This window comes from Chionomys nivalis, chromosome 14 (assembly GCF_950005125.1).
Source record: "Chionomys nivalis chromosome 14, mChiNiv1.1, whole genome shotgun sequence".
NCBI lineage: Eukaryota > Metazoa > Chordata > Mammalia > Rodentia > Cricetidae > Chionomys > Chionomys nivalis.
In genome coordinates this window covers 3,716,236-3,860,414 of record NC_080099.1, presented here as the reverse complement: position 1 = coordinate 3,860,414, position 144,179 = coordinate 3,716,236, and the positions used below count along the sequence as shown (strand labels likewise).

Below are 144,179 nucleotides of genomic sequence, written 5' to 3'. Positions count from 1 at the left end.
ATTGGATGGTTGATGATGTCTCCTAACTGCTCTTCCATCTTTAATCTGTATTTCTGATCATTTGTTGCCATAGTCTTTGAGCCATTCTTCGTTGACAGCATCTGGATATGACATTTGCTGCCAGCCTTGGCGAAGGCACCAAGTCCAGGGCCATGCCAAACTGCTCACCACCCATTTAGGACAGGGTGTTCTGAGAACTGCAGACAGATGGTTAGGTCTGGGTTTTGCTTGTTGGAGTATAGGTGTGTTCAGCTCCAGTGGTTGTCTAAACTGGCAAGAAGCGAAGAAAATCCTGTTTACTATTCTTAGCTCTCCAGATCCTCTTGGCTTCTGAAGTTCTGTGGAGATGGACATCGTGTCTCTCCTGAAGTCCACCCAAAACTCCAAGGCGAAGGATGGTAGGAGATTATCAGAGGCAAACACGGAGGGCGGGGCCAGCCTCAAGCTCTTGAGACCACGGACCTTCTGTTATCTTTCCTCCGCCACTGTGACTCGCAATAGCAACTGGCTGAGGTTCAGGTAGTGAGTTCCTTGGGGCCAGGAGAGTTCACATTTCGAGTAACATGTCTAGTCCTGACTCCCCTCCGTTCATCCCAAACCTGAAGTGACACTCTCCTCCTGGGAAAAAGATGATTATTTTAGCACCCAAAACTTCCCGCTGAGGTCTGGCAGTAGGAGAGAACACATTCTTGTTTCTTTGGGGTAGGGAGCATGTGACTCATTCACGCGCCTGCTAGGGAAAATCTTAAGACGGGCCTCTCCGCCGGTGCAAAGAACTCTAATCAAACCAGGTTAGACTGAATTAAAAATGCCCACATTTAATAAATGCATAAAAACTCTTTTTAATAAAACTCTTGGGTGGCTGGGAGCATGGGGGGCGGGGACACGAAACACACAGAGGAAGAGCACAAGCAAAACCCAAAACCACGCGCTCCTTTTTCTGGCGCAAGCCTAAAGAGCCTGTGGGAGTGGTCCTGATCCTCCCTAGGGAGGGGTCAGCGCTTGGCAGGCTGGGAGTTGGAGTCCTGAGTTGGAGTCTGGCTCAAGGCAACTCCCAGGGAGAGGGGACTTGAAATGGAGCTTTCTGCTCCATTGGGGCTCCTTTGGCGCCCCTAGGATGGATGGCAGGGACTGGGGTGACGCTTCAATCAGTGCCCACACTGAGCACCTAGCAGTTCCCAAGAGATTGGTTATAGTAGCTGATGTTTTCGTAAATCATAGAAAACAAAACCCTTGAGGGAAAACGTGTGGCAATGCCACATTAAAGAAGAAAGACTAAATCTCATTGTGTAGACACGTGTAAAATAGTGACCTGATTTACTTGGAGGAGTTTGGTCTTTCTTGTTATAAGCCAAGAGGGTCTAATCTAAGAACAGACATGGACAAAGGCACTCCTCTCTCTCTATTGAACAGCGCAGCAAATATGGTAGCAAAAAGGAACGAGAGACTTTTGTCTTTATCTTTTCTTTTTTGTTGTTTATTTTTTTTAGATTGTAATTTAATTTTAACATTTTCTCTTTCCTCCCTCCAAGCCCTCGCATGTACTTCTCCTCACTCTCCTTCAAAATCATGGCTTCTTTTTCCATCAGTTGTTATTGTGTGCATTATATGTATTTGTGTGTGTGTATATATATATATATATATATATATATTACTAAATATATGTTGAGTACATATAATCATTGTGTATGTGTGTGGGGGGATCTGTTCTCAGGGCTGATTGGCAGGGATAAACGATTGGTCACCATTCCCTGGGGAGGGCCACCTCTCCCATGCTCAGCGTTCCTCAGATGCCTGTAGTTCTTTGTGTAGGGTTGAGGTCTAATGGTTTTTTCCCCCATCCAGTTCGTCATGTCCTTTAGTGTCCTCCTTGTTCAGCACACATTTGGGCAATCATGTCGGTGAGACTTTAGGGGTGTGGCGTCTGACATTCCTAGGAGACCGTCTCACAGCAAACTCACCGGTCCTTTGACTTTGCCGGTCTTTCTAACTCAATGTCCCCTGGACCTTAGGTGCAGGAGTGCTTTGTAGATGCATCCATTGGAACTGGGCTTCACAACTCTGCATTTTGAATGCTTGTGGTTTTCTGTAGTGGTCTTTATTGTAAAGAGAAGTTGCTATTTCAACTTTGTCACTTTAAACTGCTAGTATCCAGCTGCTAAGGCCGTAGCCTGTTCCCCCAGACAGAGGCTCTGCTGCTATTGCTAAAGGTAGTTAGTTCTAACTAAATCTCTATAGTTCTAATCAAATTCGAGACTCAAAGGCTAGGGTGAAAACCTACAAGCTCAGAGAGGTCGAGTAGCAATAGCTAACTTGCTCTCCTTCCTGGCATCCTGGAAATCACTCCCACACCTACCAATGAAAAATAGCTTATGCTAAATTCCTCCCTGCTACTTCCTGTCAACCCATTGCTAAGCCCACCTCTCTGAGCCCAGGTTAATTGTATTTAATTAACGCAAATGCAACACATCTTTACGATAACAAATGCAGTATGAACAAATGTAACTTCATTGCACAACAAGAAGTTTCCTTGGTGAGAGGTGAAGTTTTTTTCTTAATCTTTTATAGGACCCTCATAAGGGAGAAAAAAATTTATTTTTCATCTTACTGACTCAAAACAGCACACAAAGAAAGTCACAATCAAAGTTCTAGGCGGTCTCTCTTATGTATCTGTTATAGGCAACTTCTCTTCTGTCTGTTGTAGGTAATCTCTGTTCTGTAGCCCTTCCATTTGCTGTGACTTTGCCAGGGAGGAGGTGGGACAAGACTAAGGTGTTTCAACATCAAAGAAAGTGGAACTGGTACTCTCAAGTGATCTTCCTTCCCTGGGGCATCCTGCTTTTCCCATCTCTTCTTAAATTTCAAATGCAGCAGGCCTGTATAACTGTAGGCTTGGATGGCCAATTGAGCCAAGTCAAGGTAAGCAGAAAGTCATAATAATTTAATTTTAACATGCTTGCGAGCTGACACCTATGTATTTCCTTATTGTCTAAGACAGTTTATTCGCTGCCACTAAAAGATTTCTTTCTAATGCAACCTAGACCTTGGACTCCTGGTCTAAGGAAGAAGCTGGCAATGGCTTGTCTTTGATGCTGTTGCTGCCACAGGGATCCTCTTGCTACAGAAACTGGAGTTCTGCTACGGGTGCTACCCCCTGTGTATGTGTGCATTCCAGAGGTCGACTTTCGGTGTTGTTCCTCAAGTGCTGTGGATCTGTGTTGTTATTTGAGTTGCTTCTTAAAAATTCATTAAATTCTATGGCATGTGTGTGAGTGTCACATGTATATCTGGTGCCGCAGAAGAGGAAGCTAGATCCCCTTTGGAGTCACAGACTGTTATCGGTGTTATGAACCATCATGTTTAGGCTGGGAACCAAACCTGGGTCCTCTAGAAAAGCAGCCCATGCTCCTTACCACGGATCTGCCTCTCCAGCCCTTGCTGTGTTTCTCTGAGACAGAGTCTCTCACTGGGACCTGGGGGGGGGGTGCACTAGGTGTGCTGTGCGGACTGGTCCATCCGGCCTAGGGATCCACTTGTGTCTGCCTTCCCAGGAGAAGGTTTACATGTGCATGCTGCCATGCTTCCCTCTTTTACATGGCTATCGGGATCAAACTTTGGGCATCATGTCTGCATGGCAAGCCTCTGCAAATTCCCAGCTTCAACTTGAGCAGTTTAAGCTGTTTTCGGGGATGGCTGGAGAGAGTCATCTGTACCAAGCAGGACCTTGTCAGTTTTACAGACTGAAAGATGATTTTCTAGGTTAGCACACCAACGAGATCAACTTGGCTCTTCCAGTTCATGCTGTGTAGCTGGCTTTTCGCTAAATGAGCTGTGGGCTAAACTGGAAGCCGTGAATAAGTGCTCAACACACAGGTTTCATCAGGCAAAGTTCTTGTCTTTCGTGGGGAGAGAAAGCACATCAGAATTTGCATAGAAATCTCCAAGTCATTTGTTTTTCATTCTCTGTGCTCACCAAGAGTGCCCACATGCCATCGCAGGACTGTCCTAGGCAGCTGGGACAGTGCTCAAAGAGACCCTTTATCTGTGTCTTCATCCCTCAGCCTTGCCATTCAAGCCCTCCTCTGAGAAGAGCTTGTCTTCTCCGGGGAGTGTCACTGCGGGTGACACACTCACTTTTCTGTCTGTCTGTTCTCAGGGGAGGCAGCTACAGCCTCCTGTCTTCCCAGTCATCAAAGGAAACTTTCAGTGGGATGCTATGGAAATTTGCTGTCAGAGCTCAGACTGGCCAAATCAAAGGCCTCTCTTGCTTGTTGGTTTCTAAGCAGAGACCCAGTTCAGCAGAGTTCACTGGACAAACATTGCTGCTCTTCTGTACTGTCTATTTCTCCCTTTCTAATCTCTGACCCCAGAAAAAAGTTCCTGTGTTCTTTACTAAACCAAAACAGATAAAGGACGCTGTAATCTTTTAGTGGGCCCCAAGTTAGGTAATCACTGTCATTGCAAAGGTTAAAGTTCAAGCAGTGATCTCAAATGGCAGATGCTGTGTGGGTTTTGAAGAGTTAGATTCTGATCACCTCTCAGTATTTATCTCTGGTAAGGAAAGTCAAGTTTCTAGAACCGTCACATAATTTGATATTTAGAGGAAGAGAGGTTGTTCTCAAAGTAATTCTCTGTCCCCCTTAAAAAGAGGTTAAAAGAGGGCTACCACCTTGACTGGCACTGCCTAACCAGCTTGTGATTCTCGTGTGGGCATGAGAAAACTAAGTTCTGTAAAACTCCATGTTAGCCAGAGCCAAACCAAAGGATTTCATCACTCGCAAGTTATAATTTTGGCATTAAAATATGACTTCCCATGACGTAAGCTTTCCACTTGTTGCAAGCAAAAGAGAATGGATTGACCTCATAGAGCAGTAATTCTCTACCTATAGATCATGAGCCCTCTGGGGATTGAACAGCCCTTTCATAAGGTCACATATCAGACATTGTGCATAGTCGATATTTACATTACAATTTATAACAGCAGCAAAATTACAGTTATGAAGTAGCCATGGAAATAATTTTATGGTAAGGTCGCAGCATGAGGAACGTTGAGAACCCCTGGTGTACAGGGTACTGTGGTTGGAAACACCAGTGTGTCGTTTCTCACCATCTTGGAAGTGACAATGGTGACCAGGACCTACCTCTTTTACAGCCCTGAGTCACCAGATGGATAATGCACATGGTAATCAGATAGTTGATAAATAACAAAACCCATTCCACAAGCCAAATGAGTTCAGTTAGATACATGAGGGACCGATTAGAAATCTGAGTCACGTTACTCTCTACTTCCCTGGGGTTAAACAAGTACACGCAAGGACCGGGAAGCTGATGTTTCTTCATTGATTTGGACACTCTAGCTAGTTTACACAGTGCTAGAAGGTTCTATGCAGGGCACTGGGGGAGAGAAGACACACCGCGTGCTATACAATCCTGACTAATCAGACAAATTGTGCCAGTTGGTGTCGTAGTGGCATAGTGGTCATGATGGCATCTAACTGACAAGTTTCTGCACCCTGATAAACCTCTCCGCTGACACAATAATCCGAATCAGACCAAACCAAATTGAATTAGAAAAAGCCCAGGTTTAATGGATACCAATGCTCCCAGGTGGCCTTCCAGCTCCCCAGAGAGGAGATGGGGAAGGAAGACTGGAAAACCACATATTTCTTCTCTGGGTTGCACTTTAAATACCCTGTGGGAGTGGTCTTGAGCATCTCTGGGGAGGGGTCACCGTTTTGCGAGCTTTCTCATGGGTGGAGTCTGGACTGAGCCAATTCCCAGGGGAGGGGGCTTGAGATGGAACTTCCACCCAGACATTCCAGACTCTTTGGATATATGGATGCCAGGGGCTGAGGTGAAGTTTCCACCCAAACACTAACCACTTTCTGATTGGATCTGCATCCTTCTTCATGGGAGGAATTTGGTATTTGGTGTTGTAAACCTGGTCAAAAGCCCATAACTATGGAGGTGATAAATAAGTCTGAGGTGGAAGCCTACTGTTTTGTTTTATGTTTAACTAAATGTTCATGCTCGAAACTGCCTTCTAAATATTTGTGCTTAAAGCCAAAGATCTATGCTGCATTTAATTTAAACAAAAGGTGGTATTTAGTTTCTTTTTCTTTTCTTTCTTTTTTTCTTTCTTTATTTTATTTTTTATTTTTTGGACTTTCAAGACAGGGTTTCTCTGCTGTCCTGGAACTAGCTCTAGTAGACAAGCTTGACCTCAAACTCATAGATATCTGCCTGCCTCTGCCTCACAGAACTGGGATTAAAGGCACACACCACCACCACCCGGCTGGTATTTAGATTTTGATTCTTTTAAACATAAAATATAAGTACTGTAATAAGACATTGCCCTCTTTATGCATTATATATTAAACACTGATAACTTGCTATGGTTTATTAGATAGACAATGTTAAAATAAGTGCATTAGTTTGCTAGGAGTGACATCACAAAGTATTACGGAATAGGCGGATGAGCTACTGAAGCATATTTCCTCACAGTTCCAGAGGTTAAAATCCAAGCCTAGGGTTTCTAAATGGTACCTTCCTTCTGAGCCCTGGGAAGGAGAATCCGCTCTGGGCTTCTCTGCGGCTTCAGCGGCAGCTGGTGCCTCCCTCTTTCAGGCTGTCTTCATTTTTACGTGGTGTTTCACTGGAGGGGTAGCTGCATCCATGTTTCTCTCTTTAAAGCAGCGTTTATTATTTTATATGTGTGAGTGTTTGGCTGCACATATGTATATGTACTAGATGCTTGCCTAAGACAGCATCAGATCCCTTGGAACTGGGATTACAGATGGTTGTGACCCACCATGTCAGTACTGGGAACTGAACCCAAAGAGCAACCAGTAGTCTTAATCACTAAGCCCAATCTCCGGCCCCCAAATTTCTCTTTTTAATAACATACTAGTCATACAGAATTAGAGTCCACCCACTCCAGCATACCTTCATCTTTGCTGAGTATGTCTGCCACGAATGACCTTCTTTCCAAACCAGGCCACACAGAGATGTGGAGCCTGGAGGAGCAGGTAGGAGATCCACATCTGGATTTCAGGGAGGGACAAAGCTCAGCCAACAATAGCTAAGCTGATATGGGCCAGGTGTTCACAGAAATGTGTTTTTGTTGTTGTTTTTGTTTTGTTTTTGTTGAATTAGCTTTTGAAAGCAGAAAGGCAGGGCTGAGGTAGAGCACTTGCCTAGCACGCACAAAGCCATGGGTTTGGTCCCTAGTACTATAGAAGTGGCATCTGGTAGTAGCACAGGCTTGTAATCCCAGAGCTGCAAAGGTGGTAAGAGGAGGGTCAGAAGTTCAAAGTGAACTTGAGGTCATCTTGGAAGATATGACAGCCTGTCTCTGAGAGGGAGGGGGAGAAGAAAGAGGAGAAGGAGGAAGAGAAGAAGGAGAAGAGCAGAAAGATACCAGAAACTTGTGTTAGAGGAAGAAAGACATTGAGACTGTAATACATCCTGGGACCAGGCTTCTGTTCCCACTCTGGTAGGCCTTTGCAGCCATGGTACAGAGGGGCATTGCCCTGTGCTGCTGTTTAAGTGCAGGACCTAGAGCCAGCCTGGGAGGACACAGTGGAACTGGTTTCTGGGGCTTCCCAGCTCTGTCATGTCTATGGGCTTGCACTGTGCTCACAGTGTGAGTGGAAGACAGACAGGTACAAAGGGGCGTGCTGCACCTTGTTGATTGGGAAGCCTAGACCGTAGCACAAAATCTCACACACTCCACCGTGGACCCTCCTCACCACCGTTTAGCTGGAGGTGGCTTCACTCAGTGTGCTTGTTCCTTCTGGGTTGAGACGCTTACACCTAACTTGGCAGTTTCTAAGTAGGTGACTCAGTTCTCTCTCTGGGAGCAGGGTGTTCCTCTAATGCCCTGTAGACAATGGGCAGATCAAGTTGCCACTTGGTGACTCTGTGTGACAGGTATGTAAACAGGTAGGCATGAGGCAACTGAATCCTCAAGGTGGCTTGCTCTGCAGCCCTCAGCACTTCAGTTTTTGATAAGGAAGGGGTCACTCGCAATGGATGCAGTGCTCCAAGGCTTACCTAAATCCCCGTACCGAGTTTGTGATGACGATTTAAGCATAGCATCCCTCCCATGCCGACACTCGCTCCCTGTTGACACCACTGCTCAGGAAAGCCAGGACAGAGCCAATCATGGAGGGAAAAACCTCATCAGAAGTTCCTTCCCACTCTGCGGTGTTGGCCTCATTGATTCACGGAACCATAGGCAGCAGACTTTCGTGCCTATAGTGTGTGTGTGCTTGAAGGCATATATACACATGCGTATAGTGTGTGTGTGCTTGCTTGCATATATACACATGCGTATAGTGTGTGTGTGCTTGCAGGCATATATACACGTGCGTATAGTGTGTGTGTGCTTGCTTGCATATATACACATGCGTATAGTGTGTGTGTGCTTACAGGCATATATACACATGCGTATAGTGTGTGTGTGCTTGCAGGCATATATACATGTGCATTATATACATAGACGCCGGAGGATGCTGTCAGGTATCTTCCTCAGTTACTCTTCACCTGATCTTCACCTGATATTTTTTGAGACCGGCGCTTACTGATTTGGCTAGATGGGCTGGCTAACAAGTCCCATGGATCTGTTTTCTCCCCAGTGCTGGGGCTACAGGTGTCTGTGTCTGTCCTCTTTATTTGCAAAATTTACTTTTAGTGTTTTTAATTATGTGTATGTTTGTGGATTTGCACATATGAGTTCAGGTGGCTTAAGAAGGCCAGAGGAGGCAGGTGCCTGTGGAGCTGGAGTTGCCGGCAGTTGTGAGCCACTTAATATAGGTGTGGGGGATGGAACCCAGGTCCTTTGCAAGGGCAGCATTGAGTCATCTCTCCAGCCCTTCACCTGGCTTTTCTTAGAAGCCTGGATCCTGGGGACGTAGCTCAGGTTCTCATGTATGAAAAGCATATTACCAACTACTTTATTGTCCCTTTGAGACTGTGCATATTTAAGATTGGGAAGGAGCCTTGAAAGCCCGAAGACCCCAGCTCCCCCTGTGGCTTTGCTGATCTCCTCACAACACTGCTTTCTGAATTGGGATTTCAACTTCTTACCCTTGGTGGTTCATGCCTTTGGCTTTTTCCAGCAATTGGCTTCATAAACTTTGTCTGCTTGTGACTTATGAGTTGAGAAAGTTTTATGTCAGCATATAGTTATAAAAAGTAGGGCTATAAATCAAACATTGACTGATCATACTCAACAAAGAAATTTATTTTAAAACAATTCTTTGGTATACATATAATTCATCATTTATTAAAGATGGAAAGAAACTTGCATGTTGGTGAGATGGATGTCTGTTTATTTTTCCATAAAGAATTAAATCTTGACTGACCGCGGACACTGTAGGACATGGAGCCCCTTGAACATTTTCAGAGCTGACCAGTGGTTTGATTCTATAGTGGTCAATGCCGAGACTACCATGGTACATCTGCACAGATGTGATGCAATGCTGTCTTCTGAGCAAATATATCAGCCAGCAACGTCTTAATCACTACACATAAGAGACTCTCAGGATCTGGCCTCTTGACACTCCCTCCTAAGAGACTCGACTCCTGCCTATACATCCTCCCAGCTGTATGCAGTTCTGACACACCTGTAGCCAATCTCAGGAAAGGCTAAAGTATATAGCATGGGGAAGGTTAACTAAGGGAGAGGACCCCATCTATGCAGGTACACAGAAGTTGTCCTTGCCTGGGTGAGACTTTTCAATGATGGGACTGTTTGGGGATCATCCATCTGCCATAAGTAACTGTGGCATTATTCCTGGAGAGGCACTATTAGAAGGTGTGGTCTTGTTGGAGTAGGTGTGGTCTTGTTGGAGTAGGTGTGGTCTTGTTGGAGTAGGTGTGGTCTTGTTGGAGGAAAAGTCTCCCTGTGGAGGTGAGTTTTGAGGCTTCATACATGCTCAAAACACTGCCCAATGTCTCTGTCTACTACTTGTTGTCTGCAAGACGTAGGGTTCTCAGCTCCTTCTCTAGCACCATGTCTGCCTGCACGCTGCCATGCTCCAGAGCCCTGATGGTGATAAGCCACCACCTCAACTGAACGTGTCTTTATGCGAGCTGTTGTGGTCATGGTGTCTCCTCAACACAATAGAAACCCTAAGACAGTAATCATTCAGGGATGCTCCTGTCCATCTGTCCAGTAAACGCATGGGTTCCTTAAGCTAGACTGGAGTGGAATCAGGACTTTGTTCTGTCCCTGTACTGTATCTGTGTTAAGTGGATGTGTGTTGATGCCTTCCCAGGAGGCGTTCACCCGACAGTATAACACAAAATGGCGTTTAGAGCCATTTTAGAAATTGTTAGGAATCCCACCCCAATTCCAAGCCAACGTCAGTTCAATGAATTTTTTTGAAGCTCAGTTCAGCAACTCATCTGCTTTAAAAGTAAAACATTCTAATGCAACCCAATTCAAAGGCATGGTTTGATATTTCCATGCTGACGGATGATGGTTCAAATGAGTACATATCCACTCACCGTAGATAGGGTACCAGTGGCAGGCCAAAGTCATGATTCCTCCCAAGTCTAGTTCAGGGAACGCATGCACTTACTGGACTCACTGGCAGGAGCATTCGTGAAGCATTACTGCCTTACAGTTTCTATTGCGGTTTCTTATCAGTGTGGTGGTTATTTATTTGATCCTGTTTCTTGCACTACCCTGTAGACCTTTGGTAGAAGGGTTAATCCTGTATCAGTGAAAGGGTTCAATGTGTTGGTCAGGTTCCGGTGTGCTGCCTCATTTCAGAGCAGCCAAGTGACCTGCCGACATCTGACAGGCAGCGGGTGTTGCCGCTTGGCTCCAGGGCTCCGGATCTTACATCGTCACTTGCTACTCTGCATCTTAGGTTGCAAGCTTCATGGTGCTTGGTTTGCATCCTTATTTATTTTTATTTGCTATTTATATTTTTATTCAATTTATTAACAATCTCCCCTCAAGCTCTCCTAACCTGGAATGCAGGAAGTGACTTAAACATTCGTCCTGGGCAGGTCAGGCACTGAAACCCTATTGTGCTACTTCTAAAAAGAGTGTCACTTAAGTACAGATAGGAAGGGGGTTTGGCAATCGACCTTTATTTGGACCTGTGCGTGGGTGCTTAAGTTATAGTGAACCTATTTACGAAAGGTGTTAATGATGAATCACATGGTGATCCAAAGCTAGAGAAGTCCTAAGCCCTAGCGTTTTTTGGAAAGAAGATCACCACAGGTGTCATTAGTTAAGAGAAGGCGGTGCCAGAGTACGGTGGGCGGGGCCAGAGTATGGTGGGCCCCTGATCCAATCAGATAAGGGGCTTTATAAGAAAATAACCACTGAGGATCAACACACAGAGAAAACATAACTTGGCAGCAAAAGCAGTCACTGGAGGGCTCTGGCGACAAGGGACAAGTCAATGCTGTCAATACTAGCGGCTGGAAAGACAGAGATCTCCCCTTCAGGTCTCAGAGACCAGGGCCTTTCTGACAGCTTGACACCAGACTTCCAGCTTCTGGACTGTTAAGAAGGTTCTTTTGGCCTTGTTTTAGTCAACTCAAGGAAATAGTTCCAGGAAAGAGCGTGGTGTGTGTCTTCTCTGGAAGGTCAGATCCTGAAGGGCCGAATTGGTTTCCTCTTCCCGAATGATGCTTATTGCCCCACTGACCTCTCTGTTCCTGTGAACTCAGTCCTGTCTCATATTCAGCCATGAAACAAAGATTAAGGTAAAGGTGTTTGCTAAACGAAAATAATCGTGATAAAGCAACCAATTTTCAGAAGCGCTGTGTTTGTTTCTTTTGAAAGACTATAAAACTAGCTAAGGATTTGTCCATGGCAGGACTAACAAAAGTGTTACCTCTGGCCGTATGAGTGTCCCCCAAGCACAGTTCATCGAAGGGAACGCCACAGAGCAGACACTCTGTAATCAGCTTCCACAAGTTTGGAAAACAGGTCATTGGTTTTCCTGTGACAAACAGAGCGAGCTCATTGGTCAGTGCTCAGCCTACCCACTCCCTGGTGAGATGACTTCATGTCCCAGTCCCAACAGTGCTTCCCTTGATTAGAATTGCAGTCTGCCTTCCTCTCTTTCCTTCTCACTTTCCTTTGTACCTCTGTCCCCCCCCCCCCACTAAAATGGCACCTAGGAGTCTGTCCTTCCTCCTTTAGTTACTGCTGAGTCACCTGTGCCACTCTCTGAGTCGGTGGACACGTTTTCTTGTGCTAAATGGTCCTCACAAGAGCGGAGTGTCAGTAGAAAGTCCCATAATACTGCCCAGGTTCTCCAAAAAGAACAGAAGAAGAAGAAGAAGAAGAAGAAGAAGAAGAAGAAGAAGAAGAAGAAGAAGAAGAAGAAGAAGAAGAAGAAGAAATGTTGCACGTGGATGGCTGGCAGAGGCAGCCGGATCTCTGAATTCAAGGCCTGTCTTGTCTACAGAACAAGTTCCAGAACAGCTAGGAATACACAGAAAAACCCTATCTCATAAAACAAAAACAAAATAGAATTCTTAAGCACACTGCATAAGTCTTTTTTATTTACATCTTCACTTAAGCAAAGTATAAAAACATGTTTGCAACATAACTGAAGAAAATTAAGAACTGGTTGGTTACTATTAAATGATAGATAATTGTAGCATTACTTGCAATTTTTTAGATATGACAGGTAGAGGTGAATGATGAAGTATGTTTATAGTTTGCCTTAAAAAATTCTTTCTGAGAGTGTTGGAGAACAAGGGCCATGATGAAATAAGAATTTCCACCATGCTCACATGAGGGTCTTCCATGTTTTTGCATGTTTGAAAAGTTTCAGAGTAAAATGTTCATGTGTGCATGTGCATATGTGAATGTGCACACCTGGTGTGTGTGCACGCACTCATGTGTGAGTGTACACATACACATATGTACATGTGTGTTCATGTGTATGTTTGTGTGTGCATGTGGAGGTCAGAGGTCAACCTTGGGAGTTGTTCCCCAGGCACCATTCACCTTGGTTTTTTCCTATTTATTTTGAGACTTATATATCTCTCGCAGACCTGGAACTCAGTGTATTGACAGACTGGCCTAAAACTTGCATCTTGTTTTGAGATAGGGTCTCTCACTGGCTGGAACTCATCAAGCAGGGTAGGCCTGATTGAACTCCCAGGGATCCAACTTAATATTGAAATTACAATTATGTACCTCTGTGTCCCACCCTCCTCTTTACAAGAGTTTGGGGAATCACACTCAGGTCACCATGCTTGTAGAGCAAGCGCTTTTCTGACCCAACCACCTCCCAGACCCATCAAAAACATTTTTCTTTGTTTGTTTTGCTTTTAAATCAGCAAGTGGGCTTGTCCTATCGGTATCAGCACTACAATAGAGTGATCCGTAGGGAGGTGCCCAGGCTGTGGGTATTCTGAAATGGCACTGATTTTATTTTATCCACACAAAGACAAGGTTCTACAGGTGTCCCAGACAGGACATAACACAATTTTCTAGCTACAACAATCTAATGTCTTACTGCCCAGACTGAGGTGAGAGATGAGACCCAAGTCAGCTAGGCTGGGCTCCAACTTTGAAACCCTTGTCCTGAGGGCCCCTGGGTCCTAGCAGCCCTGTGTGTGGAGAGGCACCCTTCACACAGTGACTCATCAAATCCTTTCGCTGCGTCTGTATTGATTTCCTCCCTTGGCTTGAAATCTGGTACTCTTTGTTCCAGGGCAGAAACAGAATCCTGTTTTATAACAGTGGTTTAGATAAAACTGACCTTCTGAAAGTTCATCTCTGATGGAAATTCTCCGATTAGTTCATTCCTGCCTGAACTGTTGGGCATTGGCTGTTGGAAGGGCCCAAAGGCAAAGCCATAAACACAGTTGTGTTCTTCAGTGCCCTCCTCATACAGGGATCCAGGAGTCCACAGAGAAGAGGCTGGTTTCAGCATTAGCGGTACTGGTACAGCATACGTGTGTAGTACATTGTCACGCTGCCAATGTTATAAAAGGGGAACACATTAGGGCAGAGTGGGGAGAAACCAAGGGCTCCATGATCCAGTCTGGGACAGACTGAATATCTAAACAATGAAGTCCAGTAACGAATTGTGAACCATCAAGGAAAATATGAATATTAAATTCACAAGGATGAGCTTCCACTGAGGGAAGCTCTACTGAAAATTGGAGCGTCAGGGCTACCCTTCAGAAATGCACTGTCATTAAAGATAAGCGAAGGGTGGGAGAGTCCTCCAGACTCCAGGGGTCAAGAGCAGGGGCAGATCCTGGAAATACCCTGCTCTGGGGGAAGAGGGACTGTCAAGAGGATCAGGGAGGCCAGGATTCTAAGAGAGAAGAAGGGGGAGAGGAAGGAGGGAGAGAAGGGGAGGAGAGGGAAAAAAGGAGAGAGGGGAGAGAGAGAAGATGGGGTAGTTGGAAAAATGAAACAGAAGAACGTAAACAGTAGATGGGGTAAATATATTGACATTAAATTTGGTGAAGAACAGACTGTCTTGAAGTTACCTACGGGGCTCTCAGTCCTTAAGAAACACAGGCCCTATGTGTGCAGTGTGCTCTCAAACAACTTACCAGGATTCCATGCTTGGTGGCAGCAAAACAATAAAGCAACAGGATACACGGGAGTCACTGACAAACAGTGATGGGTAGAGGGACATTTTTTGAGTTTTCCATAAGTTTAAAATTGTTTCTAAATATAAAGTAAAAGTATCCAACTGTTCAATTATTCTTGGCATTTGAACCATTGGCCTACAATTTGATGTGCCTGAATGCTACAGAAATGGATTGATGGGGTATTGCCTGCCTCCATGTTTTCTGCCATCCCTGTTCAATGTCAGTGAAACGTCCAAACATCTTCAATAAAAAACATAGAGCTTAGAATCAGCTCTGGATCTTTAGGAACACAGAAGGCATCATGCAGCTATGAAGAGCAGTAGGTTCTGAGCTCCGCAAGGGTAGAACTGGTCTGACTTCCATACCTATCAGTCCTCCAGATCCAATGAACTGCCTGATGGTAAGGGTTCAAATATTTGTTGGATAAACACACGGTTTATTCCAAACTAAGATTTGAAACTTAACGGTAACATCTCATCAGGATTTGACGCAATTCCCAAAATTAGGTACAAATGATTCCATTATGTATGTTCAGGTGTGAAAAATGGTGTCCTTCACAAAGAGACTTTTGCTGGATTTACTTCTCAGCTTATTCAAACCTTCCTGTTGACAATCAATAAAAGCATATGCTAAAAAGAGAGAGAGAGAGAAACTTGGAAGAAAGCTCTCAATCTGTGCATATTTCTTATTCAAAGTATTTCTATAAATCATTTAACCTCTCTGAGTCTTTATTATACTTTTGCTATAAAGGTAACACACAGGATCAAATAGTGTATATTTTCTGAAGGAAATGATTTAATGCTGTCTTGATTCTCTAGATGGTGGGAAGCCACATCTTCAAACTGCTTCTTAGAAGCGAGCTGGTGTGAGTGTGTACCAGAGCTGGCAGTCGGAAAGGCGGCAGGGGTGGGTGTGAATGAGGACTCAGTTCCAGCAAGGGTGGATTGCTGAACCCAACCTGGCCACTGGAGATGAAAAGCTGGCAGCACCTGGGTGTGTGGGGGCAAGGAAGGGTGGCACACAGCTGCAGCAAGGAAGAGCAATGCATGGGCAATGGGCTTGGCAGAGGTGTGCTCCGAACCCAGGAGAGCCCATGATGAGAGGCCCAGCAAAGACGGAGAATTCAGGCTTGAAATGTAGCGTCTGAAGGCGAGCATGCCTTATTTCCAATGAGAGCTAGAGCTGGCCAGAGTTAGAGCTCTTCTCACGCACACATCGGTGTCATCAGAGTGCAGCCTGTTACAGACTGACCTGTGATCTGAAGCCAGCTTGCAACACAGGTTAGTTCAGTGTAACCCAAGAGATGCGTTGGAAGACAGCGTGGTATTGCCTCATGTTCAACTGCTGGCAGCAGCTGGCGCTCTTGTTCCTGTCTCCTCTTGGCAATATTTGATTATTGAAACAGAAGGAGCACTGGCTTGGGAGTTCGGAATCATCCTTTAAACTTGGTTTTTCCCTTTAAATGACTGGGTGACCTTGGACAAGGAGTCCCACGCTTCTTTTGGGTCCAGGTTTCTCCATCTGTAAAATAATAAACCCCATGTGCTAAGTAACACTTCATTGAATCGGAGGCAGTTTAAGAAAAACAAGGGGGCAGAAGGGATGTCTCCATGGTTAAGAGTACCTGCTGTTCCTGCAGAGGACCCAGGTTCAGTTCCCAGAACCCTCATCTGGCAGTTCACAGCCATCTGTAACTAATTCCGGGAGATCTTGTACCTTCTGTTCTCTGTGGGCACCAGGCATGCATATGGTATGCATACTTTTACCTTTTATGTGTATGCATAAAGTAAAATAATCTTTTTTAAAAGCAAGAGATGGTAACTTACACCCCCTCCTTTTATTTTGAGACAGGGTCTCATATATTTAAGGATGACTTCAAAGTTAACATGCAGCAAAGGATGAAAATCTTACCCTTCTGCCTCTGCTTCCCCAGTGCTGGGTGTATGAGTATTTCCTCATTCTGGGTTTAGGCAGTGCTGGGAGATGGAGCAATGGCCTTGTGTAAGCTAGGCCAACACTCTTCTGTTGTAGGTACAGCCCCAGCTCCGAAATGATAACTTTATTTTATGTGTATGAGTGTTTTGCCTGCATGTACGTATATGTACCACATGCACACTTTGTGCCTCTGGAGGCCAGTAAGGGGCATCAGGTCCTCCTAGCTGGATTTACAGATGGTTGTGAGCTGCCATGTGGAATTGAACTCAGATCCTTTGTAAGAGCCACACTGAGCCATTTCTCTAACACCCTAAGAAATGGTAACTTTTGAATTGGAAGTTGCAATATTGTGTCTGCTCTTGAACTAAATATTTGGCATCTCTTTCTTGGGAGTTAGTATGTTACATTAGGATAGCACATTCACAGACAATTCATCTTCAGAGCTCCTTCTTTATACATTTCCATACCTCAGGTGGTATGTGGTATCTAAGGTTTAGTTTGATACCTTTTTAGGACATTCAATGGCTTGAAATTTTCAGTCTAGTTTCAGGGAGAAAGTGTTTAAACCTGAGGTTTGGTTTATCTTCCTAATGTTCTCAGTATACCTGTTGCTATTCACAGGCAGTGGGGTGAGGATGAATGGCCAGACTCCCACCTTCTGTTTCAACTTTAAACAAAATATCATGTCACCATCTGTTTTATATCAAAGACATCCACCTGTCTAGAATACCACATCAGAAATGCTGAACTTATCAGACTTGAATTTGGCTTATTAAATTCCTCTGGCCTCTTTTTCTTTCCTCTTGCTTACTTATGTTCTAAGAGGCCGTCTGAACGGTTGGAGGTTATTTAGTGTCACTAGACCCCGCCGAAGACAGGGTTTTCCTCCCTTGTGTTTGCTTCGGTGTCTGAGGCAATGGCAGCAACTTTGCTGTGGTCTAAGTTAGAGAGGCCCCTTGTGGTCCCTACTTCTACCAGGGAGTGCTGGACTGTGACTCTAGGACCCGTTCCTTTGTCCCTCCAACCCAGGACAGTATGTGTTCTGGTGCTGCTTTTCTCTAAGTGTGTCCTTCCTTTGGTCTCTCTACTCTTTTGCCACCTTTATTACTAGTTCTCTATGTGTGATTCTCTGTTGATGTGCATATGGGTATATGTGTAGGTGGTGTGTGTGTGTGTGTGTGCTGTGTGCACATGTTTATGCATGTGTATTGTGTACATAGCAGAACAGGGCACAACCTCTGGCATAGTCACTAAGTACTATCAACGTTTTTTTGAGACAGGGTCCCTCACTGGCCTGTTGATTGCCAGTAGACTTAGTTGGTTGACCTGGGAATCTGCCTGTCTCTCTTCCATGGTGTTGGGATCACAGGTACCCTCCACTGTGTCCAGAATTTTTGTGAGGTCTTAGGGATGGAACTCAGTTCCTCATGCTTGCAAGGCAAGCATGTTGTAGACCCCAACTCCCATTTCTGTCTGTTATAAGTGCTAGAATGATCTCTCTGGGTTTTTAAAAGCTGGATCCTGAATGATAAAGTTACTATTATTACTAGAGGTATTGCCCAAAGATGAGGCCTTTAAGATAAAGTTTTAGACCAGCTGCTCACCTGTTTGAGCGGGTGGTGATGTGCTTTTACAGATGGAAGGGGGAACTTTTACATGACTTGTTCTGATCTCGGCTGCATTGCAGTTGTCTCCTGAGTTTAAATACTGGCTGAGGAGGTGGTTTTTACTCCAGTCCTCTGGTGTTCTGACCTGATGCTGAGGTGGTTTTTACTCCAGTCCTCGGGTGTTCTGACCTGACGCTGAGGCAAGCCTGTGGGAAACTAGAATGTCCACAGCTTGGGCATGTCCAAAGCCCAGCTCTCTCAACCTTTCATTCCATAAAATGTATTTCCAAGCTTGTTTATGTAGCTCTTGGCATGTGAGAAACTCTGGAGGTAGGGCAGTTCCATGTTTGGTCACCTGGGGAAGGTTGATATTGGGCAACTGTTAACCAAAGTCCACACGAAGGTATCTGAGCACAGGAGGAAGCAGTAAACAAGGCTGTGGGCCCAGGAGGACAGAGGTGGGTCTCTGTTGATTTTGAAGGAGGTGCCTTGCTAGCTAGGGATTGTTGTGTTCCTAAGGAGTGTACTGTGCTCTTTGAATTTCCCATAGTATTAGGTTATGTAAAGCTCCCAAAGTATGCCTGTCATAACCCTCAGTGTCAGAGGGGAAAGCGAGAGTTGCAGCCAGAAGGGAAAGTCATTAAGGGAAATGGGGAAGAAATTCTGGAATTTACTCTCAGGACTCTGGGTAGAGGAAGGATCAGGCTCCACTTTCTCCCTCTGGCCCCAAGGGTTGCAGCCTCAGAGGAAGCATTAGAAAGGCCAAGAAGCTGGAGCTGTGGCTGAGCCAGGCTAGCTTATTCCCCATGAGGGGACCGCGACTTGTATCTATCCCAGTCCCACCTCAATGTTGAGATTATCTGGAGGTGGTAGGCAGTCAGTGTTGGGAGGTGTCACAGTCATCCCGTGACCAGCGACTTATGGAGGGGTCGTTGTTCTAATGTCGAGTTATTGTCTTTTCTGCTGCCCTACTGTTTCACTTCGAAGGTCTACAGCAGAGCAGGAAGGTCGAGGCCTTGGGGACTTTGAGTAGGTCTTTGCCTGGACGACAGAGTACAGACATGGATTCCATTCTAAGGACGTGTGTGTCCAGTGACTTCAGTGGATTTCAGGGTCAGTACTTGAGGTCATATGACTCGGTTTTGACTGTCGGCAGTTGTGACTTTGGGCAACCAGGAAAAGTCTCTCTCTTTGTTTTTCCTGTTTCAGACTCGGGAGTGTAATGTTGCCTACTTTTTAGGTTGTTGTGAGAAGTAAATGAGCTACTTCACGTCAAATGTTTGGACCTTTTCCTTGTGTTCAGCGCTATTGTTGAATGTGGCTAGTAGTGTGGTGTGTATTTAGATACATCTCTGTGCCTGGAGTTTTGCATGTTCAGACTGGTCCCTAAGTCTAGGGAACACTCTGGAGGTATGCGTGCATGCCTTATCTGGGATTGAATCTACTAGGTTTTTAAAAACAGCATCACTGAGGTAGTGATACATATACCCTATTAGAAAGTGAAAAATATTGTAATTCTGACATACTGGCTAAGATCAAAATTGTAGGACAATTATTGAGCATGCAGATCTAAAGCTAGGATTTTTTAAAATACATCCTTTCCTACAGTAAGAATAGCATTTTGTTATTTGATGCACAATTGTAGTGTCAAAAGTAATATTAATTATACAGAAGTACTAGCTCAAATTAAACATTCTGTAACCGTTCCATTATTCCATTATTACAATAGCCACAATATTCCATTAATGTGACTTAGGAGTCTTTCATGAAGATATTCAATAATTCTGAGTGCATAGAACATGATAAAATTATGTCATCTTGTTCATGACTGTTTACAAAGGGCTAAGTAAAATTATTGTAAATCTCAATTTTTTTTTACTAAGGATATATTTTAAAAAATCCACTAGAAACCTACTAACTTGAAAGCTAATTTAAAAATATGGTATGTATTGATATTTATATGGTCTTTATTTTTATAATCTGAAATATGGATAAATTATACTCCAGAATAAACAGAAATTACATTAGTAAACAAATAATATTAAAGAAATGAAATATGTAATTAAATCTCATCCACAAGATTTCAGTATCATATTTTAGAGGGCTCTTACCTTTCTCCACTGCATTTTAATCTCTCTCTCTCTCTCTCTCTCTCTCTCTCTCTCTCTCTCTCTCTCTCTCTCTGTCTCTCTAAAGAAAAGGGAGTTTGTTGGGGCTGGAGAAGTAGCTTGAATCACTTGCTGTTCAGCAGAGAACCTGTATTCGGTTCTCAACATCCACAAGCTGGTTGTGTGTGGCTTCGCTCCAGGGGATCTGATGCCCTCTTCAGGCCCCCACAGGCACTGCATGCATGTGGTGCACATACATTCATGCAGGCAAAGCATTCCTATACATAAAGATAAATAAATCTTTAAAACATCTTAAAAAGGAGTTTGAGCAGCAGTGTTCCGCATGAGTGGGCAATCCTGCTCTCAGAAGAAATGGGCTATTTAATGAAAATCTCCATGTCAAGTGCTATAAATTCCCTATAAATTATTGGTCAGAGAGGTCCATATGGCACCCAAAATAACAGAGGCTATGACCATTGCTTTTGGTCGCCTACCATAGCTAGCTGGTAAGACCCTATTGGTGAAGACACTACCCAGTTTGGATGGATAAAATAGAGAAAGGGACCTTAGCCTGCCCAGGAAGTTCTCTTCTGCAGGCTAGCTCACCTCATGTCAGAGAAGGCTCTGTAGGCCTGGGGTAGAAAAGGGGGCCTTACTCAGTCCTGGACCCTGAAATTAACACTGACTTGGGGCAAAATGTGCTCCCTGCTGTATTAGTGGCATGGCAGCTGTGGGATATATATATATATATATATATATATATATATATATATATCGTAGTATTTAAAGCATGTCTTCATCAAATGTGACTATTCGTTTTTGCTTTTGCTTCTAGCTCAGAGTCTGAATTGGGCATATAGGAATTTCATTATTTACTATTTACTGTTCACTGTCCAAACACTATGGACTTGCTCTCTCCCAGGCCTTTTTATTTCTGTCTTTAGAAGACCCAGCTCTTTTTCTTTGGTTGTAGTTGTCTGTACTTCCTGGGCTTGGGTAAAACATTCCCTGATTATGCAGACAGCATTAACAGAATTCCATTTATGGAGGTTCCATATTAATTAATTTTAAGTTGACAACAGTAAAGAAGAGCTAAAATCAGTTAGTCTTTAGGGAAAAGCAGCAACAACAACAATGCAGTCTCATTCACACCTACACACCTTCACACACACACACATACACACACATACACACACTAGTTGTAAAATATAACGGATCCTGGATATGCTGGGCAGTGGTAAGAACTGATCACCTTCGTGCTTCATTATAACTGAGTTCTGATTACCTCAGTTATTCTTATGGGCAAACCTGAGTTCTAAGAATTTTTGTCCACCTGTCAAGAACCATTTAAGAGAGTTCCTTTAGAGTGGCAAGTCTACCTTATCTCTAGGTTCTCATAATTCTTCTAGATATCTGGAATACCCAGGTGTGCCTACTATGGTATGGATCTGAAATATTCTCCAAAGGCTTAGTCTGCAGTTTCTGAGGAGGTGGTAGGAGGTGGTCTCATGGGGGAGCTTCCAGCCAATGGGCGTCTCCTTTCTTGAAGAGGATAATGGAACTCTAGCCCTTCCTGATCCTCTCTCACTTTCTGACCATAAAACACCATATTTCTAAAACACACATTTACACACCTATCTGCCCCAACTTCCCTGCCATGATGTACTTCTCTGCCACAAGTGAAGCAGCAGATCCACTTGGGCATGGACTGGCAAGTGTCTGCTCTGTATCCTGGGTAGAGCTTCTGCTCTGCTTTCCTGCCCACTAAAGAACTTGCCATCAATTTGGGGGACTGGCTCCCACCCCATTGCTATTGCTGATTCTAATTATGAACTGTGGGCCTTGCCTGTGACACCTTCATCTAGACAGCTGGCTGGTCTGAGTGTGGCATCTTCCTGAAATAGAACCAAGAATGAACCAGGCTGTGACTTTGCCTGGTGTGGGTCCTGGGACTTTGTTTCTGGTCATGAACAGAAGCTGGCTGTAGTGAGAGAGAAGATTACACACACACACACACACAGCTTCCTGCTGGTTCCAAGGCTTCCTCCAGCTCTCCTTCAGAACAGCTGCATCTGTGACCTTCTTACATCTTGCTTGTTCTTCCCTTGGTTCCAAGGCTGTTAACATTTTTTTTATGTATAGTTTGGCTGAATTGGGTTTATGACACTTGAAGCTAAAAAAAAAATCTAATAGATACACGATTAATTTTCTAGGTTTTGTGTTAACAGCTAGTGTCTGCTACTGTTTGTCCTCCTGAAAAGGAGAAGTAGTGATTGTAAGGTGAGAATGGACCCGAGTGCTCCCAGAGGAGGCTGCTGTGCTCACTCCCTGCGGGTACAGCTTCTAGCATCTGTCAGCCTGAGTCACACAAACCCCTCTTTGAGTAGGAGCACATCCTGAGTTGACCAGTCTCTCCTTCCCCAGATGCAGAGCAGCTCATCTCAGCACCTTTGAACACATTTCTTGGTGGGGTAGCATCCTTTTCCATTTGGATATATGAAATGCTTTTGTACTTATCAACTCTTTGTTGTTAAAGCTAATTGCTTCCTAAGAGCATGCCGGGAAACATGAGGCTGTTTTACGCAGCTGATTAGAAGTACCAGAGTACTGAAATTCTGTCTCCTGTTCTAATTAGAACATGCAAGAGCTCACATCCACAGCCATCCTGTAACTTTTTTTCTTTCTGGTTTTCAAGACAGGGTTTCTCTGTAGCTTTGGGGCCCATTCCGGAACTAGCTCTTGTAGACCAGGCTGGTCTCAAACTCACAGAGATCGGCCTGGCTCCGCCTCCCAAGTGCTGGGATTAAAGGCGTGCACCACCACCGTCTGGCCAGCCATCCTATATTCTGATGGCCAGGATTGCCCCCAGAACAACAGCTCTAGTTGGTTTTTCCTTCTTAGTTTTTGTCTTCAATTTTCTTTGCCTATTCATGTGATAAAATCCTTCTACAAAGCAATTTAAGAGGAAAAAGGTTTATTTTGGCTCACAGCTCGTGGGTGCAGTTCATCAAGGTGGGGAATCCAGGTGTCAGGAGTTTTGAGGCAGCTGTTGCATCAGGTCCATCATGACGTCCACAGTACACACATCAGGAGGCAGAGAGTGATGAACACAGGCACACCCACCTCCTTTTGTTCAGTGCAGACATCCACACCCAGGGGAGGATGTTGTCAACGTTTTGGCTGGGTCCTCTCCCATCCATGAACACAGCTAGGATCCCACCCCCATCCTGAGACTGCAGTCAGAGTCTCTGCGAGATTTGTGTGGCCTTGGGAGCTGTGTGAGGCATCTAGCAGCAATGGGACAGGCTTCTGTTGCCTGCTTTCCAGATCACAGTGTCATAGGACTGTACCCTCAGAGAGCGGGCAAACACCCCCACATCTGTCAGAAGAGAGACCCCTCAGTTCCATTTGTAAGCCTCTGAATGTCAATTGTTTCACGTGTTGTAAGCCAGACTGACCAAGCTCAGGTCCCCGCCTTCGGCTCTCAGACAGCAGCAGGGATATCAAAACAATTCTTGAATTTATTTCTCCCAGTCCTGGGCAAGAGGAAAGGAGCGATGATAAACTACTAAGCGCTTGCTTATGTAATCTCACTTAAACCTTACAACCAGCCCACGAGCAGCCTACATCGCTGCTTTCGTTTTCCAACGCTGCAGTTCCAAAGTACCCAGAATCCTTGGTTTAAACAAGAAATAATGGTTCTTTTGCAGTTCTAGAGGTCAGAAGGTCAAGTCAGGGCAAGGCAGTGCTGCCTCCAGAGGCCCTAGGGGAGCATCCTTTCTTAGGCTTCCCTCATTCAGTGGTGGCTGGGAATCTGTTCATTTCAGTTTCTACCTCTGCCTTATCTGCACTTGCATCTTAAATTCATCTACAAAGATGCTGCTGCTCTCAAGACACAATGTTGCAAATCACCAGTCACTGCTTTGTAGGTGATGAAGCTGTGGTCTCAAGCAGTGAGAGGTCTTTGCCAGGCTTTAGTTCAGAAAAGGCAGAGACAGGATTCAAGCCTGTTCTGTCTGGATCAGAGACTGTGACTCCTGCCCAGTGGTACAGCATGCTGGACTGCTGGCATCCCATCCACCTGCGCAAGAACAGTTGGCCTCTGTGCTTATGGTATACAATATGACCAGGACTCCCTCCATCACTACCTTAGGTCTATATCCATGGGATTTTTATTCCCTGTAAATAGGCACATGAATGGGAATACCAATTGGTTGAGAAAATCTCTGCCATGTGCCCCGGGGCTGCAGGGAGGTGGATTCCAGACACTTCCTACCATGTCACAAATGAGGAGTGCCGCAGACAGCAGGTGCTTCCAGAAGCACAGCAGTCCTGGCCTCACTGGTGTTACGGCTCTGTTACCTGACTTTGTATCCAAGTAACCGCGAGGGAGGCTGAGTACTTGGAGCCATAGAACTAACGGGTTTCTATACTTTCTTGAAAAAACACTAATCCCAACTTTAGTTATTACCCAACGAGGACATCACACAGAGCAACTAAGTGCATGGCTGCCTTCCTACCTGGAATACTACCTCATGTCCTTGATTCCTTGGCCCTCATCAAAACTTTATTGAATAAAAATTATGATTGTTATGTGTATGTACATGTATATAAATACATAAATAAATATATACATGCATATATATAAATATATGCATATATATAGCATTTATATATATATATATATATATATATATATATATATATATATATATACACATTTAGCTTTATGCATGTGTAATGTGTCCTGTGCTGACCACTTGGTATTGAACTGATTCCTCCATTCTCAGCGGGCATTGGTTATGTGTGGCTCTTCATCTAGGGATGTGACCTTACAGAACTCCCCTGTCCTTGTTCGCATGTCCTCTGGTGTTGTCACCATGCTGACCTCCCGGAAACAGTATTGTTGAGAGTTCATGGCTTCAACTTCCCTGCCATGTATTGAAGACCTATCTCACAGCAGACATCCTGGTCTGCTAGCTCTTGTCATCTCTCTGTACCCTCTTCCATCATTTTCCCATAGCCTTAGGCAGAGGACGTAATAATGCGGATGTATCCGCGGGAGCTGGGCATCCCACAGTCGCTCACTCTGCACTTTGGCTGATGTGTGTCTCTGTAGCCGTATCTATCTGTTGCAAGAGAAAGCTTCTCTGATGAGAGGTGCGAGCTGCATCTGTGAGTGCAAGGATTTGTCGTGCAGGTAGAATTTGCATCAGTTTAGGACAACGGCAGCAGAGGGTCTCCTTCTGGGCCTTTGACCTCTCTGGTCGTGGACGGTTGGCTGGCTTTACAGCACCAGAAACAGATTTCTTCTTGTTGAGTGGAGTTTATGTTCCGTCAGACGGATGTTCTTACTCTTAGAAGTGCCGTTACCGTACTCTTGGGGTATCTTGCTGTTCCAGCCATTGATGTGGTTCATGGCCTTAACAGCTGGGCAGGACTACCAATGGCTTCTGCCCTGGCAGCTTGCACAGTATGGAAGGTGGGATGTTGTATTGGTTGCTGTACTTCAGCCCCTTCGAAGGGACTGGAGAGAGAAACTGGATGAGATTCACCTTGAACTTCCAGGCTATTCTCAGTACTCAGGAAATTTGGGTCTATTCTACAATTTGGGGGAGTTCCCTGAGTCACAGGTACAACAGAGAGGCTTCTAGGGCTGAGGGGATTCCCCAGCTCTCCTATCTGCGCTGGGTTATAGTTCGCTCAACTCCGAGGGCAGAGGTCAATCCACCCAGAGCAGAGGTCAATAGTACAAAGGGTAGTGTTTAGGTCTTTGGACTGGTCAAAGGTTACACGATCACATTCTCTCCTGGATTTGGAGGACCTTCATCTTCCCCTACCCACAGCAGACACGGTGTGCTTCCTTCACTGGATTAGGAGACAGGAGGACACAGGCCCCTATCAGCAGGTGCTGGCTACTCAGAGAGGTAGGTGAAGTCTCCAAAACAACTCAACAAGCCTTCTTTCAGAGAATACATTTAAAAACAAAACAATAATAATAACAACAAAACTTCCTCAAATTCAGACAAACCATAGAAAAATTTTACAACTTAAATTTCTTATGAGAGAAAAACCTCACTAGCATGTCCCTTGGGAATATTTAGGTTTCTGATGCTGTAGCTCTTGCAGCCCCTCTCCTCTAAACAAACACACTCTGAAGCTACACATCGGCTCTCCTTCCATGTTAAATGCACAGTCTCTCAACATCTCTCTTTCTGTGTTAAATGCACGGTCTCTCAACATCTCTCTTTCCATGTTAAATGCACGGTCTCTCAACATTTTTCTTTCCATATTGAACGCACAATCTCTCAACATGTCTCTTTCAGTATTGAATGCACGGTCTCTCAACATCCTTCTTTCCATGTCAAATGCACGGTCTTCAACATTTCTCTTTTGATATTGAATGCACGGTCTCTCAACATCTCTCTTTCCATGTCGAATGCACAGTCTCTCAACATCACTCGAGGCTAAAGGATGCTCTTTCCTCCCTAGAGAGCTCATACCTTCCTTGCTGTGTCTCCTTTGCTTGCAGTTTGAGTGACTCTGACACTCACAAATGACTAGTCATTTGTTTACTCTTGAAGATAGGATCAGGTCTTTCTCGAGTCTGTGATGTCACTGCCCAGTACAGGCTTATGACATGTATGGAATATAGCAGGTAAACCTTTCTGAATTCGTGAAGGCTCTGTGAACGGTTTCCCCTGCTATTTCTTTAAATGGACTTACTGGGTACCCCACGCTCAGTTTTGTCATCAGGGCACCTGTGTGTCAGAATACCCTGACAAGGAGAAGTGCAGGGAGGAGAGGACTCATGTTAGCCTGCAGCTCTGCATTACAGTCCATCACTGCAGGGAAGTCAGCAGGAATTTGAGGCAGCTGGCTACATCCCTTAGCTAAGGAGAGGCTTGTAAGTTCTCAACTCACTTTTGACACGTAGACAGTCCAGGATCACCTGCACAGGGAATAGCACAGCACAGTAGATTGTCCCATAGCAACGAATGCATTTAACACAGTGTGCCACAGATATTTCCACAAGCCAACCTGATTTAGTTAATCCCGTTGGATTTAAATTATGTTGTAATGTAAATAAATAGTGTATACAATAAATCTTTAACAAATTTAGAGGGAACATCCAAAAAAGTAACAGGGCCTAAAGAATGCCATTACAGTGTAAATACTCCTAACCTTTTTTTAATGAATGTTCTGTGTCCACTCATATGCTGGCATCAGTCGCCATCTAGTGGCTCTGAGAGTAATAGCATGGGTTATGTTCAGGAAACCCTGAGGACCTCTTCTGTGAGGAGACAGAAGAAATCAACAAATCATCTTTGAGAAGATGAACAAGATTGACAGACTATTAGCCCAAATACCACTCCATGCAAAAGAGAAAGACAGGACTCAAATGAACAGAATCAGAAATGAATGAGGAAACATTACAAGAAACAGCAAAGAAATTCGGAACATTAAAAAGGAATAACCAATGTAATTGGAAAATCTAAAAGAAATGGATGAATTTCTAGATTCAACCAAACAACCAGAATTAAACCAAGAAGCCATGAACCTAAACAGACTCGTAACAAATGAGTAGATCAGCTGGGTGTGAAGGCAATACCCTTAGTTCCAGCAGGCAGATCTCCAAAGATAAGGTCTACAGCCAGGCTGCACAGAGGAACCCCCTCTCAAAACAAACAAGCCCCCAAACCAAAACGAATGAGGAGATTGAAACAGTAATAAAAAGTTTACCAACTGATAAAGACCAGGACCAAACGGATTCATGTAATACACAAAATTAAATGAAAATTTCCCATCTGGGCTTATCATACTCCCTCCGAGAGTCATGGACCATCTAACAAAACTTCAACACCAGACATGAGAGAATCCCCCTTTGAGCTGTTGGTCATGGCTGTCCAAGAGACTCCCAAACATTACAGGTTATTTCTCTTGCTTCGGTTGCCCCCAGAGGTGGAAGGTAAGTACTCCTTGATGAAGATGCCATGGACTTTAGACATGGGACCCCGAGACTCTTGGGCTGGAACTGACCTTAAAGACGGGCTGTCCTGGTGCCAGAAGGCACTCGATGCAAACTTCCAAAGGTGAGAAACAACCTCTAATGATTTAGAACTTCCTGGCAGATGAACTGGACAAACGAGTCTAGGGGAACATTATGGACACATTTGCTTAAGAAATTAGAATATAAGTAATTCCTGTTTGAACTTCAATGTAATCTGTTAAAGGTGTGTTATTAGAAAAGTATAGATCAAGAATTCTACTATTTAAAACTGCATTGGATAAGGGCATGGCCCAGTATTAAAATATCTGTTTGGCCATTTGCAAGGTCCTGGACTCAATTCCAGCACTGGAATAAAACCAAAACAAAATGTATTACCAGTAGTGTAGAGATGTATAGCAACCCTCTATTACATCAAAGATTTCAAATAGTATCAGATTAAATAGATAAGTGTAAGGAAAGATAACTCCTTTACTGTCAAGGAGGAGGGAATGAAGAGATTAAAATAGCCCTTGTAAAATAAAAGTATAAATTAACACCTAAGTATTTTTTTGTAAAAGCATGGATTTTCACTGTTTGAATTTATGTTTTACTGTGACAAAGTTGCCAAGATGGATTTATGATTAGAATTCTGCAGCAAGGACTCATATACAACAGCAGTATTTCACTTCAGTTCATAGATCCTTGGTTTTAATAATTCTAAACAACTTGTCTCAAGTTTGATAAAGGTAAAAATTTATAGAATTGCATGTCATATGTTCATAATATGTGGGAAAGAAGACCCATAGCTTTGGGTCACTTAAATATCTCCAAATGGGGGCTAGGAAGATGCCTCAGTAGGCAATTGATGCCTGAGACCTGAGTTAGACCCAGAACACATGTGAAAACCTTGGGCATGGTGATTTATGCCTGTAATGCTAGCACTGGAAAGGTGAGCCAGCCTAGCCTGATAGTAAGCCCGAGGTCAATGAGAGATCTGTCTCAGGAGTAAGGGGTCAGTTTCATGAGGAATGATGCCTGAGGTTGTCCTAGAGCCTCATCTTACACCTGCACATACAGGTGCGCTCTCTCTCTCTCTCTCTCTCTCTCTCTCTCTCTCTCTCTCTCTCTCTCCTTCTCCCTTTCCCTCTCCCTCTCTCTCTCCAATGGAACCTTGTGGTCCATGATGGACCCTGAACCCCACTCTGAGGGGTTGAGACTTTACTGGTACAAATCTGATTGTTTCCTCTGCTAATGATTCCTCCCACGTCCTTCCCTTTCGCCTGCATCTTTGACCGTCACTTTCTCTGTTCCACTGTGGTCCCTCTGGTCCCTCTGCAGTAAGCTTTAGGGAATTTGCCACTCTGTAATTTGGGTGCTGACTGGTTTTTGTTGGGTGAGTGCAACATTACCATGGGTCTTCGACTGCACTCATAGACGCCCTAGCTCTACCATTATTCCAATCTCACAGAACCCTGCTGTGCTGTGTCTCAGTGATGCTTTATAGAGAGAGGTCTCGCTCTCTTTCATCCTGGAGAGTTTGTGTGTGTCTCTGTGTGTGTGCGTCTCCATGTGTGTGTCTGTGTGTTGTGTGTGTCAATGTGTGTGTGATTGTGTGCCTGCCCATTGTGTGTGTCCATGTGTGTGTGTTCATGTGTGTGTGTTCATGTGTGTGTGTGTGTGTGTGTGTGAGAGAGAGAGAGAGAGAGAGAGAGAGAGAGAGAGAGAGAGAGAGAGATCACTCCTTCTTAATCTGTTGTTATGGAAGAAATCGCAACCTTCACCCAATTTTGTTCTACATAAAATAGTGTTCAGACCACACAGAGCCCAAGAGTCTCTCACAGGTGGGAAAAAGTCAGAGTTTACACAGATTTGCTTTCGTTGCCTGGTGATTCTGATGGCAGAAGCAAAGAGCAAAGACAGACCCACCCGAGGACTCAATCTTCCCAATCCCAAGGGGCATTATTATTTTTTCCCATTGCTTTTTCCCTTTCCTTAAAATATTTATGGGTTTTTTTGGGGGGAGGGGTTTCAACTATAACCAGAAAGCAGAGGAGCAGAACCCTCAAATGCCCTTGGTTTTCTGCCATAAAATGGCAGCATAGAAGTCAGCTCTGTCCCCCTTTCTCCTGAGAATTCGTATTTTCCATTAAGGGTGGATGTGGTAGGCAGCACGAAAGGGACAGGATATGGAAGAACTATCTCTTAGTGGGCACGGGGAAGAGGAGAGAGTGTAGGAATAACACTATCAGCAGAGCTTTGTCTGAACGGCCAAGGGACTGCTGTGCCATGTGACTGGAATGATATAATCCCGTGGAAGGCACAGAACAATTTCCCGTAGAGAAAGAGAAAAGTGAGGGAAGAGATTGTGTGTTGGTTGCTAAGGGCAAGGAGTGGGTGGATTCCTGCTGTGGTTGGGAGGATTGGGTTCTGTAAACCCTTGTTTACTGCACATGTCATTTCTCTTGTTGTATCTGATCTAAACTGAGTGTATACCCAATCATGCATATGTATAAAGTAAATAGGAACTTTCCCCTGAAATACTCAGAGGACATAGTTTGACTTACTGACCCCCCAAAGCTAAACCAGTCCAGATTAAAGTGACACACAAGGGGCTTGCTAGGGGCTTGCTAGGTAGCCATTAGACTGCACTGACCAGCTAGTGTGCATAGCAAATAGTGGCCTTTGGCTGCTGAGTGGGCTGCCTGACTCTGCTTTGAAGCCTTGTAAGGTGAATGACTCTGTGAAGTCGTACTCAGGTGTTTGAGCAAGGGTGGGACCTCTTGATATAAATTCTGGAAAAGTCATTGTAAAAACAATGACTTCCTGAATTTTGCAGGCAAATGGACGGAAATAGAAAACACTATCCTGAGTGAGGTTAGCCAGACCCAAAAAGAGGAACATGGGATGTACTCACTCATATTTGGTTTCTAGCCATGAATAGGGGAAGTTGAGCCTATTATGCGTGATCCTAGAGAAGCTAATTAAGAAGGTGAAACCAAAGAAAAACATTTAGGCGATGGAAGGAGACAGAGACAAAGACCCACATTGGAGCACGGGACTGAAATCTCAAGGTCCAAATCAAGAGCAGGAGACAGAGCACGAGCAAGGAACTCAGGACCACGAGGGGTGCACCCACACACTGAGACAATGGGGATGTTCTATTGGGAACTCACCAAGGCCAGCTGGCCTGGGTCTGAAAGAGCATGGGATAAAACCGGACTCGCTGAACATAGCGGACAATGAGGACTACTGAGAACTCAAGAACAATGGCACTGGGTTTTTGATCCTACTGCACGTACTGGCTTTGTGGGAGCCTAGGCAGTTTGGATGCTCACCTTACTAGACCTGGATGGAGGTGGGAGGTCCTTGGACTTCCCAAAGGGCAGGGAACCCTGATTGCTCTTAGGACTGACGAGGGAGGGGGACTTGATTGGGGGAGGGGGAGGGAAATGGGAGGCGGTGGCGGGGAGGAGACAGAAATCTTTAATAAATAAATAAATTAAAAAAAAATTCTGGAAAAGTCAACTTTGTTAGGTCAGCCTGGGTTGACAAAGAGAGGAGGAAGGCCTCAGGTGGTTTGTGACTATTTCTAAACAGCATAGGCTTGGAAGGCAGAAAATGGAAATCTCGTCCCCTGACAGAGGGGAAGTACACGGTGTCACAGTCACACTGCACCTCCATCCTGTGCCCCCTTGGCCTAACGAGTGCTTCAGGAGGTTTTCTCTTGGGCAATAGGTGGAGGAAGGGAGGAGGTCTATACAAATTGATGAGCAGTGAGGGGTAGAGCCGATAGCCTGAGCCCACAGTGTGAGTTTGCTTTCTTTGTCTGAAAGAGACAGTTTCTCTGCACAGGAATGATGCTATGCCCTCCAATTCTTTGGTCTTTTTTATTACTCTTCACCATCTGTGCCCCAGAGCCAAAGAACTTCCACGTGTAAGTGGGGAATCTTCCTCCAGTGAGGCAGAATGGATGGCAAGCTGTACATATTTTATGCTTCCCAGGATTGTTCTTTTTCATAATATCAAGTATTCATGCCAACATTTCACAATAGATCATCCAAATAATGCTTTGTGTAGTGAACCGTTCACCTTGGAGAAAGATGACAGGACCCGAGTCCATTCGGAGCAGAGACTTCAAATAGCAGCTGCAACATTTAACCAAGCATAACAAACACATCTGCCCAGTGAAGAGAACAGTCGGCCACCCAATGGCTGTACCAAACTCCTGTTAAAAAAACTGTAAAAGCAAAAAGCATAGGTAGTCCCTCTCCCCTCCCCTTGGTCCAGCAGCCCTTTGACCTCCAGGGCTACCCCCGGAGGGTGAGTACTCCCGTCCTCATGTCCTCATGTGTGGGTCACAGAAGTGCTTTGAGAAAGATTCTAGTGGTAAACAAGGGCCATGAGAGCAGAGAAACAGACACTACGGAAACAGCTCCCTGCAGAGCACAGTGGAGGAGACTCTGGAGCAAGAAGACAGCATTTCTCCTCTGCGGCGACAAATTCAGAACATAACTTTTAAATCACTGTTAAACTCGAGCAAGGCAGATTTAATACCCTGCAAGTGGTTCTGCTCAATAGGATCCGAACAAAGCATTTGGATGGTATATTAAAATATTCCAGAGCCAAGAATCTATTTCCTTTTTGCTATCTAAATTATTTCAACCAAAAGACAGAATCTAATTAAGCTAAATCCTTTAAGCACATTAAACAATTCAATCTTCCTTCTTGTTCTGAAAGTCTGCCCAATCTGAAGCCTGGTCTCCTGTGAATTGTAATGAACAGTTAGTTTCTTCGAGCACTTCATCATAATGCTGCAATTTCCATAAAAAAGGGTATTTCCAAAATCCATTTCAGGTAGGCAGAAAAATCACATCTGGGATTTCCCTCTGGCTCTGGTGTCGAAAACACTTCATAGCGACACCTGTCAACGCATTAAGGTAAAGAGAGACCCAAATTATATTTTCTGATAGGAAACTTGGTGTGCTTCAACTTTAGCAGCTGGGCAGCTGGGCTGTTCTGTGCTGATTTGATGGCTTCTGACCTAGACTATGTCTGGTCAGCCACATCATCCTGCACTGCACAATATTCCAGGAGAATTATCACCCCTGATTTTAGGACAGGGAAAGAGCTGGGCTATGAATACCAATATTTTGTGGATGGCCTCTTAAGTTTTCTACTCAGTTACACATTTTAAAAAGTGCTTTCCCTTTTGTGAAGATTTTTTGGGGGAGTCATTCTCCATCAGAACCCGTTCTGTCATGGTGTATATGTGATATGCTCCCCGCCCCCCCCACGGGCTCATATGTTTGCGTGAACATTTGTTCCAGCTGTTGCTGGAGAGGTTGTGGAACTTTTAGGGGGTGGGGCCTGATGGGGAGGGGAGGGCCACGTTGGGGGCACATCTTCAAGTTTTCCTCTGTCCTCTCCCTTGTCTTGCCCTTCCCTTCCTCTCCTTCTCTGTCCCTACTTCCTCCCCTTTCTCTCCTAGGCATGAACATATGTACTTTCTCCTCTCCTCTCTTCCCTTCCTGTCCTTTCAGATAGTGAAGAGGTGAAACATCCTGCTCACAAGCTCCTGCTGCCTTGGAGCCGTCTGCATCCGTGAGTTACCCCGCTATGACGCACATATGTTCCTTTAAACCACCAGCCAGAATAGATTCTTTGTCTCTTAAGTTGCTTTGACAGGTATTCCCTTCCAGTTCCCAGAAAGGCAGCTAAAATACATTCTCTCTACATTCAACACTAAGAACACAACCAGTGTTTTGGCCTGCAGCACTGAGCTGCTCAGCTGGCGGGAGGGGAGTCGAGTCCTGGGCTTCATCTTTCTCCTTTCTCTCCATTTCCCTCTGGGCATCCAAGGGGCCTGGTAAAAGCTGTATTAATGACATCTTTCTTAGCTCTCACCAAGGAGAGTCAAATAATTGGTCTCTCCAGCAGGTTCAATGTGGCAGTTTTTATTAAATGACTGCAGGTGTGTGGGGGAGCCACAGGCGGCTGTGGATGCCTGAGCTATGGGGCTGAGAAGGGAGCTGCATGCACTTGCAGCTTTACAGAAAGCCCTTTGGTGGAGCCTTCAGCTTCAGACTTCAGACAGAGCTCTCACCGACTGTCTGCACGTCCCCAGTCAGAGCGCAGGCCATTGTCAGGGTGGAAACATGGTTGTTGAGCTGTCTGTGAAAGCACTCTGTAGCTTAGTGGCCCCCATCCTCCATCTTATTTGAAAATCCCATTAGAATATCCTCCCATGTTATCAAGGTTGGACCAGTTGCCCTTTCCAAACCCAAGGCTGTGCTCTCTCATGTCTATACTACATGAAGCATCTCTGCAGTGTAACTAAAGGTTTAAGATTGGGGGTCTTCAGGTTTCATATGTGTGGCCCCTGAATTCAATGACAGGTGTTATTCCAAGGAAAGAGATGGGGAGACCAAGGGCAGAAGGACCTAGATATGGAGGCTGAGGGGCCAGGGAGGAAGCTATAGCCAAGGGTCACTTGGAGCCACTAAGAGGTAGTGGAGGTCGGAAGGGTTCTTCCCAAGTGCCTTCTAAGGGATTATAGCCCTGTAGACAGACACCTCGGCCTTGCCCCTGCTCTCCAGAGTGTGGGAGGATACCTTTCTGTTGTTATCATGTTAATCCCAATGACAAGAATAAGATCACTACCATACTTGAGCTGAATTTGAAGCAAGCTTGATTTTTATTGGGGAGCACTCAAGAGCTTGCCGCAACTGCCTCTTAAGCCGGGTTAAATAGAGCAGCCCTGAATCCATCTCCTGGGCTCCTTTTGAGGAGTAAAATCACTAGTAGTTTGACAGAAGGGAGACAATGGAACAATAAGAAAATACAACTTTTAAAATTATGTGATCACCCACCATGTGATTAGGAGGGGTCAGGCTGGGTCAGGGAGGGTCAGGGAGTGTTGATGGATGAGGACGCAGGTCAAAGAATACCAGGCTAACTCCAAAATAGTCCATTTTTTTAATTATAAGGGGCAAACTCACAAAATAGGAATGAGAAGTCCAGCCTCAGCTGTGTAGTTTGGGAACCACAGAGGGAGCGAGCCCTGGGCAGGCCAGCAGTTTTCTCTGGATACCCAAGAGGTCACACCCTAACACGGTCCAACATCTTAAAGGTTATTGGCTAACAGAGGTTCCCCATCACCTCCCCCTTTTGTCTAAATAAGAGAGTTTCAAACTCAATGCAAAGCTATATGCATTAGGAACAGATATTAAGTATAAAATTAGGATTACAAGCAGCATAAACAATATTAAGCAAGGAACACATGCTAAATTTTTAATAAACATTTTATCCTAAAGAGTCTGTCTTGCATTGGAAATGGCTTGGCTAAATCATAAGAGGAAGGTAACTATGGCTATTTAATCTTCAACCCCATTGAAGGCCTAAGAAAGGAGACAATATTGCTTGAGTAGGCAGGAAGTGCAATCAAGCACCTTCCAAAATGTGCAGTATATAACAGAGACAACTGGCTACCTGAGCAAGCACCCAAAGTCTCATTTGTAATGTTGAAGCAACCAACTTTGGCTAAGGCCTAGAGTGACTGACAGACCATTTTTTCAGAGGCAGGAAAATTTTCAGAACTCTCTTACCCTGTCTTGGCAAGGTTTGGCAGTGTTTTTTCTCATGTGCTGCTTATACATCATGTACTTTGTCAGTGGCCGAGGCATTGGCAGTGCCAAGAAGAAAACAAGCTCCAAGTGATGTGTCTTTGGTGTTCAATATTCTCTTGGGAATAGATCGGTGCTGTCAGGAACAACTATGTTCACGTCAACAGAACACTAAGTTATTTAAATACCATATTCCTGAGATCCTTGAAGTGACTGAAGATTACCTATCTATGCAGAATACAATCTCTATGTATTTAAAGAATCTAATTCATCTGACTATATATATTAGTGTGAATAAGTTCATACTATGTTACCTATTATCCCATTCAATTTTCTCTCTTTTTTGTTGTTCTAAAATTTTTGCTTCTTTTTTTAAAAAAACATTTTTAGAGAAGTTGCAGTCCATCTTCTAGGACTGGTGAGATTAATCGAAGCCAATTGTGTGGGGTGACCTTATTGTTTGAAGCCCACATTTTGACCATTTTTCTAAAAAGGTGAATGCATGCCATTAAAAAACTACTACTTGTTTAATGTTTTTAGATTACTCATACATATAGGTTTTTATGTATATTCTTTGACTACCTTAGGGTACTTAGTGCCAGATGGTATTTTTGATGATATTACTGGATAGACAGTTAGAACTTTGGGTAAGCCATCCTGGAGTCTGGTACGTACTGATGATGTTAATATTGTCTTTGTACCTTTTGTCCCTGTTCACTAATTTTGATAATTTTTAAAAATCTTTTAAAATCTTTTTACCACTGTCTTTTGTAAAGTTTAGATCTCCTGTCTGGTGTTTTGTTCTAACGTCCTCACTGAGGATTTTAAGTTATGAAGTTTGTCCAATAAGGATAACGTCTCATCCTTGGATATAATTCTTATGACATACATGTTACATTTTTGGAGAGACATCCTATCCACCAATCTATCATAAGTGTTTAACATATTTTGATTATTATATTTAATAGCACGGATTTTCTTAGACAATATCTCAGCACCCTCTGTCATTGACTGGGTTTTGTCTGTCTTTTTTAGAGTGTTGTTTTTCCTTTTAGCTGGTCCTTTTAGTCTGTAAAGACTGTATCATTTTTAAAAGTGCCTCATTCTTGGCTCTATTATCAAACCATTTTTTAAGGAGAAAATATGAAAGGCAAAGCTAATTCCTAGAGATGTAGGAGGAAAATTACATAAGCCTTGCATAATACCATTTATAGTATAAGTAAAAAAGCTGCTGAATTTTTGGATCATTAAGTTATTTGTCATTTTTGACCTTATAAATTATATATTTGACCTTATAAATCTCACCTGTAATGAGTTGGAGTAGGTGTAATAACCGTTACCGGCCAGCAGGTGTCACAGTTGTAGCCTCATGGCCAGGAAATTCAAGTCTTGAACAGTTTAAATTGGTCTTAGCGTGTTAAATACTGAAAAATATGCTTAAATTAAGAGCAGTTATTAAGGCAATCAAAACAACCAGGATAAAGAGAAAACCTAGAGCCTTTTGCAAACAACCCACCCTCCTCAGTACAAGATGCCCCACTTTTCAAAGGCATAAGTGTTGTCCACAGGAAGCTGCATCTTAGCTGGAGTCTCCTGTGACAAACTTCACAGTAGCGGCACGGGTAAGGAGAAGAGGATGGTTGTGTTGAAGCTCATCTCTGTTCCACAAAACTGGTCCGAGGAGAAAGGAAAGCACCCACCAGAGACTATAATCGAAGACGGTTGCCGGAAGGAGTGGAATGCAGACTCACAGTGGCTCCGTTAAAAGTTTTCCAACTTTACCATGTGTCTTAGTTAGGGTTACTATTGCTGTGATGAAACACCATGACAAAAGCAACTTGGAAAGGACATGGTTTATTTGGCTTACACTTCCCTATCAATGTTTATCATTGAAGGAAGTCAGGACAGGAACTCAAACAGGGCAGGAACCGGGAAGCAGGAGCTGATGCAGAGGCGGGACAACCAGACAGGAAGTAGAGGCAGGTCAAGGGGAACAGGAGAATTCTGGGAAGAAGGATGCTCCCTTTGCAGTCCTGACAAGCCGCAGAAGAAGCAAGATGTGATTGCCCTGCTGAAAAAGGTACTGAGCCAGATGGCTGACATAGACAAGAATAATGGGCTAATATACATTAGTTAATAAATTAGTTATAATTTTAAGTTAATTAGAAGTTAATTAGAGTTAATTAGAAGCCTGAGCTAATGGGCCAATCAGTTTATAGTTAATGTAGATCTCTGTGTGATTTCTTTGGGACTTAAGGACTACAGGAACCAGGCAGGACAAGGACTGGGTAAGACAGAAAACACCCGACAATACATGGTGTGTACTTAATGAGTTTTGAACTATAGTATTTTCAATGGACAGTGGATTCATCAAGATAAAATTCCATCATTAAGTGGAGGCATGTGTAATGAGGGTCATTAGAAGGCTTAGGTCAAGGATGAAGGAAGGAGGAGGACCTGGATGGGAGGTCTCAGCAAGGGCAGACAATGGCAACGAGGGCTGTGAAGCTGTGCACTCTTCTGTGCTTCAGTCAGGGCGTACTGGTGGGCTGTCCCGGAGTTTGCAGGTCATCTGCAGCCTGTTATCTCCGTGTCCTTCTGTCTAGTCCAGGGATGGAACAGTTGCTCTCCTGGGAAGCTCCTTCCCAGTCATACCCTAGGGCCAATAACTCTTCTTCGGTTTTACAGAGCTTGACTTGCCCATTCTTGGAATTTTCTTCTGCTTTGATCCTTAGTTCTTCCTACCTTTGTTTCTCTCATCGCAGGGCAGTAGGACATACCCTTTTGTAATCGTGGAGCAGTGGAACCCGTACTTTTGTTTTCCTCTTATTGAATGTTTGAGATATGCAATACAGAAAGATTATTTACATTGAGGAATTAATAGTTTTCCTATTAGACAGCATCCATCTTCCTTCAACTCCCTTTGTAGAACAATGATAAAAATCACTCCTTATGAAAATCTTGTCTGTTTCCCAGTTTCCTCCTGTATGTTTTATCTTCAAAATATTTTACAAGCTAGTAGTTCTCAAAAGGACTAAAGCTATAGCTGCTATTATTATCACAGCTTATAGATAAGGAACACATAGGCATTTTTTTCTCTATAAATTGCCTCTCGCAGTGGGAAAGCTCAGATCATCTGAGGGTGAGCACAAAGGCTCAACTAAGAAGTTCTATCTTCTTTTAAGAAATGCTGAATGTGACTTTGACCTATCCATTGCAAATAAGGAAAATAACTGTAAAGAAATAGTTTGAGAATAGAGTGAAGTCCTGTGTTAACACTAGAAAAGTGAGCAGGATTCTCTGATACCCTCAACTGACCTCATGAAATTGCAGCTTTCTGATTCTATGATTTCTTTCATGTATGAAATGTATCCAAAAAACTCAGTTCACCTGAAGAAGAAGGGACATGGGGACACATGGGACTTTCTCACGATGTTTTAAGGGAGAGTAGGAGAAGAGACCATAAAGTGGGAGCAGAATGATAGGGAGAGGGGTGTTCTAGAGAGTCAGAAATGGTGAGGAAAGAGAGAAGGGGGCTCAGAGGGCAACATACAGAGCTGTAGCCTGATGGGTTCCAAAGAAGACCTAGCCAGAAATGGCGGCCTACGTTTCCGTGGGATGTGGGCTTCAGCGTGAGTTTATCTATATTTGGAAATGTTTTGTATAGTTCCCAGCACTCCACAATGCACACTCTAATTCTCTAGCCTAGAACCTAAAAGTCTTCAAATTCCCATTTTCATAGGAGGGAAGCAAGATGTTTCAAGCCTCCTTGAAGAAATGTCCTTGGGGAGTCAAATCAAGGGCCCTTTAAGAGTTGGGTGTAATCAGGTCTAGAGGTCTCCTTGCTCCCACATGTTCTGCCACAAGAAGAGGGCTAGAGAACTAGAGATGCCTGTGCATAGATAAAAAGTGTAGTTCAACTTTCCTGTAAGATGGAAGGTTTGCTGAGGTACTCTGCCCCCTCTTCCCAAGGCTTTTATAAATGCTGCCTCTGTCTACCAAGTTTTGGCTTTGGTGTCTATGCTCTGATTGTAGCTTAGCTGCACAGCTACCCCATTCCCAGTGCAGTAAAATACATTTCTTTCCAAATCATAAAACCATTTTATTTAAAAGTAAATAAGACATTTCTTTTAAATGGGAACAAAATATAGGAGCTCTAATCAGCAAATGGAACCAGAGTCTACTGGGTAGTTCAAATCACTATTTGGTCTGATGTCTTTTTTCTCTGGAATCTCATTTGCTGTAGTGCAGACTAAGTGACCTCACAGGGTGGTTATTCCTCATTCCACTATGGCTGCCTAGGCTGGCTCTCTAGAGATGGGTGTTTCCTTCCACCCTTTCTTCTCCTAGTATTGTTTCAACTTTCTAGAGACATTCGAGTTGTACTGTTTGAGTTATTAATTTCTCTTACTCAGGCAGACTTAACTTTGGGAAGGGCAAGACTACATACACATTTGTGGTCTTCTATTTTTTATGCTTAGAATATTCATATCTCAGCTGCATCTTCAGCCACAGTTTGAATAATATAGTATCTGGATACTAGAATCATAAGCGTCTCTACAGTTTAGATGTAACCAAACAGCTTTCAGAATCTGTTACCATCCAAATACTGCATAACTATAGGCAAAACCATTAAAAAAGACATCTTCTCTACATTTGACACCAGAGAGAAGAGCTACAATGAGGGTTGTGCATGCCCGGGTGCTGGCTCTCGCTGGAGCAGCTCTGTGTGATCTCCTCTGCCCTAAAAATGTCCTGTGAGGTAGATTTTATGTCGAGAATAAGATGAGGGGGTGAAATGTGGGGAAGAAACACTAGAGGGTTCGGAAACCGGGCAGCCCTGGGTTCAAATACCTGTTCTAAAGTCTCACTGGGGGTGACCTACTGCTGCAGGTGTGGCTCCCCAGGAAGTATGTCCACAGTGCAATATCTGGGTCTTGAGAATATTACCTTAAAATGCAAAATGGGTCTTGAGAATATTACCTTAAAATGCAAAAAAAAAAAAAAATGGGGAAAGGACCTTCGGAGAGCATTGATTCTGGGTTATATGTTATGAATCCCATCAACAGAGGTGTTTAGAGAGATACAGAGATGGAGGCTGGGGTTGGTGTGATGCAGCCACAGGACCAAGAACACCCGGGGTCACTAGTGTGGAAGAGACAGGAGGAAACTTCTAGAGAAGGCATGGCCATCCAGACCCTGATGCTGGACTTCTGGCTAAGGGAGTTGTGAAACAGAAGCTTCTGTTTCTGTAAACCACCTGCCTTTCAGGACCTGTACTTTATCACACACCTCTGCTCTGGCCCAGACACCCAGCGTTCCTCAGGTTTCACTCCTCAGAAATCTGCTTGGTCTGAAGAGTCACAGAACCTCATTTGTATTCACAGAGAGTAGCCAGGGTTCAAGGCCTTCAGGAACGCCTTGCTCCTGAGGGTTGTGGGAGGTGAAGGGATCTGGCTGGCTTCCAGCAAAGGTTTCACGAGTCCTTTGACACAGCAGCCTTAAAGGACAGGTTTGCAGGATCAAAAGGCTAGGCAGTTCTGCAAGTGTTTCCCCAGGAGCACGTGGGACATGGCAAATGAATGCAGTATGGGATTGTGGTAGCTGGACAATATTTAAACCCCAGAAGGGATAGATGGAGACATCTCATCTAAAGACTAGACTTCGAAGGGGCCATTATTGAGAACCCAAACCTTTTGGCCCCATCCAGGTGTGGACAATGAGGACCTTGAGCCAGAATACTTTGGATCTAGACTTATAGTACTGTTGTATGATCATTTCAACACATTTCCAGCTAGGAGGGAGTGGACAAATTTTACTTCTTTCATTAGATATATGACGGATCAACTTTAGAAAATTTTATGATACTTTGAGATGTTTACACACACACACACACACGCACACACACACGTTCCTGTGGCTCTACATAAGAACCATAAGTAGATATTCTGCTTTTGAAAATTTTTTTTATTTTTGTGTATAAAAGCAACTTGATCAGCTCAGAAATTAAAGGACATGGAAGTGGGAAATATGCCCAGAAGTGTACAGAAAAAGGGACGGTTTTAAACCAGATTCCAGGGCACACTACCTATGTGGTAGATGTCAGCTTTCTTTATCCAGGAGGGCTGAAGAGTCTCCAGGAAGCAGGGCTACTTTTCTTCTTGTTTTGTTTTGTTTTGTTTAAGATGAGGCACAGAACTTTCTCAGCTTGTTACTTATTTCAGTAAAGGTTCGTAACAACACTGAAACTGAGTGTTCTAACCAGGAAAAGCTGGTTAACTGGTGAAGCCTAAATTAAGAGCCTACATCACCACTTACTGTGAGATACCAGGAAGACAAGAGCTCTGCTGTGATATTTTCAGTAAGGGTAAAAGTTTTCTGATAGAAATCACTTAAACTTGGAGTGGTGGTTTGTGCTTGTAATTACGAACTCTCAGGGCTGAGAGACCTAAGACAGGCAGGTCAAGAGTTTAAGGCTAGCCAGTTCCATTTAGCAAGACACCATCTTTTGTTGTTATTATTATTAATTTTTTTCATTTATTTTACACACCGACAAGCTTCCATCCCTTTTCTCTTCTTGTTCCTTCACTCCACTCCTGCTTTCAGCCTCCCATCCCATCTGCCTCCCTCCCAATCCACTTTTCCATTTCTATTCTGAAAGGGGCAGGCCTCCCAGGAGCATCAACAAAGCAGGCCCAGCAAGTTGAGGCAGGACCAAGCTCCTCCCCTGCATTAAGGCTGGGTAAGGCAACCAGCATGGTGAACAGGTTCCCAAAAGCCAGTTAAGCCCCAGGGACAGATCCTGATCCCACTGCTGGGAGCTCCACAGGTCGACCAAGCTACACAACTGTTACACACATGCAGAGGGCTTACGTGGGTCCCATGCGGGCTCTCTAGCTGGCAAGACACCATTTTAAGAAAGAAAAAGTTTGAAAATAGTTGAGACAAAGTCGTTTAAGTTAAAAAAAAAAATCAGGGGCTGGAGAGATGGCTCAGTGGTTAAGAGCATTGCCTGCTCTTCCAAAGGTCCTGAGTTCAATTCCCAGCAACCACATGGTGGCTCACAACCATCTGTAAAGAGGTCTAGTGCCCTCTTCTGGCCTGCAGATATGTACACAGACAGAATACTGTATACATAATAAATAAATATTTAAAAAAAATCAGGTAACTAAAGCAAGGAGATAAACTAAGTTGGACAGACAGGTACTTCCTTTCCTAAATAAGTTAATCATCTCAAGAACACATCTAAAATCCCTCACCACCCATTCCAAAGACGGAAGAAACACATGCTAGGAAACTCTCCTGAGGATAAAAAGGTTCCTGTACTTGTCCAGTGCACAGAACACTTGTTTATATAACCAAAACTTCCAAGAGGAGACCCCCTTTTAAAAACACACCTGGAAAATAGAGCAGGCCATTTATTTATTTATTGGTTTGTGTGTTTTGATATATTTGGACAAGCCAAATTAGAAACTTTTCTTGTAAAATGTTCTTGCAAGATATGCAAACTTGTGAAATTAGAGTTTTGTTTGAACAACACTTAAATGGCCCTCCCGTGTGTTCCCTCAGGAGTTCCATTCTTGTTCTGGAAATGTCAGCCTTACGTTCTGAAAAGCAGGGCTGGATTGTCCAGAGCGCATCAGCAGTGCTGGAACTCTTGCTCCACCTCCCTAAGCACAGAGGGGGGTCTGACAGGTAAGACCTGTGCTGGCTCCTGTGTCCACCAGCAAAGGTGGAGTGAGCCATCCCCCTGCTCATGGGCTGTACACCCTCTTCTGTGCACAGTGCCCTCAGCTCACGAGGGGGACACAGATTGAGGCCCAAGATCATGAGTGTATGCCACCTTCCCACAGTGTATTTGTTATCTGGTTTTACTACTGTTCTTAAATAGTTTCACATGCTTCTAAGTCCCTGTCTCTGGCCTCCATCTTTGGAGGCCCTGTCCCTGTGCCCACCAAACCAAACCTTGACCCCTCCCCCAGTCTATTGAAACTGCTCCCTAGATCCCCCTCCACAGTGGTCACATTTGGGGCTTCCTGGTTTCCCTCGGGGCCACCCAAGAGCGCAGAAATCCCGTTAAACTTGGACCTCCTTTAATTCGGCTTGATGTCATTTGGCTTGATTGGGATTTTTGCATCAGCAGAGAGCTTGCATTAGGAAAAGTTCCTAACAATGCTTATCTCAGATTCTAAATTATATGAAAATGCTTTTGACATCTTTCTGTTAGTTTCATCTTTACTTTTTAGGCTGCAGAAAAAAAACCATACAATACTGAAAAACATAAAATACTGGCACTTTTATTGATGTGGTGTATAAATTTCAGTAACAAAATTTTCTCATGAACATAGAGCTGAAATACTGTCATGATTGGCAATTTGATATGATACTGTAAAATTTGCTACATTTCACAATTTTCACAAGAAAAAAATCTGAGTCTGGTTTGTCCAAACTCATGAACTCTCACTTTCTGCGTGACATACTTTTCATTCTTATTTTTCTGAACAGATTCTGAGAGTTGTGAAGAGCACAGTGTGATGAATCCCTTTATCCCTGCTGAAGGCAGTGGGTTGGCTTGATTCTTCTAACTCTCTTGGGAACGGTTATCTTCAATGATAATAGATCTCATGGGAGTCACATTCACATATACGTATCGAAATTCAAATTGGCCACTCTGTGGGTTCTGAAAAACACACACAAGTTATTACCCTCCCCAGAGCTTCGGCAGCACTATGGTCAAAGCCATGTGCCCACGTATCCACGTACCCCACTGACCCCACGACCCGAGACGGGCATACCTCTTCCACTTCCGCATGCACGGTCCCTTGCCTCCCTGGTTCAGAGCCCTCAATGTAGAATTTCACACGGATGCGCTTTAGCCCATTTTTTACATATTCAACAAAACTGTCAAGAAAATATAAAGATGCCATCCAAGTTCCTTTTATTTAAAGTTTATCCTTGAGTTCTCCCAAGGACACTGTATTACCTGACGTGCTGTCTCCGCCCACGTCTTGACATTTCCCCGTAGCCTTTCAGAGGCTCGCCAAACACACTGATCACCTGCAGAACACAGACCATGCTTCTTAGTGTGACTCTTTCCATGGCTCCTATATAACAATTAGTTTCTGAAAATCAAGTGATGAATTATTTGTTTGCACATTCCAAGTGATTTTACAGAAAAAAAAATCAGCATGGTGAAGCCCCTTTACAAAAATGGTGACTCAAACAAGAAAGCTAGAAGGGCATTGTGTAAAATTATATTGTAAATAAGGAAATATCTCATGCACAGGAACAGAAATGGGCCACTCTGTTGTAGCCTGAGAATGATACAGACTGAGGTGAATCTGTTCCCTCTCCTTACAAGAAATAAAGTAAACCAAAGTACTGAAATATTTCTCTACTAATATCCACTTTGGAAGATAAAATGGACAGGCATTTGAAATGAAATTATTAGGTGTCAAGTACTAAAGGCTATGAGGTAAAAGTGAAATTTCAAAGCCCTAATCACAGCGAGGAAAAAATATCAATAATGATGCTGCTAGAATGAACGTGCAAATCTTTTCTTCCCAATGAGAAAATTCATTTGGTGTAGAAAGCTTGCATTGAGTTTTCAAAGCAAAAACGACACAAATAGAGTATCAGATGATACTGCTGAGTGTCCCTATTACTGCAAGCACCCATGACAAGGAAGGAGTAATTAAGTACCAGACCCCTAAAACCTCTGTAGCGAATAATGAAAAACCAGAGACAGATATTGGGGTTCAAGCAGAAGACCAGAAAAGCAAAGCAGCCAACTAATAGAGAGAGGCCTTTAAACTCTACCAAATAGTCAGACTGAATGGGCAAGATCCTGTCTGCACGAATCCTCAGACTCCACTAGAACTCCAGCGAGTTCCTGCCTCCTCTCCACCCAGCCGTATTGTTCCTGTTTCCACCTCCGTAGTGCTGGGATTAAAGGTGTAAGCCATTATTACATGGATCTGTTTCTGGGTCAATCCTGTGTAGCCCAAGGGTAGCCTTCATCTCTCTGAGATCCGTCAGCCTTGTCTCTAGAGTTCTGAGATTAAAGGTGTGTGCCACCACTCCTGGCCTCTAGTAGCTTAGCTTTGCATTCTGATCTTTAGGCAACCTTTATTTACTAAAATACAAATAAAATTATCAACACATTTCCCTTTTTTTGTCTAAAATAAAAAAGGCTATAACTAATATAAAAACCATATATAATAAATACAATAACCATATATAACATATACAGGCAATAAGTACATCAGCAATGTCTAGTCCATTAGCATTTGACAAGTTCAGAGAAATCACTCCATATCTGTCCTATCTTGGTGAGTCCAAAGTCTTGTACCTAATTTACTTTCTATCACAAAACTTGCTTTTTGCATCTGTAAACAAGGAAAACTATAAAGATCTCGTATTCAACTCCCTTAGAGACCCAAGAAGGAAATATTATCTGAGTAAGCAGGAAGTACAAGCAAGCAACTTCCAAAAAATGTGAGTAATGACAAAACAGCTGGTTGCCTGGACAGTCACTCATGATTTCTCTGCAGTGTTGGGACATTCATTTTCACCCTACAGGCCTAGTACATATGACAGACTTTTCTGTGAAGCAGGATATTCTGAAGGGCTCCCTTCCTTGTCTTGACGGTGTTTGGCAGTCAATTTTTGTCTTGATTGTCCAATTACAACAGCATATTGTCAGCAGTCAAGGAAAGGGCATTTTCTTTCCCAGTGGCTTACTTTGGCCACAAAGAAAATAAACTCCTTGTGGAGTTTCTTCAATGCCCATCATCTTCTCCGAAGTAGATTGGTGCTGCCAGCAGACATGTCTCATTGTCAAAAGAGATAAAAAAAGAGTCTGGTATTAAAATATATTAAATGCCATATTCTATTGATCTCTGAAGTGTTTGAAGATGACCTATTTAGACATTTATTTTTATATATTTTATACATTATATTTATATATGTTTGACCTGAAAACACACCTACTGTGAGTATAAGTTAGACAGTAATAGGTGACTAACTACTAATCTGCATTTCCTTATTACCCTAAACAGTTGGTAATAGTAACTTTCAAGAACTAGAAATTTGCATTACATTGTTAAATAAGCTGTCTAGGTTCCATACCTTGAACAAGATTAGAAACATATGTATGGCATGTTTCAACAAAATTAATCTCAAATTTGTATACCATATACAAAAGCCTAATCTAAGGTAAAAAATTTAAAACTAGTAGTTGTTTTTAAAAAGTATAGATTCAATATGGACATAATCTACGTTTTAACTTATCATATTTTTTCTTTTCAGAGTATATTCAATAATCTACCATTTTATTCTATCATATCTGTATCCCCACTTTTTCTTTACAAATCAAGAATCCTGAATCTTATCTCCTTTGTTTTGATCTTTTCCTGACCATTACCAATAACAACTTGTAATCAATTGCCCCAAATAATGACAAATATCCATAACCCAATGAAAGACCAAAAGCCAACCACTCCTTCTCTTGGGAATGTGGGCATCATGTTCTTAAATTTACTTCCTGCTTTCTGGGGGGCAATGGTATTTTTAGGGGATCCTGAAAAGAAAAATCTGGGTTAACTGTCAAGTCATGGGAGAGGTAGCTGTATCATTTGTTGTCCAGTCTCTGCATAATGGGAAAGTGGAGGGCTTGTCTCAAGTCCTGGCTAGAGTAGTCTGTGAGACTGGATCATCTCAGCTAGAAACTGTTCGGAGCATGTCACAGTCCAAAGCTGATCATTAGGTGGTGTTTTCAGTTAAGTGGTGTTATCATAATCCTGGAGGAGTCGTCGTTGGGGGGCCCCATCCTTCTTTTGGAGACTTCAAAGGCCACTGTTAGGCGTGCTCATGGTTCACTTCAGAAAACTGATAGAAACTCAAACCCGAAACCGTGTACAGAAAGGTAGAGGAAACCTTTTCCTAGAGTTAGTTAGTACTCTATATGATCATTAATATCATGACAAAAAGTTTATATATATATATATAAAATAAATATATATTAATCTTATAAAATTTATACATTAAGAAAAGTCAATATAAAACCAAAGGATTGTGAGATAATGGCAATAAAGTAGTCCTTAAGTCTTTGTTTTTCTTTGTCCCGTATCAGGTGGCTCTTCTTACACGAAACAGAGATTTTGGATTACTTTAATAAGCATGCTTGAGTTTAGAGAAGAGAGTCCCATTCCAACTCCAAAGTCAGCTTTCATCTTTAATTAAGATGAGATTACAAAAGACCATTTGCATTACATGTCTGTAGAAAATAGCAGAAACAAACATTTGGAAAGACTTATGAAATTTTATACTGTTGGAAATATGATATACTAATAGGCCAATTTGCTATTTCTCTAGGGATTTTTTTTTTCTGGATGATTTGTCCTTTTTCTTCATATACCTCACTTGTGCTCTTCAGATTCCTTAGCTAGATAACTTTATTCTTCTGAAAAGACAGAAACAAAACCCTTCCCCAACTCTAATTTTGGGGAGATTATCTTTTGATAAGTTATATGTGATCAAATAAAAAGCATTTCTTGGTTTTATAGGTTAGTTTAGATTAAACGGTGATGCTGTTTGATGAACTATCATCTCTTCTAATTAAGAGATTATTATTGATAATATTATATGATCAACACTAATTAAGAGATTATTATTGATAATATTATATGATCAACACTAATTAAGAGATTATTATTGATAATATTATATGATCAACATTATCATATTATAAATAATATGGTAATTAATTATTATTATCTCTTGTTCAAATCAAAATTTTTTATCAATTTTGATTCTACTCATAGCTTTTCTTCTCCTGTGGAAACAAAATCAAAACCCCTTCCCAATATAACACATGTCCTGGCTTCCATTCTGAAGTCAGTACATCTTTAATATATCTCGGTTGATTTAATTTTGCAGTTTTTATGCTATCCAATGTCTCTCTGAAGCTGTTGTTCCTTTCTTATTAGCATTTAGAAAATTCAAAGTTAATAAAGTGTTAGGCAATCTATTTTTGGGGGCCTTTATTATCCCTTTTTGTTTATTTAACACATCCTTTAGAGTTTGATTTGATCTTTCTATAACTGCCTGCCCTGTAGGATTATTTGGTATACCTGTAATATGTTTTATACTATAATAAGCAAGAAACTGTTTCATTTTCTTAGAGACATATGCTGAAGCATGGTCTGTCTTTATTTGTACAGGTATACCCATGACGGCCATAACTTCTAGCAAATGTGTGATTACTGAATCAGCCTTTTCCAAACTTGAAGCAGTTGCCCATTAAAAACTTGAACAGGTATCAATGGTGTAGTGCACAGATTTTAGTTTTCCAAATTCTACAAAATGGAACACGTCCATCTGCCACATTTCATTCTCTTGGCTACACTTCTTCTCAGTCTTCCCCTCTGTGGTTGAGGACACAAAAGGAAAAATGCCACAGACCACCAGCTTCTGAAGCATCCACCCTGAGGCAGAGGCATTCAACACCCATGAAGAACTGACAATGATCACTGGCACAGCTGGGAGGAAAACTGTGTGAGCTCTGAGTGCCAGGATCAAAGTGAATCCTAACAACATACAGGCGACCCAAGCAGCCCATCGTATGATGTCACTGCTGCAGACGTGATGCATTCCTGCTCCCCAACACCTTCTCATCAGGGAACTAACCTCAGGATGTGCTCTGCATTTTCCTAAGGCTTTCCCATAGATGATATTAGGACTGGATGAAGAAAACAGTTCTTTGAAAACCGTATATAACAAGCCACCTGAAAAAGCAGAGAGAAAGGTGAAGCACAGCCACGGGGTGAGAGGCTGGGGAAAGGTATCCATGCACTTGCTGGGCTTTGCGACCTGTAATGCTGACGCCGAAGAACACCACTATCAAGTAGCTGAAGTCTCTTCCAGCTTCTTTCACTGCAAAGAAAAATGTTGAAAGGTTACAGGTGTGTGTACAATACCCTGGCCCCTGGGGACCTGGGTGTTCCTAGCAGGTAGCAGCATATGGTGGTCAGGCCCAATGGAACATTCTCAGCAGCTGATCTCAATGCTCCTGAGCTTTAGTGTTCAAAAGAATCCCTGATCCAAGCACTAACCAGGCCTAGTCCTGCTTAGCTTCCAAGAGCAGAAGAGAATGGGCTGTTCAGTGTGGCATGGCTGTACACATGGCCGAGCAATCTGTATACTTCTTTCACTGAGTAGCATAATGTTGATACCTTTCTAGTGGCATAAAACCCTTATCAGTCTCCAGAGTGAGAACGGCCACAGATGCGGCAACATGGACAGAAGTCTACCCTGTCCGGATCAAGGTTCAATCAACCCGAAGACAAGGGAACAGAGGGATCCAAATGTAAGCAACTCTTAACAGTACTACCTCACAGGTCCCCACTGACTGGTGCATAAAGTTAGTGAACGGAAATTGGAATTGGAAGGTAGTTGGCCAGGATGGTCTATGAATCAAATAAACCTACAGAGACTGTTCTTATTTTTTTCTGTACTAAGTAAGAACATGTGGGGAGCTAAAGATAATCAATCAAGATATATTATGTATATAGACACACATTATTTACATAAGCACATGTTATGTGTGAAAAGCTACATCATCACAGTGTACTTTTTCACGATGCTGAGAATATTTACATCTTTGGTACACTTATAGGTCAGTATAGTCACATTAGGAACCCAATTTTCTCTGACTTCAGTCCTTAAAAAATGAGGAAATCAAAAATTTAACAGGTGGTATTTTTCCTGCACTTTTCCCTATATGTACAGTAAAATACTATAATAAAACCACTCATTTAAAGGTAGTATTTACTGTAATGTATCTGAATTTTAGTACTGGTTGTTAACCTGAACTATGTTCAGGCGGCTGGAGAGATGTCTCAGAGGTTGAGAGCATTTGCTGCTCTTGATAACTGCAGCCCAGTTCCCAGCACCCACATCTGGTGGCTCACAGTTGCCTGTAACTCCAGGTTCAGAGGATCTGACAACCTTTCCAGGCTTCCATGTTTGCCTACATTAATGCACACACACACACACTAAAAGAAAAGAAAATAGAAATATTGTATCTTGCCAGGCAGTGGTGGCACATGCCTTTAATCCCAGCACTTGGGAGGCAGAGGCAGGCGAATCTCTGTGAGGTCGAGGCCAGCCTGGTCTACATGAGTTCCAGGACAGCTCCAAAGATACAGAGAAACCCTGTCTTGAAAAAGAAAAATAGAGAAAAAGATATATTGCATTGCATCTACTAAAATTTATATAATTCATGGGATTGATCTCAACAGTAATTGCTTCGCAAACCCAATCTCTTTACTAGGCTCAGTGGCTGAGGTCTGCAATGACAACCTGTACTCCATTACCCATAATGTCATAAACTGCATGTCAACAGACACCGCCATGTGAGGCCCCAAGTGGACAGCACAATAACAGTTAGACTAAGACACAACCATAATTGTTCTTGCTTTCCAAATCAGGTCATTGGCCGGAACAACCCAGAATCCTGTTCCTTCCTACTCAGTCCTGACAGGAAATTTCTAATCCAAGCACCAAGAGCTCTGCAATATCTACTGTGTGTAAAGCTGTGATTATTACACACATCTGCTAAGTTTAAAAATTCCTGTTAAATATTACATTGTAGCTTTCTTCATTCTTCTGACTTTTTTGACTCAATATTCTCACACAAGACCCTCATTCCTTGTGTTTCTGAAGTCCTCTGTCTCTGTTACTGAATGACAAAACACTTTATTGATTGACAATAATATCTCTTCCTATTTATCCACACACTTATTATTCACAATGTAATAACTATACCAAATACAAGATCAATTTTCAAAACATTTATAAAGTTGTGAAAACTGCGGGTCGACACTGTTTGGTTGTAAACTATATGTTTAACAGTTCTTTTTAATTATTTTAATCTGTATAATTCCCCTATCCCATCTTTAGACGTGAACTAGGCATGAAATGGTATTTGGCAGGTTAGCTGGAGAGGCAGATCTTCATTGAAGTAGTATCTATCTGTACGTATGTACGTAGTATACACTCTATCTATCTATTTACCTTTCTGAGACATTGAGAGGCCGGTTTCCCCTCTCTGATTTCCGTGAACAGACACTTGTTTGCTGCTGTCCTCTTTCGCTTTCTGGGGGTCTGGTCCTTGGGTCCAGAAGGTTTTCCGGGTGAACCCAAGCTCGGTTCTAGGATGCACCGTTTTCTTCTGCTCGAGCAGCCCCCACCTCAAAGGCTGAGTCTTCAAGCAAGCTTTCGTGTGCACAAAGTGTGGCAGCAACTGCCCGCCCAAACACCCGGGCAGCTTCTCCATATGCTGCACAAGTCGTAGAAAAGCACAAAGCATGTTCATTCACAAAAACCGCGGGGCTTCGGGACTGCAACTTCTAAAGCTTAGTAATCCACACACTCAAGCGAACGAGACATAAAATCCAGTCATTCACATTCCGCAGTGTGTTAGGCGGATATCAAGATGAAAAATTTCCGAGAGGTTACACACGCCTTTCTGTCCTTTTTTTTTTTTTTCCTCTCTGGAATTAAAACGCCCTATTTACCTTACTATTGACATTCACATCTTGCCCGCCATGCTTTCGCAAAGCAGCCTGGGAAGCCCCATGCGCCCTGGGAATCGCAGTTTAAGGACTTCACTTTTTCCTGTGTAACCAGAGAAGGGAAGGCAGGAGGGACTACATCTCCCACAATGCACGGAGAAAGCCGCAGTCCAGGAGGTACTCCCAGACGCCTCTGTGCGGATTCCTGTGCGTGTGCTCAGTGTCCTTATGGCAGGCAGAGACGGAGATGTTAATGACTACTTGTTTTCATCTGGAACGGGTTGTGAATTGAGTCTTCTCATGGCCTCTCTACATAGGACTGTCAACTGAGAAGTCCGTGTCATGGGTTTGCCATAATTATGAGAAAGGGACAATTTCAGCGTGTGCGTTTCCTCTCTAGAAATCAGCTGACAAACGTAGGTGAACAGGGCCACAGGCCAATGGTCCCGCGCTGTGACCGGCGAACCCTCACCGGCATAACGGGGGCGGCAAAGACGCCGACCCGGAAGCGCCCGGACGCCGTTCGGGACGCAAAGGCGGAGCTGTCCACGGGGAAACTCGACCCGCGTCCGCGCAAGGCTGGCCGCCGTCTTGCGCATGCGCGAGGGGCGGTGCCTCACTTCGGCATTGTGTCTCCATGGCGACCGGACGCGGCCAGATGCCGCGGTTGGGACGTTTCGGACCTCAGGCGCTGCGCGGGTCCCTGCACGGTGAGGGCTCTGCCCGGGACAGCGCGGGGGCGGCCGCGGGGCGCTCCGCGTACAGGTGATGCTCGGGGCACGTGGGTGGTTCTCCCTTCGGAATCCCGTCCCGCTGCTCTTTCCAGAATATTTTCATTGGTCCCATTCTGGCATGTGACTGCTGTTTCTTGTTTTAATTTTTTAACGCGGGAAACAGTAAGAACGACAAAAGGAAACCTCTCCATCCTGGAAACCTAGGGTACCTCAAGTTAGGACACAAGTAGACGTGCTTTCTAAGGAGGTAACAGGTATTACTAAGCCTTCCATCCGTTCATTGGTTTGTCCCGTGGTTAGGCTCTATGGTGACTTCCAACAGCTGGAATCCTGCGGCAGCGCACCTGTGAAGACAGGTGAAGACCTGCGTTTTATAGATTTCAAAATGAGAATCAGCTTTTTCTATGGCTCTGTAACATGGAGTAGAATGGATCCATCGAAACCCAGTGCTAAGGAGGTGTTTCTTGCCATCGGGACGGTCTCGAGGCTTTCCTCGGAGTTTCAAGAAGTTTTCTAGACGGCCACATCTTGTTATGCAGCCCTGTTGTAGTTTGCTGCGTTTCTAGTCAGTGTACGAGCCTGCACGATGACTGTTCCGTCCTCAAGGTTGGCTTTCTGTTTCTCTCAAGGAGTGCATCTAAGCCAAAGAATATTCCTCTCTCAGTGAGAGAGAGCAGTGTTAACACATGTGGGAAAGGCTCTGAAATCTTTATTCACCCAAATAAGTACCTTAGTTAACTTGCTTCCTTGTGGCCTGTTTCTAGCACTGTACCATCACTCCAGTTAGATCACTGGGGAGGGATGATACTAAGAATTTGCTTTTCTTCTGAGACAGGATCTCTCTATGTAGCCCTAGCTGTCCTGAAAGTCACTGAGAGCTGCCTGCCTCCACCTCCCAAGTGCTGGGATTAGAAGTGTGTGCCCCCATGCCTGGCAAGTATTTACATCTTGAGGATTTTCATTTTATTCCTAAGGCTTCTTGATGTATAGATGCAGCAGTTGAGTGCATGCTTCTAAAGCACCCAGGTATCCTTGTGTAGGCACAAATAACCTGCTAATGGGTTATGTCAACTACTTAGGTCCCTTGACCCCAACTCCAGGGCCCTGTCCTTTATCCTTCCTATGTCCCTATGTCTACCATTTCAGAAAGATGGTGTTGTTATAATAGTTCTTGAATGAGTTCTCAAGATGCTGGACAAATGAGGTTTGTGACAGGATGGTGACATTATTTGTAAAAAGATGAGAAAGACTGGCCTTTAAGCTGGAAGGTTGATGTTTAAGTTAAATTTTTTCTATTCCTCAATTTACTCTTTACATAGTGGTCTACATGGGTGGGCAGGAAGAATGTTGTCAGAGTCTTTGATTTCTTTTTAAGTTGGGTGAGCCTTCTGATAGATCCATTTAAATAAAGTACCTCTCATGATGGTGTGGGAACCTGCTCCCTCTCAACCTGTGAATTTGACTATGCTTTGAGAAGGCAGTTATTAGCCCTGTAATCCCAACACTCATGAGGCAGAAGCACCTGGATCTCCAAGTTCAAGATCAGCGTGGTCTACAGAGTGAGTTCCAGGACAGCCATGGCTACAAAGAGAATTAACATTTATAAATATTATGTACTCTAAGAAATACAACAGAATGCATGTCAAGTTTAGTTAATTTATATCTAGTCTGACTTATTTCACACTAACAAATACAATTTAAAATCACTTTTACAAATGTCTTGCACTTATTCTAAGCTCTCAGGAAAAATGTTCACTCGAGATTGTTTACTGCTAATCCATTGTCATTCTTTTCTCTGACCTTTTCTTTGTGTACTTGAAAGATGCTTCCAAACTAAACAGTGGGTTTGACATAGAGCTGCTTGAAGATATGTGTTCAGTTCACCGATTGTTTAGTGGACTGGCCCATTTAGAATGCCAAGTCAGTTTCAGGAAGAAATGATGATGTGCTTTTCAATCATGCCAAAATTAAATTGATAAATATTTGAAATGGTAAAAAGAACTCCAAAAGGGTGGTCAGGAGAATCTTGGGGATGTTCCTCTTCTAGCTTGGGACTACGATATTTTTTTTAATTATCTAGTTGGAGACTTGGTTGTCTTTTCTATGAAACGAGAGGAAGGGAGAAGGGATCTTTTTTGAGTTTTTTTTTTTTATTTTTTGTTTTTTTATTTTTTATTTTTTTGAGACAGGGTATGTCTGTATAGCTCAGGTTGTCCTGGAAACTAGCTCTTGTAGACCAAGCTGGCCTTGAACTCCCAGAGATCCGCCTGCCTCTGCCTTCCGAGTGCCAGGATTAAAGGATTGCACTGCCAGTGTTCAGCAAGGGGGTCTTTTTTAAAGGCAGATAGAAGAAAGCCATTAGAAAGGAGCCGCAGTGTTTTAAGAAAAGTCCTAAAAACCATGTCTGTAATAAACTACTCTTGCTTTTCTTATAAATATAGGATGCAGTAGGTTTTAAAGCATTTAATACATTCCTTTGTACAGAATATACCATTAAGATGTATCTGAAGAATAAACTGGTAAATAAGCTGTAGTAAATGCTTTAGTCAAAGACAGGCATATCTGTTTGGTATCAGATTAGGGAAAAGCCTTTGGTACCTTTTTCTTTTCTCAATAACTGGTGCCAAGAAGTACCTACCTGCCTAATCATTACTTAATTGTTTAGGGAGAGTGAACAGCTTGATTGTGAGGATGCCATAATACACATCAACTACAGTTTTTGCACACACACTCAGAAAAGAGATAACTGTTCATTTCATGAGATTTGCTCAGCAAGTGAATTTAGCCTTGGTGCTCTGAGCTGGACATTTTTTGGGAGAACTATGAGAGCACATTTTCTTGAGTTAAAGCATGTTTCTAATGGAATTCTGATTTTAAAAAGTGTGTTTAGATGTTAATCCAAATGTGTCTTGGGAACCAGGTTGATCCTGAAGGTGGTTAGGCATTGGTGAGTGAGAAATGGGTAATATGTACTCTATATTGTACCTTAAATAGCACACAGGGTATGGGGGTGTATCAGCAACTGATGTGTGTATGTTGTGCATTGCTCAAAGAAGTAGCTTCTAGGGATCTCCAAGAAAAATGAAATATTCACTAAGAGCACTCAGCGGGGCTACTTCCTAAAAATGGGATCTGTGGACTGTGACTTCCTGTTATTTCAGATCTCCTCCAGTCTGCTAGGAAGTATCAGTTGAGGACTTACCCAATTCAGACTTGTTTTAGGAACTTTGAAAGAGTATATTTATGTCATTACATCTGAAAAGCTGTTAATTATAAGATGCATTGTTTTATGTATCTCTAAAAAGATAGTCAATTAAAATATAATTTATTGACTAGAAGATGTTAAAATGTGGTAACCTTTAGGATAGAGGGATTTCTGTGCCTAACTAAAGATAGTTAAATCAAAGGTTAACTAGAGGATAGTCAATGCTATCCTTAGAAACTGCTTTGAAGATCAACAAAGTTGTAGGTTGCCTTGACAGATCTAGCTCACAGGTAGGAAGTTATGAAAAAATCTATGAATTCTACCTTCAGTAGGTTTCTGTTATATTATTGAAAATGGCCTCTCAATATATCTGTTTTAGATAGATTTAATTGTCTGCTTGGCACAGCCCAAAACCACCTGAGAAGGGAATCTCAGTTGGGAACTGCCCAGATCAGATTGGCCTCAGGGCATGGCTGTGAGTGACTGTGTTGATTGTTAATGATGGAGGAGGGCCAGCCCACTGTGGGCATCACCATCCACTGGGCACATGCGGTCCTGATTGTTAATGGATGGAGGAGGGCCAGCCCACTGTGGGCATCACCATCCACTGGTCACATGTGGTCCTGATTGTTAATGGATGGAGGAGGGCCAGCCCACTGTGGGCATCACCATCCACTGGGCACATGCGGTCCTGGGGTGTAGAAAGCCAGTTAATCTGAGCTTGTGAGTGAGCCCCCAGCATCAGTGCCCATGGGTTGTGCTTCTCAAGCTCCTCTAGGTTCCTGGTTGTACTGATGGACTATAGTCTGTAACGTGCCCTTTTCTCCTCTAAATTGTTTCCGGGTTAGAGCATTTGTAAAATGAACTAGGACAGCATGTTTCTCCTTTTCCCTTTGTTCCCCTACATCCATTTGGGGATGCCCCGGTGACGGGCTGGCCTTCTGTAATGAGCACCAGTACTGCATTGTAAAGTGCAGATTTTAGCTTTATTAACCTACCACACACTTGATTTGGACCCCTCCTTTCCATCCCCCTCCATTCTTTTCTCCCTTTCCCCCTCTTTATTTTCAGAGATGAAGTTTTGCATTGAATAATCTTTGGAGTCTATTGATCCTTCAGAATTTTGCAAAGGGGAGCAGATAACTCACTTCATTTGGTAATTATTATATAACTTGAGTTTCTCACTTTTACTTTCAGAAAGGGTTTTGGAGTTAAGTTTGCTAGAGGCTCACCTGTGGTGAGGCAGTATACCAGGCATGGCCAGCACAATGAGAAGTCCTCGTCCATCTGTTTTGTATCCCTGGACAGGTACGTAGCCTGCTTCTCATGGGGCAGTGGGCTTTAAGCATGGGGATTTTAGAGAAAATTGTAGTGCAGCATATACCAAGTTGCTATTTTGAGCTTTCTAAGAATAGGATTGTGTAGGAAGAATGTACAACACAGAGTTTGACATGAGTCATGAGCCTGTCACCATTATCCTTATTAGACTAGTTTTATGAAGCTAAACTTCTAAAGGTGACAAGTACACTGAATTTTCCTTCTGTTAAATTGTTCTTCTTAATTATTCACTTCTTGGTAGATAAGAACCAGTGGAAAGCCAAAAGAAGATCATGTTTTTTCTGAAGTTGTATAGCATATGGAATTTTTTTTTTTTTTTTTTTTTTTAGGTCAGTGGTTTGGAACTTTTTGTCACTGTGACCATTTATACTGTGACCATTGGAACCAAAATTCATTCAATCTTTTAAAAAAAATTGTGAACTGGTATTAACATGCCTATAGATGTGTATTGCAATACCATTGTGGGATACATTGATGTAATTATCATCCCTTGAAGCCCTGTAATGTTGGTATTTTCATGGAGAGACATTCAGGATACAAAGCCTGAAGACTCTGTGTATTGCAAAAGTAATTCACAATTGGACATTTAATACTGTATCATACTTGGTTCAGCCAACAGTACCATATTATTTATGTACATTTCAATGTACTTATTTTAGTATGTTTTTACACATAGAAGTCAAAAGAGATAATTAAAGACATCAGTTATGTTTAAGACCCTTTATTCTGGGAATTGGATCTGATGCTGTACCTGATTCTGGGGACACACAGTGAACCTTTACATGTATTTTCTAGAAGGCGATAGACTAGTGAGAGAGAGTTTTTTTTTTTTAAATGAAAAATTATAAATTGGAGTGCATGCTGTCAAGGAAATGAATGAATTCCATACTGTAGAATAATACAATCAGGTGGTAAGGAAAGGCTTTCTTGGGGAGGTGACTTTGAAGATGGAAAGTAAAAGTTGAGATTAAAGACCTTGGAGAAGAGGGTACCAGAGTGGGAACCCAGAGGTACAGAGACAGACTTACTTTAAGAGAGGTACCCGGGTAGCTAGTGTGATGGGAAAGGCATAGGCTCCCATGATCCTGGATAGAAGCTGGAGTTCTAAAATATCTTGTTTACATGCCTTGTCTCTCTATCAGGAAGAGGGATAGAGTGAGACAGGCAAGTTTGGAACATTTGGAGGTATAGCTGACATTATTCATAAGTAAAATAGATGTCCTTGTCCTTGTGAGGAGTAAACAGACTGTTAGCTCCGGCAGATGTGTGGATGAAGGTACTGCTGTGGAGATGAGTGGGTGATGCAGGAGAGAGTCCTGTTGATGACAAGGAGTTTGCAGAGACTCCACAGGTCCAGTGCTAGCTCTCCTGGATGTGATGGGGGATTTGGGGCAAGAAGAGAGAAACTTGTCTTATGAGGAAGCCCAGAGATACTGGACCATTGAGAAGCAACCAAGGATCCAGGAAAAACCTATGAGAGGGGAGGGCCAATCACTTATTTTTATGTTGTTTTGTGTTTTGTATTTATATTATGAAAAACAAAGAAGAGGAGGCATGGACATAGAGACAGTACGTCGAGATAAGCTGGTGTGTTTTCTTTTGTTGTTTATCTTCCCTAAAGCTCTGCAGCCAGTGGTTTTGCAGAGGTTGTGTAGCAGCTAGAGAAAGCTTGGGGAGAGCTGGGCTTGGGCCAGTAGGTATATATTAAGGTGAGACATTTTGGTCATGGTTCAAAGGCTGATGCGATGCTGGAGAAGAGGGAGGCCCGAATAGAAGACTGAAGCCTTTGAGGACGTGGTGGGATCCAGGGCCAAGGTGGTTTGATAGATGGAAGGAGCGTTCTCTGAAGAAGTGGGTGGGTAAGGGTGGGGATGATGAGTGCACACATACTGCAGTGGATTAGTTGTGTACAGTATGGGCAAAGACATGTTTGTAGTTCAGTCACTGTATTAGTTACTTGTCTGTTCTTTTGATAGAACACCATGTCTAAGGCAACTTACAGAGGAAAGTTAATTTTGTTTATGGCTCCAGAGAGTTAGAGTCCATGGAGCAGCCTGCTGAGATCTCACATCTTGAACTGCAGACACAAAGTAGAGAGGGGACCGGGTGTAGGGCAAGGCCTCTCCAAGTTTGCCTTTGGTGACACACTTCCTCCAGCAAGACCACACCTCATAAGCCCCTCTAAATAGCAATACCAACTGGATTGGACCAACCATTCAAATACCTAAGACTATGGGGTACAATTTCCCATTCAGACTATCCCCACAGTATTGAAAATGAACAAATACAAATCAGCTGAGTTTCTTAGGGAAGACCATTCGCTTAAAGCAGAACTTCTTGTCCCGATCTTTGTTTCTGTTCTGTCTCACTTACTTATGCCCTTTCTGTCTTTGTTATTCCTTATCTTCATTCCAGGGATTATGTGAATTAATTAGAATCCAATAAAAAGCAGCCCAACATGGGTGTAAACATTGGTTGGTCCAGCTTAGTGACAAAGTCATTAAGTAGTAAATATGAATGTATTATACAGGTCTTGTGTAGGTCACCAATGCTGCTGTGAGTTGGAGTAACAGCTCTGTCATGTCCAGAGAACGGCATTCCACAGAACTCTTCTGCATTCTCTTGTTCTTCCATTCTTTCCCTCTATCTTGCAGGATGTCCCCTGAGCCTTGGGAGGGATAAAGTTGTGTAGATATGTCTCAGTTATGGTTGAGCATTTATTCAAAGGACTTTGAACAGTGAAGGATAGATGGGATCAAGGTACATCTCCCCATGCTCAACTCTGGTGGCTACAAAGATGGAACTTACTCAATGCCTCACTTGCATGGGACTTTATTCAGTTAAATCCCTACAGTTACTCCATACCTTTCTGAAATGTCTTTATGATAAACTTAGTTTGAACTGTAATAATTTAAAAATATAGGCACAGACTTTTATAAAAAATTTAAAATATGAAAGGACATGCAGTGGCTAGTCCTGACGGTGACTGCCTTAGTACTTTTCTATTGCTGTGATGAAACACTGTGACAGAAGGAAAGACTTGATTTGACTTACGTGTTTGGAATCTTAGTCCATTGTAGAAAGCCAAGGCAGCAATTCAAACTGGTCTGGAACCTGATGCAGAGGCCGTGGGGGTTGCAAGGGTATGGGGTGTGGGAGGTTGGGGTGGTGGTGTTGCTTCCTGGATTGCTCCCTTGTCTTGCTCAGTTTTCTTTCTTATAGAACTCAGGACCATGCGTCCAGGGATGGTATTACCCACAACTGAGGTCCAACCCATTATGACCTCTCTATCAATCATTAATTAAGAAAATATTCTGCAGGCCTGCCTATATTACTGAAGCATTTTCTCAATTCAGGGCCCTTCCTCGGGTGATCCCCTTTGTGTCAAGTAGGCTTAACACTAGCCAGCATGGTACCAAAACTCCCCACCCCCAGTTTTGTTGTCTCTACCATTTCTCATTGAAGGTATCTAACACTGATTATGAATATTAAAGATTTCATGGGCAGGGCAGGGAAGATTTAACTAAGGTGAGGCTGCCTGTTCTTGCAGAAGCCTTGAAGAGTGGGTGCACTCACATGGTGACGTGGATCAAGTATGTGAAGAATTAGCTGCCTCTCTCCAAGGATCCACAGTTTTCTTTCTTAGTATTTTCAGGATTTTAGGACTAACATGTCTCTATGAAATGTTTGATTACTGAATTCTATTAATAAATAAAATTATTTTAATTATTAAAGTCACAAGTAGAGACTGACTAAACCATTTGAAGTTGGCCCCAAAGGGTTTTCTTAGTCCTTTATCGCTGTGTGTTTCTTCTTCCATCTCTTGCAACAGTCTTCAAAGCCCTGTTCCTTTGCCCTTCAGCTAAATGCTGATACAGATGCTCGGAGGCCCATTTCTGATTTCCTCATGCTGCTGGATTCTTGTGGTGTGTTTAGAATTCTGCAACTATGAAAGTAGAAGGAATCTCGATAATAAAGTATAACAATTCTTTTAGACATAAAGCCCTTCAGAAGACTATGAAGCCTGAAGTTTTCTTGAACTAGAGAGGAAGTATCCCTCTATGAGGACATTTAGCAGGCTGGTGAATGAGAACTTGAAATGCAGGTTTGGTGTGAACACAGTTAATGTTTCCAATTCTAGCAGCATTATTCATGGCGAGAATGTGTTTCCATCTTCTAGTTCCTGCATTTCAGCAGAGGATAACACCTTCATGATAGAGTCATTGAACCGATGTGGTTGACATACTGAAAAAATCAGTTCTCTATGTCTTATGCTCTCTTCATTGGTCTATGCAATGAGAACTATAATAACCAGAAAATTACAATCAAGAAATTAATCGAGGACGAGAGAAGAGTTTGCCTAATAAACAGATGAGTATGGTAGTAGCTCTCTCTTTAGAGATGCATAGCCAGTTGTATTCTGGGTAATTTGTAGATTCACTATCTGCAATTTTGTTTAATTTTCTTTCTCCTCTCTCAGAATGCCCTCTGAAGTCTTGCTGAATATATTTTCCTACTTGGATGCTGTGAGCTTGCTGGGCACTGGATGTGTGAACAGACGCTTTTATCATTTGGCCAGTGACAAGTAAGGGGAATACTATGTCTGTCTGTTCTGTGTGATAATAGAAGTCATGAAAATTAGTAGACAGCCATTTGCTAAAAATTAAAAGAATTAATTTTAATCCTATTTTAGACAATAATGTGTCTAATGCTACATGTAGTCATGTATTTCCAAACATTTGCATTTCTGAGTATCAGGCTATTCTTTGTGTATACTGAAGATAAAGCCTATTCCTCTTATTCATTCACAGAGCTTTTCATCTAGTTCTTGGGCAGATGGTGTGCTCTCTACTGGCGGTCATACAGACCATAGAAAAACAAGTGTGGGGGGACTGTTAAATTGATATAGCTTTTCCTCCAATATCTACCAGTCAAATGTACTTGATACATGGAAAGAGTGAGAGAGGGGAAGAGAGAGAGAGACAGCATGTGGAGGCTTGGGAACCAGGGAGACTCCTCAGTTAGACTCTTGGGCATCTATGAATAAAGAGGAGTCACTGCTTCTATTTTTCTTTGTGAGCTTGGCCTGTACCTAGAATTTCCTCTTGTACAGAGAGAGATGGAGTGCCCCTAATATCTACTGAGCATTTTGTACCCACTTTTTGGCTTTTTAGGGTTCTCTCTTACTCAGCATCAAAGACCATGCAAATATTGACTCCATATAGACCCTGCAGGAATGTAGTTGTTCGATGTGGAAGGTAAAGGTGTGGGGAATGACAGAAAGGGTGCAGGGTTTTCTATTCTGGAGCATGGCAGGCAGGGAACATTCTCTATGGTGGTTCTCAGACTCTAGTTCATGCAAGAAGATGCACAGTCACCTGGGAAAATGTAAGACTTTGGGTTCCTAACTCTGCATCTGTGAAGATTATGGCTCAGTGCTTTGAATTGTGATTTAGTGGTTTGGAATCCATATTTTTACAGTTTCTTCAGATCATAGTAATGAATAATCTAGTTCTGAAATGACTAGTCTAATATATCTTTGATGCTTTGGTGTTTGCCTTTTAAGTGAGGAAACATAGTAAACCCTCTGTTCTCACTAAGGTTGTCCTCCACACTTCTCACTCTGCCCGGGAACATGTACCTGCTCTAATTGAGGAGGGAGGTTCTTGTCTTTTCATTTAAAAAGATACAAGAAATTCTTATGCGAGAGGATACATGTTTTATCTACATCAACTACTAGATGGCATTTGACAATAATTTTGTAATGAATATAGATAATTTTTGAATCATTAAAATGTGTGTGTATTCATGCATATTTGAATATACCAGTCTTGGCTGCAATTATATAATCTGTTGTACAGTGGGGGTGAAAACAGCAGCTACCTCATGTATTTATTGGGAGGAGTAGATGAGTTAATGTGTGTGAATTACTTAAGTAACAATTGACATGTGTGCTCAGGAAAGCTTAACAAACACTTAATAAAGTTATATTTTAATTACTTTCACTATTTTTTTTTGAAATTGGGGCAGGCATGTTCATTGTTAAAATTTAAAGATAGGAAGCAGAATGAATATAGACTATGCTTACTCATTATTTTGCATGTGTGTACAGAGCTTACACACATACATATCCACAGTAAGACCAGACTCACTCTTATGTATACTTGTGACTTTCCTGTCATCTAGCAGAAAGACAACATTTGATGATCCCAAGTAACATGGAATTCTTAATTTAAACTTGACTCTGGAAATAGGATTTTCCCTTTTTTATGTGCTTTTGGGGATAGTGGATCTAAAACATGTCATTTCAGACTATGGTCCACTGTATGTAGACAGGCAAATTCTTCATTGAATTGGTCTATTTGAAAATTAAAAGTTATTGTGCATCTCTAATGTAATATATTGTTACAGGTACTCTATAGTCCCTCCACATTGCTATACTTTATCCCTTTCTTCCAGTCTTATTTGGAGAAGAATTTACTCAGCTGCATTTGCATCCAAAAGATCCCACTGGAAAGTTCATTCAGTGGAGGAGACAGCCATGTCTGTGAGCTTACTGTCAGTTGAGGATAAAGAAGGCGGATACTGGAAGAAAGAGTATATTACAAAGCAAATCTCATCTGTGAAAGAAGCACTAACCCAAATTGCCAAACCTGTTAACTCCTACACAGGTCTTCCTACGAAATTCAAAGAGGTCCTCAGGTGTGTAGGCTGCTCTTGGATGCTTCACTGGCTCCTGGACAGAACCACGGGATCGTCCAGGTTCTAACCCAGTGTTGTCATATCCAGGTGTTTTAGACATACAGTGGATGTGCAAGGTTCTTACTTAGTTTGCAGGCTGAAAGATTGAAACTAGGGCCTTGCATGTGCTGGGGAAGTGGATACCATGAACTACACTCCTAGACTAGGACCTTATGTGTGCTGGGGAAGTGGATACCACGAACTATACTCCTAGACTAGGACCTTATGTGTGCTGGGGAAGTGGATACCACGAACTATACTCCTAGACTAGGACCTTATGTGTGCTGGGGAAGTGGATACCATGAACTACACTCCTAGACTAGGACCTTATGTGTGCTGGGGAAGTGGATACCTTGAGCTACATTCCTAGACTAGGTGAGCAGTTTATATTAGAGGGTGCTATCTCTGATTTTGTGTGTGTGTGTAAAATTTATGAGACATTTTGATATTGGCTTACGTTTTTATAAACAGAAGAAATAGCCTCATGATATTGAGTAGGTGTTGAAGATGCCCTTCCATTGTCTGAACTGCTAGTCATGGAACAGGGATTATTTGCTGGAGGAAAGAAAGGTTCAGAAGGTGCTGTGGGTGAAATATGTCAGAAGTGTGCCAAGGATTTTGACTTTTGTCTTTAAGGAAGTAGATATTATGGAAATATATATAAAGTATGTGTGTGTTTGTTGATGCAGAGTTCTTTCTTTGAAAGCACTTTGAGCTTTCTTTTCTTTCTCTAGAGTATTTGGCCTACGTTTTGTAATTATATTAAGAGAGAAAAGTGGAAAAGAACACATCATGCAACATGTTGATGTTTCCTTCAATGATACATCTGTCACTGTTGTGTGGTATGGCAAAAACTGGCCGAAGCTTGCCATGTTGTCCACCCTGGATTTGTGTGGTATGATGCCAGTTTTTGCAGATCGGCGTAAAACCTTCGACCCATATGGGTAAGTACTAATTCATCAGCACATTGACAAGGACTCCTGGTACCTAAATATTGGCATTTCTTTGTAATCAAAAAATACCACTCATGTATTTTCATTCACTTGTGTGTCAGAGGCCTTCCTGCCATTCTGCATTGCTATGAACAGAAGATACTGGGCTTGTCACATTAGGTCTAAATTAAAATTTCTTGAATCTTATAATAGTAAAAATTATGGTCTAGTTCTAAATAGTTTTATTATTTTATAGTTTGTTAGAAAATGTGTGACTTTTCTGCATTTTCACTTTTAATTGTTTTAACAATATAAGATTAGCTTATTCTTCAGTAATTATATACTAATTTTGTTTAAGTACTTTATAAATACAATTATCACTTATTTTGTGTGATTTTTCTCTCGAATTTACTAGATATGTGACCATGTGTACCTGACTCCACCTCTGTTTTCTCACCCGTACATTGATATGATGCTGATGGCTGTTAGGTGAAGATCAAGAGACTTAGTTGTGAAGTCCGTAGGTCCGACTGTGGGATGGCTTTGTGCTGAGCGCTCATGCACTAGAAGGCTCACTCCTGATTCTCACAGCACATGCCACCTCCATAGTGACCATGGTCTTGTAGAACTGGACTCTGGAGCTGTAGATCTTTATGTCCCCAGCAGGCTAACAATTTCTATATCAGACCTGTTGCAGCGTGTAGTAGTGATGCCTTCTCCGTGGTTGGGCTGCTGCCTGTCCCACTTCTTTGACTCTGCAGCAGTGTCTTCTATGGTGATTTTTCTTACCGTCTTTGCTTACTGTAGTTCTTATGGCTCCCTCTCATCTCTGTCCCTATGAGAAGAGACGTGAATATCATGGTTTCCCTGCAGTGGGCCTGCTGTTGGCTCCTTTGTAGTGCCAACTCTGTGGCTGCTTAGTGATCATACTCAGACCTCTCCTTGCTGCCCATGCTTGCTGTGTTCTGAAACTATTATCAGTGTAAAAATGTGGATTATTTTCCTAATTAGATTACTAGATATATTTTGACAACATAGTTACTTTTTTAAGTGCTATTTTTATCTGGATAAATCTGAAATTTGTATGTTGAACTTCAAGTTTTTCTGATATAGTAGGTAAGTTGTATACAGTCTGAAATCATGTTTGGAGTCGGAATCCACACAATGCACTGTTGTGATTGAATGGTGTTACTTAGTGTATCATGGATTTTTGTTTGTAGGCATTGATACAAATTAGTTAACATTAGTTAAAATGATCTTGAAAGACTATGGATTGCAGATCATATTATGTTGAATTATAGAACTCACTTAAAAGTATAGTGTTCCCAGAAATTGCCACCAAGGTCAGGAGTGCTAGTTACTGCATAGCAATGAATGCTAAAATTCATTGGGGAAACTTAATCGAATGTAATTTATTTCCATTTAAACTCTATGGGCTAGCCTTTGATTGGCATTGGTAAGCAGAGCTGAAAGTGTGTCCCACGGATCTGCTTTGATAGGCCCCTCTCTACAGTTTGTAGGTCAGTGCGTTCATCATGAAGGAGAACAGATCTTTGTGTCTTTGCGCCTTTACTTAAGCTTGCATTTGTTCTGCTGTGCAGTGTTTCTGGGAATATCGCAAGTGCTCATGGAGTCGTGTTCAGATCATTGCCCTATAGCCCAGACCTTTCTAGATGAGCTCTTAACTGTCAGTTCTCGTAGTGTTCTGTTCTCAGTCCCTGTGCCCTCCACGTTTGTGACAATGGTGGTCTAATGAATGTTCTCCGAGGCCTCAGTGGACCGGCTTGTAAAGCCTAGGTGAATGAGGACTTAGTTTGTCCCTGGAGTCTGTTAATATTTTCATAGCCATGCTTAGAGAGTTTCCCAGCTGTGTTATGTTGAAGGTGAGGGAAGAGGCTTCCTGCCATCTCTACCTAGCTGCCACTTTCTGTCTTGACTGTGGCAGCAGCAATGGCCGCCAGCTATTGAGCACCTGTTCAGTGTGCTGTGCCGTCATGGCATTCTTTGTCTGGACTGTCCGGCCTTCCCTCTGAGCAGCTGTTGTCACATGGTGGGACCTAGTCTGTGTGTCGTAGAGTCATTGTCAGCTGGAGCTAAGGTTCCCCTGGGTTTTCTCGAACTTCTACGTGTGTCACTGGTCCTGTGTTCGTCATCCTCCAGGCATATTCTTCATGTGCTGAGTCTGTTTTAGTTCATATGTCACAAGTCTTCTCACCAGCCAGTTCTGCCACCTACTTATTGTTCTCAGAGTAAAAATGCCTTGTGAACACAGTGCTAATCCTGTCCCATGAGATCTGCAATTGGCTTTTGTTGCCTTGCAGCCCGCCTTTGTTTGAAACAGTGCCACGGGTGACCCAGCTTTGTTTCGCTCGTTGTCTGTGTTGATACCTGCTGTCTTGAGTACCTGATGCTGAGTCAATTCCAGATGCTGTGTTCAGGACCTTGGGGACTTTGGCCCAGTGCTCTGGCTCTGTTGCTTGACTATTGAGGTCTCAGCTCCTTTTCAGCTTCCTGAGCTGTCTGCCTTGCACTGTATTTGTAGATGGTGTTGTCTTAACGTGGAACATACTGAAGGTGTCTCCCACATATCTGAGTATTTACTCTTGGACTAAGACTGAGAATTCTGTGTGACTCTCTCATGAAAACACTCATGATTTCAGCTTACATTCCTGTTCTAATATTCCAGTTTTCACTGTTTCTCAGCTCTATCTTATAAAAACTTTGGAAAAAAGGCTCATCTGCTCTCAGGGGAAGAGTGAGGGAAAGAAAGACATAGTAGGGTGGAAACTTGGTGTATTTGCCTCTCAGTTGTACAAGGCTCTATGATTCTGTCACTTGGTTTGAGCATGTCACTGTGTATACAGTGCTCTTCAAAAGCATTTTTAGTTACATGAATAAGACTTGACAAAAAGACTTATTGGAATGTTCACAATCTCTCTTCTTTCTTGGCATGGTGTTCCAAGGCCACGGTGGCTGTCTTTAATTGCAAAGTATGATCTGGATCATTTAAGGGAGCCTACCATCTTTGGCTGTGACAGACTTGTCCGGATATTCTGTCTAAATCCTGGTCTCCTGGTGGGGCTATGGCAGGTAAGATGGAGTTCATGCACAAACTGTGTAGTCTCCCTTGACAGTCCCACGTTTGCACACTGTTATATATGTAAGATGGAGTTCATGCATGAACTGTGCCATGTCCCTTGACAGTCCCATGTTTGTACACTGATATATGTAAGATGGAGTTCATGCATGGACTGTACCGTGTCCCTTGACAGTCCCACGTTTGCACACTGTTATATATGTAAGATGGAGTTCATGCATGGACTGTGCCATGTCCCTTGACAGTCCCATGTTTGCACACTGTTATATATGTAAGATCGAGTTCAAGCATGGACTGTACCGTGTCCCTTGACAGTTGCACGTTTGCACATTGTTATATGTGAGACTGATGTAGACTTGGAAGCATTCAGTGCTGACTGCATGATGGGCACCTCCTCTGTCTTCCTGTTTCTACTGACAGTTATTTCTTTAACATTAGGGCATTTCCCCTCTTCCTCTCCCAGGAAGTCTATGTTCCACTCTCAAGTCTTTCTTTGCCAAAGTTTCTTGATAGTACATGCATGCCCAAATGGAGGTCTCTAAGATCTGACTTGTGGATGTGACATGGGACACACTCTGCCTTCAGAGTCAAATATCTAAGAAGTTATTCTTTCAGGTTGTGTGCTCTGTTTCACCAGGCCAGGCTGAGTTCTGATCCTTTAGAGTTTTCGTTTTTTTTTTTTTTTTTTTTTTTTTATATTTTAAATTTTATTTTTATTTTATTTTTTTTTTTTTTTGAGACAGGGTTTCTCTGTGTAACAGCCCTAGCTATTTTGGAACTAGCTCTGTAGACCAAGCTGGCCTCGAACTCACAGATCTGCCTGCCTTCCTAGTGCTGGGATTAAAGGCCTGTGCCACCAGCACCTGTTTTTTTATGGAATTATATCACTTCCCCTTTTTACCCCTCCTTGTATCCACTCACAGGTCTCTTCCCTCTAACCCCTTTCATGCTCCTCCCACTCTCAAACTGATAGCCTCCTTCTATTATTATTACATATACATGTATCAGTATGTATGCAGAAATATACGAATACAACCTGCTGAGTTTATTTTTGTTGTTTGTGTATGTAGTTTTAGAACTTGCTAGTGGAGAACTAACTAGGGAGCTTAGTCCTGGGAAAAGCTATAATTCTCTGTCTCTCGGCTCTCATTCTTTGCCTGTAGTTCTGTCTAGACATGGGACTGTGTGACAGTTTCCTTTTTCTATGTCAGCATGCCTATTGGTTGTGCTATTGTTTAGGTCTTGTTTATGCAGTCATTTCTGAGACGGACTGTCTGACAGCGATCTTACTGATGTTCTGACCAGACAGAATCTCGGTTGGGACTCTTGGGTAATTCTGGGATGTATCAAGTTGACAGCTGAAGCTAACTAGGAGAAACATTGTCCAGTAATGTTCAGTTTATGAAATTTACCAGACATCTGCAGGGTCTTATCAGATTGTCTTTATTTTTGAAAATAGTTTGACATAGCTTGAAATCATCTCTCTCTTTTGTTCACACACAAGTATATGTATATATGTATACATGCATTTGAGTATATGAATATTATATATTATTTATGTATACATATAAATAACATGGAAATCATTGTGTATAATAGGGCACTTTGCTATTGCACAAGTGTAGGATGTTCTGCCAATTGAGTGAATCATGGTCCAGCTCTCGGTATTGTGTACAAGTCTTATAGTAACAGTTTATTGGCAATAATAATATATACATCTTCAAGATGATAAGCTGTGATTTTCACAATGAACTTGTGAAAAATTAAAATACTTCTATTGAAAACTATGTTCTTTTAAATTAACTTTTCAGAAGGACGCAGGACTGGCTTTTGTCATGGCAAATCTTCATTTTCATCACCTTGTGGAGAGAAGCACATTAGGCTCAGCCACTCTGTATGTATCTGTATATGGGTGAATTGGATTCTCATAAGGTTCAAAGTCAGTTCCATCGTAATAGTCTTAGGATAGCTGTAAAAGTATTCTGTACCCAGTAGACGCAAGACATCAGGCATGACTGATCACTTAGCTATCGCTAAGATAATTGTATTATTTATGGACATGTATCTACTCAGTTTGTTCCAGTTTAAGGACTGTATACCTGGTAGGGTATTACTTAGAGGGCAGGAGTGCTTTGTTCTGATAGCATGCTACCATCCTCCCTCAGGTTCTCATATTTAATAATCTAAAGTTTTGAACTTGGAAAATGTCCAGACCTTTGGCCCTCTGGTTGACTCTGGTCTGTTCTGTGGGTGTCTTCTAATATATCAGCCTGCTTTTAGGTGGGGAACAATCTTTTTTGTCTCCCTGCAGCTTTCCCCTTGCTCCCTCCTTACTCAGTTTTTAAGTAAAGCTCCTGGATGCCTTTAAGTGTGCTGCCTTCCATGGTGAGGTTTTTCTTACTGAAATAATTGATTGGTTTTAGCTTGCGTCTTAGCCTGATTCCTTGGCCTGTAGGTCTGTGTTGGTGCCCCTGTCTTTGGTCACTAAGAAGACCGAGGGCATGATGGCCTTTGTAGAACTGCTGTTCTAGGGCGGATCTCAATCACAGTCACTGTGCTGGTCTGGTGGCTGCCCATGGAACTCTATATCTATGCCAGTTTTTGTTAGAAACTGATGAGAACATGGAACAGTTCCTTTGAGTTCACAGAAGAAGGTTATTAGGTTCCTATAGCGTGTCATTGGTGGGAATAGTGTTTTGAATAGATAATAATTTTTAGGAGTGTTTTACAACCAAGTATTTTGTCTGTGATGTTGACAGATTTGTGTGTGTGTGTGTTGATTTGTTTTTCAGCCCCTATGTGTCGCCTCAGCATCATGGTCCCTTTTTGGATGACAGCCCAGAATATGGACTGCAAGGCTATCAGCTCCACATTGACATGCACGGCGGTGGGACTTTCTACCTGTGTAGTACACTTTACGCACTCTTCTCCAGCAAAGGTGAAATTAAGTTAACTTTCGTTTCTGAGATTGATGGGTTGTAGGGGAGAGAGAGGAATCACCCTTCTAGCTGGTCCTTTATAGTCTGCCAGCCCGGCTGTGTTGCGTGGGCCTCTCTGGCTGTCTCTGTTTCCCGCTCTCTCACCTCTGCAGAATGCTCGCCTCCTCTTTTCTGTCGACGTTCCTGATGTTTTCTTAACTCCAAATCTTCCCTTGCCCCTGGAATTTGCTAAATGTGATCACCGGGTGAATGCCTTAGCCTTACAGAGTGAGACTAAAGAGAAACCAATTTTTCTCATATTTGCACTAGCTTGGTGTTTGCCCTTTGCCATACTTTCCAAAATTAAGAAAAGGGCCGGGAGAAACTCAAGCTCAGAATGCGTGCCCTGTTCCTGTCCACCTACTTGTTTCCTTTTGGGATTGCTTTCTGAATTCTTAAACTTCAAGTCTGGTGTAGGTCTGCTTGGGTTCCAATTTAACATTTTTGGTGAGTGTATTTTATAGAGGAAAATGTAACTTCATTCCGCATCATCTTTCAAGGCGTGCTGTCAGGCCGCCCTTCAGTTGTGCTGAATGGAGTCATTTAGTTAAGAGGACGATTGCATTTCCTCACTAGGAAGGGATTCTTTTTCAAACATAATTACCCATAATCCTCTTGCCATCCACTAATGACTTGTCCAAATCAGTTTTTTTTTTTTGCTTTGCTTGCTTGAGTTTAGAAAAATGTTGATTTTTAAAAATTATAGCGTTAGTTTTAGATTTGTTGACTGAGCTTTTCTGTAAAGCATGTTCTCTTATTACCCGGTGAGCTATGGAAACAGCTAAGCACTCAATTCTCTCCCTTTCATCCATGGATTGTAAATTAAGAAGGTGACACCCTTTGTGGTAGACTAAAACTTCATTCATGGTTAGTGTCATATTGGGCTTTAGAACTTTTATTTGCTTAATGACTTATAATTAGCTGTAGACAGCCCTCCTTTTGAAGCTAAGATTGTCACCAGGACTGTATCAGCTGGTGATCTGTGCCTTTCAAGTGTGTTAATCTGCAAGCCACCCTTGCCTTTTGGGTTGAGGAAGATTCTCGTGCTTGTTGGCATTTCTTTTTGTTCACTAAAATTGCTCCTCCACAGTTTCCACATGGGTGTAATGTATGTGATTGCTTCCTGCCGTCTCCCCATCCCTGTCATCCACCCTTCCGCAAATCTTCCTGCTTTCATGACCTTTTCTTTTGCTTTATGATCTACCGAGTTAGTCAGGGCTGTCGGTGTAATCACAGGTTTGAAACTCTCCTTTGGGACTTAGTGGACCCCCACTTGATACACAAATGAAAATGATTATGGGCCCTCACCAAAAATCCACTGGTACTCAGTAGTTGAGCATGAAAGGGTAGGGGGCCCTATGAACCTCTCCCTCCCCCATGGCTGGCTGTGGACAGGGCCAGTTCTTTGAAGACCCAGTGCGTGTCTTGTCTTCTCTGTGTGTTGCAACCAAGGTGTGTCATATTTTCAGCAGTAGGTCCTTAGTTCTGGGGGTAACCAGGAGGAACGCTAGAGCTTGTATTGTGTTTGAAGCCAGTGGAGCCTCCGTGACCAACATCCCTTACAGAAGTATCCCACACCTGGCAGTGGGATGTTTTCTTGTTGACCCATTGATTCTAGGAACAGCATTGGCTATCCTTATCAGCAGTTTCCCCTTTAACTTTTTAAAAAATATTCTTAATTGAATCACAAGAGAGTAGGTGTCTGGATGGATTTCCAAACACTTTTCAGCTTGCTTAGCCCTTCCCTTCCCTGCCAGCGTGTCTCTCTCATCCCTCTGTGTTTTGTGCTGAGCCTGTGTTGTCAGCAGTCTGCCCGCCCTCTACTTTCGCTTCAGCTGGCTTTCACGGCCTTCACTTCCCGGTGCGCCACCCACCTCCCTGCGTGAGAGAGAACAGGGAGCACTTGTCCTTCTGGGCCTGAGTACCTTACTCCGTATTCTTTCCAGTTCTGTCATTTACCTACAGTTTCATTTTCCTTTACAGCTGGGTAGAATTCTATTGAGTATATGTACTGCATTTTCTCCTGTTTCTTGCCTATTGTGAATAGAGCAGCAATGAACATAGATGGCCAAGTATCTCTGCAGTAGGGTGTTGAGATCCTTGGATGTATACCCGGGGTACAGCTGGGTCATATGGTAGATCATATTTTTGTTTCTTTGAGAAACCTCCAAACTGATTTTCAAAGTGTCTGTGCTAGTTTACATTCCCACCAGTGCTGTAAAGCGTTCTCCTTCCCCATGCCACTGTTTGTCATAATCTGTATTTGTGATGGTGGTCATTTATGATAGGATATTAAAGTAGTTTTAATCCTTATTCTCTGGTGACTAAAGATGTTGACCACTTTTAAAACTGTTTACTAGCCATTCATGCTTATTCTTTGGAGAACTCTTTCTTTAGTTCCATGGTATATTTTTATAGTTCCATGGTATATTTTTAAATTGTAGTATTTCTCTCTCTCTCTCTCTCTCTCTCTCTCTCTCTCTCTCTCTCTCTCTCTCTCTCTCTGTCTCCTCTCTCTCTCTCTCTCTCTCTCTCTCTCTCTCTCTCTCTCTCTCTCTCATTTGGATTTTCTAGACAGGGTTTCTCTGTAGTTTTAGCTGTGCTGGAACTCACTCTGTAGACCAGGCTGGCCTCAAACTGACAGAGCCTCCTGAGTGCTGGGATTAAAGGCGTGCACCACCATGCTTGGCTGGTGTTTGTTATCTTGGTACTTAGTTTTTTTGTTTTTTGTTTTTAATTCCTTGTGTTTTCTAGATACTAATTCCTTTGTCACATGTGTAGTTGGCAAAGATTTTATTCTTTTCTTGGGCTGCCTCTTTAGTTGATTGACAGTTTCCATCTCAGTACAGAAGCTTTGTAGTTTTATGAGATCCCATTTATCAATTGCTGGTCTTATTTCCTGTGCTGTTGGAGTCCTTACCCATAGCTGCATGCTGAAGCTTATTCACTACTTTTTCCTTCGCAGTTTAAAACTGTTTGGTTTTCAGTCGAGTCTTGGATCCATATGGAGTAAATTTTATTCAAGATGAGAGCTAAGAATCTAGTTTCATTCTTTTGCATGTTGATATCCACTTTGACTAACAGCATTTGTTGAAGATGCCATTTTTCTGAGTATTTTGAACATCATTGCTAAAAGTCATGTGTCTGTAGTTGCAGTGACTTGCATCTCCCCCCTCTTCTCTCTGTTGCCCTCTCCCTGGCTCTGTCTTTGTGCCCGTCGATACTGTTTTTGTTACTATGGCTCTACAGCACAACTCGAAGTCAGGGACAGTGGTAACATCCAAAGTATTCTTGTTGTTTACTGTTGTTTAGACTGCTCACGGTCTTTCCTACTCTCACAGTCTTAAAAGTCCAAGTTCTCTTTAAAATCCCAATGTCTCTTTAAAAGTCCAAAGTCTTTTAGCTGTAGGCTTTTATATAATAAATAATAATAATAATAATAATTTTATGTAGTGTATTACTCCAAGAGGCAAGAACCAGGGAACAATCACGGTCAAATCAAAACAAAACTAACATCAACAATGTAAAAATGTCAGTGCTTGACGTCAGAGACCCACATATGATCTGGGCTACATGGGGCTTGAGCAACCTCACCTCTCTGGCGCTAAAATCTGTAGCTCGCGTAACTCGTCTCATAAGTTCATGTAAGCTCTACTCCACAGCTGCTGCTGTCCTTGGGAATCATCCCATGGTGCTGATATTTCCAATATGCTGGGATGATCTTTGCTGCCACAGAGGCTGCATCTTCATCAGTTGCCACTCCCATCCTCTCTTCACGGACCCCAGCCCTGCCGTATATTGTTAAGCCTCAGGTTCTCTCCATGATCCCTTCATTCCTTCAGACCAGCACCACCTGACTCTTACCCATTGCCAAATTTTGCTATTGCACAAGATGCTGGTTTGGTCACCCTGGACACAGTGTTTCTGTGCTGACCTTGAGGAAGCACTCTCAGAAGATTTGCCTCAGTGATACTGGTCTCTTCTTAATCACATCTGAATTCTTAATCTCAGCTAGTCAATATCAGTTATCCCACTAAAACAGATGTTTTATTTCAGAGATGCTGAAATAAAGAGTTAGCTTTTATCATAGCTAACTCTTCAGTCACCCTAGTCCTGATAGAGATTTTGCTTCCCAGTCTTCTATCTCTTTAAGCATTCCTGTCTTTCAAGTTCTGCTACATCAGTTAGCAGTTAGCAGTCATCAATCAAAAACATGACCCTACAGGGTTGCCTATAAGGCCAATCTGATGGGGGTGTTTTCTTAGTTCATGTTCCCTCTTCTCATGTTTAGTTGACAAAATAAATAAGTAAGTAAGTAAATAAATAAATAAATAAATAAATAAACACCTCCCTTGTTGTAGGGAGCCCGGTTAGCTTACACCTGAAATATTCACACAGAAATTGTCTTAATTAAATTACTGCCTGGCCCATTATCTCTAGCTTCTTATTGGCTAACTCTCACATCTTGATTTAACCCATTTCTGTTAATCTGTGTATCACCATGAGGTCATAGCTTACCAGGAAAGCTTTAGCATGCCTGACCTGGCGTCTCCATGGTGGCTTTCTCTCTCTCTGACTCTGTTTTCTTCCTCCCAGAATTCAGTTCTGTCTTCCCCGCCTACCTCAGTTCTGCCCTATCAGGCCAAGCAGTTTCTTTATTGATTAACCAATGAAAGCAACACACAAACAGAGGACCTCCTACACCACTCCTGTAGTTTCCTTTTCTTTCTTTCTTTCTTTCTTTCTTTCTTTCTTTCTTTCTTTTCTTTTCTTTTCTTTTCTTTTCTTTTTTTCTTTTTTTTTCCTTTGGAGCCCACCACCTAGCTCCCAAATTATCCCATCTACCTTTTGTCTCTGAGCTCTACCTTTTTCTATTTCTATATATTTTTTCTTTTCATTTCGTATCTGTCTGTTTGGCTGGGTAGCTGGCCCCTGGCATCCTCTTTTTTTTTTCCCTCACTACCCTTCTCCTATTTATCCTCTCTGTCTGTCAGCCCTGCCTATCCCTTTCCTGCCCAGTTATTGACTCTTTATTAGACCAATCCAGTGTTTTAGGCAGGCACAGTGACATAGCTTCACAGAGTTAAACAAATGCAACAGAAAAGAATGCAACACATCTTTGCATCATTAAACAAATGTTCCATGGCATAAATGAATGCAACACAATATTCAACTAATATTCCACCACACCTCCCCAATACAAGACTGTATAGGTGGCTGTTTTGAGTGGTGTTTCTTCTCTGGTTTGTCCTCATGTTTGTCGTTGGTATGTAGGCAGGCCATTGATTTTTGTGTGCTAATTTTGTTATCTGCTGCTTTGCTGAAAGTATATCAATTCTAAGAGTTCCTTGGTAGTCTGTATAGAGTCATATCATCTGCAAAGGGAGATAGATGCCTTAATCCTTTCCCTTCTTTTGTACTTGTATTCCTTTTTTTTTCTTTCTCTTGCCTTATTACTGTGGCTAAAACTTTGAGCTCTGTATTGAATTGGACAGAGTGGACGCTTGTCTTCTCACTAACCATGGTATTAGTTATAGTTTGTTGTACATAGCCTTTATTATGTTGACATGCGCCATGTCTGTTCATCGTTTCTTTTCATGACATATAATGAAAGGCTGTTTGATGTTATCCAAGGGCCTGTTACATCTATAGGGATGATTGTGATCATATGGTTTATGTTTTTGAGTCCATTTTGATAATCTCATGGGCACAAACCTGCTGTGAGCCTCCACCTTGGCGGCTGTTTTCAGGCCCTGGCAGCCCCTGGTAATGGGGCTGCTCCAGAACAGCTGCTCTCTGCAGAGTTGGAAAATTCTGTCTTTAACTGAGCCTCAGGTGGTGTCTGTACCTCAGTATTTACTTTTGTTCCATCACACGAGGCTCTGCAGATAACAGTCTCTTCAGTGGAGTCCAGGTATATACCACTATACCCTGATCCACACTTGGGTACAAATGTCTCTGCCATTGATGGTGTTGGAGAACTTAGTCTGTTGTGTCATGGTGCTTTCTTCCCCTTCCCAACCAGTCCTTGTCTCTGCACTGCCAACATTCAGCCTATCCAGGTCTTCCCATGATAAGAACTGGCTTTGCTGAGTAGTGATTGAGAGTGGTGCCTTGTGAAGGGATAATAATACAAGTTGGGAGGTCCTTGGTGCAGCTGCTTCCCAGAGTTCTCCTTCCATTTGAACCTTGTGACCATTGCTTTGGTCTGCGCTCTAAACTCTGCCTTTCTGGTCCTCCCTGTGGCATTATCTCTGTCTATCTTCTGCCCTGCTCTGCTTTCCCAATCCTGCTGTGGCAGTGCCAGCTTCCTTGACTGTATCAAGTCAGTGCTTTCTGGGTCCTGAGCCTGCCCTCATGTCTGCAGTATGACCACCACAGGTCTTTGCACGGTCACTCTCAGGCTTGGTCACTGTCAGCTGGGAGACTTCCTTGCTATGCCACGTCTGGAATCTCAGGCTCTCCCCTAAGCTCTCTGTGTTGTGTTATTCAGTTTTACCAGTTAGTCTTATTTGAAAAGATATCCTTGATGCTGTTTCTTTATTTTGTTCCTGGAGGTCGCCTAGAATGTCAGTCTGAGCACTGAGTGTTCCGTAGGTGTGTGCATTCACATTCTCTAGGGTGGTGTATAATCCCTTTCCTTCTCTGTGCTGTCCTTATCTCCTTCTGTATGTGTGTCTATACATATCATGTAGGTAGTGTTCATCTGGCTGTCTTTATCTCCTTCTGTATGTGTGTCTGTACATATCATGTATGTAGAGTTGATCTGCCTGCTGCTGACCACTCTTGGAGGCCACATTACTGAAGGGCCATTTGAGAAATCCTGGGCCTGTATAGAAATGTCTTCATTTCTTCATCTCAGACACTCGGGTGCATTGGGCAGTGTCTCGCTGGAAATGCTTGTGCTTCTCTTGGGGGGAAGACGAATGGCGTGCTGCTGCAGAGGATGGTCCTGCAGCTTAGTGGTGCTGCAGAGGATGGTCCTGCAGCTTAGTGGTGCTGCAGAGGATGGTCCTGCAGCTTAGTGGTGCTGCAGAGGATGGTCCTGCAGCTTAGTGGTGCTGCAGAGGATGGTCCTGCAGCTTAGTGGTGCTGCAGAGGATGGTCCTGCAGCTTAGTGGTGCTGCAGAGGATGGTCCTGCAGCTTAGTGGCATTGCTGGACCACAGCAAGAGGGTGGCAAGGGTTTGAGAAGCATTCCATGAGGAAAATCTTGCCTTCCCGCCTCTCAGAGTCTAGGCAGGCCTCCCAGATGCCAATCAAGCCTGCTTCTCAGGTTACCTCACAGGTCCAGAGTAGCCACTGTGGTTTTGCCCTGGCTTTATCACTCTTACAATACTATGCATATAGGGTCTTTGGAAGGAGGAAGCCCCAAAGGTTCATTGGTGGCCCAAGTGTGTTGTGTCTAGGCACCCATAGTATAGGTGCTTCACTACATGTAAAATTTCATTGCCATCTCCTCACTGCAAGGAAAGCATCAAGCATGTCTTCTGACTAGACATGGTTTGTACAGATTACCAACCAATCTGTAAAATTTGTTTCTAAAGCTTTTACAGATTTGAAAATGTGAAATAGTTTTACACTGTAAAAATACAGAGAGTGCCAGTACTGCCTGTTTACAGAATCTACCAACTTATTCCTTTTCCTTATTTGTGTTGTCCTTATCTCTTTCAGTGTATGTGTCTTATACATACATGTTGATGTATGTAGAATGAGCCTAGCTACTGCTGAATGGGTTTCCATCTGTTTGTGCTGGAGTTGTTAGTGATCACGTACACGTAAGCACTCATTGTAGCTGCTTCTGCAGTATACTGTCTTCAGGAATAGAGCCTCTTCTCCTGTGTCACTGGTATGGCCTCTGCAGCTAATAGCTAGTGACCTATCTGATTCCATAAGGCTGCCATGAGGTGAGGTTCCCATGTGCATCTGGATCCACCTCATTCCAGAGCACACACCTGGCTACATAACCATTGGGATATGTTTGTATTTTAATTGTATGCATGTAGCATGATTAATAAAATCCAGAGACAGAAATTGGGGTTCAATCTGAAGGTCAGAAAAGCAGAAACAGCCAGCTACTGGCCCTTACCTCTACCTCAGTCCGAAGTGGCGGTCCTGCCTCTAGGATTCTCAGAATGAGACTGAGAGCTGTCTGCTCCTGTTTTATAATCCTCTCTAGTTCTGGGATTAAGGGTGTACAGTAGTACCGCCTGGTTTCTATGGCGAGCTAGGATTAAAGATGTGTGTGATCACTGCCTGGTCTGTAGGGGTGATCAGTGTGGCTCTTTTACTCTCTGAACTTCAGGCAAGTTTTATTTATTAAAATACAAACAAAGTATCACTATATATGCATTTTAGGGTTTTCTCTGTCTGTGTCTCTGTCTGTCTGTCTCTGTGTGTGTGTGTCTGTGTGTGTGTGTGTGTGTGTGTGTGCGCACACGCATGTGCACGCAAGCGAGCAAGCAAGAGAGGGGGTGACTATAACTGTCTTTTCAAAGTTGTTGGTTTCCTAGATGTGGTCAAAGCGGGTCTGTTGTGCTGCAGTGATGTTCAGTCCAGCTCTGTACAGGGTGAAAGACCATGTCAGTAATAACATGCTTGCTAAACATGTAAAAGTTGAAGTTAGCAAAGGAAAATGTTAAATTAAGTAATTTGTCTTATCTAGATCATGTGTGCTGTGTGTGCATCCACATCCTTCCCATGCTTAAGGCTCTAAATAGTAAAAGGATTTTTCTATGTGGATTCAGGGCATTTCTCCCTCTTCATGTGATTCCACTAAGAGTCAGGAGAGGGAGCTGTTGCCATCAGAGTTTGTAATGTCTTTTGAAAGTACAAATGGATTGTCCTTTACAGTTTTTGAGGAACTCTCTTGGTACCCTGTAGTATATTTAGTAAATCTCAGCTATGTCATTGCAGTTCAGGATGACAGAACGTTATCCCTATTTTTTTTTTAAACTCTTTGTCCCTACCAAGGATGAAATGTTTTATCATCATGTCCCTAGAATTTGGGTTGCTGTCTGCTTTCTTTGTCCTCAGCGAGACAGGAGGAACCTGGCCAGGCACTAACGAGACAGCCTCAGAGAAGCACACTGGGTCAAAGAGTCAATGCCAAGTTGTTTGGTCCTTCATTAACAAGTAGTGACAGAATTCAAGGATGAAGCCCACATGGGAATAGACAGAATTCCTGCATTTCAGCAGTGAGGCCGAGAGCTTGCTGAGCCAGGTGCTGATACACACTGCTACTGAGAGGGAGGTAGCAGGAGTTCTGTGGGGCCACGGGAGGAACATGAGACAACTAGTCGTGGTGTGGAGACTAGACACGTTCAATACCCAGGTTACTGTAGCAGAGGAAGGCTGAAGTTAAGTAGGGCATGACACAGAGCCCGAGCTTGGTCCTTTCATAGGCATTTCTAGCATTCTGTCTGTGAATCACGGTCATATATATGGAGCCTGGTCATTTCGTAGGCGTTTCTAGCGTTCTGTCTGTGAGTAACGGTCATATCTATGTGCCAGTTTCATCCATAAATTGATTGCAATTGTTTATTTAAAAATCTTAGTGGGGATTGTAAAACTTGCAGAATTGATTCTGAAATAGTTTTGGAGGGGTTAGGATATAGCTCAGTGGTAGACCACTTGCCTAGTGTGAGACCACAGGCTCTCTTCCCAGCCACGCAGATGGACAGTTAGGTGGGTGGTGGGTAAGCAGGTAGACAGATGAGGGCCTCTTTTTGGGAAAACGAATAGAGGGATGGCTGCAAAACTTGGACTTAAAATTCTAATGGTGAGCTATTAGAATCTTTTCTGTGCATGCTGTAGGACTTTAGACAACAGGTAATAATCAGGGAGTCAGGACAAAATTTAAGAAATAGACTGTTGCCATGACATTTGAGGCCCTTGTGTGGTCCTTGTTGCCATCTGCTTTTCCTTCTGCCAGAGGAAGCCACCATTCTGTATTGAACTAATTGTTCCCCTATCTTTTTCTTTTTGAAATTTAAATTAAATTTAAACATTTCTGTATTGTGAATTGATAATGCCAAACAGATCCTTACTTGTTTTTGAAAATGATGGAGTCTGCTTGGCGAGCATTAGCCTGCACTCCTGCTGTTAAGAGCTTGGCATCTCTGAGGAGACACCCAGACGAGTGGGACAGAGGACCACTGCTCGTCTTCTACGATTCAAAACTGTCAGAGTATCTAACCATTTAATTATATCTGATAAACATTTACTTACAGAAAATAATTATCACATAGTTTAACTAAGTATAACATGGTATATCTTTATATCTGGGTGTGTCTTCATCATGTAGAGTATATTAATTCTTGAAAAACTTTGTTATAGAATAGGTTGTGTAGAATAATTTGCAAATAATAACTGGCAAAGAGGGTCTATAGAGTTGAATATATAGGGAATGTAAATCCTCAAAGAGTTTATTATACATTCATTTCAGAGGGAAAAGATCTGATGCAGTATTCAGAATAAGTTCTAAGGATCTCATTCAGGCTACATCTTGGTCACAATATTTTCTGTTTGTAACTCATTTCATGTACTTTGCTAAAGGTTCTTTGAAGTTTTTTGTTTTTCAATACAAGCTGCTAAAAGCAAATCAGGAGTCTCTAGTGACTCTTAATGCCTGAGGTTAGATTCTTGCACCACACTGGTGAAGATAGCTGTAGAGCTGGTAGCAGTGGTGACTGCTCTGGGGTAGCCATGCTCTCATGTCTCATAAAGCAGCCTACAGATTGTCCATGCCCAGTGCTGCCATTGTCACCCACTTCAGATTGTAGCAGAACCTGCCGAGCTTTTAATTCTTGTTTCTTGTGGATCTAGCTCCCAGCCATGAGCACCAAGTCCTGCTTTGCTGTCTTCTCTTCACTGACCTTTAGGCACATGTGTGTTTATTTTGCAAGGTCAGAAGTTATTTTAAGTCCTCTGATTTCATGTGCCCAGGCTTCTGGACACTACTGTTTGGGTAGATTTTGCTACCTTTCAGCTCGACTTGATATGCAGTTACCATGATTTCGGCCATCTCCTTCTGTGGTTGTTTTGACTACTTTTCTATGGAGGTGACTCATACTCACTAAGGAACTGGAAAGCTGTCTTTCTTTGAGGTTATGTAAGCGTTTGTGTACTTCTGTATGTGTGTGGAGGGCAGTGTTCAGTGCTGAGTGTTTTCTGAAACAGGTTCTCATTGAATCTGGGACTCAGTGGTTGACTGGACTGACTGGCCAGAAAGCTCTAGGAGTCCTTTTCTGTTCCCCGCAGTGACACTGCAGAAGCATGGCGCTCCTGTCTGCAGTGCTTTTTAAAGGTGGGTGCTGCGGATCTGGACTAAGGTCCTCATGTTTTACAGCAAACACTGCGCACTGAGCCATTTCCCCAGCATTCTTTCCTTGGGATTTTTATGTGTTTTGCCACTTTGACAAGTCATAGCTATATTGAAGTTTTTTTTTTTTAAAGTGATTTATATAATCTCTTTTCAAAGAAAAAAGTTATGATCCTTAGAATGTCACATAATTGATGACCTTTTTGTGTATTCCCATTAAAATTAAGTACAAGGGAAGATTAACTGAGGATATATTTTGCTGTCTGAATTCAATTTATTGGAGGGTACGAGAGAAAGAGGTATAATAGCACAGGAAATACTTGCAGAATGACTGGTAAGTTAGTATTGAAGGTTGTTTAAAAAGTGCCTTATGGGTTTTCCTTGGTGCAGTTTTTTTCCTCCCTCCCTCCCTCCCTCCCTCCCTCCCTCCCTCCCTCCCTCCCTCCCTCCCTCCCTCCTTCCCTCCCTCCCTCCCTTCTTCTGTTTTTGAAAACGCAGATAGACTGATGTCATTTATGATTAGTTCCAAAGTTCATTGACTCACTAGGACAATTCACAGTCCTTAGGATGCTGATGTGTTAGTGGATAAAACCAACAAAGGAAAGATCTGTAGACTGAGGCTCACTGGAAACCACCCAGTGCCTAGAGTGCTCACTGTTCTCACGGGGGGAGGGGGGGTGCTCCCAGGACTGTGCAGAGCTGATAAAATCTTACTGTAGATTCAGGTTTTTATGGGGGCTGCTGTCGGTTCCTTCGACCTAGAGCTACTGTCTTTCCAGATTCCTACAAGGAAAGAGGCGCTTAGTATAAACCAAGAGCACAGGCACCAGGCACAGTGAGCAGCCTTATCAAGTAGGTGGAGGGTTCTCTGAATCCTGTACTCCTGGATTGTCAAAGCCTGTCCCTGTGAGCAGAGCTTATGAAGAGTAGATGGACTCCAGCATGCTGTATGAGCTCTTTTCTGCACAGCTCTCCATTAGCATTTTGATTAGGTTACAGTACAGCCTGGTGAACAGAGGAGATAGTCCAGTTGTGTCTTTGAAGTGTAAATCGAGCTTGCCAAAGGGCCTGATCAGTTACACAGAGGATAAAGGAATGTATACTTATTTGATCTTAGTATCAAGCTAATTATTACCAATTTCCAGAAGCAGAAGGAGAAAGGTTTTGCCCAGCATGGTATATTGTAGTCTTTTATCAGTATTCAGAGGTGTAGTTAGAATAAAGTAGAGAGAAGCAACTTTAATAGCAAAGCTCGCTGCTCCTAGCCTTTGACTTCTAAGAAAGGATGCTTTACTTTTTAGAGCATCTTTAGGTTCATAGTGAAACTGAGAGGAGGGCCATGCAGAACCATCCCGTATGATCCCTTCTGCCGTTCCCTTTACCGTGTCTCAGCAGAGAGGAGTGTTAGTTACAGCCGATGCCCACATGTTTACCATAGTGCCCAGCAGTCACTTTTCTTACGTGTTGTGTGGGTTTGGGCAGATTCTAATGGTGTGTATCTACTGTAAGTATTATATGCAGCCATTTGATTTCCTTAGAAGTCTTCTGTCCTTGCCTTTCCTCAGTGTCTGGCAATCACTAGCCTTACTATCTTCATACTTTGTGTTTTCTTCACACACTTTACACAGAATGTCACACAGATGGAATTATGAAGTGCACACACTTCAGACTGACTTCTTTTAGTTATTATCATGTAAGGGTTTTTCTATTTTTCATAATGTGATAGCTCATCCTTTGTTAGTACTGCTTAGATGTAGCTTTTTCATTAATATACCAGAAGAAATCATGTCCAGTTCTAACTCTGGTGAATATCTCTATCTCTATCTATCTATCTATCTATCTATCTATCTATCTATCTATCTATCTATCTATCTATCTATCTATCTATCTATCTGTTCATGCAAGGTTTTCTATAGACTCTTTCTTTCTTTCTTTCTTTCTTTCTTTCTTTCTTTCTTTCTTTCTTTCTTTCTTTCCTTCCTTCCTTCCTTCCTTCCTTCCTTTCTTTTTTTTTTGAGTCAGGGTTTCTTGGTGTAGCTTTGGAGCCTGTCCTGAAACTCACTGTGTAGACCAGGTTGGCCTTGAACTCAAGAGACCCACCTGCCTCTGCCTCTTGACTGCTGGGATTAAAGACGTGTGCCACTACTGCCTGGCTTTGTGTAGATATTTTCAACTCAACATATTTGAGTGTAAACAGTAAGGAGCACAATTATTCTACCCTGTGGCAAGAGTATGTTTACTTTTTAAGGAAGTTGCCAAACTTTAGGTAGGCTCCAGAGCATCCCCTACCCCCCCCCCGCAAAAAAAAACCCAGACAAGTTATTCCTCTTAATTGCCCACCAGAACTGAATAAGATATCTTGGTTGCAGAGAAGTAGAGAAATCAAGTTGGAACCGAGCTGGAAGCTTCTTCCGATGCTGGAAGGTTCTGCTCAGGCTCTGGGGCTCATTAGGCATCAGTGATCTCATGCTATAATACCAAATTGCAAGGCAAGATATGCCCATTCATGCAATAGTGGCATGACTTACATGTGTAGCCAACAATGCTTTTGTTGGGTTTAAGGTCTGTTCATAGGAGGGAATACCTACTTGGTACTATAAACCCTGTAGTAAAAAACACATGTCTGAGGGGATCATAGGCTCTTGTTTAGATAAATTGACATCGGTACTAAACTACATTCTAAGCATCTGTGTTTATACTCAGATATTTACTAATCTTTTATCAGAAAAGCTTTTCTTCGTAGTGAACAGTGGTGAGTACAGAGGCTCGTGCCTGCTCAGGATGCTTAGAATTAATGATAGTTGAGTACTCTAAATAAGATTTTTATTCCATTGTCTCCAAACAGAGAGTGAAAAGAATGTAAGAGCCTGAAGATAAGGAGAAGCCTGTGCTGTCTTCAGGGTGTGACAGCCACTGTCAATGTCTCCTAGCAGCTGTGGTGGCTAGTACTGGGCTGTACAACACTGTTGGTCAACAGTCATCATGAACTTTGGTGAGGGACCTGTGTGGTCCTGCCCCTCCATGCTGAACTATGGTTGTCTACCCATTGCTGAGCCAATATGCTCTAATGGATATTTCCAAACCCAGTGACATGTCCGGTCCTGGTTAAACTCAGTGGGCCACAAAGCAGAAAGACATGGATATGGGGAAGACAGGATTGATTAGAGAGGGAGACACAGGAAGGATGGTGGTGAGAATAAACAATACACCGTATGTATGTATGGAGTTGTCAAACAAAAGGAATCAACAAACAAATGAAAGAAATTGCCCAACTGTCTTCCAAAATGGCTGTGGCACTTTGTATTCCCAGAGACAGCAAGTGATGTTAGTTCTTGTTGGCTGTTCTTTGCCAGCATTTGCTGTTGTCTGCTCTGAGTGTTTTGCACCTTCTACGTTGATAATCATACTATCTTTGAGGAAAATTTTTTTACTTTTTTCTTTGCAATTAAGGTACCCTTTGCTATAGTTTGGATCTGATATTTCTGATATTCCCCATGTGTTAAAAGTTTGGTTTAACTGTTGCTATAGAGAAATGCTGTAAACTTTAAGAAGGGGACCCAGTGGGGTAGTAGGGTGGTAGCCGGCCCCCTTGCCACTTCTGGTTATGAGATGAGTTGTCTTGCTATACTATGTGCTGCTGTTAGGTTGAGCTTCCTGCCCCTGACACCAAAGCAGAGGGGCCCACAGATTATGAACTGAAACCTTCAAAATTAGTAGTCAAAATAGATATGCTTTATAAACTTTCTTTATAAGTTCATTGTTTCAGATCTTTACTGATAGAAAGTCGATCATTTTATATTTCCTGTCTATGCCTTATTGCATTATCCGAGACTTTCAGCACAGTCCTCAAGGTAGCAATGAGAAGAGACATCCTTTCTTTCTCAAGTCTTAGTGGCGAAGCTTTGGGTGTTTCCCCACAACTGTGATGTTAAGTATAATTTTTAAAATAGCTATTCTTTATCAGTTTCCTTTCTCTTCATCATTTATTCAGGGTTTTTCTTTTAGTCAGGAATGGGTGATACTACATGTTTTTATTTGTTGATAGAACACATTAGAAGTATTCACTCTGCTTATACCTTTTGGAATAGCGTTTAGAATATTGGTATCATTTCTTACATATTTTCCAGTGAAATAATTTGATCTTATGTTTATTTTTGGAAGATTGTTAATTATTGGCTCAATTCCTTGATAGCGATCATGCTAGAAGGCTACAGAAGAGTGAATTAATTCCAGAATAATTAATTCCAAAATTATTTAAACAGCCTATGGATCCCATTATACCTAAGCAATTAATGCTGTTTTTGAGTTGAACTCTGGTCTGGGTGCTTCTATAGAGGTGTTGACGTCTCCAGCTCTGTCAGCGGAGCTGCTTCCTCTCCTTGCAGTTTTGTTTGCTCACGTAACTGGTGCTGTTCTGTTCAGTCCCAATACGTGAGGGTTGGTGCATCCTTTTGATCACTTTATTACTGCCTGATAACTCCTTGTTAATGCATTGGGTCAAAGGAACCATAGGAAATAGGCCTTTAGGAACGTGGCTGATATGTGTATGTGTTCCTCCAGTCCTTTGGTAGCTTCTCAGCCCTTCAGTGAGCTGTGCCTCTTGGTTCTCTGCTAATTGCTTAGTCTGCTATAGGAGGCTAGAGTTGATATTTCCCTTTCCCTGGGTAGACTTGGCTATGCTAAAACTATGGTTGTTTTCCTACTGGGAGAATAGTTCTTGTTGTTTTGATTTTTTTTTCCAATACTGACTCTTAAAAAGTGGCAAGAGTCCTGGAGATAACAAACTGTTCTTGCCATGATGGAGTTCCTCAGATTTGTCCTCCTGACTCCAGTAATGTGTGAGTTACTACTCAGGTTTCCGAGCGGTATTAAGAGCTCTCTGTGTTATCTGACCTCCCTGTGTTCTGTACGCTATCACGTTGTCAGGACAGAGCTCTGTGTTATCTGACCTCCCTGTGTTCTGTACGCTATCACGTTGTCAGGACAGAGCTCTGTGTTATCTGACCTCCCTGTGTTCTCCTGTACGCTATCACGTTGTCAGGACAGAGCTCTGTGTTATCTGACCTCCCTGTGTTCTCCTGTACGCTATCACGTTGTTGGGACAGGGCTTTGCTCTGTCTGTCGTTCCCTTGTTCACCTAGCAGGAGTGGATCCGTCAGTTTGTTCAGACTTAGTTGTTCTTAGGGCAGATGGTCTCTTCCAATTCTAGTGCTGAGCTAGAAACCAGAATGTCTTTTTATTATAAGATTTTGAAATCTGTAGACAATTATTAGAAAAAATTAAATAAAACCCCTCAAGACAACTATTGCTCATAACTTGGTCCATTTTCAAATTCATAACACTTTCTCTGCAGAAATTATTTGGAAAATGTTGTTCTCTATTTTTCCTTGTCACTGCATTGTGAGCATTTTCCAGTTTTAGAAAAATTTGACTTTGAAAAGTTGTATGAAATTCCAGGTTTATCCTGATTTATTGGTCCCTTCTTCCAATTGGGCATTTAATCTTTCATTTCTTGTGATTGAAGCACTGTTGTCATCAATATTATCTTGAAAAGTCTCTAATGACTGTAGAGATCAGCTGCATGTCAGTTTACCTGGAGGCCTGTGGTCCTCACGGTGAGCACACTTATGAAACGGCTTCACCGTCACCTCTGACTGTCCACGAGAGCAGTTTATCCTTGTGCCCTTGCACACGTAGGTATCGGAGCCTGCTGATGAGGCAGTCACTGCTAGCCGCAGATGGAGCCGGTGTTATGGGCCCCGTTTTCATGTTTCCTGTCCGGTCCTAGTCATATCTGTGTTTGGCTCCGTTGTTTTAGATGCTGTGACTGTGTGCACACACTTCTTACAGATAGTTCTTCCACTTTGTCTTTACCTTTTGACTTTGTACATGTAGATATCTCAGAAGTTTTCAGTTAGTTTTAAAATTGTTTTATATAGAGCACCCTACTTTCTAAAATCAGACATACACTCACCTTATTTCCTATAGGTTAATTACTTCTCTTCAGTTCTTACCCTTTTTCTCAGGTGATTGCCTCTGATCGTTCAAATTTAATTATTGTGTTATGAAAATGTATGTTTTTTACCCTAGTTAAATAGTTAGTGATATATTATTATCTATTTATGCTTTTTATATTTATGTAAATATTTCATGTGCATGAACTTGGCTAGAGTACCAAATATCTATGGGATCCTAACAGAGTCCTGTTGAATTTGTACATTAATCTAGAAGGAATTAAGATTTCATTAGGATTGGATTTAGGGACTTGATCTTACTGATAAGCATTCCACTACCGAGTGGAGTGGTGTGCACACTCCCAGTCAAACAGACTTTATTTTGAGTTAGAGTTTTGGCTCATTTCTTTGTTTATTTAGGTTTTCCTTTACAATCTGTATTAAGGTTCTCTGAAGAACAGAGAGGATAGAACAGGTTTGTAAACACAGCAAAGGTGGACTCGCTAGGTCGGCTTACAGATGTACTCTGGGCAGTCCAGCAATAGTTGTTTGACACTGAAGAGACCAAGAATCCAGTAGTGCAGACCATAAAGCTGAGCATTTCAGCAGTTGCTGGAGCAGAAGACCTGGAGGGTTCTTGGAGAGCTGCTGACCTCAGTCTGCGTTGGAATCCAGGAGGAACTGACTGTAATGTGGGCAAAGGAATGCCATAGCAACAGAGCAGAAGTTCTCACCTTCCTAATGCTGTGGCCCTTCAACACAGTTTCTCATGTATGGTGACCCCAACCAGAAGCCTATTTCCATCCCTGCTTCCTAACTGTAATTTTGCTACTGTTATGAATTGTGCTGGAAATACCTGTGGTTTCCAGTGGCTCTTAGGTGTCTCCTGTAAAAGGGTCCTTCCACTCCAGGGTCGCAGCCCAGAGGTTGAAGAACGGCTTTAGGGTGGGTCGTCTTTCTTCAGATGAGCTGATGGAAATCTTTCATAGGAGTGCAGCTGCTGCTTGCATTTCCCCGCCCCAGATGCTCTCAACTGAAACAAGATTCCTCACTACCTTAGCAGAAACAGTGTTTGTGCTGATCCTATACTTTCCCCTCCATACGAATACTATGGTTTTGTGTTGTCATGAATACGCTCCTTGGGGTAATGTCTCCCTTTTCTCCTTGTTAGTTTGTTCTGCACCTACAGGTCACTGTTAAGATACTGACTGGGCCGAGCATTCACGCTTAGTCTGAGAAACACTGCAGACAGTTTTAGAAAGATCATCAAGTGACAGATTCTCCCTTTTCCTTGTGCCGAGAGGAAGCTCTACAACAACTGAAAGTGAATTCTTTTGGAGTGCTTTTCCTTTCTAGATCTTGTGCATACATCATATCATCTTATTTTTGTGGCTGTGATACTAAAGATAGGTGCCTTTTTCATTCCCTCTGTCCCTGATATTAATTGCTTGCTGTGTTTCTAGGTCAGGTTGTACTCTGTAAGCATCTATCATGACACGTGAATCACTGGAAGCAGTGCTGTCCTTTCTGGGTGGTGATTATTAGAAAACTTGGAGCAGGCACCGCACTAAGGCATCTTCATTAGGAGTACGTACCACCTTTCTTCTGCTCTGTACTTGTAGTGGCTCCCAAGAAGTGTGCATTGCAGGCGACCGCTGCCCATGCCAGAGCTTACCTGGAGGAAGAGAGCCTTACTGTGGAGCACGCCTGTTTAATTTTGGGGCCTGTTGAAAGATTACAGGTGCTCAGCCTAGGGCATTAGAAGTCCAGGCTTTGGCACTACACAGGCTGCACCCCATGAGTCTCATGTTGCCCGGGCCAGGCTGAAAACAAGCCACTGCTCTGGCTGCCGCTCTGGACTTAACGTCAGCTTTTTATTTGCCTTTGCTGGTGATCTGAATTCTTTGAAGTACGTTGTTGTCAAGGAAATTTATTTAAGTTAGATGTTTTAGATAGTAAGATATTTTGTAAGGGAATTATGGAAATAGAATCTCATACAAAACACGTAATTTGGGAAACACAAGTGCAAAAAATGTAAATGATAGGCTTTCTAATTTTCCCTTGGTGTGAGTTTACGTGTGCACACCATGATCTTTGATCTCTAATTTTCCCTTGGTGTGAGTTTATGTGTGTACACCATGATCTTTGATCTCTAGGATATCTATCTAAGAGCCTCTCCTTGCATTGCAAACTTCCTGTCGGTGGGCCTACTTTCTGTACTCCTCTCTTTCTTGGTCTTTCCAGTGACTTCTTCCCGTCTTATACTCTATGTGGCATGGCAGAGACCCCTGCCTCATTGTCCCTTCTGTCCCTGTATAGCATTGGCCCACATCTGCTGCTCTGAGCAGCCTCCCACCCAGGCTGTCACTTCTTGCTACTTAGGAATCTTGCAATCAGTTGCTTGATGACCCCTTATGTTTTGAGGAGCACCTTTCATTTTTCAGCCAGCGTCTCCCTCCCCGCTTGCTCCCGTGCCCTCCTGCCGTCCTTCCTCCCTCCTCGGCCCTCACATCTTCACTTGTCACAGATTTTTTTCAGTCTTGCTTTTCCCTGTTTCAGAGGAAAAGCTGTCCCACTTCTTTCCAAAATGAACTTTCCAATTTCTAAATATACCCACTCCTGCCTGCTCTCAGACCTTTATTTAGCCATTTGTCTCTGTCTCTTTCATCATCTCAAAGCTGCTTCCCTATCAATTCCTCTTCTGCTTACAAATTTGTCTGTGCTTTGCATGTCAAAATTATTTTAGAAGAAAAAACCCAAATTCTGTGTCAGGTAATTTTTTTTATTAAAATGTTTATTAAAAACTATAAAACCCACAGCCTATCACAACCTAACAAACCATTTCATTCTGCTGAGGAATTCAGAGGTACATTTTAGTTTAAGTGTGCTTTGATGCAGTCCACTGACGCCCATCATGGGACAGGATGTGTCTAGACAGCATATGCCAAGACCGTCCATCTCCTGTCCTACTTTGACTCTTCACGGTCAGCTCCATTCTTAGTTAGCTCTCCTCCCTGGCTTTTGGGTCCTGTGTCTGAGGCATCTTTTCCACTTCTGAGGGTCTCATTGCATCTGCTTGGGGTTGGTGTGCCATGAACTCACCACGAGTTAGTGAAGCCACATGAAGCGGATACTTGATAGCCAGGTTTCACTTCTCACCAGTGCTCCACCATCCTGACTTGTTGCTGTCAGGAATATAAGAGTGTGCTAAGCGAGACAGAGTAGGACTCAGAGACTCCCTCCCAAAAGTTTCCATCTATTTTTTTCTACCCTGAGGGAGGGCTTGTCTAGAAAATAAGTTATATTGAGGTGGACTGAACTGATAGGAGATTGGTGCAAAACCATGGAAAGTGGAAATGAGACCCAGGAAAATGCCAGCTGGAACCATAAGCATAGCAATTACAAAAGGAAGCCTCAGACTCCACTGAATTAACCAGTGGTAGAGCATCTAGTGCGTATATTCTCTTTAACCTGCAGTTGCCATCACTCTTAGGAAAGTCCTTCTGCATGTGTATGTATCTCTCTATAGATCCAGTTACAGGACAGGTGTAGAGACCGCCCGGTGACTCAGACTACATCCATGGCACCTAGATGTAGAGGGGGAGGTCACTCTTCTCCTCCTCTCAGCCTCACCTTGCCATTTCGGCTTCTGTAACACAGAACACTCCACCTTACAGTGATTGGAGCCCATCTTCCTGTATTCCACCTTCTCCATCATAGTCTAGGGGCTTAGTTTCTTCTCTTTTGGAGATTTGGTGTCTAAAATTAATTAGCTAGAAAGTACAAAAAAAGTAGAAAAAAAACCATGCATATATCTGTGGGTTGTTTATGTCAGAACATTACAAGGAATGAGGAACACTAAAGGTTTTCTCTCCTTAAGAGGCAGTACCAATCGGTCCTTCTAGCGTTGTGTTTTTGATTGTCCCTTTGTAGAATCTATAGCCTATTCAATACTGGTTAATACTACATGGCAAATAGCCTTGAGTTCACTGTGTGAGAGGTGGTTGCTATTGCTCTTTCTATGTGGCTCTGTGTTACCCCGTTTGCCTGTCAGGTGGAATCTTGAGTCCAGTTTCCTTTATTGGGCTTCTCTCTTTAGGCAACTCTGGTGATTCCTGCTTCTGTCCATTCTAATCTTTACCCCTTCATGCTCTTCTCTGCGCATTAGAAAAATCAATTACCAATCAACCTTTTCTCGCCACAGTCTTTATACCCCACCTTTTCTATGTTACATTTATTTCTTAGCTGAAAATGTGTTATTAGCATGTTGTTAATATGCCTCAGATGGATATGGCTTTTATTTCCGAAGAGCATTGTTTTTGACAAAGCAGATCTTAGCATGCAGAAACTGTTGCATGTAGTGAAACGCCAGGGTGCAGTGGAGGTCTTGGAAGAGGAAAGGTAAGGATGGAGTGTAGGGTGCTGGCGTGCATACAGGTGATGTTGATGGAGGATGGAGTGCAGGGTGCTGACGTGCATACATGTGATGCTGATGGAGGATGGAGTGCAGGGTGCTGGCGTGCATAGAGGTGATGTTGACGGAGGATGGAGTGCAGGGTGCTGGCGTGCATACAGGTGATGTTGACGGAGGACGGAGTGCAGGGTGCTGACACGCATACAGGTGATGTTGACTTTTGAAGGACTACATTGTTGGGGCCCACCAGAGGCACAGCTGTATGTGAGATGTGTTACACAGTAGCAGGGACTTGAGGGAGAGGCTGACACAGCTGCTATAGGGACCTTCTGTCTCCTGTTCTCTTCTTGCCGAAGACTCTCATGGACTGTTGATCAGAGTCTAGACAAGGTGTTTGTGCCTTAACTGAAAGCCAGAGCTCACACAGGTTTGCAAAAGAAACAAGATAAATTTGTTTGGAGGAAAGGGAACAAAGTAACCGTGCTGGTTAAAAGGATACATTGTCAAGATGGACGGTGGGGCCATGGATGAAAGGGTGCAATCGGTTTCTCCCTTTCCTCCCTCTTGTTCACCTGCTCCTTATCCTTCCTTTGGTAGGCCAGCTCTCATCTCTCCATTCCATTTGATTTCCTTTTTTGGAAATAATTGACTCTCTTTCCTTAAGCTTATCAGTGTTTATCCTTTTCCATTTTCATGACTGACGGCATGACCAAGTAATATAGCCTTGATCTGGAATGACCTCTCTTCTAAGGACTCATGTGTTTTGAAAGTCATGGTTTTCAACTTGGCATTATTGAGAGGTAGTGGAATTTATCAGAAGTGAGGCCTGTGGGGAGGCCTCCAGGTTATTGGGGTGTGCTCTTAGAGGGGCTAGTGTGATCTTAGCTAGCTCTACATGTATTCTACAGTGTGTATATATCACGGCCCCAAAGCAGTAGGGAAGCCTGCATAGATGGAAATATTTAAAGCCTTCCTTCCTTGATAGTTTCTTCTCTGATGGAGTGCTAGCCAACACCCCCAGTGAAGCTTGAGCCTTTGTCTTTCCCTCAGTGACTGGATAGATTTCAGCAGCCATCTTCTGCTCACCTTTGGCAATTCCCTAGACCCCCCACATCTGCTCTCCAGTCTCTGAGATACAGGTTTATTACTCAGGTCTGATGATAAAGTGCACTGTGTCCTCAGTGCGTAGAACTTCACAGTACAAGGCATACCTCAGGAGTAGCCTGCCTGAAGACATGCTCCCCCTTCAATTGAACCGCAGTGACTAAACTAACCTTAAATTGTTTCAGAGTGCATTGAGAATGGATATGCGAAGTTCATGGTGATAAATTTGAACAATAACAGACAGCACTTGCCTCTTATTGGGAAAGTTGGCCTTGCATGGAGAACTACTATTTTTAATGGCTTTATTGAGGTAAAAACAAAAGTTTTTTTTCTTCAAGTAACTTTATGCGTAATAAAAAAAAAAGTCTGTTGATGTGTATGTATAACCCTCCCTTAAAGTATTCTGGTTTCTGTAGATTTGTGAATTCTTTTGGTCAGAATAGTATCTTCATCAAGAATTTATTTAATGTTTTATATTGGTTACTGTTCTATTGCCATGAAGAGACACCATGACCAAGGCAACTCTTATAAAGGAAAACATTTGGTTGGGGTCTTGTTTATGGTTTCATGATCATCATGGTGGGCAGCAAACAGGCATGGCACTGGCACAGTAGCCGAGAGCATGCATCCTGATCCACGGGCAGAGAGATGAGTCAGGCACTAGGTCTGCTGTAGACTTTGAAACCTCTAAGCCCATCCCCAGTGCACATCTCCTCCAGCAAGGCCAGACCTCCTAATGCTTCCCAGCCAGTTCTACTAACTGGGGACCAAGCACTCAAACATATAGGCCTATGGGAGCCATTCTCACTGAAACCACCACAAATGCCTGTGTTGTCCACGGAGTGTATTGCAGAAGGATGGGCAGGTAGACTGTAGCTATGTTTGGATAGCTCAGACTGTAGCTCTATTTCCTCACACCCTCAATCTGTCCGGCGGAGGAAGAGGGGAGCTGAAAGTTGGCCAGGCAAGGAGCATTTGCTGAAAATGGACATTTTCACTTATTTGAAGGCTGTGCAGTTATGAGTCCTATTCCAGTTTTAAGGATCTTGATCAGCTAAATGAACATAGCTAAATGGTGGGGAGTGGGGAGAGTTGGTTTAGGGATGGGGACTGTCAGGAAAGGAGGGGAGAGAAATTAGGAGATCTCCCATGATTCCATTCTCTTATGTGACTGTTGCCATGGTTACCGCTGGTTCTCTTTACTGGATGACACGAGTGGGGTCTGGGAGTCACAGGTTGGCAGCGGCTGCAGGTGCCTCTGCACTGTGCTTGTTTTGCCCTCTGATGTGGATGACTTGACCATGACCAGGGGGACTGCAGTGGAGCCTGATCTTCTGAACCATTTGGGTTTGCTGTTCATCTGTGAGCAGACCTTAAATCTTGGTAAAAAATTTGAATGTCATTTATAAGATTATTGTTTTATATCTTTGAGGGTAAACGTGAACTTTCGTCTTTCTGTGATAGACCGAAATGGCCGTGATGTAAAAACACATTAAAATAAAACATTAAAGTTAAAAATAGACCTTGAGGACCAAGAAAGGCAGAATATAAATATGGCAAGCTTAAAGGGTCTGAGTAATTTTAAAGTTATTTAATTCTATTTTTTCTTCACAGCAAGATCAAAGGAGGTGTTTAGTTCTCTGAGGTTAAAAAGGGAAGTCTAGTAATTCTACCATGAGACAAAGCTTTCTTAGAGCTCTAGTGCTGAAAACAAAGTCTCCCCTGGAACTACATGTAAGGGAAACTCAACCCTAACCCTGAGTCCTTTAGCAACAAGTGTTCTGTGGACTTCTGCAGCATTTCTCAAAGAGGTTGCACTAATAGCTGCAGAACCTGCCCCTCCAGCTCAGGGCATGTTTCTGTAGGTTGCTCATGTAAAGGCATGATTCCATGTCTCTGAAGGTAGGGGCAGTGGCTCTGGAAAGTTTCTCCAGCAATACCTTTTCTCTCCGGGAAGAGTTTCTTGTCTCTCCTGAGTTGGAGGTTAGATGGATCTGCATATGCCACTTATATATGGAGCCAGTATTAAGTATTTTGGCTAATTTATCCTTGTAGCTCCTAAAGAATGTACCCAAGCGAGGGGTACCATATTCCATGTGTTTGCCATAGCTTAGGGTTTCTCTCCAGGAATCTGACCACCCTAAGCATAGTGAACAATAAGAGTGTAGCTTAAGTAATTAGCTCTCTGGGATTTAGCTTCTTTGTTTTGTTTTGTTTAAAGGAAGGACATTAAGTAGAAAAAGGCTTTAGCTGGATATGCTTGTCCATGCCTTTACCTCACACACCGGAGAAGCTAAGGCAGGAGGATAACAACCAGTACAAGGCTAGCCTGGATTACAGAGTAAGGTTCTGTGAAAAAAATAATTCCTAGTCACATATGCCTATGAAGAACAGAAATGAAAGATAAGCTCTTGCCTGGGAATTGTAGGTATAGCCTTCTAATGTATAAAATGACAAGGCATGAAGGAAAAACCAAAAGAAGACATAAGAAATGGATCACCAAAAGAAATCCATAAATGAGATTTTGATAAGAACAGAGACAGACGGATTAGGAAATATGTCACTGTGAATTATACTGAACACCCCAGTAAGACTACTGACACAGACCTGGCTGTCCACACCACTGCACAGGAAGCATGGTGACTGACCCTAGAGCACTGTCTTGTGCGGGTCACATGACATTCAGCCACTGAAATCATCTGAAGCATGTTCCTACCACCATCTTCTTGTCAAAAGCAAAACTGATCTATGACCTGCAAATTGAACTTCCACCACCGAGATATGTGAGCTCCTGGCCTGGCTCAGGATGCTCCCCACTACATCATGACCCAGCCAGCAAGTGTTATTAGCTCTAAGAGACCAGTGCTTCCTCATGGGAACTGTGAAGCCCAGACCGTCAGAGACCTCTGTCAAGCTCACAGGTCACTTCAGAAAGCAACATAACAAAGCCTTGCTTTGTTCTTTGAACAGGACCGGATGTGGGTGACACACTATCGGTACTTACCTTTATCAATGTTTCACACATTAGAAGACTATGTCCACAGTTCCTAAGCAAAATTGTTATGGGAGCCCTAAAATTCTAGCCTTTAAGGCTTCCGTTCAGAGTTCAATTAAAGAAGTCACAATAAGCTAAATGGGGTGCTAGAAATCTGAGGTTAACACTGAGGGATAAGAAATCTCCTTCCACCAGGTTCTGTCTACCCATGTGTCTTTATTCTTCTCTTTCTCTCTTCAATCCACCATTCCTTGTTCCTTCTTGTTTCCCTTGTTCTACCCGTTACAAATGTTCCCAGCCATATATACCCTTAAAACCAGTAATTTCCCAGCCCTAGCAAGTTCCAGGGCCCCATAGAAAACCCTTATTGGTTTATTTTCAGTAAAATTATGAATAAGGCATGGATTGTATTATAAGCCAGCATGCTGCTTTTTATCTCCCAACATGCATAGAGGCTACCAGTCAACCATGTAAAACTATGTAAACAGCCAGGGGGAAGCTGCTGGCTCTTGAATCTGATAGCACACACACCAGACATTGTAATACGGGCCTAGGTCTGTAGTTAGACTTACTGTTCTAAGCGAAGAAGAGACCCAGGCCTCTAAATTATCAGTTCCAGGCTATGCTGTTCTCAGCCATTCTGATCAGGGTCTGTGGGTTTTTCTCTGGGCTGCAGTTAATTCTCTCTTCTGCTGTCCTTGAGAGTAAAACACAAGCAGAAAATTTCCTGAACTAAAGTCATCAGTAAGCTGGGGTGACGATGAGCGTAAGGAGTTTGGAATCTTTTAAGTGGGGTATAACCTCAACAGCAGCTTGGGCAGGTGCTCATTCTATGTCCTTGGAGATCTGTGACTAGCTTAGGTGGAACGCTCTATCCCTAAGCACTGCTGATAAAGATAACTGCAGGAAGGCAGATCTCTGTGTTTACCTAGGGGAGAGGAACAGAGGCCTGGCAGTGGGAAACTCTTTTCACCAAACAGTTCTGAACTGTGGGAATCAGTTCCCAAATATATATCAGAAAGGGAATTAGGTACAGAGAAAATCTACTGCAAAGGACAGCCACTTATTCATAAAGCAATAACGCCAAAAAGCCTTGCTTTTTGGTTTAGCCTTTATCAGATCCCTTGGTTCTGATAAGTCTCGTGTGAAAATATGGCTGAGCAATTACTGTATAAGGTTGCAGCTTGTAGCAAAAGAGATTCTTTTATTTCTAATAGTCATATGTGACTACAAAATATCCTATTTATTTATTTATTTATTTATTTATTTATTTATTTTTAGACAGAACCTTACACTGTAGCCGGGGCTTAGAAATCTACATAGAGCTTGGCACCAGTCTGAACTTGATCCAGATCAGACAGGACTAGTGGTGGGCGGCAGGTGGATGGTGCAGGGCAAGAGGAACTAGGGTGGCACCAGACTTCAGACAACTGATGGTCAGTGGTGCCACTCCAGTGCCCAAGGTGCAGCTCTCGGGCAGGGATGAGCATGGGTTTGAATAAATTATGCCAACCGTGATTGACCTTTGTCATTTTTTTTGAGCAATAACTTGGATATTTAGTTTTTTGAACCTGAAAGAGGTTTAGCCTGGAGGTACATATTGGAAGTCATGGATACCTTGATTATTATGAATTGTGGATGTAGATAAATTCTGTCTAGGGAGAGAATGATTATATATAATAAAACCTGTGCTCTAGGTCAAGCTGTGAGGATCGCTGTTAGAACTGCCTGGTGGAAGGTATGCATGGTTCTAGAAGTTCTGGGAAGGTAGTATTTGAAGCAAAGAATGCTAAGCAGTGCTGAATCTGTCCAGTGGGGACTTGACAGATGTTCACTGTGTTTAGAGATCTTAATAAGAGGTGGGATCAGAATGGGTTGAAGTGTGAGCAAGAGGTACGGTTTTGGACACAGGCAAGATAGGTCTGCTTGCAGAGGGAAGAGAGAGCGAGTGTTGCTTAGGCTCTGGGGGATTTATTTCTCTCTGTGCGTCTGTCCATTTGTCCGCTGTCTCCCCTCCTTCCCTCCCTCCCTCCCTCCCTCCCTCCCTCCCTCCCTCCCTCCCTCCCTCCCTCCCTCCTTTTCTCCCCAGAGTCACTTGAACAAGTCTGAATGTTAAAAACTGGGGGAAAAGAGACAGTACTTACTATGTCAGAGGCTACCTCCTTGTTGGTGGGCTGTACTAAAACCCACCTGATAAAAGCACACTTAGCACAGATGTGCAAGTAAGGAGAGGGTGGGGGACATAGTTGTGTATTTGCTGTTGGAAAGAGAGGAAGGTGCTCTTCTCACATCTGCTGTGCAGGGGCACCTGTGAGTAGGGCACAGAGGGTCATGGGAGAGGATGAGGATGCCAGTTCAGGGAGGAGAGAGACTATCCCACAATGAACAGTATATTCAAAAGACTTCTGAGCATGTCATGGCTCCCTGGGGATAGTGCTATCTGTGGCTCTGCTGTTGTGCAGGGCAATCAGATCCAGAAACGCATGAGATAGCTCAGCTCAGGCACAGCTCGGTTTCAGTAGATCTGGAACCAAAGGGAGATAAACTGATGAAGAAGTCAATCCAGTGAAGAACAGTGAAATGGAAGTGATTGAGATGAGGCCTGAGGAGAGTTAGAAGGCTGGTAGTTTAGAGGTCATGGGCCATGATGTTCCCCAAATCTTTTCAGACACACAAAAGTGTGTAATTACACATACTCCTGGTATCTAAGCAGAATTTACTAAGATAGTGTTGTTTGTTATTTCTCCTTTTAACACATAGTTGTGCCTCATAACATGTGATTCAGGATGCAGTGGCTTACAGTGACAAAATTCTGGCAAATCTGTAGTCTAGTGGTCTGGGAACTAGGAGTAGCTGAGTAGAGACAAGTGAAAAGACAAGCTAGAAGCAGGGCCCACAGTGTTGATTCAGGAGGTCAAACTGTGGGAATGAATAATTGAGGTGAGGTTGACGAATAGATACAGGAGTCAGATAGCCCGAGACTGAGAGTCTGTTACTGGATCCACGAGCAGTTGGGATCACTGAGGAGATGGTGAAACCTGAGGGAGAGCGAACGAGGGGGAGCACACAGGTGGATCGAGATCCTGGTGTCAGGAACAGTATAAGCCAGCCAGAGGATGGTGGACAACAAGAAAGGAACCCGAGGCCAGGGTTGGAGAGCTGAAAGTTTGGAGCCGCAAGGACACAGATCAAGAGTGGAAGGCGACAGTCTGGTCGAGCATTGAGAGGCTGCTGTCCAGGGCAAGGTGCCACCCTCTTAAACAATGGCACGGGCCTCTCTTGTGGAAGACCTGTTGCCTCTAGCCAGGCTCCAGCACTGACAGCTCCTTGTGCACACACGGATGAGCACATGCACAGGAAGTCCACATGCTGACTGGGTTTGGATAAAAAGTAGGTCCTATCATGTGCATAAAGGACTTTGGAGTTAGATGCCACAAACAACCTTTCCAGTCAGTTAGTTTTACAGAGTCGCAGTGTCTGTGGGAATGAGCCTGCTATCCTGACGCTTGTGAATCTTCATTACAGAATTGCTCTTTCCTGGACCTGACTGTTCTGGAAGAGTACAGGAAGCCCTTTTGGTGTGTGACTTCTCCAGTGCACTTGAGGTCTGTCCCCCACCCCTCTGATGGTCCTCATTTCCAGGGGCACACTTACTATGTGGACTACATGGACCCAGAGGGAGGAGTGCATGCAGAGCTGTTGTGGATTGAAGAGACAGAAGAATACTTCATTGTCAGCCTGGTCCTTTACCTCAGTGTAGCAAAAATAAACCATTGGTTTGGGACAGCATACTGAGTTTTAGAAATAGGTGACAAAGTCTTGTTACTATTGAGGTGTTTATTTTTTATTTTTACATTTTTGTTCTTATTGAAAATTAAAATAAAGCATACCCACAGTAGTCTGTCTGGTGCCTTCTTATATCCATTAACGACTCTGGTCTTTAAGTAAAGTGTTTGGAAGATTTCTTTAGCTGTAGTAGACTTAGATTGCTCCTGGATAGGTGTGAGCTGCAGAAGCCACAGGCAGAAAGGCACACTCAGTTAACACTACCAGGCTGGAGACCAGTAGGGTTAGGCCTGAAGGGCAAGCAGTAGGGTGCCTAGGAAGGGAACTGCCTAGAAGAATGCACCACTAGAGTCCTGAGTAATGGACCTCATGTGCTCACCATGGCTGAAGCACAGAGTCAAGGCTAGGCTGTTGAGAGGCAAAACAGACGGAAGGAACAGCTGCTGATGAGCAGGCCCTTTGTTAGTCGGAGCTGGTGAGTGGTCAGGCCCAGACTTCAGCTGGGCAGCACAGTGTTCTTCTTCTGGAAGTCGTGTAGAGGAGAGGGCATGGAAGGGCATGTTCAGATCCTGAAGGGATGCCCGTGGGGTCAGGTCCTTGCCTCATCCATCTAGGGCTTTGCTCGTTGCTTGCTTTACCCTCTGGTTTCTGAGTGATCATGAAAAGGACTCTGCATTTTACCAAATGTTGGCGGAGGCTGCTTGTTTGTTCCTAGCCACCCATACCGAAAATAATCACACAGAAACTATATTACTCACTGCTTGGCCAATCACTTAAGTGTATTGCTAGCTAGCTCTTAAATCTTAAATTAACCCATTTCTATTATTTTATATTTTATCATGAGGCTCATGGTTTATCAGTATTGGCACATGGGTGTCTTTCTCCTCCGGTGGCTACATGGCTTTTCTCTTTCTGCCTACTCTCTCTATGTATCTTTTCCAGCCTGCCTATATTCTGTTAAGCCATTGGCCAAAAGTAGCTTCTTTATTAATCAATGGCAATAAAATATATTAACACCATACAGAGGGGAATCCCCCATCACCTCCCCATTTTATGTCTAAATAAAAAGGTTTTAACTTTAACATACCAAGATTACATACAACAAAATAGTTATCAAGCAAGAATTATAGTTAAAATATTTATTTATATCTACTTTATCTTTTATGACATCATGATGCTGATAGAGCTACTTTAAGATTGGTGTTGGATACCAACTGCTAGATGATTCCAACTTGGTTAGCTGAAATGGTGCACCCTCTTACAATCTTCTGGCCAAAACTTCAAATAAGAACTTCAGAAAAGCCCTAATGAATACTCAGAGACTATTTACAATTATACCAGACAATAATCTTGAAACTTAACCATCATTTTAGTTTTATAGGCTCCCATAGAAAGAACACTGCCCCCATGACAGCTGGAAGCAATTCTAGAAGATGATGCCCCTTCTCCCAACAGTTTGTTCTTAGAGTTAGGGACATCAATTTGTGGTTGATTATAACTGGTATAGGGTTGGGAGTTGGGGTGGAAATTATGTAGGCTCAGGGATCTTCTTGAAAATAAAAGGGAAATTTGATGGGATAATAGGTAGATTAGTGTGAGCTTACTCACACTAATAATAACAGTGAGTACTAGAGTGAATACTTCTGAGCTATTATTTATAGGTAATTTACATTTGTATAGATTCTTGTATATTGATACAGATTCCAATTATATTTGTTATATCGAATATGCTCCTATTTCTGTTTACAACATGTGTACACCTAAGCAAAGTTATTTTGTCATATTGCATACATGCATACTTCTACCTCTGCTTAAGACATTTTGTATATTGATACAATTTTAGGATATATTGATCATATTGCACTATAGATTTTTACCTCTGATCAAGATACTTATACATTGTTTACATTTTGAGGTGATTGTCAGCATTTGCTGCACAGTTTTTTAAGATTGTTTAATATTCTAATATGAGGCCTTACTCTTTAAGCTATATAGTTATTAAGAATAGGTCGATAGTCATCCATGTTTGTCAAACTTGTAGTTAGACTAATCAAGTTCTTTAGATACGTAGAGATTGTATTCCATATAGATAGGTAATCTTCATCCACTTCAAAGAACTGTTGAGTATGGCATTTAAATAGCTTAGGGTTCTGTGATGTGAGACACGATTGCTTCTGGCAGGACTGATCTTTTCCCAAGAGAACGTTGGGCACTGAAGACACTCTACTTGGAGCTTGTTTTCTTCTTGGCAAAACTGACCTTTGGGCAGAGAACTGCCCTTGCCTCCACCACTGACAAAATGCATGGCATCTGGCTTGAGAGAAAAGACTGCCAAACCTTGTCAAGACAAGGTAAGACAGTTCTGAAATTTTTCCTCCCTCTGAAAATGGCCTGTTAGTTACTCCAGGCCTTAGCCAAAATTGGTTGTTCCAACATTGCAAATGAGAATTTGGGTGATTGCCCAGGTAGCCAGTTGTCTCTGTCATTTATTGTGCATTTTGGAAGTTGCTTGATTGTACTTCCTGCTTACTTAAGTAATATTATTTCCCTTCTCGGGTCTTCAATGGGGTTGAAGACTAGATAGTTGTAGTTACTTTCCTCTTATAACTTGGCCAAGTTATTTACAATACAAGACTTAAACTCATTAGGATAGGATAATTATTGAAACATTTATCACTTGTTTCTTGCTTGATATTGTTTGTGCTGATTGTCATTCTAATTTTTATACTTGTTATTTGTTCTTACTGTATATAGTTTTGTATTAGGCTTAGAACTCCCTTATTTAGACAAAAGTGAGAGGTGTTGTGGGAGCTCCTTCAGCCAGTAGCCTTTAAGATACCAGCCCACTTGGGCGTTGTCTCTTATACTATAAATGCAGCCATAAAGTGCTCTCTCTCTCTCTCTCTCTCTCTCTCTCTCTCTCTCTCTCTCTCTCTCTCTCTCTTTCTCTCTTTCTCTCTCTCTCTTTCTCTTGGCTGTGACTTCTGGATTTGGTTCTTGTTCCCCATTCCTACAGAGGACCCTGATTTGTGAGTCTACTCCTGAATAAAGAGCCCTTATTATGCTCAATTCTGAGCTAGTGTAGGATTACTTTATAGCGTCCATCTTCAACCAAAGGCCAGCGTGTGTCTACTAGTTAACATATGTACTTGCCATAATGAAATGAGATGCACTCATCTCCCTGGAACTAATCACTAAAGTGCTCTCAGAAGTAATTTCTCAATGGTGGGGTGGGGGAAGAAAATAAAAATTTCACTGTGAAATAATCATAGCTTTCTGTTTTTATGATGAGAGCTTATTGTGCGCCAGGCACTGTGCAGTAGCATTGTTACCCACAGCTCTGTAGATCTCCCTAGACCTTGTGGGGATATGGTATAATAACAACACTTCACAAGGAGCTCATCTAGGAAGTTGAATACCTCCAGGAGAAGAGCACATCCGGTGATGAGAGTTGGGATCTCCCTGGTCCCGAGGCATGGACCCCGATCACTAAACCATACTTCTGTCTGCTCTGGTACTGGGGACCAAAGGTCTGTCCTGAACATTACCATGCAAGACATTGAAGTGCACAAGTCTTTAGCAGAGCTCTAAAGTGTCGTGCAGCTGAGTAATAAGCTTGTTAAAAGAATTGTGTTATATGGAACTGATGTCCATTAACACAGAACTGAGAGTTCCAGGTAAGAGCTTGGAGGTGGGGTGGAGACTTTCTGAATTCTGCCTTTCCCTCCAGGTAAGAGAAGGACAGAGCAGAACTCGGAACAGACGCATGATTGTGGCAAAAGTGAGTCACTTTTAGATAGATTGCATGGGGTTAGCTGTGGCAACATCTGAAGGAGGAACACTTACTTCATGCCGTGCCCAAAGGCATGTTCCAGGTCGGTTATAGACCCAAACCTGTAGAGCAAAGCAAGAAGCACCAAGATGACAGTGTGGGCAGCCCCAGCTCTGCAGTGAAAGCACAAATTGTCTGAATAAAAGATGATCAAAGCAGCTGGGAAGATGGCTCAGTGGGTGAAGTATTTTCTTTTCAAGCATGAAAACCTCTAATGATAGCTCTTGCTGAATATTTCTCTTCACACTGGGCCAACTTAGAGCCAACATCTGCCTCTCAGAAACTTGGGGAAACTATGAATCAGCAGTCGAATCCCCACTGCAGATACATAAAGGTTTCTAATTGCACCTGGTGCCACTTCAGCTCACAAAGGAGAAACCGGAGGCAGGTTCCAAGTCATCAGGAAGCAGTTGTTCAGCTCCTTGCATTCCCTTCTGGGCCCCACAGTGAATGAAAGCCTCTCGCATCCCCCACAATCCTCGCTAATAAAATTTAACCACATTTAAGTCAATAAAACTTCACATAGGAACATGAGGTCTGGAAAAAGAATGGTTACGTAAGAACATGCTCAGTGGAAAATACTAATTGATGAGATTGATAGAGATCAAATAAATTAACCAAATCTGTATTGTCAAATTTATATTATATATAATAGCTTATAATGTATATTACATATAATATTTGTATATTTTATATAACATACACATATTTTCTATTGCAAGCTATTTACTTATGTGGTCTAGGGACCAGATTAAATAATTTTGTTGCTTTAATGGTATTTAATGTTGCTATGATTCTGAGAAAGATGTTTTATTAAAAAATAGTCTAAACGTCCTCAGGATGAAAATGGTGAGGTTAAGAATTACTGAACTCTTTGTATTTATTTGAAATGCCAAGTACTTCTTAAGTGTAGTGTCCTTTAACCTAAGTAAAAATTACATATTTTTCAACAGACAGAATAATAACCAAATAAATACAGTTGGATTTGTCGAGGTCCTAAGATTATGAATTTTTTTACTTGTAATTCTATTAATGTTACTATAATGTGATAAAATATTTAAAAATCAGACATTTACTTCATGGCTATATTAACTTTATACTAAATTCTGCTATGACTAGCTGTGGGGCCTGCATTAAGAATTGTTGAATTTGTTCACATGCCACACGAGTTCCAGGAGTTCTTAGTTCCCTGGCTCTTGTGCTTTTTCTGGGACGAGCAGATCTTTCTGCATTTAGGCAAGAGTTGTGGTTGTCATGGAGTGAGCTCTTCACTGATAGTTCACATATATATTTACAGCCGTGCCTCCTGTCTTCCCATAACAGGACACCGCTTCTCTGTGATGAGATTCTGTTGGCCACCATTCGGCCACTTACTCGCTATCCCCCCATTACTGGTTCTCCTTCAGTGGTGGATGGCCATTCAGGCTCCAGAGTGGCTGCCCTCACATTTCTGCTCACCATTTGCTTCGTCTTCTGCAGTAATGGCCCATGCAATGCTAGCCTTAGAGATGCTGTGTTTGCTCTTCCCCAGGAGCTCATGGGAGCACAGAGGCAATGCGTCCAGGAGGTTCTCAAAGCTCTTCTGTAGGAATAAGTCCCTGGGTACGGGCCCCACTATTGGAGCAGGTGACCTATGCAGTCCTGGGGTTTATGGGTTCTATAAATTAGGGGGAATTAGTCAGGGGAAATATTAGTCAGTTCTCTAGAGGAATGTAACTTCTAGAACACACACACACACACACACACACACACACACAGTATTCATTACAGTGGTTTACAGGATGTGGTCCAGTTAGTGGCTGTCTATCAGCAGAAGCTCTGAGACTCCAGCAGTTGTCCAGTGCACGAGGCTGGACGTCTCAGTTGGGTTCAGTGCGTGCTGAAGGAGGAGGCTCCTGAGCCAGTGAAGGACTGACAGTGAGGGTGAGAGGGAAGAGCAGGAAGAGCTCCTTCTTTCACGTCCTTGTGCAGGCTGCCAGCAGGAGGTGTGGCTCTTCCAACCTCACGAAATCTGGATTAAAAGTGGTTCTTCCCACTTCAAATGATTTAATTAAGAAAAAAAAAGAATCTTTCATAATGCATCACTTGGTTTTTAGTTAATTTTAGATGTAGTTAGATTGATAACCTATTATGCTATCACAGGCCATAATTATGCTTTTTAGCTACTGCAATTTGTGTTAAAAACAGAGAGAGAGAGAGAGAGAGAGAGAGAGAGAGAGAGAATATTTATCAGCTAAGTCATAAAAGAGCAAGATGAAAGAAGACTCCTCTTAAGGAAGGCCATTCCATGGCCCCAAACATTTGGAACCAGACCACTGAAGTCCTGTAATACCTAATACCTGTTCCATCCTAACAGGAGCCCCAGCCACTGGCTCAGCCAAAGTCCTGACAGTGTGTTATTATCCTCTGTTGTGAAGATACTGACTAGAAGACAGGACCTGGGTAGAGGAGGCAGGGGGTGGCTGTGCTCTTGACTTGTTCTGAGCAAACTAATTTAAGACATTTACCTGTAGACATAAGAGCATTGGCAGCACATGGTGGATCCTGGCTGAGCAGCAAGGCCCAAAGGTCATATGACAAGACAGGCAACCAATTCCATCAGAAGGTTTCTCCCACAGCATAGCATGGTTCTTTCTGCTCACGAGTTTACTCCAAAAGCGTTCATCGATTGCATACATGATATCTCCCAGAAAGCCAGCTCTAGATGTCAGGCTACAAGGCAGCGATGGCTACTCCGTTGAGGCAGAGAGCCTTCCTTCCTATATCTGCCTCAGTTCTATCAGATGATGCTTACCCAACCCCACTGAGAAGTTTAGCTAGCAGAAAGCTAAACTGTATTGCAGGATCTGCCAAGGAAGCCCCTCCCTCCCTCTCACTCACTCACTCACTCACTCACTCACTCACCCACTCACAGAACTCTGGCTAAGGTGCCGGCACATAATATTGTGTGTGCACTGACAGTGTTCTGAGCCCCCCCCCCCCCCCCATGTTCAGGACATACATAGCCGAGTCAGAGATGCTGATACCCGAGATCTCCACATGGGCAGAGCTGAGCAGCCCATGGATCCTTTAGTGAGAGACATCCCTGGCTGCTTGGCAGGAACCATACTGCCTCACATTTGGGAAAACGGTACCTACTTAGCTGGAGTGTCTGGAAGTGATAGTTCATAATACCAGGAGTGCTGTCTGTCCCGTCCATTGGTACTGAACAATGAATAATGCTCTCTGGAAAGGTGACCAGGTGCTCCCGAGTACAGTGGGAGCCCTCAGGGAGACGGATGAGTGATGCCATCCAAATGCCTGCTGTCACCAGCACCACTGCTCGGGGCGGGGCTGCTGCAGCAGACAGTGGCATGGAGGCTGTGGGAGAGTGGCTCCGGCACCTTAGGGTGACAAGCACATCACGACACTGGATGCACAAAGATGGACTGTACTGTGGCACACCTGCCCCCTTTCCTTCCTTCAGAAATATCAGCAGGGTCAGTGTCCTGGGAAAGCAGTTCCTAAGAGTTCTGAGTCATTCTGAGTCATAAAGATCACCAGGAACCCTCCCGAGGTAGATCACTGTGTTCTCACTGGCCCGTGGGCGCAAGGTACGGATCGAGAGTAGAAACTTCTGTTGGAGCTGGCGGACGTCCTTAAGATGGGTGCTGGAGGACAGAGGACAGATGTTCAGCAGAAGCTAACCCCATCAGAGATTGAAGACGGGTGCTCACGATCAGATTCCTCCGTGTTACCAGATAAGTTAACAAACACTGAGTAGAAATTAGGATCTGCCTCTGGAAAGCATCTGCCCTAGCGCACTCCATGAGTGTCTGTCAGGATTGAGTAGCAGGTTTTCCATTCTACTACTCACATGGAAAAGGTTTTTAAAAGTTTAGACCCCAAATTAAAGTTACTGAACAACTTTTAAGGAGGAAATAGATACCTCTCATGAATGAAAGACGGGCCCCTAACTTTTTCGTCACTTGCTGTGTTGCATGTGAAAGATATTATGTCTATCTGGGGACTGGAAACCTGATATACATAATGCAGTCCCACACATATGTGTGTATATATATGTATACGCACATACACACACACACACACACAATCAGCAAGCAACTGCACTGCAGACGGCTAAGGTGTCACTCTCCCTCCCTCTCAGTGGCTAGAGTGTGTTGAAGGAAGACTTTAGATGTGTAGATGAGGAAGACGGGATATGGCTGAAGACACGCAATTTCATAAAGTTAGGGTTATCGTGGTCACATAGTGGGTGGTGTTTGCTACAGCTATCTGAACTGGAAGTTCTGGGTGTGTGCCTGTGAGACCGAGAGGGGGAAAGAAGAGGAAGGAGAGAGGAAGGGGGTGGCTGTATCTTACATCTGTCTTTGCAGTTCACTCCAGAATGACCCTTCAGGATGTCATTTAGAAGAAGACAGTCTTGCTGACCACACTGGCACGATAAATAAACCCTGCCAAGAGGGCACGTTGAATTGATAAAGCTTCATCCTTCATTAAAGTTTGCCCAGGGAGAGAAGTTACGGTAATAACTTTATGTACCAGACCACCAACAAATGTCTGTGTGACTGAGTTTGTTGAACTGAGTGCAATTACACATCTTTTCCTAACGAATCAAATAATTAAACAGTGAGTATTCTCTAGAAAAGTCTTTCTGTGTGTGATTAGGCGAGTTCTCTTTAGAAGAGAATGAAAATGAGAATCGTACCTGTGTCTCTGCCCGTAGAACTTAGACAGCTGCGTGTGTCCTGGGACGTTAACAGATTCATTTTGTGGCTGCAGCGTGCATCTGTACGACAGGAAAGGAATCCACTGGCGAGCACTGGCCCTCCCCTATCCATCTGCGAACCTCGTGAATGATAAATCACCATGTCTGTCATTTGTGGAATTACAATTACATTCACTTCTTAACAGCCAAGGGAAGTGGGGAAGGAGAGACAAATACTTGGGTAATCTATATGTCTTGTGAGAAGAGAAGAGACAAGGTGATAGACACACACTGACTTGCGAGGATGATGGTGGTGTTCATTTGTAAGTGATGCAGGATGGTGATGGATTGAGACCATGCCACTTTTTAAAATAAAACTGGGATGCAACTAAGTGGCACGGCAAATGTACAGTCACATATTGATAAATGACTCCTGCTTAAGAGCAAATGAATCATTTCCCTTATAAATTTCATTTCTACGATCTATTACAGAATATTAGGGTGTGGTGAAAACAGATTAATCCACATGTCTCCATTAGAGAAAAATCATCTTTCTAAATAGGTTGTCAAAATTTTCATTGCAGATACTAGATGTTTCCAGGATCCCACATTGATTGGAACAGTGCAACATTAGGTCTTCAGAATACTAGCCAGGGAGCACATGGGATAAAGATACCCTTTTCATTCCAATCTAGAGAGCCTAAAAACAAAAGCGTGTGTAACAAAAGCAATTATGACAGAATGACATTATCGAGTGGGTGGGGAGCGAGGGCTCATCAGTTAATGGTTCTGGATCTCCGTGAGTGAACAGTTAAGACTGTAGTCTCTGTTTTGCACAAGACGACAAAATATTCACTTCCAGCGGACTGACAAATAAGCACGGTATTGGAGAATGTCTCATGTAAACATAGGGATTTTTCAAGGTAGGAAAGCAGTCAGAGCAAGAAAGAAAACAAAACTACAAGCCACAGGGAAACCTGTAGATCAAGTTGAATATTTCCATGCCAAAAGGAATCCACCAACAGAAACGTTGGGAGGTATCTAAAAAGTGTGCAGTTGCTATGATTGTTACTCAGTATATTTTCAAAGCACAAAACTCCTTCTAGCCTGTAAGCCAATGACCAGAAGCTTGGGAAGACAAGAGACTAAATGAACAGCAAGTCTTAGGGACAGAAGCATGAGTGGACATAAAACACGAAGACAGCTGTCACTCACCAGTCTTCAAGGAAGTTCAGATGAAATCAGGGTGAGTTCTCCATTCTCCTGATGATTCCAAGTGCTGACCAGGCTTTGGAACTTAACAGCTGCTGCAACCATCTGAGTACAAATTGGTGTGTCCGCCTTATAAAAATATTCTTACATTTTCTAACCAAGTTGAAAACGTACAAAATGTAGCTTGGCAGTTCTATGTGAACGTGTTCTCATTTGCTTTCATAAAGCGCTCTGACCACATGCAGCTTGGAAAGGAAGGGGTGTATTTGGCTTACCTGTCCCCATCACTGTCCACTGGTGGATGCCAAGGCAGGAACCACAGCAGGGTGCTGCTACCGGCTTGCTCCTCCTGGCTTGTTCAGCTTGCATTTGTATGCACCCCAGGACTACAGTGGGCTAGGCTCTTCACATCAGTCATCAAAGTTCCTTCATCAAAGATGACCCTACCTTGTATCAAGTTGACAAAAAACTAAGAATCACAGCAGGTATGGACCAATGAAAGTCTTACGTAGAGCTACACAAAGAGAGACGATAATGTTATATTATAAAATCTTTATTTGTTCTATGGTATAGTTGGTAGACATGGTATACCCATCTATCATGAGTGTCTCTGGCGGATGGAACGGAAATAGCTGGAGAACCGCTACTTTCCTAAGTGGGTAACAGCAGCAAGAAACTCAAATCTCAGTAGCAAACACACAGGCTCCTGTGCATGCACATATATGAGAGTTTGGAGAAAGGACGGGGGAGATGGTTGTAGTGTGTTCATGTGGAAAGCAGAGACAGTGCAGCACAAGACAACAGACGACAAGTCTCCAAAAGCACAGACTGTCGCTTCAGCAGCAAAAAGAGGTATTTATAAAAGAACAAAACACTAGAGGAATTCACAGAGTGGTGAGTGTAGGAATAGAGCATGCTCCAATATACGGGTGTGTGCAGAGGGAGTGTGGCAGAGAGTGGAGGCTAAAAAGGAAGAGAGGGAGGGAGGGAGGAAGGAAGGTCGGACCCAGGAAATTAACAATGACTTTAAGGCAGCACAGGTGCTGAGGACTGTGCACACCGCCTCCTGGGCAGAGTTCCCGCTGGTTCCCAGCACTGGCTGTGGTACAGAAGTAGGAAGCCGTCTTGACTTCTGAGTCTGTGCATGAGCAGTCAAAATCCTTGCGTTATTCTGTGTCTGGAAATCACAGCAAGGCCTCTGGAGTGCGGGCTTGGAGAACTGGCTAGTATGAAGACCAAACGTCACGGAAGGTTTTTTTTTAACTGGTCAAAGATATGTTATATTTGTTCACGGTGCATTTGTTAATTATGTAAAGATGTGTTACATTTGCACTAATTAAATAAAATTAACCTGGTCCCAGAGAGGCAGGATTAATGGCTGGTTGACAAGAAATAGCAGGGAGGAGCATCATGTAGGATGTTTTTAGTTGGGGCTGTGTGGAAGGAAGTGGCTTCTGGGGACACCAGCTAAGAGAGAAAGTTAGTCATCTGCTACTCTAACTCTGAGCTTGGCAGGTTTTTGCCCTAGCCTTTGAATCTTCAGTTTTATTAGAATGATAGAGATTTAGTTAGAGCTACCGTTAGCTGGCAGCACCAGAGCCGTTGTCTAGGGGAACAGAACTCCCTCCAGGCTACGGCCTGAGCAGTTGGGTAGCTAGTGATTTAAAGCACAGCCTCTGTAACGAACCAGGTAAACCAACAACCAGCTCCTAGGAAGAGCTGTGTCTGCAGAGAATGATTGACTATTGATAGAGTGCCAGTGACGTGGAGAGGCTGGGGTGTTGCCGGTCCAGGAGCTATTTACCTTACTTCAGGTTAGCTTTAGCTAGCTTTAGCTGCTTCAACAGCTATTCCTTGCCCAGGAGTACCCGGTCTAACATCCTGTGAGGGGAAGATGAAAACCCTTAGCGGACCACAAACTTTTACCAACCGCAAAGCTAGGAATGTCATCACGTAGCAGCTGAGGCTGGCTGAAAGGCTTCCTCATATTCCCGGACACTCTCTGATAGTCTCGCCAAAGTATTTTAAATTTGACTTAATTATGACTTTCTCTGCTACATAAAACCATAACATTTCACGAAATGGCTTTCAAAAATCCTAGAGCATTGTATTTAGGGAGATGCAAATTTATGTTCTCAGGCCAGGGCCACTCACATATGCTCCATGTCCTCTGTTCTTTGGAGGTAAGAGCTGTTTCTTTAAGGACGTGAACTGCTGGTGGAAGAACCAGTCATGCGAAGTGATGGTAGACGTTAGGGAAGTGTAGACCAGTTTTTTCCGGGGCATCTATCAGGGATGCTGACCTGCAGGAACCCCAGACACAGTAAGGAGTAGCTGGAAGCTATCAGATGTGGGAGCTAAGTTTTAGGAAGCCAGAGCAAGTGAAATGAGCAGACACGTCACAGAAGATGAGATACTTAAGATCGATACATGAGAAAAGGTTCGCTATCCTCAGTCTTCAGGAAAATGAAAATGAAAACTCCTCACTCCCAGCAGAAAAGATATCATCGGGAAAACATTTCAAATGCCGGTGAGGATGCTGGGAAAAAAGCCCGAACATACTGCCGGTGGAAACCTAAGCAGTGCAGCCCTGTGAAAATCAACTTGGAAGTTCTTGGGCTAAAAGTAGAACAACCATATGCTCGAGGTCTACCGATCCTGGAAATGCACCCAAAGGATTTAAGTCAGCACACTGCCTGTCCCTGCCTGTCCCCGACTTTCCCCTGCCTGTCCCCTGCCTGCCCCCGACTGTCCCCACCCCATCCCCTGCCAGTCCCCTGCCTGCCCCCTACCTGTCCCCTGCCTGCCTCTGCCTGCCTCCAACTGTCCCTGTCCCCTACCCATCCCCTGCCTGTCCCCTGCCAGTCCCCTGCCCATCCCCTGCTTGCCCCTGACTGTCCCTCACTGTCCCCTGCCTGCCCCCGACTGTCCCCACCCCTGTCCCCTGCCAGTCCCCTGCCTGCCCCCTACCTGTCCCCTGCCTGCCCCTGCCTGCCCCCGACTGTCCCTGTCCCCTGCCGCCCCTGCCAGTCCCCTGCCCATCCCCTGCCTGTCCCCTGCCCATCCCCTGCCTGTCCATGTCCACAGCTGCACTATCCAAGCCCCATTCATAATACCCATGGTGTGAAATCACCCTAGGCTTCATGGGAAACGTAAAAGAAACCCACTCTTCTACCGAAGGGTTAAGTGACACAGAACGCCAGTTTTTCCAGGTGGCAGCATATGCCTTTAATCCCAGCACTAAGTATGCAGAGGCAGGTGGATGTCCGGGTTTGAGGCCAGTCTCATCCACAGAGTGAGTACATACCGAGACTCAGTCTTGAAAAACGAAAACAAACAAAAAGACTGTAAGGAAGCTGCTGGGTAGAAATTTAAATTCCTCCAGAGCCAGCATCTCTTGAAGTCAAGACATGTGTTCAAATTTGCATTCTGTGTAGCATCCGAGGCTCCTTAGATAGTGGTCCTCTCTAGTGAATCCTCCGTAACAAGAGGGATGATCGGTTTTCTCCAGCAACAAGTACCTCCCCCACTAATATCCGATCCAGTTCTAGACTCATATTTCTTTTTCTTTTTTTATTGATTTTTATTGGCTCTACAGTTTTCTCTGCTCCCCTCCCTACCTCTCCCCTAGCCTTCAACCCTCTCCCATTGTTCCCATGCTCCCAATTTTCTCAGGAGTTCTTTTTCTACTTCCCATGTAGATTAGATCCATATATGCCTCTCTTAGAGTCCTCATTGTTGTCTAGGTTCTCTGGGATTGTGATTTGTAGGGTGGTTTTCTTTGCTTTATGTTTAAAAACCACTTATGAGTGAGTACATGTGATAATTGTCATTCTGGGTCTGGGTTACCTCACTCAAAATGATGTTTTCTAGCTCCATCCATTTTTCTGAGAATTCAAGATGTCATCATGTTTTTCTTCTGTGTAGTACTCCATTGTATAAATGTACCACATTTTCCTTATCCATTCTTTGATCAAGGGGCATTTAGGTTGTTTCCAGGTTCTGGCTATGACAAACAAAGCTGCTATGAACATAATTGAGCACATGTCCTTGTGGCACGATTGAACAACCTTTGGATATATACTAAAAAGTGGTATTGCTGGGCCTTGAGGAAGGTTGTTTCCTAGTTTTCTGAGAAATCGCCACACTGATATCCAAAGGGACTGTACCAGCTTGCATTCCCACCAGCAATGCAGAAGTGTTCCCTTTTCCCCACAACCTCTCCAGCATAAGTTGTCATTGGTGTTTTTGAGTTTGGCCATTCTTACAGCTGTAAGATGGAATCTTAGAATTGTTTTGATTTGCATTTCTCTGATGACTAAGGATGTTGAACATTTCCTTATGTGTCTTTTAGCCATTTTAAATTCCTCTGTTAAGAGTTCTCTGTTTAGGTCTGTACTCCATTTTTTTTTTTAAATTGGATTATTTGTTCTTTTGATGACCAACTTCTTGAGTTCTGATAAGACCTCTGTCTGATGTGGGATTAGTGAAGATCTTTTCCCATTCTGTAGGCTGTTGTTTTGTCTTGTTGACCATGTCCTTTGCTTTACAGAAGGTCCCATTTATTAATTGTTTCTCTTAGTATCTGTGCTGCTGGGGAAATGGTCTCCTGGGCCAATGCGTTCGGTAGACTCATATTTCTAGAGTGAGTCAGCATCAGGTGAACACAGTAAATATACACACGATGGAGGGAGTGCTGGTCAGTCAGGAGGAAAACCAAAGCTCTGCTGCTTGAAAAATACTTGGAACTAGGACTGTTGTGTTCAGTGACATAATCTAAAATCTAAAAGACAAGCGTCACATGATTCATGTCAGTTATGGAACATAAAAGAAGGCGTGGAAATGGTACTAGCCCCTAGCAAATGGAACAGAGACTAACGGGAAGGAGTGGGAGAATAAGTGTGGATAATCTGGGGTAAGTAATCATATTTATCTTGTGTACATGTATGACAATACCATGGTGAAAGGGGAGATATGTAGTATGCTGACTGTACTGGCTGGTTTTGTCAAGCTAGAGTCATCAGAAAGAGCCTCAGGTGAGGAAATGCCTCCATGAGATCCAGCTGTAGGGCATTTTCTCAATTAGTGATCAATAGAGAAGGGCTCAGTCTATGGTGGGTGGAGCCATCCCTGGGTTGGTGGTCCTTCTATAAGAAAGCAGGTTGAGCAAGCCCGTAAGCATCTCCCATCCATGGCTTCTGTCACAGCTCCTGCCTCTGAGATCCTGCCCTGCTTGAGTTTCTGTTCCGACTTCCTTCAGTGATGAACAGCAATGCCGAAGGGCAAGCTGAATAAAATTTTTCCTGTCCAACTTGGTTTTTTGGTTGTGTTTTGTTACAGCAATGGGAACTCTGACTAAGACACCAACTTAGATCCTCTGGATATGTTCCAGGCAATGGAGAAAAGAGAATTATGAATCTTTATGGCTGCAGAGTGAGAAACACCCCCAGTATCTAGCACTTTCTATTCCAGATGTTGCTGACATGTGGGTTTTCCACTTCCTTCTGAGGCACTGACTGATTGTGGTAAGGACCTATTCAAATGTTATTTACTTAATGGCAAAGAAAATAGTTCTTGGCGTGCACTACCATCAGCCAAATTGGCTTAGTGTGACTTGTTAATGACTTTAAAATATTTTATTTGAAATATATTTAAAGAATGGTGTGTGTGAGAGAGAGAGGAGGGGAGGGGAGAGGGAGGGAGAGAGAAGGGGAGAAGGAAAGAGGGAGAGAGGAAGAGACTGTAGATTTGTCCACAAGTGCGGTTCCCACACAAGCCAGAAGAGGGCGTCAGATCCTCTGTAGCTGAAGTTCCTGGCAGTTGCAAGCTGCCTGATGTGGGTGCTGGACTTTGAACTTGGGTCCTCTGAAAGAGCACTGCGAGTTCTTAATTGCTCTGTTCATTAGCAGCTCTATAAATGACTTTATTTATGACTATACCACAGCTTAGTTTCCTGCGCTTGGCAAACTCTTGGCATTCTTCTGCTTTATATAGGTCAAGGAGGTAATTGGTATTTAATATCTGAAAAGCAAACGGACATCTCAGATAGTGAAGGTTTGCAGCCTTGCTCTCCTGCTCTGCGTTTTACTTTCTTGACTCATCCTTGTAGTTCTAAGCACTGTGAATCAGAAAGCCTAAAGAATCCACAGGGAATAAATAGAATGCTGTCTCCCATGGCTAAGTGCCTCAGAGACAATAAAAACATTTTGTAAATGAAGGTTTGGCCTTACAGCCCGAGTTGCTTCTTGTGTTTGTACTGATAACAGAAGAAGGATCGCCAGCATCTGTTGCTGCTTACGGCCCTGCAAGCTAATGAGTGTGAGAAGAATCAGTTCCTGGCTCTGTCTGGGCGTCGGTGTGAGGGGGACAGAGCCAGGTAGCGTTCTGATGAGATGGACACAAACCGAAGAGCTTTACACCCCAATGGAGATTGTCCTTCCCCTTGACCTCTGTGTGATCTGTCTATTGGGTGATTGAAGCAGTCATTTTGAGACAGAATACCCTTTATAAAGTGTCTGGGTGGCCAGGTAAAACTGGAAACAGACCTTTGGAGGCTAGGCCAGTTCAAGTTCTAATCATGGCCGGGTCAGCTGCTAGAGTGTAACCTGGGACATACTTTTGATTTCTTTAGCCCCAGTTCTTCACTTAGATGATGAAGACAGTACTTGCCTGACTATTGTATGGCCAGCTGAGGGGCCCTGTGCTACCATCCATGTATTCCTGCCTTTGGGTGGAACTTAATAAGTCAGCATGAAAATGAGGCCAGGTTAGTGATGTGAACGGGATCTAAGAGCACTCATATCCCGCGGGCTGTGAGTCTCTGTGTGTCTGTGTCTCTGTGTGGAATGTGCCATGAGCACACACCTGCATTTTTACTTCATTTCCTCAGCTATATTAGACAGGCAGTGATAGCGCTATGCTTTTACTTTGTGCTCTGCATTTTTCTACACATTGTCCTGGTTATGTAAATGGGAAGTGGCTGGCTAGCCACTTATGCCTTGGGGTACAGAAAGAGGGACAGAGGATTCACCAGGGGCCAGTAAGAGCAGACGACAGACCCCACTGACTTCTCTAGCTGCTTCTGTCACTGTGTGGTGTCGTTAGCATTCTAGAAATACGGGGGCATGTTTTCAAGAGACATTTCTCAAAACATACGTACTTTGTAGCTGCTATTTATGTTCCCATGTTTAGCGTGTTCTGCCCATCATAATTCGATGCAAGGCTTCCTGTCTCTTTAAGACTTCCTGTTTCTTTTCAGAAGACAAGATAAGAAAATGAAAATAGAAAGTTGGAAAGATAGTTCTGTGGCTGTGCCAAAAGTGAGAGAAAAATGCACGTTGTCGAACCAGAAAAGGTTGCTCAGTGTCATCACATAAACATCTTCTCCCTACACTTTTTAGAAACTTTACTATTTTAACAATAGCCATTAATTTTGAGGTTTTAGTGTGGCAATGCAAATAAAATACAATGAAGCAGAAATCACGATAGATACCTGATCCGTTAAACAGCCCAACGCCTCTTCTCCCTTTGAGATCATCTCTCAGATCTGGTGTCCGTTCGTTTGCCTCTGTCCTTCTTCACGGGGCGGACTTGGTGTCATGGGTAAGAGCATTGATTCCTGGCACCGGACCAACTTAGTATCCATCCTGCGCTCTTCCACCCGCTAGCTGAGTCACCTTGCAGGTGAGATTTAATTCTCAGGTCCTCACTTGTCTCATTGTGAAGTGTCACCTGTAGAGTGACAGCAGATTCCTCACATGATGGCTGGTTATCGTTGTGCTGTGTTGGAAACGGACACATTGGTATATTATTATTTATAGTAGGGCTGAAATGTGAACGGCGGAATGGACCTGGGCACTTGGGCGCAGAGGCCGGGAAAGAATGTGCTGTGAGAGTCGGTGTGTTTCTGTGTCCTTGTCTATTTGTCTTTGCCCAGCTGAATGGTGGCCTTGGGAGGCTGGGGCTAAAACATAGAAGAGAAGCCTCCTCTTTAAACCTAAACATTCTTACCACGACACTGTAACCACCCCCCCACCACAGTCTCCATTCCTTCTGATTTTAAATGAGTCATCGTGAAAAGATTTGCTTACTTTTGTTTTCTCAATTCATATGGCCATTTTGATGAACCCTTCCTGAACATTGCGAGACTGCACAGCCCTGGGGACTGGCCAGCAGGCGTGGGAAAGAGGAAGAAACATGTAAAAAAAAAAGACAGAGACTCAGGCCTGAATGTGCCGAAAAGATCTCAGATTGGGACTACCTCCTCCTTGTTTAGAGCTTAAGAGGATGTTTGTAAGAGAAGTATCGCTGCCACGGCCGCAGTGGGTCTTCACTGAGCCCTGGCATGCACGGGGAGGCCAAAGGCGACTTTACAGTCAGTTTTCTCCTTTCCTCCTTTTTGTAGGATCTGGGGTTGAGCTCAGCTGCTCTTGCACAAGCCTGTCTGCCCACTGAGCTCGCTCACCAGCCCCATGAAAGGATGTGCGTAATTCCACTCCTCCTGTGCTAGGTCGCTAGTTTTCATGTGCTGTAAAATATGAATTCAAGTATGAATATATCAAGTTTTCCTACCAATGGTTTATTTTTAAAAGTCTGCTTTATTGTGTATTTTCCTTGTAAACTAACAGTATATTTGGAAACTCTTTCCTTTATTTTTTGGGAATGCTTGTATTTCTGAGCTGTTGTTGCCTTGTTCCCCAGCTCTGTAGGTGGCTTTGTTGTCTGGAATGTGAGTAGGGTCTGTCTGATCTCAATTTTTAAATGTTAAATATTCAGCTACGTGGTGGGAGCTTCTCTTTCTGTATATATGTGTTTGAGGAATCCTTCAAAAGCCTTCTGAAACGTTGATGGGAATAATATTGAATTAATGGGTTATTTAGGGTAAAATTAACCTGCCACAAAAGCCATGAACTAAAGCATAATTACAGTGGCAGGAAAAGGAAAGTTAAATTAGTGATGAGAGCCACTCGGTCCCTGAAACCCAAGTACACAGGCTGGCCTCCTCTGCTTTATCAATGGCCAGTTCTGGCAATTTTTATTTCTGTGGTGCCTCATCAATTTTTCCTCAGCTCTCCATTTATAAGCACAAGAATGACACTGGTGTTCTTTTTTTCCTTTTGTTGAAAATTGTGTTTTCCCCTCATATGAAATATCCTGATTATGGTTCCCCCTTCTACTCTTCCCAGTTCCTCCCCATCTCCCCTGCTCCAGATCCACCACCTTTTTGTCTCATTAGAAAACAAACAGACTTCTAAGAGATAATAATAAAATAAAATATAGTAAGATAAAACTAGAATTGGCATTGGGATAGGTCAAAACAAATAAAAGAAGAGACCCAAGAAAAGGGACAAGAAACAGATATAGACACAGAAATCTACTCTTTCACACACTCAAAAAATCCCGTAAAAACATTAATAATATGTATGCAAATGACATGAAAGTGATGGGGGCATGTGTCCACTTCTTTCTGCTCTAGGACTCCGTCTGGCCCAGACCCTGGCCGGCCCAGTGTGTGCTGCCTCAGGTCGCTTTGAGTTCACACGTGTGTTGATTCTTCTGATTCAGAGGGTCCTGTTTTCTTGGTGTACTCTGACCCACCTGCCTCTTATAATTTTTCTCCTTTTTTCACAGGGTTCCCCGAGCCCCAAGGGGAGGGATTTGATGGAGACATCTCATTTAGGGCTGAGTGTTCCAAGCTCTCTCATTCTCTGCATATTGTCTGGCTGTGGGTCTCTGCGTTTGTCCCCATCTGCTGGAGGAGGAAGCTTCTCTGATGATGACTGAGCAAGACACTGATCCATGAGTACAGCAGAATAACTTTTGGAATTTCTTTCTTTCTTTCTTTCTTTCTTTCTTTCTTTCTTTCTTTTCTTTCTTTCGAGACAGGGTTTCTCTGTGTAACTTTGGAGCCTGCGCTGGAACTTGCTTTATAGACCAGCTGGCCTCAAACTGACAGAGATCCACCTGCCTCTGCCTCTCAAGTGCTGGGATTAAAGGTGTGTGCAACATTGGGAATCATTCTATCACTACATTTCCCCCCTTTGGTAAGACTGGTTTGTTTGGTTTTACCCAGGATCCTGGGCTATCTAGTCTCAGGTTCTTGGTCACACAAGCAGTGTCAGGTGTGCCATCGCGTGGAGTGGGCCTTAAGTCTAGTCAGTTATTGGTTGGTTACACAAAGTTTTGTACCACCATTGCCCCAGAATATCTTGCAGGTAGTAAACCTTGTAGATCAATGGGCTTGCAGCTGGGTTGGTGTTTGTTTCTCCTTTGGTACTATTCAGAATACCTCTTTTTTTTTGAGACAGGGTTTCTTTGTAGCTTTGGAGCCTGTCCTAGAATTCACTGTGTGGACCAGGCTGGTCTTGAACTCACAGAGCTCCACCTGTCTCTGCCTCCCAAGTGCTGGGATAAAAGGTGTGCACCACCACTACCAGCCAGCCAGAATACCTTCTAGTACCAAAGACTCTAGAATGTAGGGGTGAAAGCTCTCTGTAGGTACCAGCTTGACTTCTCACGTTCAGTGAGTTGTGTCGGTATTGCCTCCAGCGATGGGACCTTATTATCAGTTTGTGAAGGGCAAAATATAGTCTTGGCAATAGCCTGGGTTGTTTCTGGGTTCCCATGAGACTCTTGGCCAACAACCCATTTATGTGCCAACCATTCTCGGTAATGGAAGCTTCATTTGGTGACAAGAGATGTCCAATTGGGACTCTGTCTCTCCCATTATTTGGCAATTTCATTTAGATCATCTTTATACATGTATATATGCTAAGAAGTCTCCATGGTATGAGGTTTCCATACTGCCTCTCAAATGCCCCTGGACTTTAGCTGTCTCTTCTCTTCTGTCCTTCCCACTTCGTCTTCTTGTTTCAGTCCTCCATAAGTCTGTCCATCCATAACTGTTTATTTCCCCTTACCTAGGAAGATCTATTTGTCCCCCAAGCCCTTTACTTTATACCTAGCCTCTGTGCTTCTACAGATTGTAGCTTGGTTATCATTGACTTAAAAGCTAATATCCACAGGAAGCAAATCCATAGCACATCTGTCTTTCTGGATCTGGGTAACTCAGGACAATTTTTTTTCTAGTTTCATTCATTTATATGCATTTTTTACAGCTGAGTAACATGTCATTGCATAATTATACACATTTCCTTTATTCATTAATCTGTCGAGGGACATCTATATTGTTTCCCATTTCTGGCTATTATGAGCAGAGCTGCAATGAGCGTGGTTGAGCAGGTGTCTCTGTCGCAGATTGAAGCATCCTTTGGGTACATGCCCAAGAGCGGTGTACTGGATCTCAAGGTAGATCAATTCCCAGCTTCCTGGGGGAACTGTTACACTGATTTCCATAATGACTGTACAAATTTGCACTCCCACCAGCAGTGAATGGGTGTTTTTCTTATTCCACATCCTCGCCAGCCTGAACTATGATTCGTTTTATTGATCTTAGCCATTCAAATGGTTATAAGATGAAATCTCAATGTTTTTTGATTTTTCACTTCCCTGATGACTAACTAAGTCCAATGCCTTAACCACTCATCTTGCTGCAGGCAAACATTTCTCTATGTTTCAGTCATTGAGAATCCTCTGTTTAGATCTATACCCCATTTATTAATTGGGTTATTTATTTCTTGATTTACAGTTTTTGAGTTCTTTATATATTTTAGGTATGAACCCTCTGTTGGATGTGCAGTTGGCAAAAATCTTCTTTATTATGTAGGCTGCCATGTTGTCTGAATGACATTGTCCTTGGCCAATCAGAGCTTTTTCCGTTTCACAAAGTCCCATTTATTAGTTGTTGATGTTAGTGCTTGTATTAATGGTGTTTTGGTCAAAAATTCTTTTCCTGTGCCAAGGAGTTCAAGGTTATTCCCCACTTTTTTTTTTCTCCCAGGTTCAGTGTATCTGATTTTATGTTGAAATATTTGATCCATTTTGAGTTGAATTTTTTTGCTGGGTGATAAGTATGGTTCTATTTTTGTTCTTTTATGTATAGCCATCCAGCTTGACCAGCATCATTTGTTGAAGATTCTTTCTCTTTCCCAGTGTGTGTTTCTGACTTCTGCATCAAAAACCAGGTGTTGTTAGGTGTGTGGACCTATGTCTGGGTCTTCGATTCCATTGATCAATGTGTCTGCTTCTATTACTAAGCTTTGTAGTTAGTACAGCTTGAAATCAGGGACGGTGAGACTTCTAGCAATTTTTATGAGTTAGTATTGGTTTAAATATTCTGGGGCTTTTGTGTTTCCATATGAAGCTGAAAATGGTTCTTTCAAGTTTTGTGAAGAATTGTGTTGGAAATTTGATGGAGATTACATTGAAACTGTAGATTTCTCTCTTTTTTTTTTCTTTCTGTTTTTCAAGACTGGGTTTCTCTGTAGTTTTTGAACCTGTCCTAGAACTAGCTCTTAAGGACCAGGCTGGCCTTGAGCTCACAGAGATCTGCCTGCCTCTGCCTCCCTAGTGCTGGGATTAAAGGCATGGGCTCCCACAACCTGACCCAAATCTGTAGATTTCTTTTGGCCATTTTTACTACATCAATCTTCTGATCTAGGAGCATGGTAGATCTTTCACTCTCTTTATAGATTCTTCAATGTCTTTCTTCCATGTCTTGAAGTTTATTTATTTATTTATTTTTGGTTTTTCGAGACAGGGTTTCTCTGTGGTTTTGGAACCTGTCCTGGAACTAGCTCTTGTAGACCAGGCTGGTCTCAAACTCACAGAGATCCTCCAGTGTCTGTCTCCCGAGTGCTGGGATTAAAGGCGTGCGCCACCACCGCCCAGCTTTTTTTTTTTTTTTTTTTTATCATACAAGACTTTCAATAGCTTGGTTAGAGTTTTCTCAAGATATTTTATATTATTTGAAGCTATTGTTGTTTCCATGATTTCTTTCTCAGTTCACTTTTCATTTGTATATAGAAAGCCTACAAATTTTTGTGAGTTAATTTTGTATCTAGTTACTTTGTTGAAAGCGTGTAGCAGCTGTAGGAGCTTCTCAGTGGAATTGTTAGGGTCACTTCTGTATACTATTGTAACATCTAAAAATAAAGATACTTTAACCTTTCTAATGTGTATTCCCTTGACCTCCTCCTGTTGTCTTTTTGCTATAGCTAAGACTTGAAGCACCATATTGAGTGGACTTGGCAAGAATGGACAGCTTTGTCTCCATTTAAGTTGTTAGTTACAGGCTTTCCACAAATTGCCTTTGTTATGGTGAAGTGTGTTCCTTGCGTCCCTGATCTCTCCAGGACTTTTTAAAATCATCCTTGGGTACTGGATATTTGTCAAAGGTCTTTGTGCATCTAATGAGATGATCTTTTTTTTTTTTTTGTCTTTCAGTTTGTTTATATGGTGGATTATATTTATTGATTTATGGATGTCAAACCATCCCTGCATCTCTGGAATGAAGCCTACTTGATCATGGTGGATGATCCTTTTGATATGTTCTTGGATTTGATTTGCAAATATTTTACTGAAAATTTTGGCATCTCTGTTCATAAGGGAAATTGGTCTGAAATTCTCTTTCTTTGTTGGGTCTTTATGTGTTTTGGGTAAAAGGATAACTATGGTTTGATAAAATAAATTTGGCATTGTTCCTTCTTTTTCAATTTGTGTACTGATGTGAGGAGTATTGGCATTAACTCTTTTGAAAGTCTGATAGAATTCCTTATTACAACCATCTGGCCCTGGCCTTATTTTTTGATTGGGAAATTTTTACTGATTCTATTTCATTAGAGGTAATAGGTCTGTTTATATTGCTTATCTGATCTTGGATTAACTTTGGAAAGTGATATTTATCCATTTGTTTTAGATTTTCCAATTTGGTAGGGTAAAGTTGTGTGTGCATGTATGTGTGCGTACATGCGTGCACATGTGTGTGTGTGTGTGTGTGTGTATGCTTTGAGAGAAAGTTTATTTACTGTTTTGATTTACTGAAACTTAAAATATTCTATCAAATTATCCAGGAAGATTCAGGTAGCGGAAACATATAGCATGTGCATTTCTTCACAAGGTCCCAAGTCAGTTTTCTGAGGTCATAAAATGATGTGCGTATTTATGTGTACTATGCTATTGAAACCACCCCTACTCTTGGTCCTTAAGAACTCAAGTATAGAAATAAGCACTGTAGTACTGAAGTAATATCAGGACCTCCCCTAATATAGTTTCATAGGGGTTTAAGGTTAAAGGTGAACTTGATGTGAGGAGGTTTCGAGTCAATCAGTCCCATTCAGATTTGTGGGTTCAGAGCAGCGTATTAGACAGCTGCCCATAGCCAGTGCTCTCACTGGGATATCTTTCCGCGTTAGAGACTCACCCAGAAACAGCCTGAGCTTCCAGCTCCACAGCCCAGACACTGCCCCACATACACCCTGGCTCTGTATTTAGAACCTGCAGGTTGATGTGTCGACACGGAAGAGCACTAGCATTGCTGGCTGGAGAGGGGCTGCTCCTGCGCTCACACGAAGTGTTTTCCAGAGACTCTCGCAGTCACTTTGGTTTTGTATTTCTGTTTTAACATGGAGTTCAGGTTTTAAAGTATGTCTTTATAATTCTCTGGATTTCTTTGGTATCTATTGTCATGTCCCCTTTTAAGACCCTAGTGTTCTTAACACACACATACACAGAGACACACACTCACAGACATACAGTATCATGCCTCTCTAGTTCATTTTCCTCAATTTTAGCTTCTAATTTTTTAAAAAAATACCAATAATTCTGGACATTTTTTCTCTTCTTTTGTAAGTAAGTAGGTCTTGATTTAGAAAATGCTTTCTACTTCTTCTTGTCCATCTCATTGAATCTGCCCTTGTATCTTTACGCTGTTTTTCCCACTTAGGTTTGTTTTCATTAAATGATCACTTCAAAGCTTTCTCCTTTCTTCTTTGTTTAAAAAGCTACAACTACCCTTTGGGTCAGGCTTTCGGTACTGTTGCCAAGAATTCATCGCTCAGCTCAAGGTCAGAAGATATTTTCCAGTGTTTCATTCTAGAATTTTCATGGATTAACCTCTTTCATTTAGCTCTGTGGACTTTTTGAGTTAACTGTTGGGTGTAGTGTGTGCTGAGGGTCTAAGATCTTTCTTGCCACTCTTTTGCATATATATGTACCCCAGCCCCAGCTGTTGAGAAGACTCTTTTCTGCCTCCATTAATTATCTTGGCACCTTCGTCAAAATTAAGCTGATTGTTACATAAGAGTTTATTTCTGGACCCTTAATTCTATTCCACTGATTTATATGCCGTTCCTGTGCCAACACCACTGTCTTGATTAATGCAGCTTTGTAGTGAGTGCTGGGATCAGAAACTGTGAGTCCTCTGGCTTATTCTGGGCCAAACTTGTTTTTTGTTTATTCTTTATATTTTTATTTGAACTTTGGTACTGGTTTGTAGATTTCACCTCCACATACACAGATTTACACTGGCATTTCAGTATGGTTTAGGGATAATTTACATATAAATATGGGGGCAATACCATCCTGACAATATTAGATATTTCAATCTTTCAACATGAAATGTCTCCATTTATTTATGCTATCTTAATCTCTCTCAGGAATTTTGAAATAGCTTCAGGATAATATTTTGTTCATTCTTATAACTTTATTTCATTTTTGGATGCTTTGCAAAAAGGGTGATTTTTTTTTTCAAATTTCGTTTTCAAATTGTTCGTTACTAAAGCATATCATTTGTGTGTTGATTGAGGGCTCCATGACTTTTATAGACTTATTCACACAGGACACCCAATACCATAACATAGTTTCTGTTTCCCAAACTTTCTGTTTTCGCTTCTCTCCTTCTTCTCCTCTTTCCTGCTTCTCCCCTTCCTAGTTTGATGATTCTCGTATCGCATTGTCTAGGACCATCCACTTCAATGTTGAACAGACATTTCTGGTCTTCCCAAACAGAGGGAACAAGCATTTGCTGTTTTAAATTATGTCACTGGGATTTTTATAGATGGTCAGGTTAAGGGCATTTCCTTCTGTTTCTTTTTTTTCTTTCTTTCTTTCTTTCTTTCTTTCTTTCTTTCTTTCTTTCTTTTTTTTTTTTTTTTGGTTTTTCGAGACAGAGTTTCTCTCTGGTTTTGGAGCCTGTCCTGGAACTAGCTCTTGTAGACCAGGCTGGTCTCGAACTCACAGAGATCCGCCTGCCTCTGCCTCCCAAGTGCTGGGATTAAAGGTGTGCGCCACCACTGCCCGGCTCCTTCTGTTTCTTTTTGTTGTTGCCCTGTAACCCAGGCTTGCCTGGTATTTGCTATGTAGACCAGGCCATCTCAAATTTGAACTGAGCGTTCCATCTCTGTCTTCCAAGTGCTGGAATTACGGATGTGCACTGCCATGTCTGGTTTTCTATTTCTATTTAATAATTTCTTTTCCTTAAAAATCATGAATGAATTTGGGGTATTGTCAAATGCTATTTTTGTATCCATCAGGGTAATTTTTCTTTGGAATATTATTATATCACTATAATCTATTAAAGTATTTGATTTTTGGGTAGTAAACCAGCCTTGATCAGGGAAGGATAACTTGATCAAACTTTATAATCATTTAAAAATATTTCTGAATTCTGGATGCTAAAACATTGATCCAGGAATGTCGTATTTTCTAGGGCTGCTGTGGCAAAGTTCTAGGTGCTAAGTAGCTCACAGAAGCTTTGAAGGTCAGGAGTCCAAAATCAGTGTCAGCAAGGCTGTGTTCCCCTTCACAGCTCTCAGGGTGACTCCTCCTGCCTTTTCAGTTCCTGGAAGCTGCCAGCACCCGTGGCCTCCTCATGGATCCACCATTCCTGTCTCTGCCTGTGTTTTCATGTACACCTTCCCCATTTGGGTCTCAATTTCCTCCTCCTTATGAGGGTATCAGGTTTTGGTCTTCCCAACTGAGTTTCTCCCTACTGCTGTGACAAAGAGCTGCCTGGCTGAGGGGGTTGGAATAACAAAAATTCATTCTGTCACAGTCCCAAAGATCAAACATCCAAGACGATGATGTGGGCCGGGTTGACTCTCTGGGAGGCTGTTGTGAAGACCCAGCTCCAGGACTCCCTTTGGTTCCAGATGGTTGCTAACAAAGTTGGGATTCCTGGGGATGCAGAAGCATCCCTTATTCTCTGCCTTCATCTTCAGTTGGTAATCTCTGAATCTGCATCCAAACTCTCCCTTTTCCTAAAGACCCGGTCATATTGGATTAGAGTCCACCCTATCCAAATATAGTTTCACCGCAACTTGATCACCCAGGAAGACTCCACTTCCACTTCCTCCCGTTCCCTTCCTCTTTCCCTCCCTCCTTTCCTTCCTTCTTCCCTCCTTTCCATTTTAGTATTAAGGATTGAATTTAGGGACTGAGCCTGCTAGAGAAGGACTCTACCAATAAGCTATATGGCTAATGCCAAAGACCATCTTTCTAAAGACTGTTTTGAGAATTAGGAATTGACATATTTTGTTTGTATTAGTTAGCTTTGTTGTGACAACAGTACCTTCAAAGAACAACTTAAGACTTCTAGTTGTGATCTGTCATGGTGGAAAGGGACAGCTGGACAGCTGGCAGCATGATGTAATGGTGGAGGCTGACCAGAAAGCAGAGAATAAAGCCGGAACCAGAGGCCAGGTAGGACTTCCAAAGGCCCCCCTTAGTGTTCTACTTCGTCAGCTGAGTGCCACATCCTAAAGTTCCCACAATGTCCTGAAATGTCGTCCCTAGCAAGGGAAGAAGTGTTCCAAACATGAGTCCACAGGGACACTTCAGATCCCAACCTTAACAGGGGTGGATGTAATTCAACCCAGAAATTCTAGTGCTGCTGGTTTTCAACTGTGTAGTTGTGAGAGGAGCCTGTTGGCGTCCTGTCCGTTGCTTTCCTGTACCCCCGTGACTTGAGCTTCCTTTCCTGTACCCCCGTGACTTGAGCTTCCTTTCCTGTACCCCCGTGACTTGAGCTTCCTTCACCTCTTCTCTACACTGCCGACTTCCATCTCTTCGAGAGTTTTAAGAAACCCACACTGGAGCACCGGACTGAGCTCCCAAGGTTATAATGAGGAGCAGAAGGAGAGAGAACATGAACAAGGAAGTCAGGACCATGGGGGGTGCACCCAACCACTGAGACAGGGGGGCCGATCTATTGGGAGCTCACCAAGGCCAGCTGGACTGCTACTGAAAAAAACATGGGATAAAACCAGACTCTCTTAATGTGGTGGACAATGAGAGCTGACGAGAGGCCAAGGAGAATGGCACAGGAACTTTCATCTGGCGATGGATCGAGAGAGAGACAGAGACCCAATTGGGATCAACCGTCTGAGCTCTTAAGGTCCAAATGAGGAGCAGAAGGAGGGAGAACATGAGCAAGGAAATCAGGACCACGAGGGGTGCACCCACCCACTGTGACAGTGGAACTGATCTATTGGGAGCTCTCCAAGGCCAGCTGGACTGGGACTGAATAAGCATGGGTTGAAACTGGACTCTCTGAACAAGGCGGACAATGAAGGCTGATGAGAAGCCAAGGACAATGGCACTAGGTTTCGATCCTAATACATGAACTGGCTTTGTGGGAGCGTAGCCTGTTTGGATGCTCACCTTCCTGGACCTAGATAGAAGTGGGAGGACCTTGGTCTTCATGTAGAGCAGGGAATTTGGACTGCTCTTCAGTATCGAGAGGGAGGGGGAGTGGACTAGGGGGAGGAGAAGTGGAGTGGGGATAGGGGGAGGGGAACAGGGGGAGGGGGCAATATGTGGGAGGAGGGGGAGGGAAATGGGAAACGGGGAGCAGTTGGTAATTTTAAGTAAAAAAGAATAAAAAAAAAAAAGAAACGTATCTATCTAAGCTAAGTACGAAACTAAAATTTGTGTAATGATTAAATAACTTATGTATTGAAAACTAGTTACAGCAGAGAGATAGCTCATCAGTTTCTCCTGTGCAAAGACAGCTCACCAGAGTCTGCCTTCAAACGAGAGAGTGGGATGCACTACTGATGTAGTCTTGCACAAGAAATATTCTGAGTTACACATTTTAACGGTGCCGCCCACCTAGAACCATGAGTATGTTAGAGACAGAAGGTAACAGACATGGCATGTACCACCCACCACCAGCACCTAAGTGTGGCATCGCTAATGTTCCTTTGCGGAAAGAGTCTCTGCCCGAACAGCTTGAAGCCGCAGAGCAGGACCTTCGTGTTTCTAGCCCAGCCTCAGAACCAGAGCCTTCAACTCCTCAGCTCCCTGAGGTTTGAGTGACCTCAGCTGTGTTTCCCTCAGTCAGATGCTAGAATTCTAACAACTAAACCACTGGGGTGGGGGTTGGGGAGGGATGGAGAAAACAAAACCTCACAGGACACAGGACACTGACAGAATGGGATGGCCAGGTGGAGTGTGGGACATGTAGTCCTTAGTGCCTAAACAATCTTTATCTTCAACTGCTAGGCCTTGCTCTTTAATCTCCATGGTGTCTGCCATCAGACCACGTGAGAACCCAGCACCTAGTGCTGACTGACTTCTGGACAGGAATGCAAAAATCATTCCTGTAGAATTTCAGAGACATTTTCTTAACTTTTTTTTTAAATCATAAAAATGTCCAAACTTAAAGAAATGTTGAAGGAATTTTACATTGAATTCTGACACACATCAGAATTATATAATTAATTATTTGTCCCCTCTCTAAATTAATCTTTATTATACTTATAAATATGGGTCTTTTGCCTGCATACATGTCTGTGCACCGTATTGGGGGCAGCACCTGTGGAGGCCAGAAGAGGGGATGGGATTCTCTGGGCTGATGTTACAGAAACTTTTGAGAGACCACGTGGGTTCTGGGATGCAAACCCAGGTCCTCTGGAAGGGCATCCAATGCCCTTAGCCACTAAGCCATCTGGCCAGCCACAGCAAGGTCTCTTTTGATCTTAATATTGTTTCTGTAACCTTGTATAGACATGGTGCCAATGCTTGATTTGAGTTGACTGCAGTGTCAGCAATTCATTGATGAGTTTGCCTCAGAACCTAGATTTATAGCGATAACAAAAGCCTCTTGGTGCTCATATGTGAGTATCACTCAGCACAGTATTCTGTCTGAGTAGCATTCCTGGTCTTTGGTTGCTCTTGGTGCTTCCAACGCTACTCTTTAAAATCCTCCTTCATGTCGTTTTTACTGGCCAGCGCCATCGTGTTAGCTGTGGGTTCTCCCCATCTTACAGAGTAGCCCTTCCTTGTCCGGTGTGCTAGGAGTTCGTCCCGTGCTGCACACTCAGGATCTTAGGCTCTGGGGATCTGCAGAGGAGCGGGAAGCACTGGCACTTGGAGAGAGATTACTGGAGGGCAGAGTTTCTAGCTCTGGTGACATTGTGGTTCAGATGGTGCTAAGTCCTATTTGAGGTTTTCTGGTTTTTGTTTGAGACAGAGTCTCACTCTGTAGCCTAGGCTGATCTAGAACTCAGGCTGACTCTGAACTCCTGGAGGTCTTCTCTTGCCTGAGTCCCTCAAGTGCTGGTACTATAGGAGAGGGCAGGTGTGCTGGTTCCTAAGTCCTGCCACTCACAGGGAAGAAGAATCTGCTGGAGATTGAAAGTAAGCCATTCATTCCGACATCAGAGACACTGTTGTCATTCAGGTACTCCCACTTGTCAACATCAGACACACTTCTGGTTTGTTCCATTATTATTCCTGGATGCTTGTACTGGTCTCTGTCTGACCTTGTGCCTCTACTAGCCTCTGGAAAAATCCCAGAGATGCTGCACATAGAGGATATGGCTGGTCCAACCCCCACGTTCTTCATGAGTTTCCCACAGAGTAGGGAGCCCTCTCTGGGCAGATGATAGGCAATTTTCGAAGGATCTGCTTCTAATTTTCATACCCAGCTGAACCTCTGACTTTCCCCACTTTACTTCCTATGCTTAGAAGAGTTCCCTGTAAAAAATCTTCCCTCGTTTTGCTTCTCCCCGAGCTCTTTTGCCTCCACCATGCTGATCATCCTCCAGGGAACATAGCCCCTGTCACTGTCCTCAGGTGTAAGATGCCCTCTCTGCCTGTGCTCATAGGCCATCTCACTTTCCTCATGCCCCTGTGTGACCTGCCTGTGTTAGTGGTAACTAGTGAGGCTAATGGGAGTGTTCGTTCTATCACAAGCTTCCTGTGGGAAAGGTCTCCATTCTGCTTTGTCCCGACACTTTAATGATCCTCAGACCATTTGTTAGTCAGAATTAGGTGCCGTTAGCTAAGGAAGTCATGAAGCACTCATGATTTTTTTAGAATCATATATCCATATTAAAACAACTCTAACCTTTAAGGGCAGAAAACCATTTCTGGAGTATTTTCAGAAATAGTATTGATGAGGGCTGGAGGCTTGGTTCAGTGGTTAAGAGTAAGCACTGTTCTCACTGAAGACCTGAGTTCATTTCCCATCACCCAGGTCGGGTGGCTCACAAGTGTCCTAACTCAAGCACCCAGGTATCTGACATCCTCTTCTGAGACCCTCTGTCACTACACTCATACATATAAGCCCTCACACATGCATGAATATAATTTAAATAAAAGGATTAACAAAGAGACAGTGCTGTCTTGTAATGTGTTAGCTGGATTCACGTTTGGTTCCCTTATCACAGTGTGAAGCTCAATCATACAGCAGCACTCAGGTTGGCCATGAAGAGAAGTGTGCGTCACCACACAGTCTGTACCATTTCTGAATGACATCTTTGAGAAAAGGAAGCAACTGCATTCTTGATGCAACTTTGAAGCTGCTGGTTTTATATGTGATTTGCGACCTTTTACATTTGATTTTGCATGAAATATGGCATGTGCTCTTAGTATGTAATGGAAAAATCATTGAGAAGCTACTTATCATAAAGCACAAGATTGATGCAAATGCTCTCACTCTATCACTAACATAAGCTAAAAGGCCAAAGAACTGTTCAAAATATACATTGCAGATAACGGTCTTCATTTCTTATATCTTCTGTACACCCCAGGGCTTAACCAGCTTCCAATGTCCAAACTTGGCCAGATGCTTAAACCATGTGTTACTGAGAGCCTTGGGTCCCTTGCTACAAGTGTTATCGTTATCATGGTTATAATATAGGAGAGCCACCAGTCATGTTCAGAATCTTTAGTAGAAGGGAACTTTAAAATTGCTACTATATTCTTTATTAGAAAATAGCTCATAATTATAACCAACACACAGTTTTCTTAAGTAAGAACAAAGTCATCTCTCTTCATAAAAAGTTATTACCCTTACTTTCCAAGCATTTCTGTGGTAGTTTATTATCAGATTCCACAAGGAGCGATAGCTGTGTCCACTGAAGACGCATGATGAATGTGATGTTAGCCTGGTAGACACAGAGCATGAAGACATTGTTTATTTGTCAAACTCATCTATCTGACTATCCTTTTTCACTTGGCTGTGGGAAAACACAGTTGAATAAAACAGGGTTTCCTCCTAAATACTAATCCGGCTAGAAATATGGGGCTCATCTCTACAAAGCAACAACCCAAGGCAGAGCCAGAATACCATAAGGAGTTTCTGGAGACTTCTGTTATCAGAAAGTGTTCTTCTAGCCAGGAAAGGGAAGCACATGTTTACAGAGGGGTAACATGAACCAAAGATTCAGTACCCATGCCAACCCAGTCTTGGGAGGTAGTGCCTATGCTGATGGATACATGTTAAGATAAGATTGTATAACTGGAAAGCAAAGGAAGAAACAGTTACTTGAGGATAAATTGTTGGAGCAAAGGAAAATATTTACTTGAGAAGCTAGAATGAATAGGAAGCTTGCCACCATCGAGGGCCATCTTGCCGAAGGGAGCAGGTATAAGACTGATGTACCGAACTGTGGGAGGCACAGCAGATAGGCTGCTCAAAGACAGTCGCAAACACAGGGGCTTGCTGTTCTGACTGGGCATTGTGGGTTCTGCACATCTAAAGAGAAGGTGCCCTGGAGAAAACCGGATGACTCATGTCTTACTAGTTCTTTCCCTATTTGTAGTTAGTAGTTAATGATTAGCATAACTACGCTATCTTTTCTTGGGAAAACAGAAAATGGCAAAGAGGACAAGAGAGACAGAGATAAAGACCTTCCCCTTGGAGGTCAGGGGGAGGTAACTGAAAGGCAACTGTCAGGACAAGCTGGTGAAATGAAACCTTGAGAACAGTTTCAACTGTTTAGCTGGCTCATGGTCTGAGGCATCATCTACAGAATGGCAGAGAGAAGCCAGCATCCTCCTCCTCCTCCTCCTCCTCCTCCTCCTCCTCCTCCTCCTCCTCCTCCTCCTCAACTTTGCAACCTCTAAAAGCAATGACTTTTAAATCAGCTGAAATCAAGTAGAGCCAGAATATCGATTTAGGGTTTCTTCTGGTAACAGTAAGGAGGAAGCCGAGTTTATGGAGTGGGGTGTGAAAAGGAATTGGGTGCTGTAGGGAGGGCATGTGTGGGAGCGCTGGGGCTGAAGATGAAAATGGTCTGGTCGTTTGGTGCATGGCTGTCAGCAGCAGCAAATTATTTGAGCATCACTTTAAGTAAAATGGGCACCCAACCTAGCTTTTGAAGTAAGAGTAATGTGATCAAATTTATATTTTAGGAAAATTAATTTCAATGAATTCTCAGTTGGCTTAAAGTCCTGTCTTGAATGAGATAAACTAAAAGGGAGGATACCAGAGAAACACAGACCAGCCTGGGAGATGACAGTTCAGTGGGAGAGCATTTGCTTAGGATTGATTCATGCCAAGCATTGCAAACAAAGCAACAACAACACACAAGGGGTAGGGTCTTACTACCGGAAAGATGGTACAACCTCCTTTCTTCCTAGTATGTAGCATTCACGAATATTCATTTATTTATTTACACGATGACCTGTTTGAAGTCTCTCCTCACCCCACCCATTAGAATGGAAGCTCAGAGACCTTTGCCTAAATGCTTCATCCTCAGTACAAGAACAGCACCTCATATGTAAGAAGCTTTTAGATTTTGAGTCAGTAAGTGGGTATATTCCAGGGCAGGCCCCATGGTGGGCAACATGAAATCAACTCTATGTTGTTGTCTGTGGGCTTTATGATTTGTTTTGGGAATTTTTGTCTTGTTGACTTTATTTTGTTTTAATTTTCATTTTTCTGTTTGATTTTTGAAATAGATGGATAGGTAGATGATAGATGGATAGGTAGATAGATGGATAGGTAGGTAGATAGTACATAAAGTTGGGTGGGTAGGGAGGAGGGGTGGATCTAGGAGGAGTTGGAGAAGGGGAAACATAATCAAAATATATTGTACAATTTTTTTAAATAGAAAATGAAAATAATTCATTGAAAATTGATTATTTTATTTAAAAACAGGGAAGGAGAGATTAGAAATACTCAGATTCTAGCTTTCATTGATTTTTCAGCAGTAAAAATGGGTTTGGAAACTGAGATGGAGAAACAGATAATTCTTGTGGGGAGTTACACTAATTTCAAGATATTAGACCTCATTGTTCCTCCCAGTAGCCTCAAAGGCCATCTGAAAGACAACCATTTCCTCAGAGAACACACTCCGTGCCAGAGACGCTGGGGCTTGTGTTTGAGCAAAAGCATTTGTGGCAGTTTCTGGAAAAACAGTTCCCTTAGTCTAATGGAAAAAACCTCAGCTGAAGAATTGCCCTTGTGAGATTGGATCAGGGGACGTTTTCTAGAACATTGGGTCACATGCCCACTCTGGCACGCTGCTGATCAGCTGACCTCTTAGCTAAGACTGCTGGAGTGTCGACTGTGAAGAAGGTGTACGTTCTCATCAACTATGCCGGTGTCTGTGTCACAAGACTGCCTCTTACCTGGTGAGCGACCAACTTTTCCCACACAGTCATCGTGCCCCTTATATGACTGATGCCTGGGAGTGCAGCAGTTGTGGCTTTTCTTCCCGCTTCCTTTTGGGTCCTCAAGGAGCCATGCTGGCTCACAGGACACCAGCGCTTACTGATTAAATGGAGTAACCACGTAGCTCGTCTGCACCACCCAGGATCTGCAATCAAGTCACTTTCAAGGCTGCACTTAGGGTAGATTTTCAACGGCCATCTGAAAGGAGCATTTAGTCATCTTAATAACACGAATTAATCATCAGTCTGGCCTGCTGGACAATGTTGCAATCAAAACAACAGATCCTGGAATGTTCTGAGCAGAAGGAAAACACTCAAGCACAGCTTCGCTTGGAAATGCTGCAGCTGGGGCCAAGAAACTTCCAATCAAAGCGTTCTCACCAGCGTGCCTGAAACTTTCTGCCCTTTGAAAGTGTTTTTGTCACAAAAGGAATGTCAGCCATGTAATTTCAGACTTGAACAAGAAGCAGAATTGCAGTAATTGTGGACGTTCTGCGAGCAGCTCACTTCCACCCAGTGATGCAGTTGAAGCTGCATCTGACCCAGTTGAGTTCCCTTAGATATCAATTTCTGAAGAATATAGTTGTTATTAACAAGACATTAAGAGCATATTGCTTCCTTTGATGGTGATTTGATCCCCCAGTAAACACGAGTTAAAACAATTAGAAACTACACCGGAGTCTGTTGTCTAGGCATGGGATTCAGTGTTTTCTCCCTTGTCTGACATGTTCATTCTTTAGAAAATGTGCATCCTCTCATTTTTCTCTCCGGTCTGTTTTAAATTACACGGGAATGAAAACTGCCCCTTTGTTTTTTAAAGAAAGTTTTTCTGCAAGAATTTGCTCTGGGGAATGACCATGCAACTTTAAAACGCAGCGTTGTCCTTTCTGCTAACCCGACTCTCTCAGAAAATGCTGAAGAAATGCAGAAAATGCAAAATGTTATACCAGGCCCAGGCCCGAGCAGCCTGAGGAGAGGCGTCCCCACTCTTTCACCCAAGGCAGGTGAAGCCCATGGTTGTCCTGGCTTTTGAGCTCCAGCTGAGGTTGAGGGTTAAGAAAAGCTTCCTCCTGAGGAGTCACTGTGGAGGGATGAAGACAGCATCCTCTTGGAATCTTGTGAAGGAAAACAGCTCTATGTGTGCAGGAACCAGAAGATGCTGTCTGCGTGTTCCTGGACCACGATGAGGGACATTTATGATGTGTTGATTTGATCCTGCTTTAGGCAGCCATGCTAAGAAAGTTGGGGTCTAAATTGGGAGAGCTCACAAGGAGAGCACAGGGTGAAAGTAGACTGTCTCAGGGAAAGCATAGCTGGGCTGCTTGCCTTGTGAGATGGCCAGCTGTGGTCCTGGGTTAGCCAACAAGTTAGTCCGTTTTCAGAGGGGCAAAGTCCTTTATTGACACACTTTCAAATAATTTTCTCCCTTTTCTTAGCTAAACCATTTTGGAAAAAGCCAAGTATGCCAGCTCATCCTTTATCACACTAACTGAACATGCCCAAAGTGTTCTTGTGTCCACCATTTTAACCTCTCAAACTCTATGAAGTTTTTTTTTTTTTTCTAGTTTCCTTTCTGTTGCTGTAACCAATTCCCCAACAGAAAGCAACTTAGGGAAGAGAGGGTTGGTTTGCTCTCAGTTCTAGGTTGTCCAGTCCATCACTGTGGAGACATCAAGGCAGGAACTTGAAACAGCTAGTCACGTGACAAGGTCCAAGGGCACAGGGAGAATGAGCGCACACCTGCTTGCATCTATCTTATTTTATCTATGGTTACACATTCAAGACCCAAAGCAGTGACAGTGCCGCCTACTTTTAGACTGGGTGTTCCCACAGCAGCTAATACAGTCAAGACAATCCCTCATACACATCTTCACAGGCCAAGCTGATCTCGACAGTGCTTCACTGAGACTCTTTCTGGGTTATTCTAGATCATGTCACATCGGTGGCGGTCAAAACCATCACAACTTAATTGACCAAACCTCACATGTATTTACCATTTTCCCTTCTGTTCTTAGACTGAGCATGCTCAGGGGTGTGCTCCCTCACTGAGCATGCTGAGGAATGAATGTGCCTGCCCCTGAAGTACCTTCTATGACAGTTTCCAAACCCTCTCTAATCTCTGTGTTGTCTTTGACAAGGGAGGGCACAGGGAAGTAACTCCTGTGGTTTGTATGCACACTGCAGGTGATATGTTGTTTCTATTCCTCTTTTTTGACTGTGCTGGTTTTGGCTTTGTCTGATAAGATATGAACCCAGTGTGTGGTTATGTAAGGTCAGCACAGTAGAGTCTAGACTGGCTAACAACACATAGGCACCCAGACAGGAATTGAAAAAACCTTCTTGTTCACCAAAACACTAATTGTTATAATGAATGATTTTCTTTCATCACCCATGGTTATCAATTTAGTTATGATTTCCAGGGCCCTTTCTGGGAGCAGGCTGAGTTGATCTGAGGTGCTTACTCCACAAGATGGAGCCACCTCAACTCACTGGAGAGGTGAGACCAAAGATCATATCATCCTGCCTGATCTTTAGTCTCCTAGACACTGGCTCCTCAGCTCTGAGTCATGGGATAAAGACGGTTGCTTTGGCATATCAGCACCACTGACTTTCCTGAGAACTGAATTCCTAGGCATTTTCTTTTCTGAAGTGATGAATGCCAAAATGACTCACCGGAAAGACTTGAGCCTTAGAGGAAGAAAAGAGGCCTGCACAGATGTGTGGCGAACTGTGTGGAAAGGAGACAGGATCGGTGCTGGGGTAGACACCCTGAGACTGAGCACTAGAAGTCCAGAGGGATGCGTAGGAGAGCCAGCCTTCCCTGAGCAGCAGCGGTCCCACCGTGAACCTCTGATCTGCCAGCAATTTAGAGAGAGAGCTTCTAAACGGGAATGCAAAGGGGGCAGATGCGTAAGAAGTGGCCAACAGCATGGACACAGTGAGCAGAAGGAGGAAGAATGAGAGTGAGCAACAGAAGGCAGTTGGCAGACTATTTGTATATGAAATACTGCCCTACCCACTGTATGTAGATTCCAAATATATTCTATGTATGTTCTATGTATATATCTCCTATCTATATCCTATTTATATTCTACATATTAGTTTTTCATGTATTATATATTTATATAGTTTATTCTTATCTCATACATCACAGCCTGACCACAGTTTGCCCTCCCTTCACTCCTTCCAGTCTTTCCCTGCAACCTCCCCTCCTCTAAAACCTCTCCTCTCCCCCAGATCCACTTCTCCTGTGTTTTCCCTTCAGCAGGCCTCCCAGAAATATCAACTGAACACAACACAACAAATTAACAACAATACTAGGCTGGAAAGGCAGCTCCCACTCCCACTGTTTGGAATTCCAGAAGAGCACCAAGCTATACAACCATACATATATGCTGAGGATCTAGGTGGGACTCATACAGGCTCCCTGTTTGTCAATTCAGTCTCTGTGAGACTCTATGTGCCCTGTTTAGTTGATGCTATGGGTCATGTTCTCATGGTGTCCTTGAACCCTCTGGAAAGGAGGAGATAATTTGGGAAATATTTAGAGGAAGAATTCAGTTTAATTAATCAGTTTAATCTGATTTCTGGCTCTCTCTAACTTCCACTCTACATTTCCCTTCTTGCTTCCCCTTTGCTCAGGAACCCCTGGTCATACTCTATCTCCTTCAGCATCCTGGAGCATGCTGCCCTAACTACTGACATCAACTGTCTATCAGCCTTCACATCTCAGCTGAGACCTTCCAGCAATCCTCTCCAGCACTCCATTCTTGCCACACCGCACCCTGTGTGTTCCCTTTGGCCAATGATGGCCTTCGTGGGCATTTGTATAAGTTCATGATGGAGTCTGTGTTTACTTTTTCCTTGTTTCAAAATTATTTTTTATTTTTGAGATTATTATATACATCTCATTTCCCCGTTCCCTTTGCACCCTACAAACCCTCCCATGTAACCCTTTTAGTTCTCTTTCAAATTCATGGTCTCCTTTTTCATATATATCCCTAAATAAATAAATATAGCCTGCTCAGACTAGTTAGTGTTAATTGTATGAATGTTGTCAGGGACAACTGTGTAGCCAATTGGCGTGTTCTTCCCTGGGGAGACTATTACTCCCATTCATGCTCCTCCCAGGGAGACTATTCCTCCCATTTGTTCTCTTTCCTAGGAAGACTGTTCCTCCCAAACATGTTCTTCCTGGGGAGACTATTCCTCCCATTCTCAGTATCCCTCAGCTCCCTGTAGTTACATCAGTAGGGTTGAGGTCTTGTGAGTTCTTGTCCATCTACCTTGGCATGTTTATTGCTGTCTTTGTTCAGCTCATGTTTGGGCAGCCGTGTTGGTGAGATTTCATAGATGTAACTTCTGACGTTCTGAGGATACACAATCTCTGTACTCAAAGATCCTTGTTCAGAATCGGATCCTCAGGACCCGACATGGACTGGCATGCAGCATGTGCACACATTTCATGTCTCACATGATCCTGAAAGCAGTCAGTGATGCCATGAACACGAGACTGGGTGGCAGGTGTGCACAGGAAGAGCAGCCGATACATGGTTCTGGAAGATGAATTTGGGGCTGCATAGACACAGATCTGAGACCTCCCTGCATTACCTTCTTGAACTGGCTGGAGGGAGGGAGTTCCATTCACAGGCTGGAAGAGAGTCTCTTATGACTTGGAATGTTCCTTGAACTCTCTGACTTTCCGTTCTCTCTTGTGTCAGTTGGGGCCAATAACACTTGCCTTGGGCTACTGTGGTTATTACAGGTCTTGGAAGGCCCAGCCCATTATCTGCCCCAGAACACACAAATAAAAAATAGCAGAAAGAAGATGTCCAAACCCAGGGGAAATATTATGAGCATGTGGGGGAGCGATCAGGAACAAAATAAAAGCATGGGAGGATGTCTGTAACAAAGTTAGATGCTTATCTTAGTAAAAATTTGGGAAGTGCAGCTTAATTCTAAAGTTATATTTGTATTATTCTTCTAAATAATAACTTTGAGGGTGAATTTAAGTATCAATATCATTTAAGCATTTTTCATTTGCCCTACTCCATTATATTTCAAATGACTAAGATAAGAGATATCTTAATGGAGTTTTAAAGAACTCCGAGGCGGGCTGGATTGCCCTGTGTGCAGAGGTGATCACTCTCAAGCCTGGCAACCCGAGGTCCCACAGTCTGAGAACGCACACGTGCTGTGGCCCATGCATTCACCAAGACACACTCAAAAAGAAATACAATTTAAAAGGATAAAAGTTAACTAATGTAGAACAGAAGCCTGAGAGTATATTGCTGTCACTAAAGGCTTACAATGTTAAACAACTGCTCTAGCAATTATCAGTTTAAAATTTATTTTTGTAACTAGTGATTTGCCCAAGGAATGGCTTAGACTTTCCTGTGTACACAGGAAACAACTGTGAGAGGCAGGTTTAGCCGCTCTGGAAATGCCAGCATTCATCCTATGCTTTTAGGTCAATGAATTGTGAAATTCTTCTGTCAGGAAAATTGACTGTGACTCTTTAGGCTCAACTATAAAAATCGTTCCTATCATTCCTATATTAAAAATCCCCTCTCTGTCATGTAGCTTTCACGGAAGCCATGTCCACTTATCTTAGACTGTCAGATAGTGTTATAGACGACCTTATCAGCTGTTCACAGAGTTCAGGGAGGCAGGAGCATGAGTATCTTCCATCCCATGGAAAGGTTTAACGTCCATGAGAGAAAAATTAAAGCAAGATGAGAAACCATTTTTCATCTTGGAAATTGAAAAAGAGTTTTAAAAAAAACCTGATCCTGCCCGACTGTGTATAGAGAGGAGAGAGTTTCCATTCACAGCTGATATTTGAGGGTAATAGGGACAATATTTTGCTGAGAATGATTGGCCAAAATTATTAATGCTTGATAATCTAATAGCACATTCAGAATTCATCCAATGAAGGTTGTGACATCCTTAAATATGTGTACAGGTGTGCTCCTTATAGGTGTCATGAGTGACAGGAACACATTGGTGCAATAGGATCATTGTATAAAGTGTGGTAACTCCGCATAAAATACCCTCATTGCAGGAGAGTGAAACTATTTAATGAAAAGGAAGAGTGTGTGTAAGTGAATTCAGCAGAGTACAAAATGCTTTTCAAAGTTATATTAACCACACTCTTAAATAAACAGATAACATCCTAGAATCTCGTCTTTGCTAGCTTTATGTCAGCCTGACACAAGCTAGAGCTGTCTGAAAGGAGAAACTTCATTTGAAAGGAAAACCGCCATAAGATCCAGCTGGAGAACATTTTCTTAATTAGTGATCAGTGGGTGAGGGCCCAGCCCATTGTGGGTGGTGCCATCCCTGGGCTGGTGGTCCTGGGTTCTATAAGAAAGCCCTGGGAAGCAAGCCAGTAAGCAGCACCCCTCCATAGACTCTGCCTCAACTCCTACCTCCAGGGTCTTGTCGTATTTGAATTCCTGTCCTAACTTTCTTCAAATATGGGCTATAGTGTGGAAGTGTAAGCCAAATAAATGCTTTCTTCCCCAACTTGATTTTTGGTCAAGGTGTTTCCTCACAGCGATAGAAACCCTAACTAAGAGAAATCTGAAACCTAATCTAATGCAATGGAGCAAGCCAATTTGTTGTTACTTTTTTTTCATGGTATATGTGCATGTGTATATGTGACGTGTGTGTCTGTGTGTGTGTGTATGAATGTGTGCATGCAGGTGTGCTTGCACTGGTGTACACCACATATGTGGAAGTCAGAGACTATTATTGGGCATTTTCATCAGTTGCTTTCTACATCATCATCATCATCATCATCATCATCGTTGTTGTTGTCATTAATCATCATTGTCATCACAATTATCATCATCATCATCATCACTATTGTCATAAATATCATCATCATCATCATCATTGTCATCATCATTGTTGTCACAATTATATCATGTCATCATCATCATCATTGTCACAATCATCATCATCACCATTGTCACTGTCATCATCATCATTGTCATAATTATATCATGTCATCATCATCATTGTCGTCATAATTATCATCGTCATTGTCATAATCATCATTGTCATAATTATCATTGTCATCATCATCATCATTGTCATTGTCATAATCATCATTGTCTTTGTAATTATCACCATCATCATCACCATCATCATCGTCGTCGTCATCATCATTGGGGAGAGGCTCTCTCACTGATCCTGGAGCTCACTGTTGTGGTGAGACTCACTAATAACTTTCAGGTAGTTTCCTGTGTCTGTTCTCCAGCTATGAGCTAACAGACATGGGCCACTGTGTTTGGCTTTTTACATAGCTCCTGGGCATCCAAACTCAGGTCCTCATGCTTGCATGGCCCTGCCATAAACCAATTTATTGCTCCTTATGCTTTTGTAAATTGGACTTTTTGGTAGTTAGAGGAGAAGCACCTCACTCCTGTGGGAATTTGCCTGGGGTTCTCCTTAGGAGAGTGTTCAACAGGTGGATGGAGATCCAGTTCTCACGAAGCCTCTTCATGTGACTAGCCAAGGTTTCCCATCAACAAATGGCTTGGTGCAGTTAGATTTCTTACAAGGCAGGTGAATTTCTCCTGGGAAAAGGAAGGACTTGCCAGCTCATCTCCTGGTAGCTGAAGGTGACATAGGGTCCAGGTCTACAAGGCAATGAGCATTTCTACCACACAGCAGGTGTGTTGTAAAAGGGCTGCTTGTTTGTTTCCCTACCACCTAGTGGCCCAGACCCAAAATAACCACCCAGAAACTGTATTAATTAAATCACTGCTTGGCCTATTAGCTCTAATTTCTTATTGGCTGGCTTTTACATTTTAATTTAACCCATTTTCATTATTTTATATTTTCCCTTAAGGCTTGTGGCCTACTAGCAAGGTTTCAATGTGTCTGTCTCCAGCGGCAGCTCAATGGCTTCTCATTGACTCCACCTCCTTTCTCCCAGCATTCAGTTTAGTTTTCTCTGCTACATGTCCAAAGCAGTTTCTTTATTAATTAATGGTAATTACAGCATACCGACGGGAATCCCACATCACCTCCCATTTTCTGTTTAAATAAAAAAGGAAGGTTTTAACTTTAACACAGTAAGATTACATATAACAAAACAGTTATCAACCAAGAATTATAATTACAACATTTATATCTACTTTATTTTTTATCATGATTAAGGAAAACTATATTCTTCAACTCCATCAAAGACTCCAGAAGGATACAATATTACCTAACAGGAAGTGCATTGTAAGCAACTTTCAAAACTCTAGAATTGACAGAGACATCCCGCTGCCTGAACAGTCACCCAGTTTCATTTGTAAAGTTGGAGCAACCAATTTTGGCAAAGCAGTTTTATTATTCATTAATGGTAATCACAGCATACAGAGGGACTCCCACATCACAGGTGCTTGCAGAATATGACTTGATTTTTCTTGACAATGACATCTTTCCTTAGAGCGTCAGGACACAACTGGCATTACCTAGCACAAAGGTTAGTATTTTGACCTTTGTAAAGTCACATGACATTTTACTTGTGGTATTCTCTCAGTAGTCCAACCTTATTTGATTCCTTTGCTCCAACAGAAGAAA

The 144,179-nt window shown here is 42.9% G+C and overlaps 2 protein-coding genes across 6 annotated transcripts; one reads left to right on the top strand and one right to left on the bottom strand.

Moving 5' to 3' along the window:
* Positions 1-44,135: 44,135 nt before the first annotated feature.
* Positions 44,136-52,504, bottom strand: Timm21 (translocase of inner mitochondrial membrane 21). 2 transcript variants are annotated; one of them, XM_057789249.1, is made up of 6 exons: positions 51,941-52,502; positions 49,736-49,798; positions 49,553-49,650; positions 44,847-44,920; positions 44,659-44,764; positions 44,136-44,543 (listed from the first exon to the last, which is right to left on the bottom strand). In XM_057789249.1, the coding sequence occupies exons 1-6, from the start codon at positions 52,239-52,241 to the stop codon at positions 44,445-44,447; spliced, it is 741 nt and encodes a 246-aa protein (XP_057645232.1). In that variant the 5' UTR covers positions 52,242-52,502; the 3' UTR covers positions 44,136-44,444. The 2 variants fall into 2 exon arrangements, with proteins under 2 accessions (XP_057645232.1, XP_057645233.1); XM_057789250.1 differs by lacking the exon at positions 49,736-49,798 and having other exon boundaries at positions 51,941-52,504.
* A 130-nt stretch (positions 52,505-52,634) lies between these two features.
* On the top strand, positions 52,635-101,149 carry Fbxo15 (F-box protein 15). Of its 4 annotated transcripts, none has more exons than XM_057788954.1 (10): positions 52,635-52,773; positions 57,577-57,687; positions 62,198-62,302; positions 64,177-64,419; positions 65,193-65,402; positions 68,354-68,480; positions 70,299-70,381; positions 71,280-71,425; positions 94,445-94,569; positions 100,780-101,149. In XM_057788954.1, the coding sequence occupies exons 3-10, from the start codon at positions 62,199-62,201 to the stop codon at positions 101,047-101,049; spliced, it is 1,308 nt and encodes a 435-aa protein (XP_057644937.1). In that variant the 5' UTR covers positions 52,635-52,773; positions 57,577-57,687; position 62,198; the 3' UTR covers positions 101,050-101,149. The 4 variants fall into 4 exon arrangements, with proteins under 4 accessions (XP_057644937.1, XP_057644936.1, XP_057644935.1 ...); XM_057788953.1 differs by lacking the exon at positions 52,635-52,773 and adding an exon at positions 52,799-53,150; XM_057788952.1 differs by lacking the exon at positions 52,635-52,773 and adding an exon at positions 53,006-53,205.
* Positions 101,150-144,179: the final 43,030 nt, after the last annotated feature.

Coding starts and splice junctions, on each gene's coding strand:
- Timm21 (XM_057789249.1), bottom strand. CDS start 52,241: ATGAACATGCTTTGTGCTTTTCTACGACTTGTGCAGCATATGGAGAAG. Junction 44,921..49,552: donor AATGCAGAGCACATCCTGAG/GTTAGTTCCCTG, acceptor TGTGTTCTGCAG/GTGATCAGTGTGTTTGGCGA. Junction 44,765..44,846: donor GGGCGGAGACAGCACGTCAG/GTAATACAGTGT, acceptor TTTTCTTGACAG/TTTTGTTGAATATGTAAAAA.
- Fbxo15 (XM_057788952.1), top strand. CDS start 53,078: ATGGCGACCGGACGCGGCCAGATGCCGCGGTTGGGACGTTTCGGACCT. Junction 62,303..64,176: donor TATCATTTGGCCAGTGACAA/GTAAGGGGAATA, acceptor CCTTTCTTCCAG/TCTTATTTGGAGAAGAATTT. Junction 70,382..71,279: donor ACATTAGGCTCAGCCACTCT/GTATGTATCTGT, acceptor TTTGTTTTTCAG/CCCCTATGTGTCGCCTCAGC.